Source organism: Drosophila novamexicana, unplaced genomic scaffold (assembly GCF_003285875.2).
Source record: "Drosophila novamexicana strain 15010-1031.04,08,12 unplaced genomic scaffold, DnovRS2.1 tig00000932-arrow-arrow-pilon, whole genome shotgun sequence".
Taxonomy (NCBI): Eukaryota; Metazoa; Arthropoda; class Insecta; order Diptera; family Drosophilidae; genus Drosophila; species Drosophila novamexicana.
In genome coordinates, this window is record NW_020824832.1 from 242104 (window position 1) to 386282 (window position 144179).

Consider the following 144179-nt stretch of genomic DNA (forward strand, 5'->3'; position numbering starts at 1 on the left):
AGTTTTCTACCTCGGGGGCACATTTAAACAAATTTTATTTCTTATATTGACTAGTTTATATTCCAAACTTTATTATGAATATATAAATAAATAATAAAAAGGGTCTAATAGTTAATAATTTATTGTCATATGTAATAATTTTAAATTCGAAATTGTCTCACACAAAAAGCCTGTGATGTCACATACGCAACAGAATATTGCAATCTTCTTAAATTCATATACTTCCCTTGACTTGGCACACACATACATGCAAATTTTTTACCAATATGCGTGCGATGAGAGACACATACCAACATCTATTTAGCACGTCAAGGCATTGATACCCTTTTTTAATAAAAGTGGTATATTATATTTAAAGAAAACAATTATTATTGATTGTACTAATAGTTGCACACTAAATACAAAGTATTATATTTCTTTGACATTGAATACAAATTTCTTAATAAGAAGGTTGGACCTGCTTGCAAGTTGAAAGCGAGTGGAGAGGAAGAAGACATGACTTTGTGACTTTGCGAATTAATAGCAGTGCTTAGAAACCACAACAATGAGTAAGAAGAGTGCAGAAGCTAAGATCATAGGATGTAGCCTCAAACCAAAAAGGGACAGTAAGGACAGATTTTGTGTTGTGCTTCTTTCATTGTGGAGTCGTTTGTTTTAATTATGGTTGTTGTTGATTCTAATTGAAAATATTCTGAAGTTGTCATTGAATTTTGGGCATCGGTAGAAGTAGCTGCAAACAGACAGGTGCTGTATTTACAACCTCGGTATCTTACCTAAGATTTTTTGAAAAAAAATTTTATTCCTCTGTATATTTATAACTCAATGAATGGGAGTCAAGATGCGAACTAAAGATGATCATCAACTGCATGAAATGTTAAGAAAAGAGTCCGCAGTTGCATTTAACGACGTTCGCAACAAGCTAAGAGCCAAAACGAAAAAACCAATTTTAAACCTTCAAACCGAAAAAAAACACGTTCAACTTACTATGCAAAGTAGCAGGAAATATAACGTTGGCGACTTAGTTGTCATTGAACGAACACAATTTGGAAATGGCCTCACATTGAAACCAAAGATTTTAGGAACGTGAAAAATTGTTAGAGTAAAGCACAACAATGATGATGATGTAAAAAATAGTTCATAGACACTACTTGGTGTTTGAAGTGAAAGGACGTACTCGCGGAATAAAATCAAAAATCGAAATTCGAGTGCACGCCCAAACGGCCAAACGCAGCTTTTGTAATCCCGCACAAAGACTGCAACGCATCAATTATTGTGACCCAATAACAAACAGAAAAAAAAAAAACGTCAAAAATTAAAACAAAACTACTTACTGACAGAGCAAAATTTTTTTTAGTGAGTCTTCGCTATCTTGCTGACATGCACCCAGCCAGTGGCAATGCCAATAGAGCCACCATACCAGAGAGTGCTGACGTCAGCAACGCATACACAATGATCAACAAGGGGTCGTCTCGAACTAACGAGGCAGGCCACCTATATGCTGACGCCCCAAGCACATTAATGCTTAACAGCCGCTTAGCAACAGCTGATGTCTGCAAGAAGTACTCCAGTTTCACCTTCCTACCCTTAATGGTCTCCGACGACCGCGGCAGCAGTCCACATGCTGGTGCTAGTGTGAATGGAGACTCCGTTGACACTCCAATAGATATAATCAAACCCAATTCACCCGCTGCAGCTGCGGCTAGCCTGATTCAGTCCAGTGCACATACAAACAGCCATATGCTCTCTTGGCGCCACACGAAAACGACGAGGACATGGAGACTGATGAATCTGAAGCCGAGCAGATAAGCTCAGCCCAAGAAGAGAACGTGGCTGCGTCAAGGACTCATCAGGTTGAGGGAGGCAGCCAGCCCAACGCCGTCGCCCATACCAGCACCAGCTCCTCCGTGCCCGAAGAAAGGGCCAAAAACAATGCCCCCACTGGAGGAAAGTAGCCACCCCCATCGTCTTAAATTACATTGATGACAACAACGACGTGTGGCTCGTACTATCTGAAGTAGTGGACCTTGACAACCTGACCATCAAGTCCAGCCTAGGTCGGACTATGCGACTCGTATCCAATGATGTGCCCACATACACAGCCATTATAAGAAAACTGGAAGAACAAAAAATCCAATTCTATTCATATCAGTTGCAGGAGGAGAAGCCCTACCGAATAGTCATCAAAGGCCTTTACCACTCCACACTCAACCGAGAGCTCATCGACGACCTGCTGAGCCAGGGCCATACCGCTCTCCATGTGCACAATCCGAACAACAAAGCTACCAAGGAGCCCATGAACATCCTCTTCATTAACTTGAAGCCGCCGGCCAACAACAAGGAGGCTCTTACCATCAGGAAGCTGTGCAAGCAGGTGGTCAAGGTGGAGACTGCACGAAGAAACCAGAACTGGTGCAATGCCATAGATGCCACGAGTACGGGCACACAGCCACATACTGCAGAAAACAAAACAAATGCGTGAAATGCGGGATCAATCATCGCACTGCCGATTGCACACGGCCCGACTCAGTTACGGTAACATGCGCCCACTGCGGTGGTAACCACCCTGCCAACTATAAAGGCTGCGAGTGGTTCACCGAATATACAAAGCGTGCGGGAGCCCCAAAGCCTGCCAAAATGAACAATCTCCCACCGACTCAAGCGAACCGAAGGGCGTAAGCCTGTTGACTTCCCCCGTACAGCACCCACTGAACAAGTAGAAGGGCTTTCATACCCCGCTGCCACCAGAAGAGGACTAGCTGCTTTCAGCAAAGAGAACAATGTACCCAGCGCTAGCCTGCGAGAAGGACCAGCGCAAGCTAGGCTTCATATACCGCTAAGGGAACAGCAACAGAAGAGGCTGACTGCGCAAGAACAGCATCATCATCTGCCATCAAGGACATGAGCCGAGCTATCGAAAGGATTGCAGTAATGCAACAGCTTTGGATATGCAACAGCAAATCCTTAACCTTTTGACCGCGTTGCTATCCAAATGAACACACCATTTAGGGTGCTAATCTGGAATGCCAACGGCAGCTCATGTAAGGTACCAGAGCTGGATGTTCTTATACAAAAACACGACATCGGAATAATTCTGCTGTCAGAAACAAGGACCAATGGCCCTTCCTTCCCCACCTAACGGACACATCCGCGTGGAGCAGGTGATCAACGTCGTCAAAACCCTTCCCAGGGCTAAAGCACCGGGCCATGATGGAATAGGCCACACCTCTCTGAAGTTGGCCCTGCCAATGCGCGCTCTTTTTTATAACGTTGATCTTCAACGCCATATTAAGGATGCAACACTTCGCTGCCCAGTGGAATCTAGCGAGGATCCATATGATCCATAAGTCGGGCAATCCGGAATATGACCCTGAGTCATATCGGCCGATCAGTCTCCTGCCTTCCTTGTCGAAGGCTTGGGAAAAACTGATTGTCGCCCGTCTTGCTAGGCTTATGGATCAAATGGCCATTCTTCCTGATCCCCAATTTGGGTTCAGGGGTGGGCATGACGCTGTTGAACAGAATCACAGAGTGATTAACCATATTCTTAAGGCTTACGACGACAAAGACTATTGCTATGGAGATTTCGTAGACGTTAGGCAGGACTTCGACCGAGTCTGGACAGATGGATTGCTCCAGAGAATCAAGATGAGTCTTCCCGCCCCTTTCTTTCTACTTTTGCGCTCTTATCTAATGGAGTGTAAAATTGAATTCAAAGTCAGAACAGCAATCTCTCCGGTTCATTATATGAAGGCGGGTGTCCCTCAAGGCAGTACTGGGTCCCTTCCTCTACAATTTGTACACGCTGCCGTGTACATGCCGACATGCCCACTCTGGATGACCTACATGAGTTCGCCACCCCAGGCAAACTCTTGATGGCCACATTTGCTGATAACGTGGCAATAAATTACTCCGCCCACTGTGAGTACAAAGCCACTGATGGGCCCAGATTTGGGGAATTGCATCTCGTACAAATCGAAGACGGATTAAGACACTCCAAAACTTTGTCTTGCGCCGAATGACCGGTGCTGACTGGTAAGTCAGAAATTCTACCTTGCACAGAGACCTCAGAATGGAGACTATACACAGCCAAGTCGAAGCATTCGCCAACCGATACAACGAACGCTTGCAGCGACACTGAACCGGGTAGCAAGGGAGGTGTGTAACTGGAATGTGAAGTCTGGAGGCTCAAGAGAAGATCCTTTAAGGAACTCCTCCAACCACGACACAGGAGATGCCTCAGACCCCCCGACTACCTACGTGACGATGCAGCCTTACTCAAAGAAGACGCCTTTGACGTTTGTCCACAATAAAGCGTGAGGACCCAACCAGGCTTGGCGAAATACTACCTAATTTAACTGTGTTGTATTAAAAATGAATGCTATTTTTGATTTAAAACAATAAACGTATAAAAAAAAAAGAAATAAATTGGTAATGCGCTGGCACTAGGATGACCTACATTCAAAATTTCCCTAGTCTCCACCTCTTATAAGTTTTGAGATCCATGCGTTCATACATACGGACGGACAGACAGAAGGACGTGGCTAGATCGACTCGGCTCAGGATATAAACAAGTAAGAGATTCTAGTCGGGAGCTTCCGACCAGGGAATACCCTGAACCCTCTTATTCCAACACCAAGAGCAGTTCGCGCAACGCGCTCGTTTGAAGTAATAAAGATAAATTTAAAAAATAATTCCCTTGGCAGGATTCAAACTCGCAACTGACCGCATTATTTGCTGCCGACTCTACTCAACAGTCACACCAGCCACAAAAAAAAAAAACAGTTTCCCCGGTAGGGCTCGAACTCGCGACAGACCGCACCACTTGCTATGCCTCTAAAAACAGAAAACAATCGCAATTGCAATGCTGTTAATAGAATTCGAAGCAGACGCGCATGAATGTGTGTGTGTTTATGTAAGTAAAACATAGCCTTGGTTTTTTCTGACCCGATCTTAATGCAATTTTCTACAGTATATCTTATTGTACCATTAAATATTTGTGTATTCTTAAGAAGCCAACTGCATTTTAACTGTGTGCTATATTGGTGAGCATAATAAATTGGTTTATTAACTTGATTTATAGCTATGAGGTAGTAGCGGGGAGGTTGTGATTGCTATAAAATAAAAGATACATGATATATATATACTAGTCCTGAAGCAACATATCAATTAGGTGACTCTAGCTCTTATTATTTACCAAAATTGCCCAAAAAACAGGATATCGATGTCGATTTTTATCGATTGCTTGGAAACGGAGTAAGTTATCGACTATCGAAAACAAACTCGATCTGCGCATGGACTAGAAGGGCCTACAGCTAATTTCAAGTCTCTAGCTCTTATGGGCTCTGCTATCCTTGCGGTTATCCATACGGACGGACGGACAGACGAAAAGACGGACAGACAGACGGACTGGCTAGATCGACTCGGCTGTTGATGCTGATCAAGAATATATGTATATAGTTTATGGGGATGCTTCCTTCTGCCTGTTACATACATTTGCACAAATACCTAATACCCTTTTTACCCATTTTGAATGGGTTCAGGGTATAAAAATGGTGCTGTCGGAGACATTGACGAGTTGCGCAAAGCCCTGGGCAGTTCTAGCGGCTTTGCATTACGCAAGTGGACCCCTAAAGACAAAGCTGTGGTCGTCATTCTTCCAAGAGAGCACCTTCTACGTGCTGACTTTTGGAGAAAAAAAAACTTCAAGGCAAACACCGGTGAGTTGCACGTCGCCCTCTTCGACATCGAAATGAAGCAGTCTTGCGTGAATCTCGACGAGGGTTATCCGTCCTATAATCTTCATGTATGGAACATGCTTCATAAGCCGGAAAGAAATGCATCCTTGGCAAGTCAACTCCCTCACGGATAGCAACGATTCTTCGAGAGCTTTTCAACTCTCACTAGGATACCCATTCCCAGATGGGTCCAATTCAAAATTGTGATTCTATAGTTTTTGCGATACTACATAGCAGCTATATTTATTCTTTGTTGAAACTAGAGCCACAGCTTCTGTCACAGCACTCCCTCCAAACTTGTATGTTGACAGAAAATTTTTTTTTAATTTTCAATACGACTATACTATCTGCTAAGCTGCTAGCCTGACTCTGAAAGCCAACATGCAAATAGATGACCTTCGTGACTAATAGAATCCCTAAGCTCAGGCAATCCAGCAACTCCAGTTTAAGTGCCTCAGCCCAGAAGTGATACAATTGTCACAATCCGTCCTGTCAAGCGCAACTTATTAAAGTTGCCTCTCACGTGCAATACAGTGTATCGTTACTCCGAATTCGGAAAACCTCTAAGAGTCATGGACTATATGAACCGAATCATTAAGCGTCAGAAACTTTTTATTCAGATTCCGAAAGACATCGGCAGCACTGAAATATTCTATGTTCAAAAGCGACTTAACTTACTTACACAATGCAAGGAGTTTCAGTGTTTGCTCAACAAGCAACTTTTAGCAAGCTCCAGGCCATTGTTTACCCGATCGCTTTCGCATAGCATCTTCCTCCGTGGTGGGAACCAGTTAATGATGAGCCTGAAGTTTGGATTCCAAAACTCAAATTTCTAGACAAGACCTTGTCGCGGTCTTCGAGTATATATATCGAGTATGTGGTTCGACATCAAGAACTACGGTAGAGCTTGCCTCTTTACCAAGCGCTCTGCGTGCTTTAATGTATACTTCAGTACACGTGATATAAGCTTAGAATATCGATATCGATTTTTAGCGATTACTTGGGAAAGGAAAGATTATCGATTATCCGAAATAAATTGGTAATGCGCAGGCACTAGGGTGACCTACATTCAAAATTTGTCTAGCCTCCACCTCTTATAAGTTTTGAGATCATTGTGTTATATATTTTTGCGCTTTAATCCTGCTTTTTATTTCAAATTTTTTAATTTTTCGGTGCTTTATTTAAAAAGCTTTTATAAATTGTGCAAAGTGTTATCCGTTGTGCAGCGTAAGTCTGTTAATTATTGCATTTATAAAACGCGGCGTCAGTTCCGTGTTGTTGTTATGGCCTGTTTTGATTCTTTTGCTTCGGTGCTCCCCTGTGCATACACTTGTTTGTGCGTGTGTTCGCTGCATACTTTCTGCTTGTGCATTGCGCTCTTGCAAATTTTTGTTATTGCTTTTCGCTCCAAACAATTTGTTTGTGTACGAATAATGGTTTTTTGAGTGTTTACTTGCTCTATCTTGTGCACCATTTTCGTTTTGCTCTGCGCTCTCGCAACTTGCATACGCATTTAATAATTATGTCGTGCTGTAAGAAGCCGTGCACGTTCAAGCAGGCTGATGATTCGGCACTGCCGCAATTTGATAATTGCTGGCTGTGTGAGAATATGATGCATGCTAAATGTGCAGGTCTCACTGGGCGTGATTGCGACAAGATCGCTGCAATTGCCAAGAAGGGCTGCGGCGGCTTGCGTTGGTCGTGCCCAGAATGCAACTTCAAACAAATTGATTTCTTCAGAATGTATAATTCTGTAAGAAATCAATTCTTAAAATTGAATAATGTGGCTCAGCAGCTCTCGAGTAATTTTGACTCTAGTTTCGAGTTGGTCGTGCGCAGAATGCAACGACAAACAAATTGATTTCTAGTGCCCTATTTATGGTGTTGGGTGATTTTAATTTGCCGAACATCTCTTGGTAATTATTCACTGCTAAAAAATTATCTAGTGCCCTCGGCACAGCACGATTTTATAGACTGCATTCTTGATCTTTTGCTGCTTTAAATCAATTCAATTTCTAATCATTTGAATAGAACACTTGACCTTGTATTTGTTAACGACTACCTTATTTCTAATGTGTCTAGGACCCCTCCTTTATCTCTTCCTGAGGATGTCTATCATCCTACTTTAAGGATTGCAATGCTCAATTGTAATCCTTTCATTTCGTGCTCATCAGCCAATAAGCCCCGCTGTTGCTTTCGCAAAGGAAATTATTCTTTGCTGAATCAGCTTACTTATGCAACCGATTCGTCTTTCTTATATGACTCGGTAGATATGAATATTGCTATTAATTTTTTTTATAACACCTTAAACTCCCTCTTGTCTAAATATTCCATAGCCAAGTCGAACTTCTTTCTTCTTAATTCTCAATGCTATGAGAATTATCTAACTCGTTGTAAAAGGCAATTTGCCCAAGGTCCGAGACAGTTTTATAATTTTGTAAACTTGAAGCGTAAATCTTCAAGTTTGCCATCTTCTTTTTCTCTCGGGATGGATAAGGCTAATAATAATAATAAATCTTACCCCTATACTATTTCTTCCGCTAGTTCTATACCTCCTCCCATTATTTCACAATTCTCTCTCCTATTAGCTATAAACTCTTTAAAATCTTCTTACTCTCCTGGGCCGGACAATATTCCTAATTGTCTACTCAAGGAGTGTACCTCTTCCCTCCTTCCATTGCTAAAGCTTTTTAATCTATCCCTTGAAACTCTTAGACTCTTGAGACTCTTATATCATTCCTCTTCACAAGAAAGGTGGGAAGTTACAGGGACATAGCAAAATTGTCCGCTATTCCTAAACTCTTTGAAAAAATAATCACTTCGAATTTGCAGCATTTCTGCAAATCAGTTGTTTCCCCTGTTCAACATGGATTCGTCAAGAATCGGTCAACTACGACCAATCTGCTTGAGTTTACTTCCTTGGTAAATTATGCTTTCCTTTCGAAAATGCAAAATGATGTCATTTACACCGACTTCAGTAAGGCGTTTGACTCTGTGCACCATGACATTTTACTTTTTAAACTTGACCGAGTAGGTTTCCCTCCATCTCTTTTGCTTTGGATTAATTCTTATTTAAAAGGTAGGACCCAAAGAGTAATGCTGAGGCTGACTACCTCTAAACGGGTTCACGTTACTTCTGGTGTTCCTCAAGGTAGTCATCTTGAACCTTTACTCTTTACTATTTTTATAAATGATCTCCCCTCTGTTATATCACATGCCCGTGTACTCATGTATGCGGACGATGTCAAACTTTTTCTATCATACACTAATCCCCTACATTATTCTCGTCTACAAGACGATTTAAACGCTATGCAACTTTGGCCAATCAATTACATCTAAATTGTTCAAAGCGTATGTTTATGACATTTAATCGTACTACACCTTATCTTGTCAGTTATACAATCGACAATATCCCTTTGCAACGTATACTAACAGTTAAGGATCTAGGCGTTCTGTTTGATTCTAAACTCTGTTTCAATCTTCACATAGATACCATCGTTAATGAGGCAAAAGGTCTACTTGGATTCATTAAACGATGGTCTAAAGAGTTTAACGATCCTTTTATAACAAAACTTCTGTACATCTCTCTTGTTCGCCCTATCCTTGAATACTGTTCTTGCATTTGGTCTACACAGTATAACAATAGCCAGGATCGTATTGAATCTGTTCAGAAGCAATTTATGCTTTTTGCCTTACGAGGTTTAAATTGGGATCCTAATCTTCGGTTGCCATCCTACTCCAGCAGACTGCGTCTTCTCAACCTTCCGCGTTAAACAACCATAGCACAATTCTCGGTGTTGTCCTTATACATAAGTTGATTATTAGCGACATAGATCCTCCTTTTCTGCTAGAGCGTCTTTAATTCTCTGTCCCGGCTAGACCAACCAGAAATAATCGCCCCTTATTCCTATCTACGTGCACAACAGACTACCCTATGCACAAACCTTTTCGCGTGCTATGTAAAAATTATAATAGTTTGCATCACGTTTTCTCTACCGAACTGTCTCTACCCCTAATAAAATCGTTGCTTTCAGGATACCTTCGGGAAGTCGCTGACCATTCCCAGCTATGAGCAGGGGCATAGCTTGCCGGGCAGGCTGAAAAATTTCCCCCCACCGGGTCGGTGATTTTCCATTCCTTTTCTCTTTGTCCTATCTACTTAACACTCTTTATCTAACTTACATGGCTTTACTTTATTAATAATCTTCTTAATTTCTTTTTTCCTATTTATTGTATTTTCTTTATTAATATAGCAAATTAAGATTATTTTTAATTTTACTTAAGAACACTTTTTTCCTACTTACAACCTTCTGCTAAGATGTAGGCTCTAATAGCGTCACTGACAAATTAGCTGTGAAAAGGGGCACAGCTGGCCGGGCTGGCAAATAAAACACCTCCATCGGTCGGTGATTCTATGAAGTAAATTGTATTCTTTAACAAGGCTTTTAGCATATAATTCTATTATCTATTATATAATCTATTGAATAATGAGGAAGACACTTGTTGATCGACCATTAATAAATAAAATAATATAAAATAAAATAAAAAAAATAAGAATACGGACGGACGGACGGATGCACAGAGATGACTAGATCAACTCAGCTATTGATGCTGAGCAAGAATATACAGCTGTGAAAAATATAATAGCTCAACTACAAAACATTTTTTTTTTTTTTTTTTAAATTTGAATTTTTTTATATTGTTTAGTATTCCCCATAATCAACAAGTAAGAGGTTCTAGTCAGGAGCTCCCGACACCCTGAACCCTCTTATTACAACACCAAAAAATTAATAAAAAAAAGTTCCCTTGGCGGGGCTCGAACTCGCGACAGACCGCACCACTTGCTATGCCTCTACTCAACAGCCACACCAACAATTAAGTACTTATGATAAAAAAGGAACTAAAATAACATTACAAAAAAAAGATGCAATTACCATGTTATTAGAATGCACATGTATACAGAAATTCTTAAAGCTGCTGCCCCGTTCAATTGCGCAGTTGCGTATATAACTTTGGCTTTTCTTAACCGATCTTTATGAAATTTTCTACAGTATATCTTATTGTACCATAGAATATTTGTGTATTCTGAAAAAGTCAATTGCATTTAAATTGTGGTTTAAATTGGTTGGCAATAAAAGTTGGGTTATTAACTTGATTTATAGCTCTGAGGTGGTAGCGGGGAGGTGGCGATAGGTATGAAATAAAGTTACTTGAAATATCTAAAATATTCTAGAAGCAACATATCATTATTATTTACCCAACTTGCTAAAAAAAACAGGATGTCGAAATCGATTTTTATCGATTTATCGATTTTTATCGATTGAAACGGAGTCAGTTATCGATTATCGGAACAAACTCGATTTGCGCGGGAACTAGGAGCATCCACATCTAAAATTTCAAGTCTCTAGCTCTTATAGGTTCTGAGATCCTTGCGTTCATACATACGGACGGACGGACGGACAGACAGACGGACATGGCTAGATCGACTCGGCTATTGATGCTGATCACGAATATATATACTTTATAGGGTCGGAGATGCTTCCTTCTGCCTGTTACATACATTTGGATTTTGCACAAATACAATATACCCTTAAACCCATTTTTAATGGGTTCAGGGTATAAAAACAGTGCTAGCGTTCTTCAAATTTCTGTCTATTTTTGGGGATTTTAAGAAAAAAGCCTCAAAAAATGCAGAAAAAATAGAATATTTGTTCTGTCATAAAAGTCAATAATAATCATTACAATAGAGCGTGGAAAGCACTGCACTGCATAGAAGCGCGATCTTAACAAAAAATTGATATTGGACGGAAAAACTTACAGAGAAGTTGGTCAATTTGTAGGATGCTCCAATAAAATAATTAAAGAATCTTAAACTATCAAAAAATTATTGAAACACGCGGATTATAACGATCTATGAGCCCTCTTCATGTCAAAAGACTGATTCGTCAGAGCACGAAGGATCCCTTCAAGCCTGCTACCGAGATTAAAAAAGAGCTTAACATAAATGTGACGGCACAAACAGTTCGCTAATATATTAGGCAACATAACCTTGAAGACTGCAAACCACGAAAGGTTCCACTTTTAAACGCGACACCTATTACTAAGCGCATGAAGTTTGCCAGGAATCATGCAAATTGGACATCCCAACAATGGAGGAATATTCTATGGTGAGATCAGTCCAAAGTGGTTATGTTTGGTGAAAAGGGTTCTCGATCATCGTTAGACATCCAAGGAACACAGAATACAAACCTCAGTACACCCCAAAACCCATTAAGCATGGAGGGTGTAGAGTAGTCGTATGGGCCTGCGTTTGCTACTATGGAGTAGGTATAATACATTGGATAAAACCATCATGGATCACGTGTATGTGAATATCATGGAGACACTTATGCTAGCCTTTGCAGAATACGAAATGTCCCTCGTATAGGTCTTTCAACAGGACAATGAACCCAAACACATCAGTAGGAAAGCAAAGGAATGGTTCAGGGCAAACTCTGGGAACGTTTTGGAGAGGGGTGCCTGACCTGAATCCATTTGAAAATCTGTGGTCCGACGTCAAGAAGGCAGTTGCTGCTTCCAAACCAACCACTATCGGATCACTTTGGGAATAAATTAAAGAGTTCTGGTCCAAAATTCCCCTAAAACGATGCCAGAACTCAGTTGATTCCATGCCAAGACGCTGTGCAGCTGTTCTTGTTAATTAAGGACACTGTACTAAATATTAAATGATAAATATTGATTTAGTATTAATAGTTCAAAATTTTTAACTAATGAATTCCTTACTTATTGGCCTTTTTTTATTTTAAATCGATTTTTGAAAAGTGGTGCTATTATTTGTTGCGCCTAATTTTAGCAATGTTTGTTAAATAAAACGTTAAGCAATAGGATAATTTTCTTTTTATTGTCAGTTGTTTGTGAGTCTTCCCTTTCTAAAAATGTGATTCAAGTTTCCTTAATGTTAAAAATGTGGGTGTGGCAACTTCTTAAAAATTGCTTGTGGAGTGCTATTTTTTTTCGCAACTGTGTATACTTTATGGAGTCGGAGATGTTTACTTCTGCCTGTTACATACCTTTTCAAAAATATATTATACCCCTTTATACACATTTTCAATACTTCAGGGCATAAAAAAATGAAATGAAAAATAAATATCTATAATAACTACAATGAGGGATTTAGTAGTTCTAACAGCTCCGGCACGTAGCAGCTTTAGCAATTCCAGCAAACACAAAGGCTAATTTTCGGATTTAAAATATAAGAGTGCTCTAGTCGTATTTGCCCGCTAGGTGATACCCTGAACCTTCTTCTACTGATACCCGATGCCGGCTTACACTTTTTACTGGTTTAATGAAAAAAGCAATATAATAACATTACAAAAATATAGAAATAAAGGTTACTTTAACCGACCGAAGTAGTTGTCATCGCCTCATACTTTTCAACCATACCAACAATGGGATTTTTATGAAAAAGCAGCATTACTTAGAATGTAATCAAAAAGATTATGGAAAAATTACAAAAGTGAGCAGTGTTATGAAAATTCATTCATATATGTAACATCTCATAGCTGTGCCCATTAAGGTATACATACATACCCAACGGTCTGGCACATCAAGCACAATTTCAGCCGAACAATTTGTTTGAATTTTGAAATGCAGCTGCAACGTGTGAGAGCTGTTAGGAAAACTTTATAGTTCATTGTAATCAGTTGATATTGACTTATATTTAGAACATGCGCATGATTAAATTTCAACAGCAAAAAACAAATCAAAAATTGCACGTTTTGCCAGTACATTTCGTAAGGTTTTGAAGTAAAAGTCCATATAGTGCTCGTTCGATAGGAAGTAGTTCGTAAACGATATTTTGTAACTGATAGGGGTCTTGGTGCAAATCATATGCCTCAAGAAAGTTCTATAAGTAATTAAAACGTAAAAGATTCGTATTATACATTTTATAATTTCACTTAGTTACCTCAGTATCCCGGAACTCACAATAGATGCGATCGAGGTTGTACCGAAAATCACGAATACACGTGTATGTATTGTTCCATGAATCTTGGCAATGACAATCTGCATCCGAAGTACATTGCGCTAAATGGTCAGAACGATGTCCTGGGCAAGCCGGATTATATGTATCATCGTTTCCTTCACCCCAATACTCAATGAGCAATACACGTTGTTTGGAAAATTGCTGCTTTTTATTTTTCTGTTGCACCTGTAGCAACTCACCTTTAAAAGAGCGACCATCTATATAATTTGGGACCGGCAAGCCGGCCCATTCCAGTATGGTAGGCGTTAGGTCTACCAAACTGACAGGCATGTCCATCAAGCGGCCAGCCGGTACGCCTGGTCCACGGATAAGTAATGGAACTTTGATGTCAGTATCATAAGGTTGTCGTTTATCAAAGGGCTGCGCAAATTGTCCCAAGTGGTAACCATTATCCGAAGTGTAGATGATGTAAGTATTGTCAAGGCATTGGGTTTCATTAAGCACTGTTACCAAAGTCATCATCATTTCATCAACCGCTAGCAGCGTTTCCCACCGCCTCTGAAAATACTTATCTATTGTGAAAACCGAGTCATTTGACAAATGTTGAGCTGACCTGACCAACCAATGTTTATCTATGGAAAGAATATTAGCATAAGTATAGATTAATGCTACATACGTACTCTTATCGGGAGCGTTAAAGCTAGGAGTGCGCAACGCTCGCACTTGAGAAAATACCCCTTCATGACGCGGGGCTGGTGTGAAGGGTGCGTGAGCGGCTGGAGGAGATACCATTGCAAAAAATGGTTTTGAATGATGATTCCTTGTTGAATTACGAATAAATGCTGCCGCTTTGTCCCTCAACAGGTCTGTCAAATATACATCCGTAAAGCTCACATTTTTTGTGTTTTCACGCAGTGTATAATTATAATAACGAGAGTTCCCGTGAAGGCCATAAAACTCATCCCAGCCGTGAGGAACTTCAGCGCCTTTAAATTGGTTTAAATATTTGCCAGCAAAGAATGTTTGATAGCCATTCTTCTGTAACAGCATAGGCAATGAGCGTGGCTCGAACCTTTTACGCCAGTAAAGGCCATTGCAGCCACCACTTAATGAATTATTGATTGTCCTATGGTTGTGCGCATACTGTCCAGTTAATAGGCTTGCTCGCGCAGGACAACAAATCGGCGTACTAGTAAAGGCATTGGTAAATTTTGTGCCATACTTGCTCAAAAGTTTCCAAGTTTGTTGAAGTGGATACACACCGTGTAGTTCTACATCTTGATCATCACTCAATACTAAAAGCACATTTGGTGCGGGCAATTTTCGCATTAATCCAAAGGCATGGTAAAAGTACAATACAAAACTAAGTCTCACGAGAACCTTAATCTATTTAGGGAATTAAAAAGGAAACATAACCAAGCAAATAAAAAATTTCAATTCTACTCACCATTATATTTTTTGGCCGATCTATGTGCGTTGATTTTCGGAACTTGATTCCGCAGCCCACACATTTATTAATTCATTGTAAAATAATAAAATATTTACTGTCTATATCCGTGTGTTTTAAATATTTTAAATAATGTAGCTTTACATATATAGAAGCCAAGGGGTTAATATTAATGGCCCAAATAATCGATGAGAACGTTTTGAGACATTGGTATATCAGTGCAACCAATCTTTTAGCTAACCCCAAAGTCACCGTAAAAAATTAGCATTGCTGTTGAAGCCAAAAATCTATTCTACACGATAATGACGCTTACATGTTTTAGGAAGCTTTAAGCCATAATTTAAAATAAATTGAACAGCCAGTTTTTAGGACAAATAATTGATCTCATGTTATTTAACAAAGAGGTGCGTTTCACAACTAGTTCCCAGGAACTGAACCACTGCTAAGATTCAGTGCTGAATAATAATATAATATATGGCATTAAACGGGAACAAATTAATTCGAAGCACAGGTAAACCTCCTACAACGCGGTGAATAGGTTCCTGAAAAACTGAAATATTGGAATTTGTATAGTAAATATATGTGCTTAATATAATTTTATGTATTTATTTGTTGAGTCATAAGAACATACATATTTTGTAATTTAAAAACACTACATTTATTTTAACAAAAACAAAACAAAATAAAAAAAATAAAATAAAATAAAATTTCTACGTAAAATATTCAAGTTGAAAGATTTAATAAATTAAAGCCAAAACAGAACGATTATTTTCTACTCCTCCTCATCACTTAGTATGATTTGTTTCGAACGATTTGTTCGTACTAGTTCAAAATCTGAGCTTGATCCACTATCAGATTCGGGCATCCTTTCCACGATGATTGGTTTGAAAAAATCGTTCATTGTAGTTTGTTTGCTCTTATTTCGCAAATCTTTATAAATTTCTTGTTAGGGAGCTAAATTATTTTGAAGATTTCGTTTAAATATTTCTGCTCTGTCACCCAAATGGTCGTTCTCCAAAATGTATTCTTCCAACTGCTTTGCCATAATTAAAACATTTTCGATATTTTTTATTTTCAACATCGGAAAGATCGTCAGAGTTATCTCCAACTGATTCTTCATTTGTCATTGCCACTAAATCTGCTTCGTTTATTTCGTCGTCCGCAATTAATTTTTGAATATCAGCCATTGTCATTACATCAAATCCTTCACCTTCTACTGCATGCGCCAATCTCACTATGTTCCTATATTCATCTTCTATTGGTGTAGAAAAAGTGTCCTGAACGTCTGCGTCTGCGGATGCACTTTCTCCCTGTATTTTTAAATTGTGAAGTGCATGTCTTTTTTTGAACTTTCTAAACCATCCATTACTAGCTACGAATTGATGATTGTCCTCATCGATTGACGATTGTCCTGTTTCCTTTAAATAATTAAATGTTTTTAGTGCTTTATGCTTAATTACATTCCCATCTAAGGGCAATCGTTTTTTTATCATGTCTTCTATCCACACCATAAGCGATTGCTCCATTTTCTCCATTATCTGCGGTCTAGGTCGAGCAGTTACTTTCGCGACGACAGAGGATCGAGATGCTACCGAACTTTTAATTTTTTCTTCGTGTTGTTTGATAGTTCTTATTGTTGACTCATTTAAGTTAAAATGTTTGGCAATACCACCTATCCTCTCTTGATTTTGAAATCGATCCAAAATTTGTATTTTCAATTCAATGGATAACAATTTTCGTTTTAATCTTTTTTCATATGGCATTTTTGTGGCTAAATTCAAAAATTTATTTGCATTTAAGTGAAGTTACACACATATAAATTAGGTTTAAAAGAAAGGTACTTATTCACCTTAAAATAATTTTGTCAGAACTCTTTTACGAAAAAACAACAACTGTTTCACAAATTTTTTATAATTTAACTGAAACTCGACTGAATATTTTTTCGCAATACTTTACACGCTTCAGATTGATGCTTTTATTTGCAATGCCGACAACAAACTAACAAACAAGTTATTACATCAAATGAAAGTAGCATAAGTCGTTGTGTGATGTTAGCACCGCGGGGAAGCCCTTTTTTTATACCCTGAACCCATTAATAATGGGTATAAGGGTATATTGTGTTTGTGCGAAAGCCAAATGTATGTAACAGGCAGAAGGAAGCTTCTCCGACCCCATAAAGTATATATATTCTTGATCAGCATAAATAGCCGAGTCGATCTACCCATGTCCGTCTGTCTGTCCGTCCGTCCGTCCGTATGTATGAACGCAAGGATCTCAGAACCTATACGAGCTAGAGAAATTTTAGATGTAGATGCTCCTAGTTCCCGCGCAGATCGAGTTTGTTTACGATAATCGATAACTTACTCCGTTTCCAAGCAATCGATAAAAATCTATACCGATATGCTGTTTTTTGGTTAATTTTGGTAAATAATAAGAGCTAGTGTCACCAAACTTGACAAATAGCTTCTATAATAGAATATATATATGCATTTGATGTTGGAAGAAGAGGGTTCAGGGTATCCCCTAGTCGGGAGCTCCCGACTAGAACCTCTTACTTGTTTAAATTTAAACATGGCAAAATCTCAAAATGAGTACCTGAAATTGAGCCCTTACTTCGCAATTTTTGAGTTTTGGAAGAAAAACTCTACGGCGCTTATGTAAATTAAAGCAACTCGATCAGCTGTTGATTTAAAGAAGCGGTACTTTTGCCACTCACATGATTTCCGCCAATGGGTGGAACACCAATATGTGAAATTGGAAAATGTGACATTTCTTTAACCAGTGGACAGAGGCTATTAGCGTCGAATTTTAGTACTTGCTATCGGAAAACTTTGTTTTCGAGCCCTTATTTCTTAACTCAGAGACAATTGCCCTCAATGCATGCTACACCCTCTTGTAGATACATATTTTAGGAAGCTTTAGGCTTTAGGATTTTGAGAAAATAAATTCATTGTAAACCAATCTTATAAAATTAATTCATAAAGTCTATCGAACTGCATACACGAACTGCCTGGGATCAGTGTTGAACAATTTTGTACAGAATTGGGCGGGAATCAAATCAGTTTGAATTATATGTAGTCATGAAAAAACGGCAAGAACTCACAATTAAATAAATTAATAAGTCAAAGCAAATCATACGAGAAGTATTAAGTAATACTTAATAGCGCAGTTTCTGGGAAAATTGCATTTTTCCTTTTTTTTCATTACACCCTATGTTAATGCAAGCCAAGTAAGAGGTTCTAGACGGGAGCTCCCGACTAGGGAATACCCTGAACCCTCTTATTCCAACACCAAATGCAGTTGTTGCATTGATGTTTTCGCTAGCTGCCCATCCAATTGCGCAGTTACATATAACTTTGGTTTTTTCTTAACCGATCTTAATGAAATTTTCTACAGTATATCTTATTGTAGCATGGAAGTCTATTGCATTGCAATAATTGTGGCTTAAATGGGTTGGCAATATAACTTGATTTATAGCTAAAAGATACTTGATATATATATATATATATACTATTCTAGAGTAAACATATCACTTTTGGTGACCCTAGCTCTTATTATTAACCCAATTTGCTCAAAAACAGGATTTCGATATCTATTTTTATCGATTGCTTGGAAACGGAGTAGGTTATCGATTATCGGAAGCAAACGCGATCTGCGCATGGACTAGGAGGACCTACAGCTAAAATTTCTTTAGCTCTTATAGTTTCTAAGAACCTTGCTTTTATGCATACGGACGGACGGACAGACAGACAGACGGACATGGCTAGATCGACTCGGCTATTGATGCTGATCAAGAATATATATACTTTATGGGGTCGGAAATGCTTCCTTCTGCCTGTTACATACATTTGCATTTTGCACAAATACAATATACCCTTTTACCCATTTTTAATGGGTTCAGGGTATAAAAACCACCAGATGGACTTTTTATGTCACTTGTGAGATACGACATATCCACTTATTTGAAATTAAAACAAGTAGCACAAACGGAGGGCGACTATGAGGAAAATTATTATAATATCAAGTAAGAGGTTCTAATCGGGAGCTCCCGACCAGGGGATACCCTGAAAACTCTTCTTCCAACACCAAATGCAAATATATGTACTATTTTAGAAGCTACATGTCAAGTTTGGTGACTCTAGCTCTTACTATTTACCAAAATTGCCCACAGAACAGGATGTCGATTTTTATCGATGGCTTGGAAACAGAATAAGTTATCGATTATCGGAAACAAACTCGATCTGCGCAGGCACTAGGAGCACCTACATCTAAAATTTTAAGTCTCTAGCTCTTATAGGTTCTGAGATCCTTGCGTTCATACATACGGACAGACGAACGGATATGGCTAGATCGACTCGGCTATTAACGCCGATCAAGAATATATATACTTTATGGGGTCGGGGATGCTTCCTTCTGCCTGTTACATACATTTGGTCTTTGCACAAATACGATATACCCTTATACCACTCACCATACAATGTATACCAAGGGTAATTCATCGTCGGCTTGTAAGAATTTTCAGAAAAGACCATGCACACATGCCAGCGATCAGGTACCCTTACCCTTACAACAAGCATGGAAAATAGCATTTTTGCACATGAACAGGCCAAACCCTTTAATAATATCACACAACTGCCACTCTTTCGAGTGAGTGTGCATGTGCACAAGCAGCAAGTCGCAAAAATTGAATATTGTCAAATTTTGGTCTTTTCTGAAAATTCTTACAAGCCGACGATGAATTACCCTTGCAGAAATACGACTTAGATATTTTTGTATTTTAAGCAAAATATGTCCCTACAGTAAGCAGAAAATAAATATAAATATTTTATTTAGGTCAATTAATTGTGTATTATATAAAATTAGATCAAATTCTTCTCATCATGCCTGACTGTATTTTAAGCAAAATATGTCCCTACAGTAAGCAGAAAATAAATATAAATATTTTATTTAGGTCAATTAATTGTGTATTATATAAAATTAGATCAAATTCTTCTCATCATGCCTGACTGGACGAAGAAATACATGATAGAGCATTTAAATGTGAGTGCCTATTGCTACCACAGGCACAAAAGGCACACAATTGAGGAAGTAACCTGTGGCTCGCGACAAACGCCGTGATCTACTTGTGCGCACATCCACACAACACAAACATAGGAATGTTTGTAGATCTCGGGGTTTTGTGGGAAGCTATGCAGGGAGAAAGAGATGGACGCAAGTGCGCGAAGCAATGATTGAGAGCGAGGCACATGCATACACATATACGTTTTTGGGCTGTAAGGATTTAAAAATGGCATACATACATATATTAAGAAAACGCATCATCAGCCGCGACGTTGTGAACTGAGCGAGATGCGGCTTCATACTGAGCGTTCGGCTTTTGAGGCCGGCGTTCGGCTGCCACTCTCAGCAGTATTACTCTGTCTGGGCACACTAAAATGGTCACAGGTACCATTTGGGCCGCCTCGTTTCGATTTTTCTTGTTTCGATAAAAAGGGCCATTTGCTATGTCTATACATTGTATGGTTAGTGCTTATACCCATTTTTAATGGGTTCAGGGTATAAAAAATATGGGCCGATATCAACAAATTAGTAGGGATTTTCCCAGGGCCTTTGAAATCCATCAGAGACAACAATGTAGAGCTCCAAAATTCAGTAGACATTGGCAATGCATTTGGAGCTATGTGGTCCAATTATTCCAGGGATGAAAACTTATCAAATGCGTATAAAGTTAATAAAGAAAACGTTCTCTCTCAGGTATATCTGCCCAACCACATATCCTCAAATTTTATGTACCTTGAATCTGAGTTCACACTAATGGAACTAGAATTAGCCCTTCAACACGCTTAAGGGAAAACTCCTGGGTATGACCGCATCTCGTACAATATGCTTCGAAACTTACCAATAGAAGGAAGGAAAAGAATACTAGAAATGTACAACATAATGTTAGATGGGGGTAACTATCCGCACGCTGGGAAAACGGCTACAATTATCCCAATCCTTAAACCAAACAAACCTTCCCACGAACTATCATCCTTTCGTCCCATATCCCTATTCTCCTGCCTGAGCAAAACACTGGAAAAAATTCTTGCCAAAAGGATCATGTGGTTTATATACAAAAATAAACTTATCAGCCCCAACCAAACCGCATTCAAACAACAGCACAGTACCATTGACTCCCTGTTGCATATCCATCATTACGCGTCAGATGCCCTTTCAACCAGAAATCATGCAACCATCCTGGCTACTGATTTTGAAAAGGCATTTGAGCGCGTTGGAGTGCACACAGTACTGGAGCAACTTTCCCGGTGGGGGGTTGGTCCTAAGACCTTCCACCTCGTGAAGGCTTTCATGACCAAGCGATCCACCCGTGTTAGAGTTAATAACGCCTTATCTAAGTGCTATAAATTACACAACGGCATACCACAAGGGTCTCCACTCTCGGTGGTTTTGTTCATGATTGCCTTCAACTCCCAAAATAACATAATACTAAAACGTAAGAAAATACAACTCTCCGCGTACGCGGACGATGTCATTATCTTTATTAACTGCAAAAATACAAATTTACTCTTCCTTACACTTAAACAAATACTTAATGATATCGTAGAATAGGGAAAACTCTCAGGAGCCACTCTTGCTTTAAACAAATGTAAGCTGTTCCATATTTGTAAAAAACAACGTTGTATATATCCAACTTTAACTGTAAATAACATAACAATAGAATAAACATCTACTATTAAAGTTCTTGGCTTTACGCTCGACAGAAGACTCACGTTTAAGCAATACTGTGTTAATCTTAGAGGTAGTCTTAGCAAACACCTTAATACCATTAAGCTCCTTGGGCCCAAGCGTTCCCTTGTTCATCCAACATCACTAATTCATGCCACAAGAGCCTTAATACTGGCCAAAATCGACTATGGGTTGGCAATCTATGGATGGTGCGCGCCATCCAACATCAAATTGTTCTCCCCCGCGTACCATGCAGCAGTATGGCGTAGCATTGACGCCTTTCCCACAACTCCGACGAAATGCCTTTTAGCTGAAGCGGGTCTTCCTGAAATACAGACGAGAACTGCGCAACTGGCTTTCAAACTCATCCCTAAAATTCTTTGCTCGACCAACCCAATTCTGCTTAAAGACTTTAACAGAACGGTTAAGCAGCGCCGAAGATTTAAAGTCTTGTCTACTATCCGTAGATGTTGCGGTTTTTTCAAAACACATCAATTGGAAACGCCATATCGTTGGAACAAAATCAGCCCAACCCCTCCTTGGCAACTACAGGACCACACCGTGAACACCTCTCTCCACTTATTAACAAAATCAGAAACACCCATAAGTATATTTCAGCAAATGCTAGCTGCCGAATCGGAAAATTCCCCAACTGGAGTTGGCTCTACAGTGACGGATCGAAAACAATTGACTCTACTAGCTTCGCAGTTGTAAACCAATCAGGAACTGTGGTCACATCAGGAGTGCTCCCTGCATACTTTTCTATATATTCCGCCGAAGCTGTAGCTGTTCTAAAAACATTTAAACATGCTCTCGAACTTAAGGAAAAATTTATAATATGCAGCGACAGTCTTTCTACTCTTAATGCCATTAACAACACATACAAACAAAACAGCCTCATATGCGAAATTCGACATCTTTGCATCAAACATGATACCAAAATAAAACTCCGAGCTGGCAGATGCAGTGGCTAAACTGGCTGGACGGTCTCCTTGCCTAACATTCATCCCTGGTGTCAGAGAAGACTTATGGCGCAACATTAAGGACATGAGAATTATCAATCCAACACATATTGAATAACTGCCCACAACTTAATAACATTAGGACTATTTGGCCAAATCCAACCTCTCTTCTTACGACACCTACTCACAATAATGTAAAATTGCTTATCATATTCTTAGACAGCAATAACATACTAAATAGCATATAGTAATATATATATAATTTAATATAATATATGTACATATAATACTATAAATAATTTAACTGTCGAGTCGATGGCCTTAGTAGCTAGCACTCCCTTATTATATTATTTTTATACCCTAAACCCATTAAAAATGGGTATAAGGGTATATTGTATTTGTGCAAAATCCAAATGTATGTAACAGGCAGAAGAAAGCATCTCCGACCCCATAAAGTATAAATATTCTTGATCAGCACCAATAGCCGAGTCGATCTAGCCATGTCCGTCTGTCTGTCCGTCCGTCCGTCCGTCCGTCCGTCCGTCCGTCCGTATGTATGAACGCAAGGATCTCAGAACCTATAAAAGATAGAGAAATTTTAGATGTAGCTGCTCCTAGCTCCCGCACAGATCGAGTTTGTTTCTGATAATCGATAACTTACTCCGTTTCCAAGCAATCGATAAGAATCGATATCGATATCCTGTTTTTTGGGCAATTTTGGTAAATAATAAGAGCTAGAGTCACCAAACTTGACATATAGCTTCTAAAATAGAATATATACATATATACATTTGATGTTGGAAGAAGAGGGTTCCCCTAGTCGGGAGCTCCCGACTAGAACCTCTTACTTGTTTTGTATAATAATTAATTATGTAAATAAATAAATAATATGATTATTCAAATAAAAGAGCATTCGAAAAACTAAAGTTCAAGCACACTGACGTTCCTCATTATTATTCTTAAACATAAATATGAATGTCGGACATTACACAATCACTGCGTACAGAGGCACACAAAAATAAAGTACCGTTAGGTAGTGCAACAGTAAAGTACCGCTGCACATAGAAGTGTCTGCATAAAATAAGCTGTGACCTAAAATTTGCAGTATTTTTTGTTTTTTAATTTTTAAGGTACATAGTAACAATATATTATTAATAAATGATGTTCCTTATAAAACAAGACATATTACACTTTCCAATGGTACCAAAATGTTTATTCAATTCCTAATAGTTTTGTTGCTACATGCCTCTTAAGTCATGAGTATCCACTGTATAAAATAAGCTGTGAGCCACTGTATATAAATGAAATAAGTTTAGGTTTTCTGCCCAAGTATAAAATCCAATTATTAATACATTTTCGATTACCACATTTGCATTTTTTGGCCAGGCACAATTCGAAATGTATATTCCTCAATATCTGAAATACATAATTAACTGAGCAATGCCGGGTAATACCAAGCGCACACAAATACATACATACATACATGCATACAATCTTTTATTATGCATCCGATTGTGTAACTTAAAAAAATTCATATTATTGTGACAATATACACATGTATGTATGCAAGTGGGTATGTATACAAAAATACATGCTTGAATTACTATAATCAGTGTTAGTTAGTCCCTATCAAAAGCGATTCAAAAGTGTTAGTATACACCGCATGTCTTTATCGGAAACTATTATCAGCCGACGAGTCATTTAGTTATTTCTCATTCAGTTGTCTACGTCGCTTAGAGCAGATAATTTATTTGTATTCACGACGAATACCATGTTCAACGTCAACCAAAGTAAAAAATGTGTTATATTAGACTGTGATGGTGGGAGCGACGATGCTTGGGCGCTGCTGCTGCTTCTCCGCGCAGAACAGTGCGGACTCCTTCAGTTGCTGGCAGTAACCATCACCGGTTGTGGTAATACAACATGTGAAAACGCCGCACGCAACATGAGGCGAATACTCATAGCTTGCTCCAGGAAAGATGTAAGTACAAGCATGAACTAAAATAAATAAAATTTTCAATTGTGATAGAATGGCTCTAACTTTTCAGTTAAACTTACATATGTATGTACAGTCACGGACAAAAGTATTGGCAATTTAATATCATCTAGTTTTATTGTCTATTTTGTCCAATATTTGATAATTATATATTTTTTATTCGATTATTAGCTATTTGTGCAAGCAATCCAATTATTTTTATAAGAATTGACAGCATGGCTAATTTTTAATAATTATTTAATTCCAAGTACCCGTAATTCTATAGGGACAGAAGTATTGGCCATTTTCAATATAGCGTTGTTATTTTAATATTGTTATACCCTGAACCCATTAAAAATGGGTATAAGGGTATATTGTATTTGTGCAAAATCCAAATGTATGTAACAGGCAGAAGGAAGCATCCCCGACCCCATAAAGTATATATATTCTTGATCAGCTCCAATAGCCGAGTCGATCTAGCCATGTCCGTCCGTATGTATGAACGCTAGGATCTCAGAACCTATACGAGCTAGAGACTTGAAATTTTAGATGTATATGCTCCTAGTGCCCGCGCAGATCGAGTTTGTTTCCGATACTCGATAACTTACTCCGTTTCCAAGCAATCGATAAAAATATTAGCAAATATAAAAATAAAATAAATCGATATCGATATCCTGTTTTTTGGGCAATTTTGGTAAATAATAAGAGTTAGAGTCACCAAACTTGACATACAGCTTCTAAAATAGAATATATATATGCTTTTGATGTTGGAAGAAGAGGGTTCAGGGTATCCCCTAGTCGGGAACTTCCGACTAGAACCTCTTACTTGTTTTATATATGGTCACACTTTTCTATGCCAAAATGCAAATCTGTAAGCACCGTTATTTGAAAATAAAAAAAAATTATTAGAAAAAATTGTTTAAGGATAGATTTACATATTTTTTTTGCAAAAAAAGCCGGTAAAAAGTGTGAAACCACCGTAGAGCAGCGAAAAATATTAATAATTTTACGCAAACACGCAGATCCTATTAAGAACTTGGTGAACTATAGGACAGAATTCAATTAACTATTCGGAGAATAATCCGTCGATTTTCCGACGACCTTACGGTAGAAAATGCTCAACGCACCGTTATGGGTCATCATTGCGCCAAAATAATAAGTAAGATCAAGAAAATCCCAAAAATTGTATCATCCCAATTAGTATCAGAGGTTAAAGAAGAGACTGTTAAAGGAATTCGCTCCAAAACTTTACAGAGGGTACTACACAAGGCTGGGTACAATGCGAGAATTGCAAGACGCAAACCACTCATTTCGAGTTTTAACTAATCGAAGAGATTGACATCTGCCAAAAAGGTTAAATCAAAGCCTTTAACTTACTGGAAGTCCGACGAGAGCCAGGTTAATATTTTTCGCTCAAAAGACCGAATCAAAGTATGAAGAAAACCCAATTCGGCGCACAATAAAATGAGATAATATTAAATTGCCAATACTTTTGTCCGTGACTGTATATATCCCAATATACAATTGAGTTGATTTAGCTATGACCCTTTGAGTAATAAACATACAAAGGAGACTTTGGGATCAAAATCTCTTTTTCAAATATATAAATTTAGGTACCCAGGTAGGTTGCAAACACAATACCCGGATATCTGTAGCTACTGCCGGTGCCCAAAATTCAATGACAGCTTCAGAAAAATTTGCAAGCAGCCCGTCAGTTTTTTACAATTTTTTATTTTTCGACCAGCAAGGCACTCTTTCTCAAAATAGGGTATTTTAACTATTGAAAACTGCTGTAAACAAATACCACTAATAATCTTATATACAAATTTTTATTCAATTTCTGAGAAAAATATAATTTCGTGCTTACTGTGCAACTATAGGTGCGCCGTGTGCGTAGCCATTTGATTTGAATGCCATGGCCTGCTGGCATTCAAATTTTCTACATACTTGCGCTGGGACTCGGCTTTGCAGAAACAATTTGGTACCCAATTTGTGTTGTTGTTTCTACTTACCTTGTAGAAACGACATAAAAATCGGAAACCAACATAGTGGCATTATTTGTTCCTCTTTTTTGCACTGAGTGTTATATGTCCTCGAAATCTTGATTCAAAATTTCAGCGATCAAAACAGACGATAACAAAAAAAAATGGGGTTTATATGCACTGTTGTGGTTTTGCAGCTGATGAGTTGTTGCTTCCTATGGTAAATTATTTTTATTTATTGTTTTTTTTTTAGTTTGATTTTGCGTTTGTCTCTGTTTATAACTCAATGACAAACTAGAAAATACCCTCAACCCAAGTATATGCGACCAAAAATACTTTTAAATATAAATACAGTTTATAAATTTACTTATTTGTATTCATTTATTAATTCTTCAGTTTAAATTAAACATATTTTAATTATATAGACATAAATATAGAAACCTAATTTACCCTATCCTGAACATTTAGAGAGATACCACTGTGGTAACTATACACTGTCTCTAGTGTCCTAGCGCTAACTTCCTCACTGGAAAGATTTGAAAAAGCCCAATCAATGTGAGAGTCATAATTTTTATACCCTGAACCCATTAAAAATGGGTATAAGGGTATATTGTATTTGTGCAAAATCCAAATGTATGTAACAGGCAGAAGGAAGCATCTCCGTGCATGCCCGCACGCAAGGATCCCAGAACCTATAAGAGCTAGAGACTTGAAATGTAGGTGCTCTTAGTCCCCGCGCAGATCCAGTTTGTTTCCGATAATCGATAACTTACTCCGTTTCCAAGCAATCGATAAAAACCGATATCGATATCCTGTTTTTTGGGCAATTTTGATAAATAATAAGAGCTAGAGTCACCAAACTTGACATATAGCTTCTAAAATAAAATATGTATATTCATTTGATGTTGGAAGAAGAGGGTACAGGGTATCCCCTCATCGGGAGCTCCCGACTAGAACCTCTTACTTGTTAAATCTAATACACAGCTAAACCCTTCCTGAGCAATTCATCGTAAAGGCTCCTACAGCTATCAAATTTTCTCAGGGATAAATTAAAATGTTCTAAAATTATGCAACTGTCCCTTAAAAATAAATGTTGCTGAAATAAATCCTCAAATTATGTTTTAAACAAACCAAGCGGATATGACGGACTTTTGTAAATAACTAATAAGCCTACCGACTAATAACAAAATATTGCATTCTCAAAAACGACTGATCTAGATATTTTCCTTTCACTTAAGCAATTAGATATATTGTTTAAAATTGCATTTTTGATATAAATGACGATTCCATTCTTAGGTCGCAGTGCATTAGGAATTACCTCGCAAACAACACGGACAACAACAGTAAACCCTGGAATTTCAATATTTTCATTTGAGTATGCTGAGGCCCCAACGAAACATAGAACAGATAACTGACGTTAACGTATCTGACCGAATATCTTCAATATGACAGTGAATGCTTTTAGTGTTATGAAAGAAAATGTCTTAGGCGGAACTGTTAAGTAAGTGATCATAGTGTGTTCCAAGTAGTTTTCCAGTCCGCAATTTCTGTATCTCATTTTGGACCTTATCGTCATTTTTCGGAGGCTTACGAGGAACAAAATCTCCTATAATAAACAACCCACAAGCAGTTCAGAAGGCCTAATGGTTTCATCCATGAAATCAAGGCTATATTCCATCCTACGTTTGAGGTTAACTTGAACTACCTCGCTCTCATTAAACGAGCTCGGAAGGGACGTAACAACATTGGCCACATGAATTGGTACATTGACCACTGCTCCTTTTATTGCATTTTGTCGGCCATATTCTAAAGACTTAATAATCAATAATAAACTCTCTAACCTGTGACCTTTGATTTCTATCCCTATCTCTTCCTTAAAGTCGTCGTCCTATGTTATGTTGATCGCGTGCTCGTCGAATATTGTCTTGTACTTGTTCGTTTGTACTATAAACTGGGTCTTCTTTGCGTCTCGATCGACGCGAACTTTTCGCCAATTGCTCCTTTTGTCTTACTAGAGAATAAGCTCGTCGCGTCGGGTGGTCTTCGGTATTTTGTCTCTGTTCGTTTTCCCTATAAACTTGGTCTTGTCTGCGTCTCGATCGACGCGAGGTATTCGCCAATTGCTCCTGTTGTCTAACTGGAGAATTAGCTCGTCGAGTCGAGCAATCTTCAGTATTTTGTCTCTGTTCGTTTGCCCTATAAACTGGGTCTTGTCTGCGAACTTGGTTTCGTTGCCTATTCCTATTTCGTTTAGTTTGACTAAATCCTTCAACTTCTCTACGCTCTCGTTGAGACTCTAGGTTGTTTATCCTCTCATGTTCAGCATATTCAGAATTAGATCTATTTAACTGATTTCTAGCTCGTTGCCTCTGAGACTTATTAAGAATTGACAACTTTTTTGTCCTATGCATTTTACTAGTTAAGTATAAAATTTTAATTACAATAAAAATGTTATCATTTAAAGTAAGTAATTTTAAATAATTCGAATTATTATTAAAGAAATTTAAATTAAATCAATTAAATTAAATTATATTGAGATAAATTACCTAAAATTAAATCAAGTAAATTAATTTATTTAAAAATAAAAATTTAAATGAATATTTTTTAAATTTTATAATATATTATATAATATAATATTATATTAAATAAGTAGGCAGCAACAAACCACATGCAAACAACAACAGTGCACATTTAGGTATTTTAAAAACCTGATTATTTAAGATGTTTAATTTAATTTATTAATGAAATTTTTTTTATTTTTATATATGTTTATTGTATTGAATTAAAAATAGGATACATTTTTATTACAATCAGAATTGTCTTAAATGCGTTTAGTATCTATGTGTAGCATCGCCAGATTTTTTTTTATAAAATCTAATGTAGCGATGAGTAGGTCAACTCCTGTTATTCCGTCAAAGGTTGACAAAGTTGGAAGTATAAGGAATGTGGTAAAGGCGTTGAAAAGCTGCCTGAAGTACTTTTTCTCATCAGAGTTGAAGCCACAAAGTGACTTAAGCAAGCAAGTTCCCTTTATTGTAGTTATGTCTTTCAGCTCTGAAAACGGCTTACTGTAACAGGGAGCTTCGTCTAACTCTAGAGCAATAGTTTGGTCATTTTTCTCCCTTTGATCAAGTGAGCATTCTTCTCATGGTAGACTTATTATTGTTTTGCTCTTGTGTACCTAGCAGTGCCATGGTTTGCACTTTTTGAGAGCTGGTTTGGAAATGGTACGTAAGGAAGGAGGGTTTGATTTGTCTGTTATGTAGTTGTCTAAACCGTGATGAGATGTCAATGTAACCGGTTGATTAACCAGTATTTATATCGAATGACCTTAACTTTATTTTGTATGTAAAGCTTCGGTCGGACCACCAATTGTCACGAAATCCTCTAGTTAACTATTAATCTTAGGGGGATTACTCTATGTAAAAGTTTGTTGGTCAACAAAGTTTAAAGTTTTAATCTCCCGCATAAATTAAAAATTTTGAAAAGTATTTTGAAGTTTATGAGAGTTACTTCAAACGCAAAAGTTTTTCAAATGTGCAAATTAAGAAAAGTTACCCTTCTTTAAGTTAATTTGATAAATTTATTTTGCGCACGAAGATGTAACTTCAGTGTCAATCCATTGAGTTGAAAAGTCACTCTGTGCTTTTGAAACTCAAGAAAGGTAGGTTGATCAGCAAAGGTAAAATCAAACATAAAAAAAATAAAGCTCGACAGTGAAAGAAACACAACAATTTCAGTCCCTGCTAGTTACAGTCATGTTTTCTTCTTCTCCACTCGCCAATCATATTTTTAAAATTTTTCATTTTTAGACCAGCAAAGCACCCTTTCTCAAAACATTGTATTTTAACTATTGATCAGTGCTGGAATCAAATACCACTAACCTACTTATTTAAGATTTTTCATTTAACGTCAGAGGAAAATAAGACTTCGTATTTATTGTGCAACTATTGGTACACTTATTAATAATTGTTTACTTTACCATTACTATATACACACATATAAGGGTATCTACGCCTCGCCGCGCCAAATTGTTTTTAATATGTGTGTCCCAACTAACACATTTTGTAAAAATCTGCATGCAAATTAACCGTTTGGTAGCGACCAATTGGAAAAATATTTTTATAATGGGAGACCAGCTTCCGATTTATTTGAATCCAAAATTAGAACTAAAGTAATATTATAGACTTAACCTGCAAGTCACCTATGTTTATGATTAAGCTTAAGTTTTTGAAGCTCAAAGTCTCGCTGTGATCTTATGCCGCAAGTCAGCTGTATTTATGCTAAAGCTTCTTTTCTTAAAGTTCAAAAGATCGCGGGCGGTTTTCGTATTGAAAAGCTAAAAGCTAAATTTGGGTCTTTAGTTTACGTTATGAATTGCGCATGAGAATCTGGATCTTTTTGTTAGAAAAGCCGCAGCTGCGTGTTAAGTGGACGTTATGATTGATGTTGGTCTAACAAGGGTGAAAGAGCTAATTAATTGAAATAGAAACTTATTTCGAAATATTGTTTATAATTTCCATAAGAATTGCATTGCCTTGGGTGATAATTCCTCCCTTTCTTAAAAACATTCGTCCCCGATTCTTACTGGATTCTTTTTAAAGATTCAATTTGTTCGTTTAATTGATTTTATATGTCAAACTCAGTTTCTGGGGCTTAAGTGTTATGGCGATTTTAATTTTAATATAATGATGGGATTTAAGTTTATTAAAGGGCAACGCTTAAGAAGCTTTATCATAATAAAACTAAATGTTTGTATAAATAAAAATAAGGTTATTTTTGAATGATTACTATTTAGTTTAACACAACTATTTTTGATAATGTATCTGTAATTTCTAACTGAAGTTCAGTGTTCAGTGAAGTTGCTTATGGTTACTATGGTTACCTGGCCTGTAAGCCAGGTTTCGTTAATACAATTTGTGCCTGACACTAAATAAACTAAAAAGTCTGTTATAATTTCTATTGGTTTATTTTTTCGGATATTTTTATACAATTTGTAAATTATTTATTAAGGAGATATACAAAGCAATTTGCGTCAAAAATGATGTGGGCAAAATTATTATATATTTATACCCTGAACCCATTAAAAATGGGTATAAGGGTATATTGTATTTGTGCAAAATCCAAATGTATGTAACAGGCAGAAGGAAGCATCTCCGACCCCATGATCAGCATCAATAGCCGATTCGATCTAGCCATGTCCGTCTGTCTGTCCGTCCGTCAGTATGTATGAACGCAAGGATCTCAGAACCTATAAGAGCTAGAGACTTGAAATTTTAGATGTAGGTGCTCCTAGCTCCCGCGCAGATCGAATTTGTTTCCGATAATCGATAATTTACTCAGTTTCCAAGCAATCGCTAAAAATCGATATCGATATCCTGTTTTTTGGGCAATTTTGGTAAATAATAAGAGCTAGAGTCACCAAACTTGACAGCTTCTAAAATAGAATATATATATGCATTTGGTGTTGGAAGAAGAGGGTTCAGGAGTCGGGAGCTCCCGACTAGAACCTCTTACTTGTTTCAAAATGCACCTGCAGGATTTCAAAGATAAACTTTGTCTTAAAACCATTAATTCGTGAAGGGAATGTTATTGTATATATAGATGATATTGCTATAGGAACATAAGCAATTGAAGAACATTTAGAAACGCTCAGTAGAGTACTTAGGCTTTTAGCAGAATATGGGTTGGAAATAAAATTAAGTTAATGTTTATTTTGCTTTACGTGTATTGCATTTTTGGGCTACTCAGTAAATAATCATGGAATTAGCCCTAATAATGAACACATTACTGCAATTAGGTACCTCCCTATTCCGTAAAATTATATTGAAATGCAGAAATATTTAGGTTTATTTTCTTATTTTAGACGCTTTATACCTAGCTATTCGAAGATAGTAAGGCCACTCAATGAATTAGTCAAACTATATGCCAAATATGAAATTAATGAGAAATGTCGTGCTATTTTTGAATTTTTACGGGAATGACTAGTTTCTGCATCAATATTAGCCCTGTACAACCCAAATAAGGAAACAGAATTACATTGCGATGCGAGTGCTGAAGGAGGAGTTTTATTTCAAAAACAGTCTGACAACAAGTTTCATCCAATATCATCTGTTCGCAAGCCACAACAGCAGCTGAAATGAAATATTATAGTTTTGAACTTGTATGTTCCAGAAGAAATGGAAACTAATTTAATTAGAACAGTACATGAAAAGCTGTGTCATCTCTGAATAGAAAAGTGTGTAAATGAAATAAAGAAACATTATTGGTTCCCAAATATGACTCCCAAAGTTGAATCTTTTATACAAAATTGCTTAAAGTGTATAATGTTCACCACCCCCTCGCATTCAAATAACTATTTGCCATATTGCACATTGATCATTTTGGACCACTTCCGTCCGTTATTTCTAAAAAAAAGCACATTTTAGTAGTCATCGATGTTTTCACTAAATTTGTCAAATTATTCTCAGCAAACACTACTAGCACAAAAGAAGTTTGCGCATGTTTAGAAAAATATTTTGAAAACTACAGACAACCACGCCGAATAATTAGTGATAGAGGCTCTTGCTTTACATATTTAGAGTTAAGTGATTTTTTATTGAAAAACAACATGGAGCATATTAAGATAGCTACTGCATCGCCCCAAGCAAATGGTCAAGTTGGACGAGTAAATGAACCTTAAAATCCATGTTAGCAAAATAACTGAGCCAACTCAACATTCTGATTGGTGTAAATTATTGAGAAAAGCTGAATATGCCATAAATAATTCTATTCATTCTGGAACAGGAAATATACCTTCAGTCTTATTGTTCGCAGTTCAGCAGAGAAGCAGTGAAGTAGACACATTAACTGAATATTTAGATGAAAACCATATTTTTGATGGTCCTGATTTAATAAATATTCGCAAGAAGGCTTCCGACAAAATAGAAAATGCTCAACGCAATGTGCTGCTTATTTTGAGAAAAATCATAAAAACAAGAACAAACAAGAAATTTATTGCTAAATACAAAGGTTTATATTGTATTAAAAAGGTGCTCCCTAATGACCGATTTGTTTTAGAAGATATAGAAAATTGTCAAATTATGCAATTGCCATATAAGGGCATTGTGGAGGCATGTCGTCTTAGAAAATTGGCAGATCAGTGATCAGTGCAAAAATTACTCGAATTGTGACTGATATTAAGTAAACATTTAAGTCTACCTATAACCTATGTCTTTGTGATATTCGAAAATTAAATATAGCATTAAAAAAAAAAACGAGAAAGAAAGGCTATCTTCGGCACTCCGAAGATTTAATACCGTTGCAGACCCAACCTTTTCATAATGCTTATAGTGCTTTGTCCGTATCTAAGGGAAGGGAAAATAGGTAATGCCGAGTTTTGTCAAGATATCTTGATAAACGAAAAAGGTTTTTAATTAAAAACCTATTTTTCGACCGATCGTTCCTATGGCAGATATATGATATAGTAGTCCGATCTTGATAGGATTTTGCATATATATGAGTAGTCGAGATATCTTGATAAACAAAGTGTTTTTATACAAAAACTTAATTTTCGACCGATCGTTCCTATGGCAGCTATATGATATAGTGGTCCGATCCAGTTGGTTTCTTCTGCAAAGTTTCATTAAGATAGCTTTAAAACTGAGAGACTAGTTCACATAGAAACAGACAGACGGACATGGCTCTATCGACTCGGCTGTTGATGCTGATCATGCGTTACACATTTGACGACAAAATTATAATACCCTCTGCAAGGGTATAAAAAACATGTATATATATAAATATATGTAGAAGTAATTTAAATTCGTATTTCATAAACCAAGATAAGATCGAAGACGATCTAAATTGTCGGAATGGCCGAGCTGTAACATGTATTAAGTATTGTTGTATGGTTATGATATTATTTAATTATAAGTAAATCTAATAGTTCTATAATAATTGCTTACGATATTTAGTGTTAGTTCAAATGTTCTCCCACGGTTGTATTTCCCGATAACACAAGATACCGATAAGCAAGTGATCGACACTTGAGATTTGGGGTAAGAAGTTACAAGACGACTTTAATAAAATATTGACAAAGAAATACCAATAATAGCATATTGTGGCATCGTGATACTTGCGAAACAGAATCGAGTTAAGCTCTAGCTGACACAAATCACCACTTGTCGTTTTGACGGTAACGGTTAATGTAGCTAGGATTACACTATCAGACACATTCGCATGTATACCATGAGAGGTTAGCACTGTGCGGAGTAAAGGGATGGTGATAACGCTCAAGTGTTAGAAACGGCTCATAATCTATGCAAAAGTGTGCTATGATTGTTAATTGTTAAGCCCTGCAATTTTTTACCTTACATCTGGCAACGGTGTGTCCCTTCCGAAGGCACTTGATGCAATATGAAGCGGCCTTAGCGATCTCAAATCTGAAGTGGATTGGATTGCGTGGGAAATTTGTTTTTCATAACCTATTGATTGATTTCGCCATCTTTGATTGGCTAAAGAGATCCAAAAGAGTCATTGAATATTAGACATTCATTATCGTAGTTTGTCGAATGTTTTCAAATAATTGTCCTCGGCGACGTGATGAGTGGCTATGAAGAGAGCCAAGAAATCAAATAATTGAATTTGGCGTGATTGTTATCAACAAGAGAACAGGCTAATTAAATTCCTGAACACCAATTATTTTTCACTTAACTGATAAAGTGTCAGGTGCGTAAGACGTGTACGTGGAGCCGCGAGGGGCATGTCTGCAGGCGTGACAGGACTTAAAGACCTTATAACAGATTTTAACAAGCTTTTGTCGTTATGCAGAGCTCTTTTAGCTGATCACGATAATTATCAAAGCAACAGCAAGTCGATGTCGCTCCTTTTCGCATCAAAGAGACGCCACTCCACGAACATCAATTTTGTCTGCTAGAGTTGAAGCTGAGCTGCTGCTAGCCACACGCAGTCAAAGACATCATCCAAGGCGACGGGCAACTAACCCAACTAAACCGAGCGGACTGCGACGACCGACTGGTCACATCTAAGTGACATATCTTGGCGGCGCAACGCGCCAAAAGTAACGCCACGCCATCGTGGCTATTTTGTACGACAAATGTGGAGGGTAGCTAAATGCAACGGCAAAAGCAGCGTAAAGCGGAATTCGGGCGCTGCCATTTGGGCGCGAAAAGTGACGCCACGCCTTTTGCGTCTCTTGCTGAAAATGACAAACTAGAACACAAACTTCTGGACCCGCAAAAATAAATTAGATACAAGAACTAAATAAAGAAACAATCAAATAAGAAGAAACAATAAATTAACCAAATACCAAATGTAACCAATTAACAATAAAAACTACTAATTCACAACAATTAATTAACAAACCGGCTTTACAAGTCGTGTGTGTGGCAGGAACGGTTCGGTGTCTATAGCGTATCTACAGGATGGCGAGCGCTGCCAAAATAGGAAAGGGTCTATGCCAAGGTGCAATCGTCAAAGGCGCCGAGAGAAAAAAATCTAAGTAACGTCAACCAATTTAAGGTGGCCAGCAGACCCAAGGTGGGTAAAGTAGTGGACAGGACAAGGATAAGGAAATCAGCACAGCCACAAGGTTGCTAATGTGAAAGTCGACTACCGAGGATAAATCGAGACACGGCAACCCGGGTAAGTTCAAAACGGAAGGAAAAGGTTTGAGTAGAATAAAAACTAACACTAAACACCTAATAAACTCGACCGAAGATAAGTCAAACGAAAGTAGTAATGAATACGATCAGGACAATAAAGGCCCATTTACTGTATTTGTCGACGCCATTGCGGAAGACACATCAAGAAAAGCCATAAACCAGTTCGACTTCACTGAAGCTCTCCACAAGCTAAAGACGGCATAGAGGAGGCCTCAAGGGTGGGTTTAGGCAGGTGCAAAATCAGGTGCAGATCAGCTGATAAGCCAAACAAGCTAAGCAAGCTAGAAGAGTTGGCAAATCGTGGCTACAAGTTAAAAATGTTCAGGCACCACATTTTAAAGGCAGGGATTATCTTCAACATCCTCACTCACATCTTAGATGAATCTCTGGGGGAGTTGATATCCTCAGAAATAAAGATTGCATAGATATCGAGGGTTATGAGGAAAGGTAAACGAGAGCCTAATAGTGGACTAGTCCCCACGGGCAGGGTAAGGGTCTGGTTTAGAGGCACTATATTGCCATCGGATGTCAAATTTCTGTACTCGAGGGTGGAGGTGCGTCCGTTTATACTCTTTAAACAATGCTTCAGGTGCTTCGAGTTTGGACATTTGGCGCAGCACTGCAAGGGGAGCTCTACCTGCTACAAATGCGGAGTGGTACAGGAAAGTGACATCCTGTGCACAAGCACCTCCTGCGCCAATTGCAAGAATATTCACGAGGCCACTTATTGGCAATGCAACGCCCGCAAAAAAACGTTTGCCATTTATAGCTGCATGGCCATTAAAACCCTCTCCAGATCTGAAGTCAGGCATAGGTATCCTAATCTATTTGACAAACAAGCGCGAAAGCCGCTCAATGGGGACACCTTTTCTCCAATCCGTCCGCAAGGAAGGGGTCGAACTCAGAGCCGTTGCAGTAGCGCTGAGTCGGTTCTTGCCCAAGTATCCACTACTTCATTCTCCAGAGTGGTTAGGGGTCCAGCAAGGTCGGACAAGCCTGCTGATAGTGCGGTGAAAAAACCTTTCAAACGCCGGCTTCCTTCAGAAAGTCTGGTGCTGCTAGTGGAGGATGACAAGCAGCTCTGAGCGAACGATTAGAATCGCGGCCACAAGAAATGTCCTCAGTGCAAAACTCTCGGCAGATCTAACGGACACGAGCAACAGCAATCAGGGAAATGCAACGCTTAGGAACTTTATTTTGGAGCTTAATGATTTTAAAAACACAAGCAATGTAGACCATGATGTATATCAGATATCGATATTATCGGAGAATGATTAATGATAATTCTCAAACTTAATATCCAAAGTCTGAACCACAACAACAACAAAAAGCTCCGAAACATGTTCCCAATAAACAACAACATAGACGTTGCACTTCTAGCGAAAATATGGGTTATAAGTTTTACGGAAGATCTAGGGAAGATGTTTCCGGGGTCTGGCATTCTTATCCGTAGCCACATAAGGTATAAAATCATAAACCTCGACAGCAGCATCGAAGCAATAGGTATATAAACCCTCAACCTTAAGAGAATCATTAGCGTATTTAGCCTATATGCGGCACCTTCCACAAGCGTGGACAACTTTAAAGAAGGAATCAGAAGCGTGTTCTCGGAGGCATCCGCTCTAAGCAACCCCTCCTTGGTAGGGGGGTGTTTAAATGCGAAAGCCAAGATATGGCGGAGCAACAACATCGATAGCAAAGGACAAAGGACAGCAAAGAACATACTACAAAGGGCAGTTTTGAGGGCAGCCTTTATTTACCTAGACGACGGCTCGACTACTTTCTCGCACAGCCCAGTACACTTTTCGGCGCTAGACCTATCCTTCTGCAACGCAAGCTTACCTTATACTACCTGAGAGGTCAAGATCGACAAAATCTCCAACAGTAATCATTTTCCGATTGTCATATCAGTGAATGACATAAGTGCAACCACAAATAGCAAAAGAACGCTACACCACCAGGTAGTCATAGGGCTCAACGTTGTAGTTTCTCAAGTATAGAAGAATTTAACCAAAAGTAGCTAGAATCTCAAACGAAGCCCAGCTCAAACCGACTCTTGCCCAAGAAATGCTGGGACAAAGAGGCGGAAAGACATTTCCGGTTACGAAATGCGTGTGGAAAGAAATTTTAGCTCACAAAGAAGCTTGAGGACGCCAGGGCAGTTATGTTAGCCGAAAAACGGGTCGCGGCCCATATCAAGAAGTGCAGAAAAACAAACTTTAAGAACTTTGTGTAAGAAATGTCTTCTGCTCGTTCAATGTGGAGAAGGGCTAAAAATCTAAAGCTTTACAAACAAGCCAAACCTGTAGGCAACACCTGGTCGGATAAAGATAATGAAGTTTTCCTTGGTATGGTTAAAAACTCCCTCGTTACTCCGAGCAGCACGCTACAAATCGCACCAACTGTCGTAAGAGCCTCTGGACAAACACCGGAGCCTTTTACGCTCGAAGACTTTTTAATCTTTCTGGGGGCCAAAGATCCTAAATCAGCAAGAGGTCTGGACGGTCTGTCCTATAGCCTACTCCAGAAGCTATCAGCTGAAAAGAAAGCAGAGTTTTCACACTTCTGAACGAAGTATGGCTACGACAAATAATTCCAGAAAACTGGAGATCAATAAGAATTGTACCGATCCCCAAAAGAACAACAAATCCAACAAATATATGTAATTATAGACTCATTTCATTGCTCAGTACTCTATTCAAATCAATAGAAGGGCTAATCAAAATTAGGTTTGATGCGCACATATCGGCCAAAAAGCTCTTGCCCGCCAGATCCTACGCCTTTAGAAAGCACAGATCCACAGCCCAATGCATTAATGATCTGATAAACAAGGCTCAAGACCTTAAATCTAATAACCTCTAAGTCGTCGCGGCATGCTGGATCTATATAAGGGCTTTGACTGTGTGTTGGTGGACAGATTAGTACACAAACTTGGGGCCATGAGATTCAGTGCAAGCGAGGTAAATTGCATCGCAAGCTTTCTTAGCAGACGGATACTGACCAAGGGGAACTCGAGGGAAGTGGTGGACAGGTTATAATTTTAAGGCAGTTGTCTAAGCGCGACGCTATTTAACCTGCACACGGCGGAGCTGCATAGCTTGAACGACTGCAATTGTCTACTTTTCCAGTACGCAGATGAAATCTTCGTGATATGTTATCATACAATCCTGCAAGTAGCTAAATACACTATAGTAGGGAAAATAGAAAACATTGCGGGAAAATTCAACTTTCTCAGCCTTACATTTAACCCCACCAAGTCGAAAGTCATCCATATCAACAAGCATAGAGATCCTCATGCACCCCGAAACTCAGGGTAAGTCTAATTCTAAGTTTCTACACGGACAATGTCTGTCATCACTCTCAGCAGAACTTATAGCAATTCAGAAAGCCCTTGACCACGCTCTATACTGGGGCCTCCCATGCGTCGCCATACTAACAGACAGCGAAAACGGAGTTCCACTACTAGCTAAACCCGACCGGATAGCTACATCGCCCAAAACATCCGGGAAAAAATTCAGAAGGATAACGCCTTACAAAAAATTGAATTCCACTACATCCCAGGCCATGTATGTATATTGCAGAACGACACGGTGGACTCAGCCGCCAAGAATGCTCCAGGACGTGAAGCCTTCCCATCAGTGAATTGGACTCTCAAGGACGCATTAAGCACCATATACAGAACCATTAAAAAAGAATGGGAAAGAGACAATGGCTTGCCAAAAAAGGAACTACACTAAAGCTAAAATAAATCAAACTATTTAAAATATTGCTCAGTGGCAACGCCTTTGACAAACACACACTCGCCAAAATGCGCATCTACCCCGACAACACATGTGAAACATACGATACCATCGATGACACCTCGCACATCATTTTCAGCTGGAGCAAACACACAGCAAATTGGCAAACATTTCCATCACTAACCAGATACACAAATATACATAAATTTTTCCAAAAAGAGAATAACACTGCACACAAAGAATTAATAGAATTTCTAAATTCTAGCAACTTACCCTAAACAATCACGTCACTTTTCCGACTTGGAAATTTCCGCAAAAAAGCGGTGACCTGCAAATAAAAACAAATTATTTGCAACAAGCTCCTGAAGATGACCCATGTAACTGACACGCAAATAATTGATTCGGAAATCTTGTCTTTTAACTACAGTAAGGAAGTTATCGTTAACGACCTGCACGACATATCCGAAAAAGAAATACAATCTAAGCTTAAAGATAATGAAGAAAGTTAAATGTAATTTAAAACTAAGAGGCTTACTTATTCTTATTTTTGCCTCATCTTAGATTATGTCATGACCAGCAATTACCAAAATTCGCCCATATCTGCAAAAACCACAGCGCGAAGACGGTTGCTTCGTTTCGGACATACATTAAAAATCCCAAAAACATGCGCAAACGTGGTTCTCAGCAACACATAAATGAAAATGAAAACAAAGCATGTGGAAAATTAAATTATTTTATACAATTAAACAAGTAAGAGGTTCTAGTCGGGAGCTCCCGACTAGGGGATACCCTGAACCCTCTTATTCAAACACCAAATAAATTAATGAAAAAAAGTTCCCTTGGTAGGGCTCGAACTCGCAACTGACCGCATTACTTGCTGTCGACTCTACTCAGCAGCCACACCAACAATTAAGTACTTATGATAAAAAAGGAACTAAAATAACATTACAAAAAAAAGATGCAATTACCATGCTATTACATGTGTACATGTATACAGAAATTCTTAAAGCTGCTGCCCCATTCAATTGCGCAGTTGCATATAACTTTGGTTTTTCTTAACCGATCTTTATGAAATTTTCTACAGTATATCTTATTGTACCATAGAATATTTGTGTATTCTCAAAAAGTCAATTGCATTTAAATTGTGGCTTAAATTGGTTGGCAATAAGAGTTGGGATATTAACTTGATTTATAGCTCTGGGGTGGTAGCGGGGAGGTGGCGATAGGTATGAAATGAAAGATACTTGAAATATCTATAATATTCTAGAAGCAACATATCATGTGTGGTAGCTCTAGCTCTTATTATTTACCAAATTTGCTAAAAAAACAAGATGTCGATATCGATTTTAACGATTGCTTGGAAACGGAGTAAGTTATCGATTATCGGAAACAAACTCGATCTGCGCGGGAACTAGGAGCACCTACATCTAAAATTTCAAGTCTCTAGCTCTTATAGGTTCTGAGATCCTTGCGTTCATACATACGGACGGACGGACGGACGGACGGACGGTCGGACGGACAGACAGACGGACATGGCTAGATCAACTCGGCTATTGATGCTGATCAAGAATATATATACTTTATGGGGTCGGAGATGCTTTTTTCTGCCTGTTACATACATTTGAAAATTGCACAAATACAATATACCCTTGTACCCATATTTAATGGGTTCAGGGTATGAAAACTGTCGTGGCTTTAAAAGGCGGCGTATGCGGCTTAGTGCGCATCGCTTTAATATGATTCGACAACTGACAACTTAAGCCTTCATTAAGCTAAGGCGGCGAAAGCGAGATGAATTCGCTCCCAGAGCGAGTGATAAAGCTTATTGGGCTCTCACTCCGCGGATCTGCGCCAACACCGGCCACCATGAAGCGCTTGGGGGCTTGGAAAGCCGAGCCAACTTATGGATCGGCCTTTTAAATTTTTCGCCACTAGCCGTCCTGATCTGTACCACTCTAACGACGCCATCCTCTCATGCGTTCACTGCCATCACTCTGCCGATCAGCCATTGTTGGGGCGGCAGATTGTCCTCGGCGACGACCACCAGCTCTCCCACGATGACATTTGGCAGGCGTAGTGTCTGCCTCTTCCTCGATTCGAGCTCGTAACTCCAGAAACTGGCGACGTGCTCCTACGAAGTTCGTCGCGTTGTCGCAATGGACGATCTGTGGGACGCCGACGAACCTTTGAAAAGCCATTAAAAATGAATTAGTGGATAAGTCAGATACTAGTTCTAGGTGAACCGCTTTGGAGGTGAAGCAAACAAACAGTGCTATGTACGACTTATACGTAGGCTTTGCACGCATTCGAAAAGTCGTACTCTGTCGATGCCACAGATAGAGAATGGGCGGAGCGCTCGGAGTCGATCTGCTGGTAAATCTCCCATAATTTGTGTTAGCAGACGAGGTTTGCATTTAAAGCAACGAATACATGATATCACTGTCTGACGACAGATTTCGTGAGCGTTGATTAACCAAAGTCGCTCACGAAGAAGACTATCGAGTGCTCTTGTGCCAGCATGACAATTCGTCAAATGCATGTATCTAATAAAGCTCCTGGCGAATTGCGAGCGTTTTTTTTTTAAGGGTAGCGGAAACTTGGCATCATATGAAATAGGAGCATTTACATTACGTCCCCTTACTCGCAACAACGAAAAGGAGCACCATGATCCATTCTTATTTGAATCATCAAAACTTTCCTTAGTAGCCATATTTGACTCTAAATACGATTTAATAATAATTAGTTTAAATTAAAATCGAATTTGCCAAACATTCATAAAACTGATATGCCTGATCAATAAAGCGTAGGGAAGCGAGCGTCTCTTGCTTGAAACGCGCCAAAGCAAAATGCGTACAAAAACAATTGCACATCCACCGCTTAGCACAAAGCGGAACGAAAATAAACGGGCTGCAGCTGGCTTGCTATGTACGTGTATACATATGCATCTACTGCACTCATATAAGTTAACACAAATGATTTACAGAGTGTCGCAAGAGCGGATATGTGCGCTACACAGTAGCGAACGATGCAACATAGCGATTGAAGTAATCTGACACCAGCGCCCTTTAAGTGTCCAAGTAAAGAACGGTCAAGAGGCGCCAAGTCAGCATTCTGTCGATATCGCTGCCGCGGACCGAGGACTACGTGGGATAGTTTGAAGTTATCATAAGTTCAGTTGTTATGGAACTATCAACAGGCACAGTTGCCCAATAAATAATAAAAACATATAACTTCGACTTCGTTAATTGGCACCCAACAAATTCGAACCCCGCACTATATAAAAATCCAGTCCAACGACGAATTTAAGTAAAAACGTGTGTAAAACGCGAAAAAATAAAAACTAAAACAAAATATTTTTTAAGAAAAATATATTTCCAGTCGCAAGCTATCGCTGCGACAAAACACATCAAACAAAAAAAAAAAACCAAACAATTGCTTGGAAACGGGGTAAGTATCGGAAACAAACTCGATCTGCGCAGGCACTATGAGCACCTACATCTAAAAAGTCTCTAGCTCTTATAGGTTCTGAGATCCTTGCGTTCATATATACGGACGGACAGACAGACGGACATAGCTAGATCGACTCGGCTATGGGTTCTGATCAAGAATATATATACTTTATGGGGTCGGAGATGCTTCCTTCTGAATGTTACATACATTTGGATTTTGCACAAATACAATATACCCTTATACCCATTTTTAATGGGTTCAGGGTATAAAAACAATAAGTTGCGAAAATCAGATTTCGTTATTTTTATTAAAATTATAAAGTCACCCAAACTCATGCATAAAAAAACACGTAAAAGATCCGTTGTCCTTACTTAAGAATTATTGTATAGAGATAGATAGACGAAGGATTTTTACCGAGTTGCAGGGAAAATTTATCGAAAAACCAAAAACAAAAAACAGTGAACAATATGAAGAACGAACAGCTTATTCAAATGACAGAGTCTGCCGTAAATGGTGCGCAACTGCACCAAGAGAACATTTTTGAAGAAAAATCAAGAGCAATAAAAGAACAAATGCATAGCGAGAGTATACAAAATGCACCAGACAAAGTAATGTACGAACCAGCCAAAATTATAGAGGAGGTTATTTGTAATAAACCCTTAGACATTGTAAAGTCTATACGACAATTTGATTCTTGGCAACCAAGAAAATTATGTCTCTCGGCGACAGGCTGCAATTGCAGCATACGAAATTTTTAAAGCTTATGACGGTAGCTCCGGACATTATCAAGCGGTTGCAATTATTCGCAACAATATTGGCGGCCCTGCAGACGCAACACTAGCGTCATTTAACAGGGTGTTACATTTTAACGTAATTATTGCCATCTTAGATAATACTTACTGCGACAAAACTCCGATCCGTGTTATCCAACAACAGTTGGATACAATAAGGCAAGGCGGCCTATCTTTGCTAAAATACTACAAGGAAATTGAAAGACTACTTACGCTACTGACAAATAAAATAATAATGACCCACGATGTAGCAGCCGCAACAGTCCTTAACGCAAAGTTCAGAGACGACGCGCTGCATACTTTCGTATCTGGGCTTAAAAAGACCCCAAAAAGGCAGTGTTCCCCGCTCAACCGCGAGATCTGCCATCCGCCAGGGGTGGCGGCAAGGTGACTCAAGCGGTCCACAAAGTAGTTTGTCAGGTGGCCTTCAGAGAAATTCGCACAACGGTCAACAAAAAGACACCAACCAGAGTTATTAGAATAAAAATCCCTATTACACTAAGAGTCAGGAAGGTAAAAACCAGGCTGAGCACAATAATGAATCAAATAGCTCGAAGATAATTAGCACCCAAAGACAACAGAACCAGGGCCCAAAACCAATGAAAGTAGACTCTTCGTCGCGCTCTAGACAACAAACAGGCCATAGAGGAACCCAGGTTTCACAAGACCAGTCCGTGCGAAGCCATCAGAAGGTTAACTACACAACAAATTATGAGACCAAGGCACAGTCTGAGGCTGCAGCTGTCGACGAAGATTTTTCCTGCTACCGCACATCACGCGTACAGTCGGAGGTCAAACAATTCGAATACAAATAGACACGGGAGCTTCTAAGAACTACATAAAACCGTTGACAGGGAAGTATATCACTTTGTGCCAGTCGAGACTACGTTTCTTATAAAATCAATCCATTGGCATACAAAAATCGAACAAAAATGTCTGATACATCTTTTTAATGCAAAGTCCTATTTTTTTACCCTGAACCCCCTTGAAAAAGGGTATATTCTATTTGTGCAACATGTAAATGTCTGTAACAGGCAGAAGGAAGCATCTCCGACCCCATAAAATATATATATTCTTGATCAGCATCAACAGCCGAGTCGATCTAGCCATATCCGTCTGTCTTTCCGTCTCGCCGTCCGTCCGTATGTATGAACGCAAGAAACTATTAAAGTTAGAGACTTGAAATTTTAGCTGTAGGTCCTCCTAGTCCATGTGCAGATCGAGTTTGTTTCCGATAATCGACAGCTTACTCCGTTTCCAAGCAATCGATATAAATCGATATCGAAGTCCTGTGTTTTGAGCAAATTGGGTAAATAATAAAAGCTAGAGCCACCAAAAGTGACATGTTTACTCAAAAATAGTATATATATATCAAGTATCTTTCATTTTATACCTATCGCCACCTCCCCGCTTCTACCTCATAGCTATAAATCAAGTTAATAACCCAACTTATATTGCCCACCAATTTAAGCTACAATTTTAATGCAATTTATTATTTGAGAATACACAAATATTCTATGGTATAATAAGATATACTATAGGAAATTTCATGAAGATCGGTTAAGAAACACGTGTTTGCGGCACCGGCACAAATTCGAAGAATATCTGTATGCATGTACATACACACATTCATGTGCGTCTGCTTCGTATTCATCAACAGCATTATAATTGTATTGTGTTCTGTGCTACTATTTTAAATGGTTTTTTTCTCACTAAGACTTAATTATTGTAGTGGCTGTTGAGTAGAGGCGGTGGCAAGTGCTGTTGTCTGTCGCGAGTTCGAGACCTTCCGGGGAAGCTATTTTTATTTTATTTTTTTGTGGCTGGTGTGACTGTTGAGTAGAGACGGCGGCAAGGGGAACTTATTCGTTTTTTTTTTATTTATCTTTCTTACTACTAAAGCAAAAGAGCACGTAGCGCGAGCTGAATTTGTTGTTGGAGTAAGAGGGTTCAGGGTATCCCCTAGTCGGGAGCTCCCGTTTCATATTGTTTCATCTTGCACAGCCTAAATGATTTCGAAGGTATCATTGCGGTCGACCTACTAAAAAAAGTCAATGTGACAATTGACTTTATACGAAACATAATCAAAAACGGTTCGGAATCAATTTTGTTTAAGAAGTGTCAAAATGTGAACTTCATAAACATCGACGACGCGGACGTACCGCACATTGCAAGAAAAGATTTTAACAAAATTATCAAACAAAGGTCAAAGGTCTTCGCGGATCCAAACGAGTTCCTGCCTTATAGCATTAGCCCGTCTATTCAAAACTTTATCCTTACCCAATGGGCGTTGCAGAAGTTAAACAACTTTTAGCAGATGGCATAATTAGACCTAAACCAGCAGACTATTGACGACAAATACCCTATACCTTCTATTTCAACAATACTTCAAGCATAGGGTCAGCCCAGTGCTTCACGACTCTGAACTTGCAATCAGGTTTCCACCAAATAGAACTGACGGAGAAAGACCGAGTAAAGACAGCTTTTTCGGTGAAAAAAAATGGGATGTATGAATTTTGCAGACTTATTTTTGGTCTTAAAAACGGATGTCGTAAATGCAATATTCTGCGAACTCCCAATATTAGCTTCTTTTCAATATAAATTAGTTGAATTATTGCCATGAACCACCTTTAGGCACACCAAATATCTTGTAGTCGATATTAACAATAAAACCAAGCAGAGAGAGATCAGGACAATGGAATATAATATAATCAAGATGAGCCGTTAAGCGTCAGAAAAAGCTGAAAATAGCAAAACTTGCTCCATGGCAAAATACAACCCCACGAAAAACCAGGTCGTAGGAAAAACACCTATTCCATTATATACCGATAAAATTACCCATATCGATGTTTTTTCTACGGGCAAAACAAATTTTCTGACATGCATTGATACACTTTCTAAGTTGATTCAAGAGCAATCGTAGGTATCAAAGCATCGATTCATTCCATTAATAAACATATTTAACACAAGTAAGAGGTTCTAGTCGGGAGCTCCCTGAACCCTCTTATTCCAACACCAAATAAATTTTAAAAAAAGTTGCCTTGGCAGAGTTCGAACTCGCAACTGACCGCATTACTTGCTGTAGACTCTACTCAACGCCACACCAGCAAAAAATAAATTATTTTGCCCGGTAGGGCTCGAACTCGCGACAGACCGCACCACTTGCTATGCCTCTAGTCAGCAGCCCCACCAATAATTAAGTACTTATGATAAAAAGGAGACTAAAATAGCATTACAGAAAAAAGTCACAATTTCCTTGCTGTTAGAATGCGATAGAATGCGAAGCAGTCGCGCATGAATGTGTGTGTGTACATGTATACAGAAATTCTTAAAGTTTCGCTAGCTGCCCCATCCAATTGTGAAGTTACATATAACTTTGGCTTTTTCTTAACCGGTCTTTATGATTTTTATCGATTTTTATTGATTGCTTGGAAACGGAGTAAGTTATCAATTATCGGAAACAAACTCGATCTGCGCGGGAACTAGGAGCATCTACATCTCTAGCTCTTATAGGTTCTGAGGTCCTTGCGTTCATGCATACGGACAGACGGACACACGGACAGACAGACAGACGGACATGGCTAGATCGACTCAGCTATTGATGCTGACCATGTATATTCTTTATGGGGTCGGAGATGCTTCCTTCTGCCAGTTACATACATTTGCGTTTTGCACGAATACAATATACCCTTATACCCATTTTTAATGGGTTCAGTGAAATGGGTAATGGGTTCAGTTCAATAAAAATGAAGACCATCTATTGTGACTACGAAAAGTCATTCAACTTTGAAACCAGTAGATCCATTGCAAACAATTTCGAGATTCAAATATTCAATGTACCTCCTTTGCGCAGCACCTCAAATGGGCAAGTCGAAAGATTTATTAGCACTCTTGCAGAAATCGCACGATGTATGAAGATTGATCGGAAAATACACGAAGCCATAGACCTTATTTGAAGTTGAAGTCATCCATGCAGCCCCAATAGAATTTGAAACACATATCAGAGACAAAATTCAAAAAGCTCAGCAGAAGTAACAGATAATATCGGGTTCGCGACAAAGTTTGGTTAAAAACAAACAAACGACTTTGAAATAAATTGACACCGATATGCTCAGTAGAGATTATAGAGGCCGATCTGGGCACGACAGTTCTTATTAGGGGGAGGGTGGTCCATAAGGACAGCATTAAGTGAGCAACACCACTTTTCACATTTTCTCCATACTAATTTTAACAAACGTATTATATTATATTTTAGGCTAAGGTAGTTATTACCCACAGCACTCCTGACGACCTTTATCTTTGTTATTGACACCTTGAAACTTAACGATTACTCACACCCGAACTACATACCCGTAATAGACGGTGACGTGAAAATTTGAGACGAATAGAATAATATTAACAGATTTAGAAAATTTAATATTCGCTATAAGCTTGTCAAAAATAAACTTGATCAGCCCTACAATCCTGGATGATATTGATGTTAATGAAATAACGAATGAACACCTCACGAACGCTACTGTAGCATGTATATTTTAGAGGAAGCTAACATCCAAAAATTCCAGAACGAAAATTTATTGTATTTTCCTATTAAGTTTCCAAAACCAAAATTAGTTTGCAAAAAATTAAAGTTTATCCAGTCCAGCATGATAGCCGAATTTTAAATTTCGATGAAGGCAATATGGTCACAATAAAGGAACGAACAGAGACTGTTGTCTGTTGAGCTGTTGCTCAAAGAAATAAGATAATTAATACACACGGCGGTTGAAAGGAGTTTTACCTGTGAACGAAACTTTTCGAGTAAAATCAATTCACGGCTTAATTATAGTTAACCATAAATGCGTTTTGCACATTTTCAACACAAGTTTCATGTTTTTACACCCTGAACCCATTGAAAATGGGTAAAAGGGTATAATGTCTTTGTGCAAATGAATGTAACAGGCAGAAGGAAGCATCTCCGACCCCATAAAATATATATATTCTTGATCTGCATCAACAGCCGAGTCGATCTAGCCATGTCCGTCTGTCTGTCCGCCCGTCCGTATGTATGAACGCAAGGATCTCAGAACCTATAAAAGCTAGAGACTTGAAATAGATGTAGATGCTCCTAGTTCCTGCGCAGATCGAGTTTGTTTCCGATAATCGATAACTTACTCCGTTTCCAAGCAATCGATAAAAATCGATATCAACATCCTGTTTTTTGAGCAAATTGGGTAAATAATATGAGCTAGAGTCACCAAACATGATATGTTGCTTCTAGAATATTATATATATTTCAAGTATCTTTCATTTTACACCTATCGCCACCTCCCCGCTACCACCTCAGAGCTATAAATCAAGTTAATAACCCAACTTTTAGCCACAATTTAAATGCAATTGACTTTTTCAAAATACACAAATATTCTATGGTACAATAAGTTATACTGTAGAAAATTTCATAAAGATCGGTTAAGAAAAAACAAAAGTTATATGAAACTGCGCAATTGAATGGGGCAGCAGCTTTAAGAATTTCTGTATACATGTACACACACACATTCATGCGCGACTGCTTCGCATTCTTACAGCATTGTAATTACGACTTTTTTCTGTAATGCTATTTTAGTTCCTATTTTTATCATAAGTACTTAATTATTGGTGTGGCTGCTGAGTAGAGGCATAGCAATTGGTGCGGTCTGTCGCGAGTTCGAGCCCAACCGGGGAAAGTATTTTTTTTTTTTTTGCTGGTGTGGCTGTTGAGTAGAGTCGACAGCAAGTAATGCGGTCAGTTGCGAGTTCGAACACTGCGAAGGGAACTTTTTTTTTAATTTATTTGGTGTTGGAATAAGAGGGTTCAGGGTATCCCCTAGTCGGGAGCTCCTGACTAGAACCCCTTACTTGTTTAAATTTATCTTTATTACTGCAAACGAGCGCATTGCGCGAATAAGAGGAATAAGGCGGTTCAGAGTATTCCCTAGTCTAGTCGGGAGCTGCCGACTAGAACCTCTTGTTTCGCTTTTGGTAGTGCTTCAGATTGTATATAAGGGAGCACATCGCTCTAACAAAAATTGTATTTTTATGTTTTCATCGAAATTTATACTCTATTATGTGCGTGTATTATACATAATTACGTATGCAAATTATAAAAACTAAGTGCGTATTTATGCGAAACATCAGTGGATGTTATTGGTTCTCTTTTCCGAAATATACCCTGAACCCATCAGAAATGGGTTAGTGAGCTACCGACCTTATTCAATAGCTGTTGAGTTATGCAAAAAGTATTTCATTTAGTTATTTGTTATTTTTATTTTCGATTTCATTGACGGTACTTAAATTAGCTTCTAAGCGAGAGGCGATTATGACCATCGTTCAGCACTGAGCCCTTAGCGTAAGCCACTGCTATCGCAATATTGTGGAGATTAAGAAGCGATCAATGTTAACAAAATAGGGTATAATAGGTATTACTAATTCGGCTTCAAATCTCCGATATCTTCATGACAACGACCTGCTTTTATTTTTCGTGATCTCCTAGTCGGGCACTCCGTTTGCTTATGCAATGCTCATTGTTTCAAGATATCTTCGACAAACTAAGCAACTATTCTTTTAACACTTTTCTAAAATGTCTACAAGGTATCTTAATCTACAGAGTGTCGAAGATAGCCCTTGTTACTTGTTATGTATAACCTTGTTAAGGGTATTATAATTTTGTCATAAAATATATAACGCTTCGAATAAGACTTTTTATACCCTTGCAGAGGGTATTATAATTTTGTCGTAAAATGTGTAACGCATAGAAGGAGACATCTTCGACCCCATAAAGTATATATATTCTTGATCTGCATCGAGTCGATATAGCCATGTCCGTCTGTCCGTCTGTCTGTTTCTATGCGAACTAGTCTCTCTTTTTTAAAGCTATCTATTAAGATAAGAAACATTGCAGAAGTCCCTCTTTCTGTCGAAAATTAAGTTAAGTTAAGAACAAACATTTTGATTATCAAGATATTTATTTATTATTATTTATTAATGGTCGACAAACCGAGTGTCTTATTCATTATTCAATAGGTTATACAATAGATAATATAATTATATGCTAAAAGCCTAGTTTAAGAATACAATTTTCTAAATAGCATCACCGACCGATGGAGGTGTTTTATGTGCCAGTCCGGCCAGCTAATTTTCACAGCTAATTTTGTCAGTGACGCTATTAGAGCCTACATCTAAGCAGAAGGTTGTAAGTAGGAAAAAAGTGTACTCAAGTAAAATTAAAAATAATCTTAATTTGATATATTAATAAAGAAAATACAATAAATAGGAAAAAATAAATTAAGAAGATTGTTAATAAAGTAAAGCAATGTAAGTTAGATTAAGAGTGTTAAGTAGATAGGACAAAGAGAAAAGTAATGGGAGATCACCGACCCGGTGGGGGAAAATTTTTCAGCCTGCCCGGCAAGCTATGCCCCTGCCCATAGCTGGGAATGGTCAGCGACTCCCGAAGGTATCCTGAAAGCAACGATTTTATTAGGGGTAGAGAAAATTCTGTAGAGAAAACGTGATGCAAACTATTATAATTTATCTTGACCAAACTCGGCATTTATTAGTTTTACTATGCTCCTCATATATAGGCAAAATTATATAAAGATCGGACTATTATATCATATAGCTGTTATAGGAACGATAAGTTGTTGTATGAAAAAACATTTTGTTTTTCAAGATATCTTGACCAAACTCGTCATTTATTAGTTATACTATGCTCTTCATATAAATGAAAAATCCTATTAAAATCGGTACACTATATCATATAGCTGTCATAGGAACGATCGGTCGAAAATTAAGTTGTTGTATGGAAAACTTTTTTGTCATTCAAGATATTTTGATTAAACACGGCATTTAAAGATTTCACTATGCTCCCTACATTTTTGCAAAATCTTATTTACATAGGACTACTATATCATATATCTGCCATAGGAACGATCGGCGGAAACTAGGTTTTTGAATAAAAACCTTTTTTGTTTATCAAGATATCTTGCCCAAACTCGACATTAACTATTTTCCCTGTGCTTCTTACATACGGGCAAAGAACTATAAGCATTATGAAAAGGTTGGGTCTGCAAGGGTATTAGATCTTTGGAGTGCCGAAGATAGTCTTTCTTTCTCGTTTAACCTCATATCTATATAACTGTTTATCTTGACCGACAACTTGACTATAAACTATAAAAACTAAACTATACAGCTAAAATATGTACGGAAATTACTCTATGGGATGAAGGTTCACAGTAAGTCGGGGTCTTACGGAATTTATCCCGCAAGGCTGAAAAAATTGCGCAAAATTTGTGAAAATGAGGATCGAAGATTTTGTGGGCGACCCGCAGGGCTCAAATTAATATCCAAGCTTTTAAGAAGAGTATTACATTTTATCCGAACGAATATAAGCTTATCTTCAGAGAACGAAATAAATGCGAGTATTAGCAACTTTGGGAATTCCACCCGAAATTGTGTTCAATTGGCAAACTCATGAACGGAAGTTTACTTTGCAACTTCAAGCTGCTCCACACTAAAACAGGCGGAAACGCTGATTTCAACTTTTGATTCCAAATGATAAAGCTTTCGAATGAGCACAAAGGCTTGCAAATCTAGAGTCAAATGCATATATATTTTATTTTAGAAGCTATATGTCAAGTTTGGTGACTCTAGCTCTTATTATTTACCAAAATTGCCTAAAAAAAAGGATATCGATATCGATTTTTATCGATTGCTTGAAAACGGAGTAAGTTATCAATTATCGGAAACCAACTCGATCTGCGCAATAAGTTTTCCATACAAGAAACTAATACATACATACATACATTGTTTTTACAAGGGTATGCAAAAAACAATGCTGTCATATGTACTTTTCCAGTCCCTAAACAGGCCGTATGGGGTCGAAGTTTAATTAATGTGTAAATTATCGCCAGACCTCTTGGCAAGTATTTGGTTAGTTGGCTAAGGTAAGTAATTGATTAATGGCAATCTGCTTCACTCGTCAAAATAATAACGTTATTTTATTGAGTTAAATTTATTTATTTATTATCGGCTGCACCAACTTTTTCAGCTCAAGATATGTTAAAGACTGATTTGACAATTACAATTACTTATTAGCTCTACTGAGCTTGCGCCTCATGTAATTCTTGTATTACGCCTCTACGATGATCGCAGCCACGGAGTCAGTGGGCAAATGCAGCCTGGTCAGCACTATTACTTTGCATTATAGTGACCAGTGCCCAATTTAGTTACTTATTGTTTGTGTTTGTGTTAACTACATTCCTTTTAAAGCAGGGCTGTCCGCGGTCATTCCCAGATCCTTGAGCACTGTACGGAAATTTTACCAGGAAAATGATATCGGCCAGAACAGCGCACATGGCAGACACACAGTCGACGCACTGTCCTCGATGTAACGTAGGTTTTCTTCGCTTAACTTGATTAGATATAGCAAGCTCAAAAGTGTAAGACGTTCTTTGATTTCGAATGACGGCGACGCAGCTGAGCCGGGACATTTTTTAGGGGCACCGTTGAGAGTTCGAGTGTTCTACGGATCCAGCATGTTTGCGCATGTGTCGTCTCCCTGTAGAACGCGATGTTATTGGATTCGTTGCTAGAGCTGTGACAATTTTTTAACCGCACTCCGCCACGATGTTTTCAGGTATTTGTAAAACATCGCGGGCGTGTGTGTGAAACGTAGGAAATTTGATCATTTAGTTGATTATGATACATTCATTAAATGGGTTACACTAAATATGAAATTCTTATACAGTGTTACTTTTAAATCACCATCGTCAAATTATTATGGGATTTACTAAATTTATATTGGCTAATGTGATATATAGAATGCCAAAAGTTTTTATGTAGATGGGAAGTATTGATTTTAACTAATTTCTTGACATATGAAGTCTCGTTTACAGTGCTGATTACAGCGTTGATCTGTTCTTCCGTTTTATGCTTATAACTATTTGTCTATGGTTTTCTCTAATCAGTTCAGCAATTTTGCATTTGTAACCCTTTTTGCAAGCCATAATTAAAATAAATGAAGATACCTACAATGAAAAAGTATAAGCATTTACTGTGTCGGACTTAACTACGTCTTTCACAGTGTCAATGATGGAATCCCAATATTCAAAATATATGTGAATTCGGGTATTCTCACCATATAAAAAAAAGTTTCGCCTTAACGGGAAACGTGGCTCTTTCAGTACTATCTGGTTTCTGAAGCAGTTCAATGGTTTCTCAGTAGCCTCTTCGCGTAACTCAAGAAAAGCTAACTGAATGCTACACGCGTCGGACCGTGGTGCGTCTTCCAACGCGTTGACATACTGTCTGGACCCTGAGTCACTGTTATAACCAGTTTCATTTTTATCTTCCATCTCTGTGCCGCGGAAGCTGTGCGCTTATAGTCATTATCTTCTTTAGCTCCTCTTGAGCTAAATTATAAAGTCTTTGACGCTTCTGATCAGTTTGCCTATCCGAACTGTTTGATCTCTTTAAATTACTTTAATAATTACTGATTCGTGTGGTAGGCGCGGCTGAAACACTCTGACTCTAGCCCTGTTGGCCTGTTGTCGGTTAAATTTTGTTGACCGACGATGTTTTGTAGATGTTGGTTCAACATCCATTTTTTATACCGGCCCCCTTGTCCGTCCGTCCATATGTATGAACGCAAGGATATCAGTAACTATAAGAGCTAGACACTTGCAATTTTAGATGTAGGTCCTCCTAGTGCCTCCGCAGATCGAGTTTGTTTCCGATAATTGATAACTTACTCCGTTTCCAAGTAATCGATAAAAATCGATTTCGACATCCTGTTTTTTGAGCAATTTTGGTAAATAATAAGAACTAGTGTCACCAAACTTGACATGTAGCTTCTAGAATAGTATAAATATTTGCATTTGGTAATGGAAGAAGAGGGTTCAGGGTATCCCCTAGTCGGGAGCTTCCGACTAGAACCTCTTACTGGTTTTCTGACTGAAGTCAGCAGATATTTCAAATTTAAGTAGCACTTCCAGTTGCAACATTATTAGTTTGACCCAGGCAATGGCAGGTGATTATACACTGAACCCATTGAAAATGGGTAAATAGGGTATATTGTATTTGTGCAAAATGCAAATGTATGTAACAGGCAGAAGGAAGCATCTCCGACCCCATAAAGTATATATATTCTTGATCAGCATCAATAGCCGAGTCGATCTAGCCATGCCCGCCTGTCCGTATGTATGAATGCAAAGATCTCAGAACCTATAAGAGCTAGAGACCTGAAGTTAAAGATGTAGATGCTCCTAGTTCCCGCGCAGATCGAGTTTGTTTCCGATAATCGATAACTTACTCCGTTTCCAAGCAATCGATAAAAATCGACATCGACATCCTGTTTTTTGAGCAATTTTGGTAAGTATTAAGAGTTAGAGTCACCAAACTTGATATGTTGCTTCTAGAATATTATATATCTATCAAGTATCTTTCATTTTATACCTATTGCCACCTCCCCGTTAACAGCGCAAAGCTATAAATCAAGTTAATAACCCAACTTATATTGCCAATCAATTTAAGCCACAATTATTGCAATGCAATTGACTTTTTGAGAATACAAAAAAATTCTAAAAGATATACTGTAGACAATTTCATTAAGATTGGTTAAGAAAAAACCAAAGTTATATGTAACTGCGCAATTGGGTGGGCAGCTATCGAAAACACCAATGCAACAACTGCATTTGGTGTTGGAATAAGAGGGTTCAGGGTATAACCTAGCTCCCGACTAGAACCTCTTACTGGCTTAATATTTCAAACTGATGTGATAGTGAAGCTGCGAGGGTTGGGTAACAGATTGAATAAGTGAATAATAATAGTTTTGCAAACTTAACAAAAACGCACGTAGACAAAGCTGAGTCGGTAATAAATAAACAACAATGGAAGGGGGGCTATCTTCGACAGGCCGATTAAATACCCTTGAAGGCATATGAACAGCTTACGGATTTCAGATGTGCAAGGTTTGTAAAAACAAACAAGTTTCGGAATCAATCAATATTTGATTCCTTGTCACATTTACGTATATTATTTTTGCTGTGTGCTTATTCTTGTTCTTAAGTATACTACTTCATATCCCGTGTTTTCTTGAAAATATAGACGCACAGATGCGTAGGAAATATACACTAATGTAAGACTTTGAACCTGGTAGAGTTTTCTTATAATTTCCAAACTCAAAAAATGTATAGCCAACAAAAATTGGAACTTCGTTTTCGATTGATTCTTTAAACACAACTATTATTTAATAACTTATTTTTCAACCGATCACCATGACAGCTATATGATATGGTGGTCAGATCCGGTCGGTACACACATATGAGCTACCTGCAATAGACGATAGCATTAAAACAGAGAGACTAATTCACATAGAAACAGACAAACGGACGGACAGACGAACATGTACCATCTATGTTGTTGATGCTGATCTAGACCATAAAAACTTTATGGGGTCGGAGATTTTCCTTCTACGCGTTACACATTTCATTACAAAATTAAAATACCCTCTACAAAAGTATTAAAATTACGACTTTAAAATATCGTGAGAAATAAAAAAGTGGTTAATACAAGTACTTAATTTTCGACTGATCGTTCCAATAGCAGTTATATGATCTAGAGGTCCGATGTTAATACGATTTTGCATATAAGTTAACCGCTGACTTCATCCGTGGTGTCAACGACCCCACAGTGTCAGCAATTAAGACCTCGTTGCGTATGAACTGACAATACGTAATCAAAAGTCAGCATTACGGCGGTCAGCCAGGGTGTTTGTAGTAACCTTATGCCTTCCACGAGACGCAAGCTCGGCTTTATCACTACCAGCGGCGACAGCGCTGCCGACAACTCTCAGCTAGGGCTTAGTCTTAAAACCTCTTGTGCATTTAGTTTTTAGGTGGCGTTTCTATCGTCCGGTCATGCTTAATAAATAGTTAAACCGAACCGCTTATCGCCCGTCGTCCAACACCAGCACCAAGGGGAAGTTACTTAATTGGCGCCCAACGGAAAAGAATCCAGGAACCTGGGCAACCAGAAGTCAGTGAAGACGCCAATCTGTTTGTGGATAAATCATAAGAAAAATTACCATAGGAAAAAGATATGTAAGTGGACTGAACAGCCATACTAAAGATTAGATTAGATGTTGTGAAGGAATTTAATAGAAACTGTTGAGCACTGGAGAGTTATTGAAGAGTGTGCCAACCTAGCGAAATACCAGAAATAATGAGCGCAGAACAGCAGCATTCAGTTTTACAGAGTGTAGTTTCCAGCGCCTTAGCGGCGTACTACGAGCAAACCAGTAATAACCTAAGACAAGAGTTTAAGCAACAGATAACCGAGGTTACAGGTAGACTTAGAAGCACCCACATAACGTTGCCGGAGGTGGTCTATGAAGTCTATGAAGACGATCAGCTCGTGGAGGGCATCAAATTTGGCGAGATCTTAGACGAGGCAGGCTTACAAGAAACCCACGTATCATGACACCAGGCACCTTCCGTCGATTATAAAATGTTGAAGCCATTAAATGGCAGCTCTTGCCATTACCAGGCAGTTATTATAAAAAGCAGGATCAGAGGCAGGGCAGACGCTGTACTTGCTTTCTTCAATACAGTTTTCAATTTCGACGCCATTCTAAGCAGATGAGACTTCACGTATGTACAGTGATAAACGACCAATTCACGTCATCGATTAAGAACTCAGTAGACTGAGACAAGGGAGTCTAACCCTTCTTGAATACTTAGACGAGTCTTCATCTCAGGTCATAAAAGAAGCCTCACTGTAGTGTCTTGGCCCAAGATATAGATATGTAAAGCCAAATCACGTAAGGTATAAGAATTAAATTTTTTAATTATAAGTTTAGATCTTTGAGAGTTTGAACATTTATTGATCTTTATATCTCGTCTGATGTTTTGCACTGAGGCTTGAGCCCATTTTATTAGAGCTAGAAGGCTCGGTTTTTTTTTTTGCTTATTGTTATTGTATACCAAAAGAACAGTTATATTCAGAAGTCTGAGATAGATGCGACAGAATGTTACTGCTTATAATTTTTGTTCTTACGGGCAGCCAGTAACAGCGTAGCTCTTTTATTTCGCTTACAAAATTTAAAAAAAAAATGTTTCTTATGAAATTCTAGTTTCCTGTTTGAAAATGTTACAGTAAATAGCACAATTTTTAAGTTGTATCGCGATGTTTTCTTTAATTGCAATATTTCTCTTGTCACGGTTTGTATAAAGTTTTTCGTTCCTTGCGTTATTTTACAATTATTCTCTCAAAATCAAGTGATTCAATATTTGTTATGTTGTGTAATAGTATGATTTTCTTTATTGATTTAACTTATGTTCGGGTGGCCTTTTTATTTTTAACAACACGTCTTCTTACTGCTAGTACTGTAGAGAGACTGCCTTCCACTTCCTCTCTGCAGCCGCTTTTCTTTATCGATATTACATTTGCCTCATTATCGATATATACTTATCGTACTGTTATAATTAACTTAGATAGTGACACTATAATACCCTGGCTAGAGTTACCAATGATGCTCTTATCCTATTACAACTCGGCCATCCTGACAAAGAGAGCTCCCGATCTCTGTCTTTTATATGTGTATCTATCTTTATAACTAATGCTTATTGCCTATTTTCGCATCCAATGCTTAAAGTTTTGGCTATTCCAGATACCAACGTACGGGTTGTGAGATAATTGAAAGCCTTCTACATCCTTTAACAAGTATCTATCATTTTTTAAAATCTTTTCTATACTATAAGGCCCTTTATATCTTGGTATTAACTTTTTTGAAACTCCTGGTGTGCTATCAAAATTTTTTAGCATGACATAGTCACCTATTTTATATTCTACTGATACTTTCTTCTTTTTATTAATCCGCTCTTCATTTCTGATTTGAGCTTCTTTTTGATATATTTCTCCACTCTTTCTTATATTTGCTAAATTTCTTTTATCACACGTGTTCACCTGTGTAAACTCTTCTAATTTTTCCTTTAATTCATCAACAACTTTTCCTTTCTGTTGTAATCCGAATAACATTTCGCTTGGAAATTTCTTTATGCTTTTGTGTTGTGTGTTGTTTATTGCATATTCAACATTTTCTATAATAACATCCCAATGTAAACCATTTTCTGGCTCCGCCATTTTTGCCATCATCGGACCCAAGTCTCTATTCAACCTTTCCACCTGACCATTTGCTTGCGGACAACCCGTTGCTATTTTAATATGCGTTACTCCCTCATTTTTTAAAAATTCATCAAACTCTTTTGCAGTAAAACAACTCCCTCTGTCCGATACAATGAACTTAGGTCTACTATACGCTCTGAAATAATCTTTTAATGCCTTAATCGCTTCTTTCGTACTTGTTGTCTTTGCTGTATATAGTCTAACAAATTTTGAAAATCCGTCAACCACCGCCAATATATATTTATTAGCCCTTCCTGCATTAATTGGTCCATAATGGTCTATATGGATCATCTCCCACGGTTTGTTTCCTTTCGGTATGCTATGTAATAGTCCTTCACTCTTACCCGTCTTGGGGGCGAAGGCAATGCATTTTAAACAATTCCCTATATGCTTTATTGCTTTTTCCTTAATATATGGGAACCAGTAACTCTTTCCAATGGCATCGATCATCTTATCTCTCCCAGCATGTCCCAACTCATCATGATATTTGTAAAGTACATGTTCTTCCATATTCTTTGGTACATAAAAAACTAATCTGCCATCATTTGTTTTTCTGTAAATGACCCCATTTCTCATTTCGAATAGCTTGTGCTCTTCTTTTTCTAACATCTTTCTAATATCTACCAGTTTGTCATCTTTGCTTTGGCAAATAACTAAATTATCCTCAAAACTATTGGATTCAATGACTAAAATGTCCTCATAACATCTGCTTAACGCATCCACATGTTGCATTTGCTTGCCCGATCTATGCACTAACTCAAAATCGTAATTTTGTAGTTCTAACGCCCATCTAGCAATTCTCGGATTTAAATCTATTTTGTTAAGCGTTAAAGTTAAAGAGTTGCAATCTGTCATTATTTTAAATCGTTTTCCCTGCAGATATATACGAAATCTGCGTAATGCGTAAATGATGGCTAGCGTTTCTAACTCAAAACTATGATATTTAGACTCTACTTCGGTTGTTCTTTTAGAAAAATAAAAAATCGGGTGTAATTTCCTATCTTCTTTTTGTTGAAATAAAACAGCCCCAAATCCCACTGCGCTGGCATCACAATGTAGTTCTATTTCTTCTTTGTAATTATATATTGATAGTACTGGCGCCTCTAACAATTTATCTTTTAACATATTAAAACACTTAAACTCCTCTTCTCCAAACTTGAATTTCTTATCTTTTTTCAATAAATCATATAAGGGTTTAGCTAATATAGAAAAGTTAAAAATGAACCTCCTGAAGTAGGAGCATAACCCTAGGAAACTTTGTACTCCCTGAATTTTGTTTGGTATTGGAAAGGATTTAACCGCTTCTAACCCTTTTTCATCAGCCCTAACGCCTTTACTATCCACCACAAATCCTAAATATTTAACGCTGCTTTTAAAAAATTCACACTTATCTAATTTCAACTCTAATTTGTTTTGCACCAGTCTTATAAACACTTCCTTTAAGGTCTCCATGTGTTCCTTTATGTTTGTACTTGCTATCATAATATCATCCATGTAAACAATTACCTTATTATCTCTTATCATATCACAAAATATGTTATTAACAAATCTTTGAAATACATGTGGCGCAGTTTTTAAACCCATGGGCATCCTAAGAAATTCATATTGTCCTAAAGGGGTAACAAATGAAGTGTATTTAATAGATTGCTCATTAACAAATACATGAAAATACCCGTTTTTTAGATCCAACTTTGAAAATACTGTTTTTCCGCATAGTCTGTCTAATAAATCGTCGATCAATGGTAGCGGGTAGTTGTCTCTACATATAATTTTGTTCAGTCTTCTAAAATCAATACATAACCTCATGTCTCCAGTTTTTTTCTTCACTAGTACTATAGGTGATGCATACTCTGAACAACTTGGCCTAATGATTCCATCTTTTAAATAGTCGTCTAATAATTCTTGCAACTTTTCTTTTTCCATATAAGATAACCGCCTAGGTGTACAATTAAATACTTTGTCGTTTTCTAATCTTATGCTTAACTCATGTCTTAATTTTGGCTGATTTGGCCTTTTCGCTTTTACATAAGTATTTTCAAATAAATTTTCAAATTCACACTTTGTGCTGTAATCAATATCTTCACTTAAAATATATATATTTTCTCTTTTGTTAGAATCTTCCCAACTTATTGTTAAGATATCCTTCTCAAAATTCTCTTCTAACACTCCCATGATTTCGCTATTCACTGGCGCTTCATTAACATGATTATTAATTTTAACTGCACTGTTTCCTATATCTTCTATAATCACTTTTTCAATCCCGGTTTGATTATAGATAATTTCATCACTAACAACTTCTTCACTATCAGGTTCGAGCTTAAGCTCTCCATAACTAACTATCTCATCACTAACAGTTTCGATCCCAATCACTTCATTTCTAACTATTTCACCACTAATTATTTTATTTCTAACTATCTCATCACTACCAATTTTATCACCAAGCGTTTCCGGACTAACAATTTTCTCACTAACTAATTCATCACTAACAGTTTCATTACTGACTATTTCCTTATTAACGATTTTATCATTTAACAATATAGTTTCATTTTGCTCGTGTTTGATATCTTCATCGTCCACTTTTTTTTGTTTTTCTTTGTAGCTTGTAGCTATGATATCATTTTTACCATTATTCTGGTGATCAACTTTATGCCCGTTCACAATTTTCAATGTTCTTAAATCAATATTTAAACCAAAAGAATCCATAAAATCTCTACCAAGCACAGCGTCATACCTCATAGACTCATTTGCCACAATTATAACATTAAAATAAACATTTATTAACTTTTTCTTCATATAACATAAAATTTTTCCAAAATTTTTCAATTTACTTTCATTTAAACCTACATACGAATTTGCATCTGGCATACGCTTTACTTTTAATGGCACAAACTTTTCCTTTAAAAATGAAATAGGGCTGCCAGAGTCTATAAGGCATTCTGCAATTATTGATTTGTTAAATGAGTTACTAAAATGAATTCTTAAGTATCTTACATATTTGTTTTCCATATCATACTTTTTATTTGGACATCCTGCTATTAAATGATCCTTTGAGCCGCACGCATAGCAAGATCCTGCCTCCCGTTTGGGCTTTAAACAATCTTTGGCCCAATGGCCCTTAACATTGCAATTGTAGCAACGTTGTTGTTTGTCCGCCTGTGCTTCCTGTGCAGTTTGTTTCACTACATGGTTTCGTACCCGTTTAATTGGCAACTTTATAGCTGCAAACGCACGTAAAATTTGGGCCGGATTTGTAAAGCAATGCATACTAGCTTGAGTGCGCAAGTTTTCGCAAGGTATGCCTCGAATAATACCCTCCATTAACTCCTCTACATCAATGTTGATGTCCTGTGCCAATATGCTTTTTTCGCTAAAATATGTGGCGAACACCTCATCTGGTTTCCAAACCCGATCCTCGAACTTCTGTCGTAGTTCCGACTTCGAAAATCCTCCCCCGAAGGCCAAAACCAATTGATTTAGCATCTCGTCAATCGGAGCAATGATGCGCATAGGGTCTGCATGCAACCACTTCAAAGCACCGCCTTTCAATTTGCTTATACAAAGCAAGTGCTGTTGCATATCATTTAGTCTGTAGATCTTGGCCACATTGAAGAATTGCATTACCCATTTACGCACCTCACTTTCTCCAGTAAATTCTAATAAAATTTCCTTGGCTAACATCATCGCTCCAGTTTGGATGCAATTATTTAAGTTGCCTCCGACAGCGTTGCCACTTTCGTCGATCCTTCCAGCTGCCCCAGCGTTGCCCGCTGCACCAGCGTGATCAGCTGCACCAGCGTTGCCAGCCGTTCCAGTGTAATCAGCTGCACCAGCGTTGCCATCCGTCGACCGTGGTCTTTCTTCAGTGTGACCATCCTCTAGCTGCAATAAATCGCCGACTTCACTTTCTTGCTCTCCCCCGTCGCTCCCGCCGATGTGCGAGTTGCGGTTCACCGTTACTTGAAATTCTTCTAGGAATTTTCGAGACGCTTCAATTTCGAGACGCATCAATTTCAGCACCTCGGCTCCATTTGCTATTTCGTCACGCTGTTGTTGCATTATGTTTTGCAACTCATTTTGAGCCTCAATTGTCTGTTCCTTGTTACGTTGAACTTCAAGTTCCTTTGCAGCATCGTCTCTGATATCCACTGGTACCTTATTTAATCTCGCCATCAGCTCAGTTTTGGTACCCTCTGTTGGCAAATTTAGTAATGCCAACCAACTTTTCAATGTCGCTATTGACACGTCATTTATATTTATATTTTCCATTTTGTTGTGTTTTTTTTTTTTTTTTTCTGAGTTAATCCCACTTCTGATATTGTAATAGTATGATTTTCTTTATTGATTTAACTTATGTTCGGGTGGCCTTTTTATTTTTAACAACACGTCTTCTTACTGCTAGTACTGTAGAGAGACTGCCTTCCACTTCCTCTCTGCAGCCGCTTTTCTTTATCGATATTACATTTGCCTCATTATCGATATATACTTATCGTACTGTTATAATTAACTTAGATAGTGACACTATAATACCCTGGCTAGGGTTACCAATGATGCTCTTATCCTATTACAGTTGTTAAGTATAAATTCACAGTTATTAACAATAGTGAAACTCTTGCTTAATTTTAGTTCCTTAAAATGTATTTTTGGTTAATATTCTATTTTTAATATCAATTTTTATTTATTTATTTTAAATTTCTGTAGTTTAAAACACCCATCCGTACTAGTTTTTGTTTTTAAACATCTATATTACATTTATTTATTTCCTTTTCTGGCAAAGTTTCTGCAAAAAATAAGTTGATCCTTACGGGGGCTATATTTTCCTGAAAATATTTTATTTTGTGTTCGATATTTGGAATTTTTACATTTGATCATTATATAGCAAAAAATTTAATGTTTTTATTCTGACAATTTATACTTAGGAGTGTAACATTTAAAATTTTTCTGTTATGCATAATTGTGGCTGCTAAAACGTGGATTGTTTCGTTAAAATGGGAATTTATGACAATTTGTTTGTTCATAATTGGCATAATTTTGGGATTAGTCTGATCTTCTAAGTTGTTCTTGCAATATTTATGAGTCCTCGTGTAATTCTACTATAAGGTGTATTATATTTGATTTTTGTTTTTATCTTCTTTATCAGTTATGTTTGTATTTCTTATATTTTTTTCCCTTTTTGGTAACTATTTTAACAATAGAGTCATAGTGTATTGTTGTTTCGTTAACTATTTTCTTTGAATGTTTTTGCACTGGTACATATCCTGCATTTACTTGTATTGGTTTAATTTGGAATCTTGTTTCTGCATTTTAGATCTCTAGTCCCTGTAGATTATAGTTTATGTAACTGCAATTTTTTTTGAGCTTCTCTATAATTTTTACAATACATTTGTATTTTATATGAAAGATGTCAAAGTAAAATTTAAATTTGGTGTTTGCTGTAATAGGTTTCCTATCATATTTTATTTCTCTGCATTTTTATACCCTGAACCCATTGAAAATGGGTAAAAAGGGTATTATGTATTTATATACCATAAATTATATATTTTGTTGATCAGCATCAATGGCCGAGTCGATCTAGCCATGTCTGTCTGTCTGTCTGTCTGTCCGGCCGTCCGTATGTATGAACGCAAGGATATCAAAACCTATAAGAGGTAGAGAATTTTAAATTTTAGATGTGGGTCCTCCTAGTGCCTGCGCAGATCGAATTTGTTTCCGATAATCGATAACTAACTCTGTTTCCATGCAATCGATAAAAATCAATATCGACGTCCTGTTTTTTTTAGCAATTTGGGTATATATTATGAGCTAGAGTCACCGAACTTTTTATGTTGCTTCTAGAATATTATATACTTTCCCACTACCACCGCAGAGCTATAAATGAAGTTACAACATATATTGACCACCAATTTAGGTCACAATTTTAATGCATTTGTCTTTTTCAGAATACACAAATATTCTATGGTACAATAAGATATACTGTAGAAAAATTCGTTAAGATCGGCTAAGAAAAAACCAAAGTTAAGTTTTACTGCGCAAGCAAATGGGGCAACTAGTGCAAAATCCAAGAATTTCTATACATGTACACAAACATTCATGCGCGTCTGCTTCGAATTCTATCAACAGCATTACAATTGCGATTGTTTTCTGTGCACCTATTTTAATTCGTTTTTTCCCAATAATTATTGGTGTGGCTATTGAGTAGAGGCGGTAGCAAGTGGTACGGTCAGTTGCGAGGTCGAACCCTGCCAAGGGAACCTTTTTTTTTTTAAATTTATCTTTATTACTTCTAACGAATTGCCCAAAATGCGTTTGGTGTTGGAATAAGAGGATTCAGGGTATTCCCTAGTCGGGAGCTCCCGACCAGAACCTTTTACTTGTATACAATTGGAGATTATAAATTGGATGCGGTTTCTCAACTTTAGAAAATTTATTTTAACTTTTAATGTATAACATGCTTCATTCATTCCAATGTGCTATGGTTATTATGTATGGTAAACATTTAATTCTTTATCACTTAGTATTTGCTAAGCTCTTTTGTTGCATTTGAAAACCTTAATAGTAGTTGTCTGCGGATAAAGACTAATTAGAATGCATTGGGTTTTGTGGTATTCTGAAACAGGTAACTCTGAGTAAATTCCTACCATTCCTTTATCAATTTTTTCTGCAGTTTTTGATCAATGTCAATTCCGGTCTACTAGGTTTGCTTCAATTATTTTCTGGCCATGATGTATTTTTATACCCTGAACCCATTAAAAATGGGTATAAGGGTATATTGTATTTGTGCAAAATCCAAATGTATGTAACAGGCAGAAGGAAGCATCTCCGACCCCATAAAGTATATATATTCTTGATCAGCATCAATAGCCATGCCCGTCTGTCTGTCCGTCCGTATGTATGAAGGCAAGGATCTCAGAACCTATAAGAGCTGAAGACTTGAAATTTTAGATATAAGTCCTCCTAGCGCCCGCGCAGATCGAGTTTGTTTCCGATAATCGATAACTCACTCCGTTTCCAAGCAATCGATATCGATATCCTGTTTTTTGGGCAATTTTGGTAAATAATAAGCGTTAGAGTCACCAAACTTGACATATAGCTTCTAAAATAGAATATATATATGCATTTGGTGTTGGAATAAGAGGGTTCAGGGTATTCCCTAGTCGGGAGCTGCCGACGTATAAGAAACGGAGTAAACGATTATCGGAAACAAACTCGATCTGCGCAGGCACTAGGAGCACCTACATCTAAAATTACAAGTCTCTAGCTCTTATAGGTTCTGAGATCCTTGCGTATATGCATACGGACAGACGAACAGACGGACGGACGGACAGACGGACAGACAGACAGACGGACATGGCTAGATCGACTCGGCTATTGATGCTGATTAAGAATATATATACTTTATGAGGTCGGAGACGCTTCTTTCTGTCTGTTACATACATTTATAATTTGCACATATACAATATACCCTTATACCCAATTTTATTGGGTTCAGGGTAGGGTAGGTAGGCAGGAGGAAACATCTCCAACTCATTAAGACGCAATTGTGGCGGTTGAGTAGAGGCGGCGGCAAGTAGTGCGGTCTGTTGCGAGTTCGAACCCTAGGGAGGAAACTATTTGTTTTTATACTCTAGTGTGTATATATCTTAAATGTATACCATGTATCCAAATATATAGTATGCGGCACTTTGTTGGATACAATAACAATTATACATATAACAACCCAGAGCAACGTGTATATATTGGCTTCGGCTCATATTACGCAGCGCGACTCGCCAGCCTTCCGCTGACCGTTTATGCATACGATGTATATCCCACGCTCCGTCTGGAGCGCATAAAGTGCGCAATATATATGCCCACCAATATAGGCACATACACACTCTCTTACCCTCATAGATAAGAACGCTCTGCTGCGACAGAGCTACACATAACTATACGCCACTTATGTATTAGGCTAAGCTCTAATGCTTATTCAAATAAAAGAGCATTCGAAAAACTAAAGTTCAAGAGCACTGACGTGCCTCATTATTATTCTTAAACATAGAAATGAATTTCGGACATTACATGGCGACCGTGGAATGGTCACGCAATAAGGAAAGCAAATAATTACAACAACAACGAGACGACCAGCAGTAACAACCTACAACCGCAAAATAAAATATAAAATTGTACAACAAAATACGTCGTGGGAAATTAATCTGGCGGTGGAAAACAAAGTATACTGAGTGAGTAAGGTGTTTAGAAAAAAAAATGAAGTTCGCGCAACGCGCTCGTTTGAAGTAATAAAGATAAAAAAAAAAGTAAGAGGTTCTAGTCGGGAGCTCCCGACTAGGGGATACCCTGAAGCCTCTTATTCCAACACCAAATAAATTAATAAAAAAAATTCCCTTGGCAGGGCTCGAACTGGCGACCACTTGCTATGTCTCTACTCAGCAGCCACACCAACAATTAAGTACTTATGATAAAAAAAGGAACTAAAATAACTAAAAAGATGCAATTACCATGCTATTAGAATGCGAAGCAGACGCGCATGAATGTGTGTGTGTACATGTATACAGAAATTCTTAAAGCTGCTGTCCCATTCAATTGCGCAGTTGCATATAACTTTGGTTTTTCTTAACCGATCTTTATAAAATTTTCTACAGTATATCTTATTGTACCATAGAATATTTGTGTATTCTGAAAAAGTCAATTTCATTTAAATGGTGGTTTAAATTGGTTGGCAATAAAATTTGAGTTATTCACTTGATTCATAGCTCTGAGGTGGTAGCGGGGAGGTGGCGATAGGGATGAAATTAAAGATACTTGAAATATCTATAATATTTTAGAAGCAACATATCATGTTTGGTGGCTCTAGCTCTTATTATTTACCCAATTTGCTAAAAAAAACAGGATGTCGATATCGATTTTTATCGATTGCTTGGAAACGGAGTAAGTTATCGATTATCGGAAACAAACTCGATCTGCGCGGGAACTAGGAGCACCTACAGACAGACGGAGATCGACTCGGCTTTGATGCTGATCAAGAATATGTATACTTTATGGGGTCGGAGATGCTTCCTTCTGCCTATTACATACATTTGCATTTTGCACAAATACAATATACCCTTTTCAGCCATTTTCAATGGGTTCAGGGTAGAAAAAATGGCCTTTAGTAGTTGATTATCGCCAAATTAACAAAAAACTTTAAGCAGATAAATATCCACTGCCGAGAATTCAGGAAATACTTAACCAATTAGGACGAGCTAAATATTTATCATGTCTCGATCTTATGCGAGGCTTGCACCAAATTGAACTAGATGAAAAATCTAGAAATATAACAGCATTTTCAACGAGCACTAGCTCTTATCGCTTCACGCGGTTACCATATGGTCCTAAGGTAGCACCAAATTCATTTATGCGAATGATGACAATCGCGTTTTTAGGCCTAGAGCCATCCCAAGCATTTCTCTATATGGATGACCTAGTAGTTATCGGCTGCTCAGAGCAGCACATGTTCAAGAACTTGACAAGCATATTTGATCTTTGTCGAAAACATAATTTAAAATGAAGCCCAGAGAAATATGCGTTTTGCACGAGGTAACATTCCTTGGGTATAAGTGCACAGACCATGGCATCCTTAAAGATGACAAAAAGTACGATGTTATAAAAAACTATCCAACCCCTACTGATGCGGAGAGTGTACGACGTTTCGTCGCGTACTGTACTTACTACAGAAGATTTATACACGACTTCGCACAGCACTCACGTCATTTGACTAGATTGTGCAGAAAGAATGTCCAATTCGAATGGACAAAAGAATGTGAAGTAAATGCATCTTTTAATGCCAATATTTAAAAAAGGCATTAATGAAACCAACATTATTGCAATACCCTGACTTCATCAAAGAATTTTGCATAACTACAGATGCAAGTAAGCATGCATGTGGTGCTGTACTATCCGAAGAGTACAACGGTGTGCAATTGCCAATTGCATATGTATCCCGCGCTTTCACACAGGGAGAAACCAATAAATCAATACAGAGCAGAAATTAGCTGCTATACATTGGGCAATAAAACACTTCAGACCATATGTTTATGGAAGGCATTTCTTAGTTAAAACAGACCATAGACCCCTAACCTATTTGTTTTCGATGAAAAATCCCACATCAAAATTAATCAGGATGAGACTAGACTTAGAAGAATATCAATTTACGGTAGAATACCTCAAGGCGAAAGATTACCATGTAGTGGATGCATTATCCCCCATAAACATAGATACACTAATTGACATAAATAGGAAAATATTAATGGTTCAAACAAGATCATCAAAAAGTCAAAAAAACATCTGCGCAGATGACAAAATAAAATTGCAAATGATCTAAAAGAGCCCAATGTCTTTGAAGTCGTTAGTAATAACGACGTAAAGAAATTTGTGAAACTAAAATTCGGTAAAATAAATTGTTTACTTAAAAGAGGAAGACGAATCATTTCACAATTTTCAGTAAACGATTTGTACTCCAATGGAAAATTCGACTTAGGTCAATTTTTTCAAAGGCTTAATTTAGAAGCTGGAATACATAAAATTGCTTACTTACAGTTTGTCACCAAATTAACAAATTTCCGAACTCGTATCATCAAATGAATTTAAAAATATGGCCAATAAATATTTAAATACATTAAAAGTAGCGCTACTAACAAAAGTGACACAAATTGACAAAAAAGACGAAAGTCAAATAAAAGCAATACTGTCGAAATATCCTATAAAGGGAGGCCATACAGGGATTACGCGTACCTTGTTAAAAATTAAGAAATACTACTACTGGCCCTAAATGACTAAGACCATTACAAAGTATGTGAAAACTTGTGCGAAATGCCAATTAGCAAAAACCACAACACATACTAAAGCCCCAATGATATTAACGAATAGCCCAAATACTGCATTTGGTACAGTTTTAATAGACACAATCGGTCCATTACCCCGTACAGAGAATGGCAACGAGTACGCAATTTCTATAATATGCGATCCCACTAAATATCTAGTTGCAATACCAGTAAAAGATAAAAGTGCAAAAACAATAGGTAAAGCAATATTTGAATCTTTTGTACTAAAGTATGGTCCTATGAAGGCGTTCATAACGGCACATTCGCTAAAAAATGACCTGTGCAAGTATATGAATGTAAGTAATATACAATCAACAGCACATCTTCACCAAACATTAGGAACAGTAGAAAGAAGTCATCGAACATTTAACGAATTTATACGTCCATATATTTCGATTGACAAAGATGATTGGGACATATGGTTGAATTATTTCACATATTGTTTTAACACTACACCATCGACAGTACATGAATACTGTCCATACGAACTTGTTTATGGAAGATTACCAAGACAGTTCATAGAATTTAATAACCAAACTAGAATTGACCTTATATATAACATTGACGAACGACTACGCAAAAGAATTTAAGTTTAGGTTAGAAATAGCTTAAAAAAGAGTAAAAACTCTAGTAAATTTAGAAAAAGAAAAACGAAAGATAGAATACGATAGAAAACCAAATGACATAAAACTCGAAATAGAAAATTTAGTTCTAGTAAACAAACTGGATCTGCGCAGGCACTAGGAGGACCTACATCTAATCAAGGATATCAGAAACTATAAGAGCTTAAAATTTTAGCTGCAGTTCCTCCAAGACCATGCGCAGAAAGAGCTTGTTTCCGATAATCGATAACTTACTCCGTTTCCAAGCAAGCGATAAAATCGGCATCGACACCCTGTTTTTTAGAGCTAGAGTCACCGAACTTGATATGTTGATTCTAGAATATTATATATTTATTAAGTATCTTTCATTTTATACCTTTCGCCACCTCCCCGCAACCACCATAGCTCCATTTTATCGATTTCATGTCTCTAGCTCTTATAGGTTCTGAGATCCTTGCGTTCATACATACGGATGGACGGACGGACGCTAGATCGACTCGGCTATTGATGCTGATCAAGAATATATATACTTTATGGGGTCAGAGATGCTTCCTTCTGCCTGTTACATACATTTGGATTTTGCACAAATACAATATACCCTTATACCCACTTTTAATGGGTTCAGGGTAAAAAAAATAAACCAATTTGTAGTGCCCACTAAATTAAGACACAATTTTAATTCAATTATCTTTTTGACAATATACCAAAATTCTATTTCTTAAGGAACACGAAAGTTATTCAAGAAAACGTGTTTTGACTGGCCACGTGTTTGGGGCAAATTGCAATAATTTCTGTATACATTTACACACACAATTTCATGCTCGTTTTTATCGAATTCTATCAACAGCATTGTATTGTGATTGTATTATATTCTGAGCTGTGTGTGTGTTGCTATTTTAATTCATTTTTTCTCAGCGAAAATGAGTTGTGAGTGTGGCTTTCAAGTAGAGGTGGGAGCGAGTAATACGAGTAATGCGGTCGGTGAGGGTTCGAGTCGTAATGGGGGAGCAATTTTTTTGCTTTGATATACATATATAACTGCTAAAGCAAAAAAACTCGTAGCTGGACTAGAGGTTTCAGGGTATGCCCTGGACGGGAACTCCCGACTAGACTTGTTTAAAAAAAAAAGCTTGAATGTTTGTTACAGCGTCTTGTTTGCCGCTAGCTATAAATGGTGCATTGTTACTAACAATTATCGTATCCTGTCCTTACCGCTTAGGTACCAATTTATCTAGGAGCTGTTGAACCTCTAGCAGGCTACGTCGATGCTGGCAGGAAATATTTTCATGGGCTCGATGGGTTCGGCGATTGCTTGAATGACGAAAAGTGGGCGCCTGTGTCTAGTTATGTGCAGCCACAGCATGCTGTTTTGGCCATACACAAGTTATGTCAGGACCGACCTCAACAAATCACCATTATTGCGGTAGGACCGCTAACTAATTTGGCACTGGGCTTCACTATGTATGGTGAAAATTTTGGAAAGTCCATCAAAGATATTTACATCATGGGCGGCAACTATCAGGGAGTAGGAAATTCATCACGTTCTGCCGAGTTCAATTTTCACTCAGATCCGGAAGCAGCACATGCCGTGCTGTTAAAAACGCGGTGCCCAATCACCATACTCCCATGGGAAACATGTACCAAGGAGCACTTCAACATATCCATTGTAGGTTCCGACTTTTAATAGCTTTAACATGTGTACATATTTACATATGTCTATTCTCTTTCAGAGCTGGCGACTGGATAACTTTGGTAAATGCGCTTCAACAAACAAACACGATGCTATCGACATTCTTACACAAGTTGAAAATGCACAATGGTTGCCCCTACAGCAGAGTGGGTACACTAATTGGAATCCATGCGATGCCTTGTTAGTAGCTGGATGGCTATTTGAGAAACAGTTTATCAAGAAATCTAGCAATTGGCACGCCACCGTCGATCTTACAGGTACACATACTCGTGGCCAAATGGTGCTCGATCACTTAAAAGAGTGCGAAAAGTTTCCTGAGAATGTTCGCATCATTGAATTGGTTGATGACAAGTTCTTTAAGCATATTGTGGAGTGGGTTGCTGGCTTGCGTAACGTATTAGATTGAAAAATAGGTTATTTCCGTAAATAAAGAAAGCCAAAAAAAAAAAACACATTTTTTCTGAATCCTGAATACTCTTCTACCAACAGCAAATGCAGCTTGCGCTATGAGCTCATTTGTTTAGCAGAAATATAAATTAATAGAACATTAAAAAAAATAAAAGCAGTTCCTTCAATAGGACTCGAACTTGTACCGATCACACATTAATTGCCACCGCCTCTTCTCGACAGCCATAACAAAAATTCTTTTTAAATTAGAAAGAAACTAATTCATATATCTCCAAACAAATTGAATAGAATAGAATATAAAACAAGTAAGAGGTTCTAGTCGGGAGCTCCCGACTAGGGGATACCCTGAACCCTCTAATTCCAACACCAAATTAATTAATAAAAAAAGTTCCCTTGGGAGGGCTCGAACTCAAGACAGACCGCACCACTTGCTATGCCTCTACTCAGCAGCCACATCAACAATTAGTACTTATGATAAAAAAAGGAACTAAAATAACATTACAAAAAAAAGATGCAATTACCATGCTATTAGAATGCGAAGCATTCATGAATGTGTGTGTGTACATGTATACAGAAATTCTTAAAGCTGCTGCCCCATTCAATTGCGCAGTTGCATATAACTTTCGTTTTTCTTGACCGATATTTATGAAATTTTCTACAGTATAACTTATTGTACCATAGAATTTTTTTGGATTCTCAAAACGTCAATTGCATTTAAATTGTGGCTTAAATTGGTTGGCAATATAAGTTGGGTTATTAACTTGATTTATAGGTCTGGCGTGGAATCGGGGAGGTGGCGATAGGTATGAAATGAACGCAAGGATCTTAGAACCTATAAGAGCTAGAGAATTGAAATTTTAGATTTAGGTGCTCCTAGAGCCCGCGCAGACCGAGTTTGTTTCCGATAATCGATAGCTTACTCCGTTTCCATGCAATCGATAAAAACGGAGATCGATATCCTGTTTTTGGGCAATTTTGGTAAATAATAAGAGCTAGAGTCGCCAAACTTGAAATATAGCTTCTAAAATAAAATATATTTATGCATTTGATGTTGGAAGAAGAGGGTCAGGGTATCCCCTAGTCGGGAGCTCCCGACTAGAATCTCTTACTTGTTTTATACGACAAATTTCAGCACTGTGCGTTTAATGTCATCCACTAATTTATTTCGAATGTCAAAAGTGCACTACAAAGTTTTGCGTCTATGGTCTTTATGTTTATGTTTATGCTGGCGCTCTTGTAGATTGGAAGCAGCGACATACGTGACGCACTTAGGATGTAGCGACTTTGTAAGAGTGCAGCAAACTTTGCAGTATGAACATCCCGCCTCTTGCGATACTATTCCAGAGAGGACCCTTCTTCCGGAGAGGGCCCAGTTAAATGCGGTGTTCTGCGCCAACGTCAGACCGTCTTGGTTGGGTACCGAACCCGGGATTTTTACGGATACGGATCCACACCTTCTGCACCAATGCGAGTGACGGAAAGCCCGAATATTGTTGCCAAGGATGCATTGATGCGACTCGTTGGACTACGCGGATCATTTAGCGCTCGACTCTTGATGGAATTCGTACCGTTTCCGAAAAGAACCAGTGAACTAGGCAATACACTGATGCTCCTGCGCTGGAGGAACGACGACAATGTTGTAGCTGGTGCCGTAGAATTGAAGCGCGTCGTCCATGATATAGTGGGCGCGGTGGATGTAAAGCGCCGGCAGAGCCAAGTTCAAGTCTTCGATTTCTGCGCTTCGGTATACGGGGTGCGTAACCTTGGGTGTGCTCCACGGGCCTCTGATTCCGCTCCTGGCTTCGTCTTTTCTCCTTTATATGGAGACTTTGGTGGTCCTTTCAACAGGAGCACCAGCTATCATTGCCGTGACATGATGATTGTGAGTGCTTGTGGGTCAGGCAAGTGGGGCGGAACTTGTTTATGTGTACTGCCTGTAGGCGTTTCTCAGGTCTGAGGTGTCAGGCCCAGGAAGCGTTGGTACTTCCGCAGTGTAGACCCTAGGGCGAACCCGTTGTTGGCGCTGCTCGCTTGTGTTGCTTGGGCGAGGAACCATTTTGCTGATGCAGGAAAAGGAGACTATTTGAAAATATGTATACAAAGGACGAATCAAGTGTTACCACCACATGCGTGGACACATTCGGAACACGGATGAGCTTATTAATGATCCGCATAATGACACCATGTGCCGTAAGGACCTAAGGATCTACCACGCGTACCATGTCATTTTTGCCTGGATGCATAGCTTAGACTCGGCCGAGCTAGTTACTTTCATTGACGATTACCATGGCGCCGTTTTGAAAGTTTCTCGGTGTATGTTACCATTTATTCCTTTGTTGAAACTCATTGAAATATTCTTCTTTGCAACAGCAACAAAACTGCTGATTAAGGGCTTTGAGACGCTGCCAGCCGTTCAGGATGAAGGCTGTACTCTTTTTAGTTACAGGTTCCAAAATCGATATGAGAGGACCGCCTACTAGGAGGACCAGTAGGTCAGACGGGTTCTCTGGAAGGGGAGAGATTGGCCTCGAGTTGAGGCGAGATTCTAATTTTGACAAGACAAGTCGTGTACTTGAAAGAGGAAGAGGCCTCGTAAAAGAGTGTTTTAGAACTCTTTACTCCCGCGTCTCGTAAGGCACCTAAGATAGGGGCTCTAGAAGGGTTGAAACGGCAGGATAAATTTTGATGGATGTAAGTTATAGTGATGCACGTTTTCGTGGGTATATTTGTTGGGCGCCCCCGGCGAGAAACAAATCGAACGAAAGTACGAAGGAATTTTTCGGCCGTCAGGTACGAAGTGGTTTCTAAATATTTGGCTCGTGTACTGTATACTGTAGATGCATACATAGTTCTTGATTATGAAACGTGTTTGAACACAAAAAACGAGCGTGGTTCGTTCGACGGGTAAGTCGCCCGTGAGTTGGGTTTGCAACTTCTTACAGTAAATCACCCGTACTCGGCATGAATTTCTTCACCAGATTCCTGAGTTTTCCATTCCAGAACGTGTACCGGATCAGGTGCATCATTATCTGGTTTGCAACAAGGAGGAAGATGCGATGCTTACAACGAAGGAGGCGATGTGTGAAAGTGCTTCTATAGGGATGGAGGATTGTACGTATTTCGTCATAGCGCAAACACTCCGAAGCTCTCACATGACCACATCATCTCTTGACTCCATTGTGATCAATGAACGGATTGAGAGTAACCATGGCACTTGAGCTTGGTATAAGTTGCATGTCGAGCAAATACTGATACTCCTTAGGGTACTAAATGTGTTGAGAATGTACAACAAGCCGCTCTAGAACTTCAGATAGCTCAGACCTGCTGCTATCTCTGTCTCTCGTCGGAAACTGAATATCAAGTTACTGGCGACGCGTTCTGAAATGGTACACATAGGCCATGATTCTTAATGCTTTGCCGAATTTAGAGAAATAGTCCACGATATTGGATTTCAGACACAACTTTGCAAAGTTGAATTTCGCGGGACGTACTTCTTCCTCAGTTTCATGGGTTGATTGGATAAGAGTTAGCCATTGAGATTGTGGCGATTGTAGCCATTCTGTTTCATTCCCCTACAGATCATTGAACAGAAGATCGCGTGAGGGAACACTTTAGCTAGCCAGATCAGCACGGTTGCATTCGGAGTGAACATGAGACCACATACTGCAGTTGGCGGATTGTGGAATCTTAGCGCCTCAATGAGCCACAAGGGTCGTCCATTTGCGTGGTGGCTTCCCGAGAAAGGCTCGAAATTTGGAAGGTTCGACAGAAAGCTGTGGTATGAGTGCTGCGGACAGTTCCGTAAACAGAACAGCATCACAAAACTCTAAGAGGGGCAGGGAGATAGTCTTCACAGGATTCTGGCTTCAGGCGCAGTTTTAATCCGGGTGTAAATTGCTAATCCCATTGAGCTGCCTCTTGGCCTTAGGGAAAAAGTGAACCCATCTGGAGATGCGTATCTCGCCATCTTTGGAGGAGTTTGCTTGGCAAGGATGCATTCCGATCATCCAGATCATGAAGATCATCATCTCTTGCCTAAAGATCTTAGCGTGTACCATTAATGGAATTAACCATCCAGCTGGACCGCACAGCTTGGCGAATTGTGAAAGCACTTCTGTATATGATTGCTTCACTTCAATGTCGGCGGGACGAAGAGGAACTCTTCAGTGTCTGCTTGCCAGCGTATCCCTTCGCTAGGGTAGCTTCTTCAATCGGCTCGCAGTAGATGCTATCTCAGAAGTTTAATGAGCACAGCCTTGTTGGAGATCCATTTGCGTAATTAAAACCTGGAAGTACGCAGAGTTGTTTGTTTTTATTTATTACATTTTAGTAATATCGGCATAGCGGAATAAACGCCATTTTAAGACCTAGATATCTAGATCGGATTTAAGAAGTGGTCCAGTGTGTAGGACACCGTTAAAACTTTTGCTATTTGAGGAAGAGCTGGAGGCGTTAAACACAACGCGAGCCTTTGTTGAGAGTTTCTTAAACAACTTTCGTTTTTTCGAAACTGAGCGAAGGGGACGAGCCTCGAAAGTCCCAAGCTGACGTGATTAGGATTCTTGAAGGGTAACGTAACTATATATCTGCCTGGCTGCTCCCTTTAGATAGTGAGAGTAAACTTATACTCGCATATGGAGTCTGGAGTCTTTTGCCAGATTGGCTGGCAGATCTGCCACCTCCCAAAACTTTGTGAGAAGATCATCCAATCATTAAGCCTTGTGGAAAAGGATGGCATTTGACCTAGCTACTGGGCCAGGTTCAAGCCATATATTGCACCAAGTGTGCGATAGCTCTCTAATACGTAAGAATTCAGATTGTTCCACATCGGAATGTCAACCATATTGTGCATCAACTGTTCCCACTGCGAAATGCTAGCTTGGGTAGCTTACAGGCGCACTAGTAAAATAAAAAGCAATCCCTGTTCACATTACTTATACCTCTGTTCCAGAAGTGTCAAGCAACCTTGGATAGTGCCCCATAGATTTTTAAGAGCAGCTCCAGATTCCTTTGAAGCTGGCTGAAGAAAAGGACTTAAAATTTGCTGTTGACTAACGGACTCTTATTCTTTAATCTATTAGTTAAGTCACTCCACGCCGAGCGTTACCATCATTTTTGAGAGGAGACTTCGACACGCGTGGCTTCGGTACACCACCTGCCGTGGAAAGGTTTCGGAAAGCAGGCCAATTTAGATCCTCCCCATAAAAAATGTCAATTTCCACCGAAAAGGTACACTCTAAAATATTTGTTTATTGACCGTAGAAGTACAGCGCTCATTATCAAAAGAGTAGTGGTCGTATTTCGCTTGCATGGCTTGCGTGTCTGGCACGTTCGACTTGGCTTGGGTGACACCTATGGAAGAGCGCTATCATTCCTGCTCGACCTTACCCTAAAAAGCACGGACTTGGTCTTAGCGTACCTCAAGCGTGCAGGGCGACGCTACAAATGAGATGAGTTAGTTCTTGCCTCGAACTGACTCCGGCTGTCATTCACGCTAATCAACTCACAGGGAGCCATTTTTGTAATACGCAAAATTTCAAATATGAAACAGAAGTACCACTTTTAATCGGAGGGTGCGGAAGTGATGTTGATCTTATGTGCTGTGTTGTTGGAACGGAAAGTCGTTTCTTACTGGCTCTGACGTTATCATTTTGCCTAAAATGCTTCTAAAGAGCCTCGAAATTGGATAATAGCGGAGAAAGTAACCGCAATAATTAGGTGACAACGTAGTGAGCGATGGAAGCAGGACCAACAAAGTTGAAAGCAAGAGTTTCTTAAATCCAAGAATTGAATTATTATTTGTAATTAAGTTATTTGTATTAAATGGAATTGGAATAATGGAAATGGTGGCACACAATGCGCTAGTGATAATTTTTTCAATTTTTTATTTATATCCGGAACTGTAAATGGGTTAAAGGGATAAATACTTTTTTGCAATGTATGTTAATCAATAGCTGAGTTGATTTAGCCATGCTCGTCTGTGTGTCCTGTCCTGACCGTCCGTCAAATTGCAAGAACGCGTCACGCCCATAGCATATGAGCTTGAACTTTGAATGTAGATCCTCCTAGTAACCGAGTTACCAGAGGAGAACCTGGTCAGTGTTAAAGGTGACTTTAGTGCCTTGAATGTGACCTCTGATGTTGAAAGGTTCCTCCAGTTCAAGTTTATCATAAAGTCGAGAATTTAATGATGCGAAATAAAAAGATTACGACCGCTTTGTGTTAAAGTTCAAACCAAACTGGATTATTCTTTACTAATAGAAGTATGTATATATCTTAAGTCTACAAGCTGCCAAGCCAGTCATTGATGGTGTCCCATTGCCATATGTGTCGCAACATCCTGTCTATTGCTGATGGTGCGTTATTGGTTTGTAGCAACATAGTGCTACAATGTTGTGTAGGCATTTTTGGTTAAGTACAGGGCGTCTTATTTAAAGTCGCCCACACAGTGAAGATTGTTTATGTTGGCTTACCTCGTGGAGGCTTGGGGGTTTCCATCTCGAGAGGGACTGAGATGGTAACTCCTCCCCCCTAGGGTGGAGTGAGGGCCATAAGGATGGTCTGGCCGAGATGTCGATTGAGGATACACATGGATACATGAATACACATCCATTGGAACGAATGAAATTTTCCTTGGATTACATACCCATATTACGCCTATTATTATAGCGGTTATCGCAAACATGGTGTATATTATAAATATGTGGTTTGTCGCTGTGCTTTTTATCTGAATAATGTCGTTTCGGCTTATTAAAGCTTGCAGGTGAAGTTTGTGTAGGTTTAGGTCTTCAATACTGTTGTTAATTTTCAAATCTTCAAATGCTTGTATCGATAGCGGCTTTGTTTTTTCGTATTTAATTCTTAATCGTCATATATTAAACCATTTATGTTCAGCGTACAGTTCTTGTATGTAACAATTGCTGATCCTTTGACCGTTCGAGGTCTGTTGCATGATGAAGTTATTGTGGTGTTGAATGTATGAAAGATAAAAATGTGCCTTTGCTCCACTTCTCTGATGGTTTTTTCGTTGCCGATGTCTTCAAGATTAAAAGTTGTCGTTTCGTCATAGAGTATGTTTTTTTCATTGGAAGTTGTTTGTAGATTCTGAGTCTTCGCAGATGTGGGCTTAATGTACCTTGGGACATTAGTTATTGAAGTATTTATTATGGCCAGCTTGCATATAAGTAACATAATTTGGTAAAACTAACATTTTTGAATGAATTTTGGAATGACTTCCAATCTTGTTAGCAAGATACTTTCTGCGATATTATTAGTATGATTGTATACAATATCGATGTTTACGTAAATTCTGGATATATATTGTAACAAGTGTATTTCGTTATGTTCCTCGCTTAGAGTCCTATATATTTATTATACCCTGAACCCATTAAAATTGGGTATAAGGGTATATTGTATTTGTGCAAAATCCAAATGTATGTAACAGGCAGAAGGAAGCATCTCCGATCCCATAAAGTATATATATTATTGATCAGCACCAATAGCCGAGTTGAGTTTGTTTCCGATAATCGATAACTTACTCCGTTTCCAAGCAATCGATAAAAATCGATATCGATATACTGTTTTTGGGCAATTTTGGTAAGTAATAAGAGCTAGAGTCACCAAACTTGACATATAGCTTCTAAAATAGAATATATATATGCATTTGATGTTGGAAGAAGAGGGTTCAGGGTATCCTCTAGTCGGGAGCTCCCGACTAGAACCTCTTACTTGTTTTTTTTTTGTATAATTTTTTATAAAATTGCTTATAACTTCTTAATGCTGTTTCTTCGCCAAATACAGTTTGTTGGTTTATGTTTTACACAATTTTTTCTTCGTTTTCTCTTATTGCATTACATCTTACGTCGATATTCTTAGAATCTTTTGCATCCATATTGCCCGTTACAACCTTCCGACTACTAGACCCCGTCTACTAGACCCCTTTTTAATCTATTTTTTTTAGCAGTAAGGCGTTTATTCTTATTTTTAGTTACTGTTTTAAGGATTTCGAAGAAAAATTTAGCATGATTCAGATCGTTTAGGGCTATTTCAAAATTGTTTACATTGTCTATAAAACCTTTAAGGTCTATTTTATGGATAAGATGTTTGTATGGTATTTAACATACTGTGCACTAGTATAACATAATCTGTAAAAACATTGCTACGGTTCTTTTTATACCCTGAACCCATTAAAAACGGGTATAAGGGTATATTGTATTTGTGCAAAATCCAAATGTATGTAACAGGCAAAAGGAAGCATCTCCGACCCCATAAAGTATATATATTCTTGATCAGCATCAAAAGCCGAGTCGATCTAGCCATGTCCGTCTGTCTGTCCGTCCGTCAGTATGTATGAGCCAAAGGATCTCAGAAATTGAAATTTTAGATGTAGATGCTCCTAGTTCCTGCGCAGATCGAGTTTGTTTCCGATAATCGATAACTTACTCCGTTTCCAAGCAGTCGATAAAAATCGATATCGACATCCTGTTTTTTTTTTAGCAAATTGGGTAAATAATAAGAGCTAGATTCACCTAATTGATATGTTGCTTCTGGACTAGTATATATATATCATGTATCTTTCATTTTATACCTATCACAGCCTCCCTGCTACTACCTCATAGCTATAAATCAAGTTAATAAACCAATTTATTATGCTCACCAATATAACACACAATTAAAATGCAGTTGACTTCTTAAGAATACACAAATATTCAATGGTACAATAAGATATACTGTAGAAAATTGCATTAAGATCGGGTCAGAAAAAACCAAAGCTATGTTTTACTGCGAAACTGGATAGGGCAGCTAGCGCAAGTTACAAGAATTTCTGTATACAAAAACACACATTCATGCGCGTCTGCTTCGAATTCTATTAACAGCATTGCAATTTCGATTGTTTTCTGTTTTTAGAGGCATATCAAGTGGTGCGGTCTGTCGCGAGTTCGAGCCCTACCGGGGAAACTGTTTTTTTTTTTTTTGTGGCTGGTGTGACTGTTGAGTAGAGACGGCAGTAAGTAATGCGGTCAGTTGCGAGTTTGAATCCTGCCAAGGGAATTATTTTTTAAATTTATCTTTATTACTTCAAACGAGCGCGTTGTGCTAACTGCTCTAGGTGTTGAAATAAGAGGGTTCAGGGTATTCCCTAGTCGGGAGCTCCCGACTAGAATCTCTTACTTGTTTATATCCTGAGCCGAGTCGATCTAGCCACGTCCGTCTGTCTGTCCGTCCGTATGTATGAACGCAAGGATCTCAAAACTTATAAGAGGTGGAGACTAGGAAAATTTTGAATGTAGGTCATCCTAGTGCCAGCGCATTACCAATTTATTTCTTTTTTTTATACGTTTATTGTTTTATATCAAAAATAGCATTCATTTTTAATACAACACAGTTAAATAAGGTGGTATTTCGCCAAGCCTGGTTGGGTCCTCACGCTTTATTGTGGACAAACGTCAAAGGCGTCTTCTTTGAGTAAGGCTGCATCGTCACGTAGGTAGTCGGGGGGTCTGGGGCATCTCCTGTGTCGTGGTTGGAGGAGTTCCTTAAAGGATCTTCTCTTGAGCCTCCAGACTTCACATTCCAGTTACACACCTCCCTTGCTACCCGGTTCAGTGTCGCTGCAAGCGTTCGTTGTATCGGTTGGCGAATGCTTCGACTTGGCTGTGTATAGTCTCCATTCTGAGGTCTCTGTGCAAGGTAGAATTTCTGACTTACCAGTCAGCACCGGTCATTCGGCGCAAGGCAAAGTTTTGGAGTGTCTTAATCCGTCTTCGATTTGTACGAGATGCAATTCCCCAAATCTGGGCCCTATCAGTGGCTTCGTACTCACAGTGCGCGGAGTAAAATATTGCCACGTTATCAGCAAATGTGGCCATCAAGTGTTTGCCTGGGGTGGCGAACTCATGTAGGTCATCCAGAGTGGGCATGTCTGCCGTGTACAAATTGTAGAGGAAGGGACCCAGTACTGCCTTGAGGGACACCCGCCTTCATATAATGAACCGGAGAGATTGCTGTTCTGACTTTGAATTCAAATTTACACTCCATTAGATAAGAGCGCAAAAGCAGAAAGAAAGGGGCGGGAAGACTCATCTTGATTCTCTGGAGCAATCCATCTGTCCAGACTCGGTCGAAGTCCTGCCTAACGTCTACGAAATCTCCATAGCAATAGTCTTTGTCGTCGTAAGCCTTAAGAATATGGTTAATCACTCTGTGATTCTGTTCAACAGCGTCATGCCCACCCCTGAACCCAAATTGGGGATCAGGAAGAATGGCCATTTGATCCATAAGCCTAGCAAGACGGGCGACAATCAGTTTTTCCCAAGCCTTCGACAAGGAAGGCAGGAGACTGATCGGCCGATATGACTCAGGGTCATATTCCGGATTGCCCGACTTATGGATCATATGGATCCTCGCTAGATTCCACTGGGCAGCGAAGTGTTGCATCCTTAATATGGCGTTGAAGATCAACGTTATAAAAAAGAGCGCGCATTGGCAGGGCCAACTTCAGAGAGGTGTGGCCTATTCCATCATGGCCCGGTGCTTTAGCCCTGGGAAGGGTTTTGACGACGTTGATCACCTGCTCCACGCGGATGTGTCCGTTAGGTGGGGAAGGAAGGGCCATTGGTCCTTGTTTCTGACAGCAGAATTATTCCGATGTCGTGTTTTTGTATAAGAACATCCAGCTCTGGTACCTTACATGAGCTGCCGTTGGCATTCCAGATTAGCACCCTAAATGGTGTGTTCATTTGGATAGCAACGCGGTCAAAAGGTTAAGGATTTGCTGTTGCATATCCAAAGCTGTTGCATTACTGCAATCCTTTCGATAGCTCGGCTCATGTCCTTGATGGCAGATGATGATGCTGTTCTTGCGCAGTCAGCCTCTTCTGTTGCTGTTCCCTTAGCGGTATATGAAGCCTAGCTTGCGCTGGTCCTTCTCGCAGGCTAGCGCTGGGTACATTGTTCTCTTTGCTGAAAGCAGCTAGTCCTCTTCTGGTGGCAGCGGGGTATGAAAGCCCTTCTACTTGTTCAGTGGGTGCTGTACGGGGGAAGTCAACAGGCTTACGCCCTTCGGTTCGCTTGAGTCGGTGGGAGATTGTTCATTTTGGCAGGCTTTGGGGCTCCCGCACGCTTTGTATATTCGGTGAACCACTCGCAGCCTTTATAGTTGGCAGGGTGGTTACCACCGCAGTGGGCGCATGTTACCGTAACTGAGTCGGGCCGTGTGCAATCGGCAGTGCGATGATTGATCCCGCATTTCACGCATTTGTTTTGTTTTCTGCAGTATGTGGCTGTGTGCCCGTACTCGTGGCATCTATGGCATTGCACCAGTTCTGGTTTCTTCGTGCAGTCTCCACCTTGACCACCTGCTTGCACAGCTTCCTGATGGTAAGAGCCTCCTTGTTGTTGGCCGGCGGCTTCAAGTTAATGAAGAGGATGTTCATGGGCTCCTTGGTAGCTTTGTTGTTCGGATTGTGCACATGGAGAGCGGTATGGCCCTGGCTCAGCAGGTCGTCGATGAGCTCTCGGTTGAGTGTGGAGTGGTAAAGGCCTTTGATGACTATTCGGTAGGGCTTCTCCTCCTGCAACTGATATGAATAGAATTGGATTTTTTGTTCTTCCAGTTTTCTTATAATGGCTGTGTATGTGGCACATCATTGGATACGAGTCGCATAGTCCGACCTAGGTTGGACTTGATGGTTGTCAAGGTCCACTTCTTCAGATAGTAGGGGCCACACGTCGTTGTTGTCATCAATATAATTTAAGACGATGGGGGTGGCTACTTTCCTCCAGTGGGGGCATTGTTTTTGGCCCTTTTTTCGGGCACGGAGGAGCTGGTGCTGGCATGGGCGACGGCGTTGGGCTGGCTGCCTCCTTCAACCTGAAGAGTCCTTGACGCAGCCACGTTCTCTTCTTGGGCTGAGCTTATCTGCTCGGCTTCAGATTCATCAGTCTCCATGTCCTCGTCGTTTTCGTGTGGCGCCAAGAGAGCATATGGCTGTATGTATTTGCACTGGACTGGTGTCAAGTCTTGTTCCGTTTTTGCCGCGCGGCAGGTGGGGACCTGCTGTCTAAGACTTTGCACTTATCGTTTTTTGTTTGTCTGTAATTGAATCAGGCGAGCCGCAGCTGCAGCGGGTGAATTGGGTCTGATTATATCTATTGGAGTGTCAACGGAGTCTCTATTCACACTAGCACCAGCATGTGGACTGCTGCCGCGGTCGTCGGAGACCATTAAGGGTAGGAAGGTGAAACTATAGTACTTCTTGCAGACATCAGCTGTTGCTAAGCGGCTGTTAAGCATTAATGTGCTTGGGGCGTCAGCATATAGGTGGCCTGCCTCGTTAGTTCGAGACGACCCCTTGTTGATCATTGTGTATGCGTTGCTGACGTCAGCACTCTCTGGTATGGTGGCTCTATTGGCATTGTCACTGGCTGGGTGCATGTCAGCAAGGCAGCGAAGACTACTTGCTCACTAAAAAAATTGTTTGCTTTGTCAGCAAGTAGTTTTGTTTTTATTTTTGACGTTATTGTTTTTTATTTCTGTTTGTTATTGGGTCACAATAATTTATGCGTTGCAATCTTTGTGCGGGAATGCAAAAGCCGCGTTTGGCCGTTTGGGCGTGCACTCGAATTTCGATTTTTGATTTTATGCCGCGAGTACGTCCGTTCACTTCGAACACCAACAAGTGTCTTTTCTTTTTTAAAAATAGTGTCTTGTGTTTCAAATGACTCTGGGTCTAGTCTCTCGTCATTTGATTTTTTAATTCTGGTTTGCATTTCTTTTTCCAAAATTGTTCTTCCAGTTTTGTTTTTAAAAGGGGTTTAGAAATCTCGTAATCATATTCATATTCTGTGACAATTTTGAATCTTTGTCTAAGCAAATAAGGACGGAAATATTTGGTTGCCCAAATTATTGCCAGCATGTCCTTTTCTACTGTTGAATAGTTTAATTCGGTATCTGCTAACGTTCGACTAGCGAAAGATATAGGTTTTTCGTTATTAGGCGTACCTTGGGAGAGTACTGCCCCATAGCGACGTTACTCGCGTCAGTAGTAAGAGTGAATGTTTTAGTAAAGTCAGGGTATTATAATAGTGGATCGTTGCAAAGAAGGTTTTTGCAAGTTTCGAATGCAGATACGAATTCTTCACTAATAATAACAGCTTCTTTTCCTTATAACTGTTGTGTCTGATTTTTATTTTTTTAATTTTAATTTTGATTATTTCCCGATCTGGTATCCTGTTACTCAATGTTAGCAACTTTAACCAGAGTGAGTTCATTACTTAGCTTAACGAAAATTGTGAATTTACAATAAGTTTAACAAATTAGACATATATACGTATATTTACTGGGACATGTTTAGGGGTATTTATTGCAGGTTGTGACCTATATATATCGATCGACTAGGTGAGTTGGGTAGGTCCTCTTCAGTCGCCTTCTTCTTCGCCTCCTTAGCAGATTCCTTGCCAGGACGTTAGGATGGTTGTGGAGCTTTGTTGAGTATCTCGCCGCTTGCCTGTTGACTACGTCGCCCAAGATTGGTACCCTGAGGTCCTTTGCGATGTCGCTTGTGCGAATAAACCATTCGGCTCCAGAGTTGGCTCCTCAACTCTCATTCATCTTATCTTGGATTTGATGTTGCTTGTTACTGCAGAAACGTGGTTGTGTCTGAGGTTTTGTTATTTTTGCCAAGTACCTAATGAATTTTCGGTAATACCCCAATAATACCAGAATAGACTTGATTTGTTTTTTATATCCCCAACTTATTAAAAATGGGTATAAGGGTATATTGTATTTGTGCAAAATCCAAATGTATGTAACAGGCAGAAGGAAGCTTCTCCGACCCCATAAAGTACATATATTCATGATCAGCATCAACAGTCGAGTCGATCTAGCCATGTCCGTCCGTCCGTCTGTCCGTATGTATGAACGCAAGGATATCAGAACCTATAAGAGCTAGAGACTTGAAATGTTAGATGTAGGTCCTCCTAGTGCCTGCGCAGATCGAGTCTGTTTCCGATAATCGATAACTTGCCCCGCTTCCAAATAATCGATACAAATCGATATCGACAACCTGTTTTTTGAGCAATTTTGGTATATAATAAGAGCTGGAGTCACCAAACTTGAAATGTAGCTTCTAGATTAGAATATATATTTGAATTTGGTGTTGGAAAAAGAAGATTCAGGGTATCCCCTACTCGGGACCTCCCGACTAGAACATCTTACTTGGTATACCCTGAACCCATTAAAAATGGGTAAAAAGGGTATATTGTATTTGTGCAAAATGCAAATGTATGTAACAGGCAGAAAAAATCATCTCCGACCCCATAAAGTATATATATTCTCGATCAACATCAATAGTTGAGTCGATCTAGCCATGGTAGTCCGTTCGTCTGTCCGTCCGTCCGCCTGTCCGTCTGTCCGTCTGTGCGTATGTATGAACGCAAGGATATCAAAGCCGTTTCCAAGCAATCGATAAGAATCGATATCAGCATCTTGTGTTCTGACCAGTTGTTGATTTGCAGTATTCTGGGTACCTTCTGAGCATCTCCGGATATCTGGAGCTCAATCGTCCCGAATATGATACATTGTTGTCGTTCATTGTGAGTAGAGTACAGTTGAAGCAGGTAATCCATTCTTCTAATGAATGGACCCAGGGTTATAGGATCTCCTTCAAAAGCTGGCACGTTCCGTATTTGCCTATTTGCGTCATTGCTGGAAGTGCAGCAGCATGAGAACATTCTGGTTGCTCCATTTTTTTACCTTGCTTGATAGCGAATTTCAGAATTGAAATATGTTCGATTTAGTTGTAATACTGTGCACAATTACACTTGTTGTGAGAAGACAACAGTTGTATGGATTCGATTCACAGAATATTACGGTATCCTACCGGCTGCGCAAATAACGTAGTTATAAGTTTTGGAAAAATAAAAAAGAATCAATTTCACAAGAGTGCATTTTTATCTGTTTATTAGGGACAGCAGCTGCAGCTTGTTTATGCTAGCGGCTTTCTGTTGGTCAGTTTTTGTTAATAAATTATTGTTAACATTATTTGAGCTTGGCTGCAGAAGGCATTCTACTCTAATGATTTTCGCTGCTGTTAGCATTATTTGATTTCGGCTGCAGAAGGCATGCTATTGTTATGATTATTCAATTTGTAAACATACATTGGGCTATACCATACAATGCAGCTTATGAATAACAGTGGTTCAAGTTCTGTTGTTGTCATATATATTATATTATATATATCAAGTATCTTTCATTTATACTTACCACCACAGAGCTATGAATCAAGTTAATAGCCCAACTTATATTGCACACCAATTTAAGACACAATTTTAATGCGATTGTCATTTTGAGAATACTCTATGGTACAATGAGATATTCTGTAGAAAATTTCATGTGTTAAGGCAGCTAGCGCAAATTCCAAGAATTTCTGTATAAATGTCAAACACACATTCATGTACATCTGCTTCGAATTCTGTCAACAGAATTGCAATTACAATTGTTTTCTGTGCTGCTATTTAAATTCGTTTTATTCCCAGTAATTACTGGTGTGGATGTTGAGTGAAGACGGCGGCAAGTAGTGCGGTTAGTTGCGATTTCAAACCCTGCCAAGGGAACATTTTTTTTAAATTTATCTTTAATACTACATGCGAGGACGTAGCGCGAGCTACATTTGGAGTTGGAATAAGAGGGTTCAGGTATCCCCAGTCGGGAGCCCCGACATTCAAGTTTCATCTCATTTTTTTGAAAATAATAATTAAATATTCACCAAATAACAGAAAATAACAATGTTAGTTTGCTAAAAACAATATTATAAAAAAAAAAAATTGTTTAAATATTCAAATTTCATGCCAAAATTGGCTCACTGGAATATCACAGTTGTCATTTGGTAGGGAATAATACAAGCGCTTAATATTATCAAGCGATATTCTTGACCAGACCTGTTGGATCGCCTCAATAAGCCGCGATTTTCTAGAATATGGTTTCTCGAATTCATATACATTCCTTGCTTACTATCCCCACACATTTTCTATAATATTTAAGTCAGGGGAGTAAGGAGGTCAGCTCATTAAAGTGATACACTCACAATCCAGCCAAGCTCTGACGACTCTCGCGGTGTGGATTGGGGCGTTATCATGTATTGGAATATTCAGCCTAATATCGTACACAATTATATAACCACAACTAGTTTAATTTTGTATTTGTTTTAATATTTATTATTTTACTTATTGAGCGCGTCAAGTTGTTTATTCTGATGCTCAGCGAAGAGTTAGACTAAATGATAAAAGCATTGCAGTATCAAGACTAAATTGTCCACGTAACAAAGCCTACTAGGCCCCTGTAACTTTTGTATGAATGTGTGTTTGTGTATATTTCAGTGTTGCTAAGTTATTATTTACAACACCGTGATGTGAAACCGAATTTCACTCATTATTTCAACACACTCATTATTCCAGAACATCTCCTCAAAAGATACATTGACCTTTTTATTTTTGATAATTGTTAATGTTACAATACAGTTTCTTCTAAAACAAATTGCTCCTTCTGGGCAATATTAATGATCCACATTTGTCTAGAAATAGTTTATTTTCAAAAAAAACTTCTAAGATTAGGGGAAACCCAGGAAATCCCTAAATCGGATCATGGCTTTATAATAATAACTATACGAAATTAAAATCAAGTCAGAAGTTCTAGTCGGGAGCTCCCGACTAGGGGATACCCTGAACCCTATTATTCCAACAACAAATGAAGCTCGCGCTTCACTCTCTTTTGCTTTATTAGTAACAAAGATAAATTTATTTTTTTTAAATGAAGTTCCCTTGTCAGGGTTCAAACTTGCAACCAAAAACTTAAGTACCCATATCCCACAGTTTTCTTATCCCGTAATGCCCTACTTGGAGTTAAAATAGTTTCATTCCAAAAACATTAAAAATAAATTTATCCAATTTTGCGGAACTAATCATTGCGATCGGATACTTCATTTAGTTGTGGTGTATGGGGAACTGTTAAATGGTAGCCCATGCCATTAGACAAATATTCCCTTCCACTATCAATGTAGAGACTTACAGCCTTTCGGTGATGAGCTTCTCAAATACAAACCTTATATCTCGTTCTGTTGCACATCTTATGAAATTTCTATATCTTTAAACATATTATTATTTCGCACAATTTATAAAAACTTCCCTTTTGCTAATGTATCCCAATCTCTCATGCCACAAACAATAATTTTTATCTATTTTAGATTCAGCTGCAAATGCTCTATGTTTAATCTTGAATTCAACCATAGGAACATTCGTTACACACATACCTTCCAAAACACCTTTTCCGCTCTAAAAGACTGTTACACCAGTTGCGTTTAACTCAACGGTCATATTTACCAGCATTCTGCCCTTGTTGCATTTGACGTTATCGGCAGCACCGAGGGTTACTCAGTTGGTTGCGTGCGATATTATCCACGCCGATATCTTTTGTCATATGGTCGGAGTATGCGGGGTGAAGCTGGGCCCACGGCGGAGCCCAAATTTTTGAAGGGTGGCAACGCCAGACATGCGATCCACGGCGCCAAAAGCGACGATTGCTATTGGCCGCCCGGTTCGCTCTTAAAGAGAATATGAGGAGAGTGGATCGCATGCCCTTGGATATGCCCTTGGCCTTCATTTGGGCCGTTGACCCAAAAAAATGCAGCTGTGCAGATGAGCAGCAACGGTGCCCGCCTCGCAAATGTATGCGTGTGCCGAAATTCGGCACCGATGGTGTGGCTGCCCAAAATGGAGGGAGTGCGATTTGTTCAGCGGTTAACGGCGGACGTGCCAGCTCGAAGTGAGCATAAAAGTTGTATATTGCATATCTGCTCAAAAGACTCGAATTTTTTCCCTTCTGCAAATTAAGCCGGCGCGTAATACAAATGACTTAACAGACAAATAAAAGTTTTGCTTTTGTGTTTTTTTTGCCATTTAATAAATATATCTAAATCAAACCGCTCGAGTCACAAAAAAAATATAATAAAAAATTAAAAGAGACTTAAAACTTAAGTGCGACGAGAGACGAACCAAATAAGCCAAAAATTAACGGCTCCGGCACCAAGGAGACCAGCTCGCGCACCAGAGAGGCCCACGAAACATTCAAAGGCCAGGATTCAGTTCAGCGGCGCAAACCAGCCATATCCGCGACGCCGCCAGCAAGCGTCGGCGCAAACCTGAAGGCGACGAGACGAGCCACCAACGACCGGGCTCCAACGACGAAGAAGCGGCCACAGGCGAGACCCCGCCCACATCCACCGAGTGAGTCCGTTCCATTTTTTTGCCCATCCTCGTTCGAGCCCCTGGCAGAGTCAGAAGAAGACTCCTAATTGCACTCCCTGAAGAGGAGTAGATTTTTTTTTTATCGTAAATTTAGTTAATTTGTAGTTATAAAATATATTTATACATACATAGGCACTTACGCCGAGCTTCACTTTAGAGTGCGAACGGTGAGGGAAACTCCAAAGGTGATGCATCTGCGCCTGTAAAATATAAAAATCTAAAATTAACACTTGCGCGAACTATGCTCACATACTTACCTAATTTGAATTTACGCATTTATATCGCCCCTTACCACCCCCAGAGAGCTCTTTAGGTAGGGTAAGGTAGAATTAAGCGATTTAATACATACAATACATAATACGTGACATACCCAGTTTTAAGTAATTGTGTGGGCCATTGTTCCTAAATCGGCGCAACGATTGCCTCTAAAGTGCCTCCTTGCGCGTTTCTATTGCGGCGACTAGCAATATCCTTGTAGTATTTCGTCGCCTGTTCCATTCAGTGTTGTAAAAAAATAAAAAAATTATTTCTATAAGATAAGAGAAAAATTTAGGAATTAATGCACTTTGTCAAGTAGTATAAATATATGCAACAGTAATACGCACCTGGAGAAGAAATGTTCACGTGCATGAATACGAATTTACCTGAATAGAGACCTCGTGCGAATTGGAAAGAAATAAAAGAAATATTAATGCCAATAATTATAAGAATACACAAACCATTATACGCACCTGTGAAGTTAATGAATTATCCGCTTGCATGAGATCCTAAACAGCTGCAAGATAAATGACATAAGCAATGATTATAATTGTTATACATTTTACGAAAACGCAACCAATTATACGCACCTATTGAAAGAAATCATGTCCGGCTAAAATAATATTGTTGGGGAGAGTGGGCATTATGGCCGACACGGGCTAATATAGGCCATTTAGTGGCCGAAATGAGGGAGACGAGTGGAGGTGATCGTCTCATGGTAGGGCGGGTACGCTGGGTCCGGAACCGGGGCCCGATCTGGAAGAGTAAGGTGGATAAATAGTGTTTTTTGTTAATTTATATTGAGTGTCTTACCTTTGTTGTTTACATTTTCATAGTTGTTACAGCTGTGTATTTTGTTCATGAGTTAGTAGTTCCGAATATTTGTTATCGATTATGCGGTTCATTTTGAGTAGTGTTGTGTGAGTCTGTTTTGCTACAGACGTGTAGCTTTGTTGTTATCGATTGTGCGGACTGCGGGCCAGGGATGGGACCACACCCAGAGAATCCGATGAGCCAGCCGGCGCGGCCCACTGAGAAACAAGCAGTTCCGTAACAATATGGCGCCCAAATTGAAGAAGCACTCGGCTTCTTTGAAGTCGGTGTGTAATCAAAGAAAAATAAATACGATAAAAATGAAGGTACAGAGGAAAGGACTCCCTTGGCTTCAGGACCCACACCGCTGAAGTCTTATGTGGCACGAGTAGGTAGCTCATAATCGCGCAGCGTGTAGTGGAATCCGAGAAGCACCACGGAAGTAGAGGTTATCTGAATATCCATCCATAAGGATGAGGGGTTTTTTTTGTAGTGGTTGATGGCCGTTCGCATGTTGGCGAAACATTTGCGACTATCCATCGTTCGCCTGGTGGTAGCCGCAACGACAAAGGCATCTCATGATTAAAAAAATGTGATATTAGGGTAGTTTAGTCAGATGTTATTTATTCAATTAGTAGTTTTTGTCTCATTTTGTGTCAATGTTGGATGTATGCTGGCCGTAGTTATACGAGCTTCGGAGACAGGTGACCCAGGACGATATAGAGCCGAGCCTGCGCCGCATCTGTCACACAGCATATCCCAAGAATGGCCAGAAGAGCGACGGAGACGGATCTTGCCATGGGGTCCATTGACATGGGGAGTTTTCTTGTCGCGGTTGATGACGGTAAGTCACGTTTGCTAGTTGGTGAACGTTCGCGACCGTCCATCGTAGCCTAGTGGTAGCCGCCATGACAAAATAACCTGTGACAAAATGTGATATTAGGGTAGGTCTGACTAGAGTTTGTTTAATGTTTTCTATTTGTTTTGTCCCACTCTGTGTTAACGTTTCGTGTGTGCTGGCCGTAGTTAAATGAGCTTCGGAGGCAGGTGACCCAGGACGATATAGAGCCGATCCTGCGCCGCACCTGTCACACAGCATACCCTAAGGGTGCACAGAAGTGCGACAGAAACCAAATAGCCTTCAAGGTAGCGTTCCTTGAATGCCGTTCGTCAGTCAAACTGACGAACTGAGCATGGGACGAATGCTGAAGTGTTGTCCACTGTCCAGATTATGCGTAGATTATTTAGCCTGTGTTAGGATTTGTCTTCTCTCCCCCAAGTATTTGAAATTAATTAGAAAGAAAAAAAATTTAATTTTGTGAGTGTTTTTGTGGTCGATGTGTATTAATTTATTATTCTTTATTAGTAAGATTTGTTAGTGGGTGTTTATTTATTTATTAATTTATTAGGAATATTAGTAAAGTTTTTATAAGGGTTGTAAGCCTTGTAGAAGAGAGGGGTACTGTTCTCAGAAGGGATAAGTATGGCTGAGGAACAGGTGTCTGATTGGGCTTCTGACGCTGATGGGGCGTCGGCTCTGCCACCGCCGCGCCCAGCTGGAGGGCTGGTGCGAACGCCAATGAATTTCCGGGGATTTCCAGAGAGACAGATCCCGGAAGAGGGTCACCTGGTAGACTTGGAGAAAGAATTGGCGCAACAGGAACGGGAAGTGTTCCAGCGCGAGGCATTTCCACCACCGGTGCCACCGAAGCCACGTAGACAAGGCGCACGAGGGGCGGAGTATTCGTCCAGCAGCCCAGTTTACGTGGCAGATGCTCAGTCGAGGAACTGGCGTAACCCGAATAACCGCCATTTCCGAGTAGAGGACCGGGGAGCGGATGATTTTCAACCGGAGGAGGCGTACGCCAACGTGCGAGAAACTGCGTACATGAAGCTCGAGCGGTGGAACGTCAAGTTTGACGGCGAGGACGCGATGAATTCGGTCGAGGACTTCGTGTTCCGCCTAGAGTTCCTGCAGAGGCAGTATCAATGCCCGTGGAAGGAGGTCCTGCGCGGTTTCCACCTGCTCCTGACCGGCCGCGCCCGCGAGTGGTATTGGATGCACGTGCGGCATTCTAGGGTCGACAGCTGGATGCAACTGCGGCATGCCCTCTTGGACAGGTTCCGGGGCTACCAGACGGAACACGATGTAATGCAGGAGCTTCTACAACGAGAGCAACAGGCCAGCGAAGGGGTGGATGATTATATCCACCACATGCGTCAACTCGCCGCGCGATTCCAGAAGCCGCTGAGAGACCGAGAGCTGGTGAAGATTATAAAGCGTGGTTTAAAAGAAAGTCTGGCGAAATATATCTATGCCATGGACGTACTCACCGTGGATGAGCTGCGCCAAGAGTGCCTAGAGGTGGAGAGGCACATGGGTCGCAGAAGCCGGACTGGGTACCTTCAGCCGTCGCGTTGTCCACAAGGAACGAGGCCCGTAGTCCACGAGGTTGAAGTACCACCGCATCTTACAGAAATGCCACCAGGAGAACTGGAGGAGGCATTCGTGCGAAGCAGAAACTCATCCCGAATTGTATGCTGGAACTGCAGACAGTTCGATCACGTCTTTAGAGACTGCCTGTCCAAGGAGCGGAAAATATTCTGCTATAGGTGTGGAAAGCCGGACACTTTCTGCTCGCAGTGTGAAAACTGTCCGGGAAACCCCAGAGGGAGCGCGGTGATGGCGGGACAGACGCGTTCCGGGACGGCGACCGCGGGGAAGCAGGAGAGGGGCACCTACCAGAGCCAATAATCATTGGAAAGGAGACGGAGATTTGGAATAAGGATCAGGATAAGGCTAATTATAATAATAGTATAAGCAAAGGAGGAACACTTAGGGGCTTACCATACGAAGAACGTGTTCGGGCATACATGTCGGCCCGAAATAGAATTTTTGGTGAGCGACAGCTGGAGGGGATGACGCTAGCCACCCGGAGAATGGTGAAGGCACGTGCGCGCTTCCGCAGACGCAGGCGCCAGGTCGTCGAAGCGGTGAGACGGGAGGATAGTATAGACCCACGAGTATTCGCCGAAGTGGAGGTCGCTGGGGCCAAGATGAAAGGGTTGCTGGACACGGGGGCCTCAGTCAGTCTGTTGGGACAAGGATGCCGGGAGTTAGTGGAGAAACTGGGATGGGAAGCGCGGCCATACGAATCGATGGTGAGGACAGCGGCGGGTGCCAATCGCCCAATTTTAGGTCGCGTTGTTCTGCCTGTGAAATACGGGAATAGAAAGGAAGATATCGTATTTTACATGGCGAGCCTTCGAGATCGCACCAGAGCTGCTCGGTCCGGCCAGAAAGTCCGAAACACCACCAGAGGCATCTGAGGTAACGGTAGCGAACCCAGAGGTGGCTTATTACCGGGACGACGACGACTGCGTGACGGATCCGGAAATGTGGGACCTGGACAACGATCAGAGGAGTCAATTGGAAAGCGTGAAGCGCAGATTTCTCCAATTTGAGAAGGATGGCCTAGGGAAAACTCACCTGCTGCAGCACCGAATTCAGCTGATCGAGGGAGCAGAACCCGTGAAAGACAGACATTATCCGCTGTCCCCGGCCAAACAGGAGATCGTGTGGGCCGAGGTGGATAAAATGCTAAAGTTGGGCATCATCGAGGAGAGTGACAGCCCCTGGAGCAACCGGACGACGGTGGTGATGAGGCCTGGGAAGAACAGGTTTTGCTTAGACGCCAGGAAATTAAACAGTGTGACGGTAAAAGACGCTTACCCGCTTCCATGCATCGAGGGCATCCTATCGCGAATCGACGAGACTCATTTTATCTCTAGCGTCGACCTTAAGTTCGCGTTCTGGCAAATCGAGATGGAGGAGAAGAGCAGGGCGTATACGGCGTTTACTGTATCCATCCATAAGGATGAGGGGTTTTTTTTGTAGTGGTTGATGGCCGTTCGCATGTTGGCGAAACATTTGCGACTATCCATCGTTCGCCTGGTGGTAGCCGCAACGACAAAGGCATCTCATGATTAAAAAAATGTGATATTAGGGTACTTTAGTCAGATGTTATTTATTCAATTAGTAGTTTTTGTCTCATTTTGTGTCAATGTTGGATGTATGCTGGCCGTAGTTATACGAGCTTCGGAGACAGGTGACCCAGGACGATATAGAGCCGAGCCTGCGCCGCATCTGTCACACAGCATATCCCAAGAATGGCCAGAAGAGCGACGGAGACGGATCTTGCCATGGGGTCCATTGACATGGGGAGTTTTCTTGTCGCGGTTGATGACGGTAAGTCACGTTTGCTAGTTGGTGAACGTTCGCGACCGTCCATCGTAGCCTGGTGGTAGCCGCCATGACAAAATAACCTGTGACAAAATGTGATATTAGGGTAGGTCTGACTAGAGTTTGTTTAATGTTTTCTATTTGTTTTGTCCCACTCTGTGTTAACGTTTGGTGTGTGCTGGCCGTAGTTAAATGAGCTTCGGAGGCAGGTGACCCAGGACGATATAGAGCCGATCCTGCGCCGCACCTGTCACACAGCATACCCTAAGGGTGCACAGAAGTGCGACAGAAACCAAATAGCCTTCAAGGTAGCGTTCCTTGAATGCCGTTCGTCAGTCAAACTGACGAACTGAGCATGGGACGAATGCTGAAGTGTTGTCCACTGTCCAGATTATGCGTAGATTATTTAGCCTGTGTTAGGATTTGTCTTCTCTCCCCCAAGTATTTGAAATTAATTAGAAAGAAAAAAAATTTAATTTTGTGAGTGTTTTTGTGGTCGATGTGTATTAATTTATTATTCTTTATTAGTAAGATTTGTTAGTGGGTGTTTATTTATTTATTAATTTATTAGGAATATTAGTAAAGTTTTTATAAGGGTTGTAAGCCTTGTAGAAGAGAGGGGTACTGTTCTCAGAAGGGATAAGTATGGCTGAGGAACAGGTGTCTGATTGGGCTTCTGACGCTGATGGGGCGTCGGCTCTGCCACCGCCGCGCCCAGCTGGAGGGCTGGTGCGAACGCCAATGAATTTCCGGGGATTTCCAGAGAGACAGATCCCGGAAGAGGGTCACCTGGTAGACTTGGAGAAAGAATTGGCGCAACAGGATAGACCTTCACGGAACCTGGAGTTCCCAAAAGCCCCGAAAGACTCAGTGCTCAAATCGGCGGCAAACGCGGCGATCGCTCAGGCCCACCAAACATATCTGCATGCTCTGCCATCTGGCATCAGCGAGTCCATCCGCGAGGAGATGCGAGCTGGCTTCATGGAAATGATGAAGGGCATCATTGATGTGCTTAGGCCGCCAGGGAGCCAAACCGCCGAGACTAACACTGCGCCGAAGCCGCCCAGACATGTCGAGCCGGGACCACGAACAGGCGCCATCCCGAAAGAACGGGAAGTGTTCCAGCGCGAGGCATTTCCACCACCGGTGCCACCGAAGCCACGTAGACAAGGCGCACGAGGGGCGGAGTATTCGTCCAGCAGCCCAGTTTACGTGGCAGATGCTCAGTCGAGGAACTGGCGTAACCCGAATAACCGCCATTTCCGAGTAGAGGACCGGGGAGCGGATGATTTTCAACCGGAGGAGGCGTACGCCAACGTGCGAGAAACTGCGTACATGAAGCTCGAGCGGTGGAACGTCAAGTTTGACGGCGAGGACGCGATGAATTCGGTCGAGGACTTCGTGTTCCGCCTAGAGTTCCTGCAGAGGCAGTATCAATGCCCGTGGAAGGAGGTCCTGCGCGGTTTCCACCTGCTCCTGACCGGCCGCGCCCGCGAGTGGTATTGGATGCACGTGCGGCATTCTAGGGTCGACAGCTGGATGCAACTGCGGCATGCCCTCTTGGACAGGTTCCGGGGCTACCAGACGGAACACGATGTAATGCAGGAGCTTCTACAACGAGAGCAACAGGCCAGCGAAGGGGTGGATGATTATATCCACCACATGCGTCAACTCGCCGCGCGATTCCAGAAGCCGCTGAGAGACCGAGAGCTGGTGAAGATTATAAAGCGTGGTTTAAAAGAAAGTCTGGCGAAATATATCTATGCCATGGACGTACTCACCGTGGATGAGCTGCGCCAAGAGTGCCTAGAGGTGGAGAGGCACATGGGTCGCAGAAGCCGGACTGGGTACCTTCAGCCGTCGCGTTGTCCACACGGAACGAGGCCCGTAGTCCACGAGGTTGAAGTACCACCGCATCTTACAGAAACGCCACCAGGAGAACTGGAGGAGGCATTCGTGCGAAGCAGAAACTCATCCCGAATTGTATGCTGGAAATGCAGACAGTTTGATCACGTCTTTAGAGACTGCCTGTCCAAGGAGCGGAAAATATTCTGCTATAGGTGTGGAAAGCCGGACACTTTCTGCTCGCAGTGTGAAAACTGTCCGGGAAACCCCAGAGGGAGCGCGGTGATGGCGGGACAGACGCGTTCCGGGACGGCGACCGCGGGGAAGCAGGAGAGGGGCACCTACCAGAGCCAATAATCATTGGAAAGGAGACGGAGATTTGGAATAAGGATCAGGATAAGGCTAATTATAATAATAGTATAAGCAAAGGAGGAACACTTAGGGGCTTACCATACGAAGAACGTGTTCGGGCATACATGTCGGCCCGAAATAGAATTTTTGGTGAGCGACAGCTGGAGGGGATGACGCTAGCCACCCGGAGAATGGTGAAGGCACGTGCGCGCTTCCGCAGACGCAGGCGCCAGGTCGTCGAAGCGGTGAGACGGGAGGATAGTATAGACCCACGAGTATTCGCCGAAGTGGAGGTCGCTGGGGCCAAGATGAAAGGGTTGCTGGACACGGGGGCCTCAGTCAGTCTGTTGGGACAAGGATGCCGGGAGTTAGTGGAGAAACTGGGATGGGAAGCGCGGCCATACGAATCGATGGTGAGGACAGCGGCGGGTGCCAATCGCCCAATTTTAGGTCGCGTTGTTCTGCCTGTGAAATACGGGAATAGAAAGGAAGATATCGTATTTTACATGTGCCCGGACCTGCGACAGGAACTATACCTGGGAATCGACTTCTGGCGAGCCTTCGAGATCGCACCAGAGCTGCTCGGTCCGGCCAGAAAGTCCGAAACACCACCAGAGGCATCTGAGGTAACGGTAGCGAACCCAGAGGTGGCTTATTACCGGGACGACGACGACTGCGTGACGGATCCGGAAATGTGGGACCTGGACAACGATCAGAGGAGTCAATTGGAAAGCGTGAAGCGCAGATTTCTCCAATTTGAGAAGGATGGCCTAGGGAAAACTCACCTGCTGCAGCACCGAATTCAGCTGATCGAGGGAGCAGAACCCGTGAAAGACAGACATTATCCGCTGTCCCCGGCCAAACAGGAGATCGTGTGGGCCGAGGTGGATAAAATGCTAAAGTTGGGCATCATCGAGGAGAGTGACAGCCCCTGGAGCAACCGGACGACGGTGGTGATGAGGCCTGGGAAGAACAGGTTTTGCTTAGACGCCAGGAAATTAAACAGTGTGACGGTAAAAGACGCTTACCCGCTTCCATGCATCGAGGGCATCCTATCGCGAATCGACGAGACTCATTTTATCTCTAGCGTCGACCTTAAGTTCGCGTTCTGGCAAATCGAGATGGAGGAGAAGAGCAGGGCGTATACGGCGTTTACTGTACCAGGGAGGCCGCTGTACCAGTTCCGCCACATGCCATTCGGGCTCTGCAACGCCGCTCAACAACTTTGCAGGCTCATGGACAAGGTAATCCCGGCGAATCTGAGGTCCAACGTATTCGTATACCTAGACGACTTGCTGACAATATCGGCAGATTTTCCAACGCACTTAAAATACTTGGAATTGGTGGCCGAGTGTCTGAGGAACGCGAACCTCACCATAGGCATGGCGAAGTCAAAATTCTGCTTCCGCAACTTTAACTACCTGGGTTTCATCATAGGCGGCGGGACGCTGCGCATGGATCCGGGAAGAGTAGAAGCGATCCGGAACATCCCGAATCCGAGGACGGTCAAAGAACTACGAAGCTTCTTAGGTACGGTGGGGTGGTATCGCCGATTCATAAAGAACTTCGCCGAGATATCGGTACCGTTGACTGATGCCCTTAAGAAGAGAACGGGTAGATTTGTGTTGAGCGACGAGGCCATAGAAGCCATAGAAAGCTTGAAGTTAGCCCTCACCACAGCCCCGGTGTTAGTTCACGCGGATTTTCGAAGACCATTCTTCATCCAATGCGACGCATCTCACTACGGAGTAGGAGCCGTGTTGTTCCAGCTAGACGACGAACAACAGGAAAGGCCGATCGCATTCTTCTCGGCCAAACTCAACAAGCACCAGATCAACTATTCGGTGACCGAGAAGGAATGCCTAGCCGCCAAACTGGCCATACATCGATTCCGGCCGTACGTGGAGATGATGCCGTTCACGGTAATCACCGATCATGCGAGTCTGCAGTGGCTTACGAGTCTCAAAGACTTGAGCGGGAGATTAGCCAGGTGGTCCCTAGAACTGCAAGCGTTCCCTTTCTCCATGCAGTACCGCAAGGGAGCCGACAACGTCGTCGCAGACACATTGTCCCGAAGCGTGGAAGAGGTCGAACTGACCCCGGAAGATCTGTTGGGATTTCAGACCCCGGAGTTCGAGAGCACCGAATATCGAGAGCTGATAAAAGAGGTGATGAGCCAACAAGGGAAGTTGCCGGACCTTAGAGTGCAGGACGGACTTCTGTTCAAGAGGACCGTGCACGAGAGCTTGGAGGATGAGGTCGAAGGCACAAGTTGGAAGCTCTGGGTGCCGGAGTCGCTGACGGCAGGACTCATCCAACAAGCACACGCGGACGAGACGTCAGCTCATGGAGGCATGAGGAAAACGCTGCACGCGCTGCGCAGGCGATATTATTGGCCCAACATGGCCATACAAGTCAGGGACTATGTTCGGAAATGCGATACATGCAAGGAGACCAAGGCACAGAACTACCGAATGCAGGTCGGAATTGGGGAAGAAGTGCGCACCGACCGCCCCTTCCAGAAGCTATATATCGACTTCTTGGGGAAGAATCCACGGTCGAAACGAGGGCATGCGTGGATATTCGTCGTCGTAGACCACTTCTCGAAGTTTACCTTCCTGAAGGCCATGAGGGAAGCCACCGCGGCGGATGTCGTGAACTTCCTAGTGCATGAGGTGTTCTTCAAATTTGGCGTGCCGGAAGTGATCCATTCGGATAATGGACGACAATTCGTGTCAAAGTCGTTCGATGCGATGGTCCAGGCGTTTGGCATTACTCACCTGCGCACACCAGTGTATTCGCCTCAGAGCAACGCCGCCGAACGCGTGAACCGCACAGTGCTGTCGGCAATCAGAACCTACCTGGGTCAGGATCATCGGGAATGGGACGCGTACCTACCAGAGGTGGAAGTGGCGATCCGGAATGCGGTCCACAGCGCTACGGGAGTCACTCCGTTCTTCGCGGACTTTGGACAGCAGATGTACCTGAATGGTTCCAGTTACAAACTGGCCAGGAAGCTGAGATCATTGGCCGACCACAGTATTTCTGACCTTGACGCAAAGGACAGACTGGCTGTAATCCGAAGCCAAGTCAAGGACCACCTGCACACCGCATACGAGCGAAGTCGCCAACGGTACGACCACCGCGCGCGACAGCTCCATTTGGAACCGGGACAGGAAGTGTGGAGGCGCAACTTCGCACTAAGCAGCTTCGGCAAAGCCTTCAATGCCAAGTTCGCCCGGAAATTCTTGAAGAGCCGCGTCGTCCGAGCCGTGGGAACCAACGCCTACGAGTTGGAAGATCTCCAGGGACGCGTGCTAGGCGTCTTCCACGCAAAAGATATATGAACATAATCGTAATTTGCTCACCTCCCTGCCAGGCAACGGCGGCGGCAGCGCCAGTCCCCCCTTTTTTTTTGGGTCAGCGGCAAAAATATAGATTACTTGTCGTGGGTGTGGCCTACGTTGGGCATCGTTATTAGCCGGCTGGGTCAATCCATGAAATGCGCACGCAGATTCCTTGTAACTGTCCTTCATGTCGTTACAATAATCTGCGTGGTGATGTTGCATTTGACGTTATCGGCAGCACCGAGGGTTACTCAGTTGGTTGCGTGCGATATTATCGGCCACGCCGATATCTTTTGTCATATGGTCGGAGTATGCGGGGTGAAGCTGGGCCCACGGCGGAGCCCAAATTTTTGAAGGGTGGCAACGCCAGACATGCGATCCACGGCGCCAAAAGCGACGATTGCTATTGGCCGCCCGGTTCGCTCTTAAAGAGAATATGAGGAGAGTGGATCGCATGCCCTTGGATATGCCCTTGGCCTTCATTTGGGCCGTTGACCCAAAAAAATGCAGCTGTGCAGATGAGCAGCAACGGTGCCCGCCTCGCAAATGTATGCGTGTGCCGAAATTCGGCACCGATGGTGTGGCTGCCCAAAATGGAGGGAGTGCGATTTGTTCAGCGGTTAACGGCGGACGTGCCAGCTCGAAGTGAGCATAAAAGTTGTATATTGCATATCTGCTCAAAAGACTCGAATTTTTTCCCTTCTGCAAATTAAGCCGGCGCGTAATACAAATGACTTAACAGACAAATAAAAGTTTTGGTTTTGTGTTTTTTTTGCCATTTAATAAATATATCTAAATCAAACCGCTCGAGTCACAAAAAAAATATAATAAAAAATTAAAAGAGACTTAAAACTTAAGTGCGACGAGAGACGAACCAAATAAGCCAAAAATTAACGGCTCCGGCACCAAGGAGACCAGCTCGCGCACCAGAGAGGCCCACGAAACATTCAAAAGCCAGGATTCAGTTCAGCGGCGCAAACCAGCCATATCCGCGACGCCGCCAGCAAGCGTCGGCGCAAACCTGAAGGCGACGAGACGAGCCACCAACGACCGGGCTCCAACGACGAAGAAGCGGCCACAGGCGAGACCCCGCCCACATCCACCGAGTGAGTCCGTTCCATTTTTTTGCCCATCCTCGTTCGAGCCCCTGGCAGAGTCAGAAGAAGACTCCTAATTGCACTCCCTGAAGAGGAGTAGATTTTTTTTTTATCGTAAATTTAGTTAATTTGTAGTTATAAAATATATTTATACATACATAGGCACTTACGCCGAGCTTCACTTTAGAGTGCGAACGGTGAGGGAAACTCCAAAGGTGATGCATCTGCGCCTGTAAAATATAAAAATCTAAAATTAACACTTGCGCGAACTATGCTCACATACTTACCTAATTTGAATTTACGCATTTATATCGCCCCTTACCACCCCCAGAGAGCTCTTTAGGTAGGGTAAGGTAGAATTAAGCGATTTAATACATACAATACATAATACGTGACATACCCAGTTTTAAGTAATTGTGTGGGCCATTGTTCCTAAATCGGCGCAACGATTGCCTCTAAAGTGCCTCCTTGCGCGTTTCTATTGCGGCGACTAGCAATATCCTTGTAGTATTTCGTCGCCTGTTCCATTCAGTGTTGTAAAAAAATAAAAAAATTAATTCTATAAGATAAGAGAAAAATTTAGGAATTAATGCACTTTGTCAATTAGTATAAATATATGCAACAGTAATACGCACCTGGAGAAGAAATGTTCACGTGCATGAATACGAATTTACCTGAATAGAGACCTCGTGCGAATTGGAAAGAAATAAAAGAAATATTAATGCCAATAATTATAAGAATACACAAACCATTATACGCACCTGTGAAGTTAATGAATTATCCGCTTGCATGAGATCCTAAACAGCTGCAAGATAAATGACATAAGCAATGATTATAATTGTTATACATTTTACGAAAACGCAACCAATTATACGCACCTATTGAAAGAAATCATGTCCGGCTAAAATAATATTGTTGGGGAGAGTGGGCATTATGGCCGACACGGGCTAATATAGGCCATTTAGTGGCCGAAATGAGGGAGACGAGTGGAGGTGATCGTCTCATGGTAGGGCGGGTACGCTGGGTCCGGAACCGGGGCCCGATCTGGAAGAGTAAGGTGGATAAATAGTGTTTTTTGTTAATTTATATTGAGTGTCTTACCTTTGTTGTTTACATTTTCATAGTTGTTACAGCTGTGTATTTTGTTCATGAGTTAGTAGTTCCGAATATTTGTTATCGATTATGCGGTTCATTTTGAGTAGTGTTGTGTGAGTCTGTTTTGCTACAGACGTGTAGCTTTGTTGTTATCGATTGTGCGGACTGCGGGCCAGGGATGGGACCACACCCAGAGAATCCGATGAGCCAGCCGGCGCGGCCCACTGAGAAACAAGCAGTTCCGTAACACCCTTAGCAGAAGCATTAATGTATTCTCCTAATTTCGCAATAGTAATCTCAATTGGGGTTTCCAAATAATATATTCCACAAACAGATTCACATTATTTAACATATGATCTGAGGGTCCAGAATCCAATATGAATGAGGCATTACTTTCGTCTTTGTTTTGCAAACTACTTTTACACTTAAAAGAATCCTTTTTAAAGTGTCCCTTTTTGCATTAAAAATAGCATTGAATATTTGTTCTAAAATTGTTTATGTACCTGGGTTTCAATTTAGATTTAAAATGAAACGGTCTTGTTTTGTTGCCCTTTTTGCCATTTAGAGCTTCATCTTGCAAAATTGTAATGCTCGTATCTGTACTAGCATTCTGAAGCTTGGTCTCGTGATCAAGTAAGCGAATTTTCACAAATGCCAGCGTCAAGTTTTCAATTGACAAAGTTTTAATGGCAGTTACCACCCCATAATTGGTAGTAGGAAAAGTTTGTTACGGAACTGCTTGTTTCTCGGTGGGCCGCGCCAGCTGGCTCATCGGTTTCTCTGGGTGTAGTCCCATCCCTGGCCCGCAGTCCGCACAATCGAAAACAACGAAACTACACGTCTGTAGCAAAACAGACGTACACAACACTATGCAAAACGAACCACAAATCGATAACGTCAAACAATCGGAACTTCTAACTCGTGAACAAAATAAACAGCTGTAACAACTATGAAAATGTAAACAACAAAGGTGAGACACTCAATATAAATTAACAAAAAACACTATTTATCCAACTTACTCTTCCAGATCGGGCCCCGGTTCCGGACCCAGCGTACCCGCCCAACCATGAGACGATTACCTACACTCGTCTCCCTCATTTTGTCCACTAAATGGCTTTCATTAGCCCGTGTCGACCATCATGCTCACTCTCCCCAACAATACTACTTTAGCCGGACATGCTTTCTTTCAATATGCGCGTATAATTGGTTGCGTTTTCTTATAATTTATAACAATTATAATCATCGCTTATGGCATTTATCTTTGCAGCTATTTAGAATCTCATGCAAATTTATATTTCGTTAACTTCACAGGTGCGTATAATGGTTTGTGTATTCTTATAATTATTGGCATTAATATTTCTTTTATTTCTTTCCAATTCGCACGAGGTCTCTATTCAGGTAAATTCGTATTCATGCACGTGAACATTTCTTCTCCAGGTGCGTATTACTGTTGCATATATTTATACTAATTGACAAAGTGCATTAATTCCTAAATTTTTCTCTTATCTTATAGAATTAATTTTTTTATTTTTTTACAACACTGAATGGAACAGGCGACGAAATACTACAAGGATATTGCTAGTCGCCGCAATAGAAACGCGCAAGGAGGCACTTTAGAGGCAATCGTTGCGCCGATTTAGGAACAATGGCCCACACAATTACTTAAAACTGGGTATGTCACGTATTATGTATTGTATGTATTAAATCGCTTAATTCTACCTTACCCTACCTAAAGAGCTCTCTGGGGGTGGTAAGGGGCGATATAAATGCGTAAATTCAAATTAGGTAAGTATGTGAGCATAGTTCGCGCAAGTGTTAATTTTAGATTTTTATATTTTACAGGCGCAGATGCATCACCTTTGGAGTTTCCCTCACCGTTCGCACTCTAAAGTGAAGCTCGGCGTAAGTGCCTATGTATGTATAGATATAATTTATAAATACAAAAAAAAAACTAAATTTAACGACAAAAAAAAAATGAGGAGTCTGCGTCTGACCCTGCCGTTTACGCAGGCGAGGTGGCACGAAATGGAACAGACTCACTCGGATGATATGGGCGTGGTCTCGCCCGTGGCCGCCTCTTCGTCGTGTGAGTTCCGTCCGTGATGGCTCCTCCGTCGCGGGATTAAAGCGTTGTGTGCCACAGAATGGCTGCGGCTGCTCTAATAGAGTATCGCTTTTATCGTGGTTTTAAATGACGACAGTGTGTTTCTGGTGTATTATTGTTTCGTGTATTATCGCTCTTGTACATTATTTCTTTTGCAATACGTTAGCACATAAGGATTAAGCAATTAACTAATAAAGAAAGCCCGTCATGAACAAACGTATGCCTTTGATTTTTTTTCTTTTTTTTTTTTTAAGCATATGCTCCGTGGCCGTCGAAAAAAAATATCCAACTTCAAAATTTTTAACTGTAAGCCGATACGTCCGCTGTGGACCGCTGACAAGGTCGAACTCCCTATTGCATTTGGGCAGCAACATCATCGGCGCCGAATTTCGGCACACGCATACATTGGCGAGGCGGGCACCGTTGCTGCCCATCCGCACAGCTGCATTTTTTTGGGTCAATGGCCCAAATGACGGCCAAGGGCATATCTAAGGGCATGCGATCCACTCTCCTCATAGACTCTTTAAGAGCGAACCGGGCGGCCATAGCAATCGTCGCTTTTGGCGCCGTGGAACGCAAGTCTGGGCCCAGCTTCACCCCGCATACTCTGACCATATGACAAAAAGATATCGACGTGGCCGATAATATCGCACGCAACCAACTAAGTAAACCCTTGGTACTGCCGATAACGTCAAATGCAACAAGTTAATAGTAAGTGTAACACTTTATCCTCTTCAATTTTAGCTCCGGATGCTATTAACTCATTCATCAATTCGCCAAATCTATTAAAATGACTCATAAGTGGAGTGTCGCCATATAATATAAATGTGAATATCTGCTCCCGTATGGAAAGTTGCAAAGCTAAACTTTGCTTTGCAGAATTATTATTATCAGCAAATGACAGAAATGAATCGCTAAGAAATTCAATTATGATATTTTTTGATGCTCGCTCTGCCTTAGACCATTTCACGTCTATCTCTTTTGGTTTCTCTTTTTCAATAACATATACAAAATCGCTGTGAGCAAGAAGATCCTGTATACGAAATTTCCTATAGAGTCTTTCTTTCCATTAAAAGGGGAAATATTTTTGAATTTGCTTTATTTTTTTATTTTCCTTAAACGTTGTCCTATAGAATTATTGTGTGCATACACTCACACACTTTTAAATGATTTCAGTTATTTGCGCACGGCGAACATTTGTCCTCTTCAGGGTCACCGTGAGCCTGCAAAGAAGTTTTATGTATATTACGGGTTGCCGGATATACACACGTACATATAAACGCTTTTAAAACAAAGGTTGCGTGGAAACGTGTACTTTGTTTGCTTTCGATATTTTTTGTTCACTTGCCAAATATGTTTTTTAATGTTTTTTCTTTTTTTTAATTTAATTGTGCACGATTTTTCTTTATTTTGCTTTGCGATGTCTGGGCCCATAACCTATTGAAATATTTAGCCTAATATCGTTCACAATTAAATAACAACAATTAGTTTAATTTTGTATTAGTTTTTACATTTATTATTTTACTTATTGAGCGCGTCCAATTGTTTACTCTGATGCTCAGCGAAGAGATGGTCTAAACGACAGAAACATTCTAGTATCAAGACTAAAGTATCAAAATAACAAAAGCATACCTAAACACTGTAAATTTTGTATGAAGGAATGTTTGTGTGCATTGTTGTGTTGTTAAGTTATTTACAACACAGTGTTGTAAAACCAAATTTCACTCATTATTTCAACACACTCATTATTCCAATACCATGTTGAAACTTCCACTGCACGGTTCCAAAAAAAATGTCTCGCCGCAGGAAAAGCCTTTTCCAAGACGATTTTGTGTGACTGCGTTCATTTTCAACCAAAAGTTGGCAATGGAGCGTCCCATAATATAAAGTTGCTCCCGTATTACGCCGCCACTCAACTATGTTATTAAAAACTATTATTTTATGCTCTTTCTTCCTTAAATAGTGAAAGTAATAGTTATGACCATCCGGGCCCTCCAAATTACATTTTTTCTCGTCGGAGAATGCAACTCGGTGGCGCTCCCGCTGTATGGTCATATTGGCTCGGCAAAACAATAACCGCTGCTCCTTTCAAACACTGTTCAGTGGTGATTTTTATACCCTGAACCCATTAAAAATGGGTATAAGGGTATATTGTATTTGTGCGAAAGCCAAATGTATGTAAAGCAGAAGGAAGCTTCTCCGACCCCATAAAGTATATATATTCTTGATCAGCATAAATAGCCGAGTCGATCTAGCCATGTCCGTCCGTCCGCCGTCCGTATGTATGAACGCAAGGATCTCAGAACCTATAAGAGCTAGAGACTTGAAATTTTAGATGTAGATGCTCCTAGCTCCCGCGCAGATCGAGTTTGTTTCCGATAATCGATAACTTACTCCGTTTTCAAGCAATCGATAAAAATCGATATCGATATCCTGTTTTTTGGGCAATTTTGGTAAATAATAAGAGCTAGAGTCACCAAACTTGACACATAGCTTCTAAAATAGAATATATATATGCATTAGATGTTGGAAGAAGATGGTTCAGGGTATTCTCTAGTCGGGACCTCCCGACTTGAACCTCTTACTTGTTTTTTTTTAGTTTTTGACGTTTTAGGTGTACTGCCTTCGAAATAACCCGTTTAACTGTAGAAGCACTGGCTATAACACCTGATGTTTCCTTTATTTTAGCAGCAGAGTCATGCGAGTTAGATGCACCAAAGACAATCTAAACACTAAGATGAGTAACCCCCATTTGCATGCGACGAAAAATTTCTAGCCTGGCTTCCTAAACTGGCTTTTACTATTTCGCACGACATGGCAGCCGACTGCTGTTCATTTAGACGAAGGAATGCCGAGGTCGCGGCTTGCTGATTCAGCAACTGTTCAGTGTTCAGTGTTTTGCGTCCATTCGTTTTCGAAGTACATTGAGCTAAAAAGTTTTGAACTTACGATCGACGCAAAACACTTTTGGTTTATCCATGAAATGCATGCCTTATTAATATGATATATTACCCTAGATACTAACGATAACTTTTACAGGAAAATATAAGAATTAAATAATTTTTACACAAGGCGCATCTTGTGCAATAACTATGTTAAGAAACTAGCACACATAGATTGACTTCACTTTTGTTTTTGGACAGTGTGTTCTCGAGAAAAGTTCTTGTCTCAGCCAATGGCGTGCAAGCATGTTGTATGCGTGAATTATGCATGTATAAGAACTTTAAAATATGTATATATGTGTTGCTATTCACTGCTCTAGATTTAGCTGGCAAGAAATAACTTTTCTTAGTTTTCAAGCGCTGATCATGACCTACCCCAATGTATCCACATATGATTGCATACTTGTGTACTCCGTAGTATTTATACAACTTCTTTAAATTTAATTATTAATTTAATGAATATTATTTTTAAGTAATAAAAATTAAATTAAGAAATAAAAGAGCAAACTTGTCTTAAAGATAAATTTTATAAATTGTATTTTTTAATTTAATTATTTATTATTCGAATTATAAGTTACAAAGTCGCCGTTGGATCCAAATTCTTATTAATTTATACAAATTAATATTTGATTTGTATTTTTTAGCACTCTTTTATTTCTTAATTTGCATATATATTTGCATCGACTTAAAAATACATATTTTTAATGAAGCCAACTTCAGTACAAAACATGCATTCATAAGTCAACACAAATTTGGGATAGGTCATGATTAGCGCATGAAAAGTAAAAAAAGTTATTTCTTTGCCAGCCAGAGACTGTGCCAGAGCACTGGATAACAACACATTCAAATATGCTGTTGTGTATGTATATTCACACATATACAAACATAATTACTTACACGGCCCCCATAGAACCGAAGGTGAGAGTACATTCTATTTTTAGCTTGTTAGCTCTCTCGGCTGTAAGAGCGCAATGATACAGATTTAGTTTGCGTTTTCAATATGTTTTTGATGTTGGAAGAAGAGGGTTCAGGGTATCCCCTAGTCGGGAGCTGCCGACTAGAACCCTATTACATGTTTTCTTTTGCAATTTTGTGTATAGAAAGGCCGATCTCCTTGAAAACTTTGATTTTGCCTTTTTCCTCATTGCTTAATAGTTTTGCACGATCCATTTTAAGGTTATTTAAATAATATCAACCCAAACAAAGGAAGTCTTCAAGTTGGTGTCGCTTTCGAAACGGAACGAAAAGTGAAAATGAACAAGAGGTTCTAGTCGGGAGCTCCCGACTAGGGGATACCCTGAACCCTCTTCTTCCAACATCAAATGCATAAATATATTCTATTTTAGAAGCTATATGTCAAGTTTGGTGACTCTACCTAATTTACCTAATTTGCTAAAAAAACAGGACATCGATATCGAGTTTTATCGATTGCTTGGAAACGGAGTAAGTTATCGATTATCGGAAACAAATTCGATCTGCGCAGGCAATAGGAGCACCTACATATAAAATTTCAAGTCCCTAGCTCTTATAGGTTTTGAGATCCTTGCGTTCATACATACGGACGAACGGACGGACGGACATGGCTAGATCGACTCGGCTATTGATTCTGATCAAGAATATATATACTTTATGGGGTCGGAGATGCTTCCTTTATCCTGTTACATACATTTGCATTTCGCACAAATACAATATACCCTTATACCCATTCTTAATGGGTTCAGGGGTATAAAAATGAAAAAAAGGGACGCTATTCAATGAGCTAAAAATTTGGTGCGTTTTTTACGCAAGTCAGTCAGAATCGCCTATTAAAATTTCGACGGATTCTCAAACTGAAACATTTTCTTTCCTGGAATCGGTAGAAGCTATAGAAACAAAATTGTACAACTAAGTGCATTAATCTGTGAGTTATTCATATTTTCACATTTCAAGAAAAGGGGCGCTATTCAAGTGAGCGGCAGTGTAAGCTATATTTTAAGTCTTTAAATTTAAAATCTTGGGTTGGGGTGGGGGGTCGGAAACTTAACCAAGTTCGCTTGCGCACAACTGTCTTTTACTGCCACTCAAAGTCGACTCCCCGTTGCCATGGCCATCAACGATGCAGAATTCTGCTTATGCCTACACGCAAATTTTCGTCAGCCCATGGGCACAACTGCATACGTCGGTCAACGACTGTGGAAGGCCAAGGGCATCCTAAAGGCACGAGGTTTCGCTCATCCCCCTCCGGGCGAATCGGGCGGGAAATCGCTAAAGTTCTCCCCCCTTTCTTGCTCAACGCCGTAGATCGCACTTACGAGATTCTCTACGCTCACGTGACCTAAGTCATATCAGTAGGGGACTACAATTTTATATAGCTCTATGGTATAACAGCAGTCGGTTGAAATTTGGTTTTTTATATCAATGTCTGTAATCGCCATCAATCACCATCAGACTGCTATCGGATTTGGGTGTGCAAGACCAAACAATAGCCCATTGAGAATAATAAGTATAATGAAAAGACGGCAGGACCAGCAATAGGCCTATCTTTGTGTGTCAATTTTTTTAAATATAAAAAAATTAAACAAAAACCTACCAAACAAACATATAGTTTGAAAACTTGATGAAAATTTTAGTTTCTTAAATGACGAGATTAAAGCTGCTGTATTTACCACATGTGACCATGCGACATATAAGGTTACATCTGTTCTATTATATGAAAATGCCAATGCTGACGAGCTCAACGCTGTAAATAGACTAATTAACTTGATTTATCTTATTATGGTAGCTCTTGATGTAAACCATCGGTATCTACAATCTTGTTGGACCTAAACATAGAAATGGTATCGTCGCCACCCTGGCTGGAGCTCTGCGACTTGGAGCTGGAGGTCATATTGTACATTCCATCAAGATCCTGGTTGCGCCGATACCTGTGAGGAAGAAAAATGAGTTATCGACTAGGACTCATACTTGCATGTTGTTATACCTACGTGCTTACAGACTTGCTATAAGTGGATATAGCTGGGCTTTCTGGGTTGTTGCTATTGTAGCTGTTACTGTCATTGTCAGGCTCATTAATGTTTGAGTTGTTGTATATATTGCAATTGTCTAAGTACTCAGATCGTATAAACGTGTTTAAATCGTTATCATTATCGTTGTTATCTACGTAGTCTTGCTCGTTATCCCGTTCCTGCTGCGACTCTACCATACATAGCCACTGCGAGTTGTGGTTACGGAACTTTTCTAGCTGTGGGGGACAAAAAATAGCAAAGACGTTGTTGTTAACATGTTGATGTATATAAGATGGTAAGAATAAACTTAAGGATATTTTTACTATGTGCAAGCATATGCATTTACCAGATGTAAATGTACTCACGATTGTGCTACTACTATACATAAATGGTACTCTCGCGACAAATTGATTAAAGTACAGCCCAAAAAGTAAGAACTGGCAAGCAAAGTAACCTTTTTAGAATCTTAACAATACGGGGTTTTGGAAAAATGTGACCATAGGGATTGGAAACTGAAGGAAAACTGTAGTCATCTGTTTATACAATTGAATGTAATAGGCAAAAGGAAGCATCTCCGATTTATTGATTAAAATTAGAATTGAGCATAGCTGTGGGTTAAGAGAGCTACAGATGCCAAATTTTTATACCCTTGCAGAGGGTATTTTAATTTTGTCGTGAAACGTGTAACGCATGGAAGGAGACATCTCCGACCCCATAAAGTGTATATATTCTTGATCAGTTTCAACAGCCGAGTCGATATAGCCATGTTCGTCTGTCCGTCTGTCTGTTTCTATGCGAACTAGTCTCTCAGTGCTAAAGCTAGTTTAATGAACTTTTGCCCCATTCCGTCTTCTGTCCCTCTTTTTGATGCACGCTGTACATATGTCGGAAACAGCTTTATCGGACCACTATATCATACAGCTGCCATAGGAACGATCGGTCGAAAATTAAGTTATTGTATGGAAAACTTTTTGGTCTTTCAAGATATTTTGATCAAACACGGCATTTGGAGATTTCACTATGCTCCCTTCATTTTTGCGAATTCTTATTTACATCGGACTGCTACATGATATAGCTGCCATAGGAACGATCGGTCGAAAAGTAGGTTCTTGTATAAAAAAATTTTTCGGCATTAAATGTTTGCCATGATTGCAATGATAATTATGAAAAGGTTGGGTTTGCAAGGGTTTTAAATCTTCGGCGTGCCGAAGATGGCACTTCTTTCTCGTTTAGAAATGTTCTCGAATAGTTGACACATAGTACACTTCACCCAAAGTGCACCTTTTAGGCGAAGTCTAATATAAATAGCAAGATACAAACGCCAAAAAAATCATATAGTGTAACATAGCATGAATATCGCACAATTAAGAAACGTCAAGAAATCAGTAAGGTTCTCCCCCGGACCGACCACACTGCTTCCCATCACCTCTACTGAAAGGTATTTGATATATATACATATACACTATTCCAAAACCTACATATCAGATTCGTTGACTCCAGCTCTAGAAACCTAAGAGATTTGCTCACAAAACACGATTTCGATATCGATACTTATCGATTACTTAGAAATGTGGCAAGCAAGAACAGATAACGGCTTCAATGAGGTTGAATTTTGACTTCAAATATTGAAAAGCTTCCTCTTTTGTTATTGCTAAATTGACTGTGCCATCAGCGTATGTCGCAACAGATGTGTAATTTAAATCCCGCATGATATATAGAAAACAGGTCGTAAGACGCTTCCTTGTGGATCATATGCATTTAATAGAAACAGTGATGATGATTCATATATTTTCTCCATGTAGAACTATCGTTTATCCTAATTTTCCTTTTATAGAAGAAGCATGGTGCAGATAGCCATTACTTTATTTTGTATAGGATGCTTTTATGTCAAACTCCATCAAACACGACTTGAACGTACAATATTGTTCTATTCAAAAACTGTTATGATTTGACTGTTGTTTAGGAATGATAGCAAGCTCGTTCAAAATTGGCAATACTCTCTCTAAAATTATTTTTTTTTATAAAGTGATGACAATATAGGCTGTAAGACAGAGAGAAATAGTAAATTTAGACGGGATCTTACATTCCGGTTTGCTTGGCTTTTGGATCATAATAATCTCTGCATCTTTGCGAATGCATTTTGGAGGGAGATTTTGAATGGTTAAGCCAACAATCTCTGTTGCCGAATGTGGCTATCAATTCTTCATTTCTTATTTGGCAGGGAGAGTTAAGAAAGCTTTCTAATTTCCTTTGTATTAAAGTGTCGGCAATATCATTTGTCTAAAATAAAGAGTTCAAATGCTGCCAAAATGCTATTAGTTTTACGAACTATTATGTTGCGTTTATCAGGTCGTTCAACACATTTAATCGCTCTCTTTAGATTGTGTCCGTATTTGCACGAATGGCGATCTTGATTTTAAAGGTATGCAGCAACAGATTAATTTTTTAATCAGACAACAATTTCTTCTTTTGCCAATAGGCTTGTCACCGTTTTCAACTAAAAGTTACAGCTAGCTAGATTTGATCCCTTACTTGAGGCGACTTATACATAAATCAGAGTCTACCTCGACTTCTGTTTTTACCGTAATTTCCAACATAATGGTTGCTGTTAGAAAGTTTTCAAAATCATTCATGTCTGTTGTTGCAGTTATTTTTGTATGGTTTCGATAGCACATGAATAGTACTGTACGTCCCTATTATTGAAGAATGGTCTGAACAAAGCTCTAAAACTTTTCGCGTATGACTATAACTATGGAATTCCAGATTATACTACAAAGTCAATCAAGCCGGTTATTTTCCGGCTGTCAGTACTAATGTTTGTTACTTCCACTCTGATAGTTTCATATGTGTTTTAAATATTATCATGATATCTCAATCGGTTTTAAATTTTAATAATAGACTTATTTCACTTCATTCTTTGTTTTTGGGCCAACTATTACTTCGATGTCTATGAGTATCTTACACCTTAAAAATGTATCATAATGATATGAATGATCGAACGCGACTACCATATTGATGACAACCAAATATTTATATAAGTTAACTGACTCCCAGGTAGAATGACTGCATAGAGTTGAAGCACTGTATAGTTCTTAGCCACTTTACCTGTTGGCGCTGCAGACGCTGCAATGTTTTACTGCAGGAACGATACCAGCGCAGCCTACGATCCATACAGCTTTTTACAAAGCTTGTCTGCTTGGTGAAAAAAAATTTTTCGTTGATTGCGACGCATCCCCCAGATTTGCCGCTTCTATGTCAAAGTTCAGGTACCCCACTGCCCATCAGAAACAACAAGGTTCGGAGCGGCAGAACTTAAATCAGTGGGCTGGGCAAATAGCGAAAGGAGGTAAGGAGTAAAGCATGTAGCTCAAGGAGAAGCTCAAGAGTCCGGGGCTTACTACAATGTGGTATCAGAAATGGCACACGAAATAAAGAAAAGAAAGATGAATCCGAGTACATAGATAGATATTAAATTTTAAGTGAAAGGCCCCTGCCTCCATTCGGGCAGCGAAAGGCACCTGGGGTAACGATCAAATTCTTTATCGAATTACCCCTTCCCAGGGTTTAAATACATAGTCCCTGTAGATGCCCGGTATCTACGAGAAGTACAGAGCTGCACGCTCACTAATACTTTAACGTTACCATATACGTGTGAGTACTTGCTCTCTTTCAAAGGGAGATTACTAGATGGTGTTTCCAAAGAGTCGGGTTGCTTGATAGTGCAGCACTCAACGGGTGATAAGCTACATTTAAACTCATGAGAACGAAAGTAATGAATTTGAAAATAACTATGAAGAGTATGTGAAACTGCACAGAGGTTAAGCCCAATATCCTGAACATCCGTTGGAATATCGAGAATTAAACAAAAGAATTGTAATACTTCAAACAATAACAAAATAATGTACATTTTTTGCATATAGGAACATAGCAATCTTTTACCATAAATGTTATTATTTATCATACGATTACAGATTGATGGCTTATTTGAATTATATTCTTTCATTTTAGCATAAAATAAAAGACATAAATTTGATAAAGTGCTGATAGATTTATATGATTACAGTGCGTTAACGGGACCTGTCTTGAAACACAAACCAGGGAGTATTCGATGTGTGCAAGTTATTGGGATATAAATCTAATTGCGTAATCAACTTTACTATATATTGAATTAGTTTTTTAACTATTTGTAGTTGAGTAACGCAGTATAGTGATATTTACATTATTTATGCATCTAACTGGAACGTATCTTGAACATATAGGCTAAGACCAATCGATCTATCTTGTAGCTGGGTCCTTCCGAAATTTTCCCCAGGAAAGATGGTGCATTTAACTGTTGCATAAAATAAAGTAATCTGGTAAAGCGAATGATTAGAGACCTCAGCTCGAAACAATCTTAACAAACGTTAAATGGGTTAAAACCTTAACTTTCTTGATAAGAAGTTTAAGATTGGATATAATGTGCCTAGTGAGTCACTTTTGGTAAGCAGAATTGGTGATGTGGGATTAACCAAACTTATTGTTACGGTGCCCAAATTAACAACTTATATAGAAACCATGAAAGGCGTTGGTTGCTAAAAACAGCAAGACGGTGATCATGGAAATCGAAATCTGCTAAGGGAAAGAAAATACGGCTCAATTCCGTAACCTGTTGAGTATCCGTTTGTTATTAAATGTGGGCCACGTGCTCATCCTGACAACACGAACGACTATAAAAAGGTTGTTAAGACGGAGAGTTATCTTTTCTGCTTTATAGCCGTATTACCTTGGGATACTTCCGTATAGTGATATGGTAGATGGGCTAGAAGAGCATGATGTATACTTTTGTGTCGACATTTTCTCTTCGGACCCTGAAATTTGTAAGGTCGACACTCAAAAACAGGCTGTACCAATATACGCTACCTGGATGAGTCTTGGCTTTGAAGACTGAGATAGTCGGGCTTGATTGGGAAACAATAACATGGTTGGTCTACGTGCTTGTTATGGGCTTTAGTTTCTTGTTCCCAGAATAGTTTCGTTACGTAGCCAAGTGTGTAACTGTGTTGCTTGCGATTATCAATTTACAATCAATTCAGAACTGGCACGGACTTGGAGGATCCGACTGTCTAATTAAAGCAATGCATTGATAGCCCTAGTGGGTGTTGACACAATAAAATTTGTGTTCAGTAGTCTGAATGGTAAAGTTAAGAAATTCAAGTAAGCGCGTGTCAACGGCGGGAGTGCCCTTTGTGTAGGTTCGCATACGTGTTCAAGTTTAAGGCGCACGAACGAATGGAAATACCTTGGCATTCATTTCACTGCTGATGGGAGGATTTGTTATATTCCTTCAAAGGATATATTTCCAAAGTTGGAGATATTAACGCAGTCCCCCTGAAACAACAACAGAAATAATTCGCCCTCAGAACCGTCCGGATTTCACAGCTGAATCACAAGCCAACCCTTGGTGTCATTGGGCATTCTGGGCAAAATTTGAAAAATTGGTACGGCCTTTCGTCAGGAAATGGTTAAATTTTTCATTGGACGTGTCAGTTGCGTTCTTCTGTGCCCCTTACATTTGTGAGGTCTCGGGATTCCTTCGGTACGCTGGACAGCTGCTATGCTGCACACAAAGAGATTAGCGAGTGTCAACTGAGGACATGTCTGTTGATGGCAATAGCCTACGTGAAGCGGTCGATACGGTACTTAACACGGATGGGTAAGTCAACTCACGCGTCTAAGTTAAGCTTATTTGACAGGGATCAAGCTGCGTATAAATGTCCTACCCACGAAATCTCTGATATCGCAAGGAAAGCTCAAGTTGGATCGGCAGTGTCGTCGAAGTTGTCTCCGCTATACTAAAGTGGCGGGGTCTTTGAAGCTGTTAATTCGTAGCATGTGTAAGCGTCTGGCAATCTCAACCCATTGCCATTCACAGCTAATCGATAATTAGGCGAAGAAGTATCGAGTTAAGCATCACTAGAGAAAAAGCAGCAAGCCAATAAAGAAGGAGGACGGACGCTTCTTAAGAATCTAAGATATAAGCAAATTTTTGTGAAGTTAACGCATTAAACTATTACTATCACTTAGTCGACCTGACCGATTCTTACACATGTTTAAGAGCACTGGGTATCTTGAACGCTGCTTACATGACATCAGTTCCAGAGTGGTATCTGGCAGTGTATTCAGCTGAAAGCTATTCATGTTTTACTCTGGATATCATCGTGGCATACATTTAAATTCTATTCACGATTCCAATAATTTGCTACCTTTGCATAATATCATAAAAGGAACACAGAAATCCGGACCAAACCGGACCGGACGAATACTATCGTCCTATGGTGCTGGAAAGACCAGACACTTGCAACAGCCCTGATTAAAAAAAAACCCCAATGCCTTAACTAATTAGTGGCGCGCATGAATGGATTTACGAGATTTCTACTGTCCATATATACTGGACTCGAGGCCTCTAAGTTCTTACCCTGGGGTCGGGTAGTCGGGAGATCCCGACTAGGGGATACCCTTAGCCCTTTCCTACCAAGACCATATGAAGCTCAAGCTTGTTTGTTTTAGCAGTCATGAAATAATAAAATGACAAATATTTTAGATGACTTATGCGCGTATAGAACATTAAAACAGGATCCAACATCAAGATTACAGACAAAGAATAACAGCTCTGTGACGCAAGGAACACCCCTGAGACCAATATGCCCCTCTATCGGTTCCCCATCATATGGACTATACAAACAAATTATAAAAATACTAAGAAACTTGACAACGGACTCTGGATATAACATTAAGATTTCATGAGTTCAAAGACAGAGTTAACGACGCCACTATCAGGGAAGACGAAATATTAGTACCTTTTGACGTAGTATCCCTGTTTCCCAGCATACCAATAGAATTTGTACTGGACAAAATAAGACGGAAATGAACCAAACTATACACAAACAATTGTTTATCGATGTAGTTAAATTCTGTATTCAAGGGAACAGGTATTTTAAATATGAAGACAAAATGTACATACAATTAAAAGGAATGCCAATGGGATCACTGGCCTCTCCAGTAATAGGTGACATAATAATAGAGGAACTAACTACCAAACCAAAACTTCTGACAAAATATGTAGATGACCTTTTTGCTGTGACGGACAAAACAGAAGTACAAAACATTCTAAAAGAATTAAATTCGTTTCACAAACATATTAAATTCACTTTCGAACTAAAGCAACAAGACGGGCAGCTACCATACATTGGTAAACAAAGTGGACAGCTCTCTCAAAATTAAGTGGTATATGAAACCCATAGCCTTTGGACGAATTCCAAACTTCAACTCTAACCACCCAAAAAGTATGATTATAAATACAGCACTAAGCTGTATGAGAAGGATGACAAACATATAGGACGTAATAGACCATAAAGAAATTAAACACGAATTTAAAAAACTGTTGACCATAAATGACTTCCCGAAGAATATAATTAGAACATTATTTAAAAGACAACATATTAGAACACAAAAGCCAAGAGAATCTCCAAAAATATATAAATCTCTAACGTACGTACCAAGATTATCGAAACGGCTTATAAACTCAGACTACTATAACAAAGAAGAAATAAAAGTAGCCCACAAGCCCACAAATACATTACAAAAATTCTTTAATGATACTAAGGTGAAGATACCAATGATGGCTAAAAGTAATGTCATTTACAAAATACCATGTGGCGGGGATAACAACAATAATTGCAACAGCGTATACATCGGCACAACAAATTCAAACTAAAAACAATAATAACCCAACATAAATCTGATTTTAAATTAAGACATCAAAATAATATAACAAAAAAAAAAACACTTATGACCCACTGTATGCAAAGCAACCACATACCAAATTTCGAAACGACGAGAATTTTACAACAAGAACAACACTATAACAAAAGACACACATTAAAAATGATACACATAAAAAACACACCAAACAACAGACGACTAAACTACAAAACAGATACCGATAACTGCGCTCACATATAAGACATCTATTAAATTGACAAATAGTTTTAACTTGTACGTCAAAAAGCGCAGACGTGTAAAACAATGTATGTTTTTAAATTTTTATACCAAATGTATGTAACAGGCAGAAGGAAGCATCTCCGACCCCATAAAGACATATATTGTTGATCAGCATCAATAGCCGAATCGATCTAGCCATGTCCGTCTGTCTGTCTGTTCGTCCGTCCGTCCGTCTAGAACCTCTTGTTTTTTTTGCTGGTGTGGCTGTTGAGTAGAGTCGACAGCAAGTAATGCGGTCAGTTGCGAGTTCGAACCCTGCCGAGGGAACTTTTTTTTTTAATTTATTAGGTGCTGCAGGGTATTCCCTAGCGGGAGCTCCCGACTAGAACCTCTTACATGTTTTTTAGTGATCTTAAGACGTTTGCCGAAGTGCAGCCGAAATATATTGGTTAGATAAAACAAAATTGCGTTATAATTTGGTTTTGAATAAACAAACCCCGGACCTCGAGCCAGCAAACAAAAAATTATAAAATGGAAAGGTCTCCAAACACAACATTAAGTAATGAAAAAAGTAAAAAAACTAAGTAATGAAAAAAAGTTGTCCGCATCCGGACTCAAATCCGTACCGACCGCACTGCTTGCCACCACCTATAACAGTCATTTATGCTCAACGAATTGAAAGTTATTTAAGAAAGCTACATTTCAAATTTGGTGACTCTAGCTCTAAAAACCTAAGAGATTTCTTGAAAAAACAAGGATTTCGATATCGATTTTCATCGATTACTTGGAAACGGGGCAAGTTATCGACTCTAATAAAACTGCGTACCGTGTGGGCACTAAGAGGACCTACGCTCTAAGTTTCAAGTCCCTAGGTTCTGATATCTACGTGTTCATACAAATGGATGGACAGACGGACGGGTGGACGGACATGGCCATATCAACTCGGCTATTGATGAGTATATGAACTCAATGAAGTCGCAAATATTTCCCTCGCCTGTTACATACATTTGCACAAAAACATTATACTATTTATATCCATTTTCCATGGGTTAAAAAAATAAAAAAATTTACAAATTTAATCTTAAAACAATGCATTGAGTCGTTTACAATATTATTTAGATCTATAGGAAGAATCGGTTAAAAAAGTAGTAAAAATGTGAGCCAAGATATTATGTTTTCCTAGATATTTTCATCGATCCCAGCATTTACGAGCTTCACTATTCTGACATTTCTGCAAAACTGTCTGGCAAATGTCTATAAGGGTATATAAACTTGTCGTTTGTTTATTTCTTTATTTATCCCTCCGACGATTGCCCCACTTTTGTATATTTTATTTGGTTTAAATCACTAAAAAATACTAGGAACGTTTAACAACCTAATTCCACTATGCTCAAAATTTCTTACATACATCACATTCTGCGATTACATAAGCAAGTAATCGAATTGGTTTGATTTATATTCACGAATTAAATACGAATATAATAAATTTCGTTGGACTATACGCCTATACTGATACACATAATAGTGCGCAAAACAACAATCAAGTGCGCAAAATACTAGAGTGGGAAGAAGAGTTCGACGATTTTGTAACAGAATATAATGACAAATTTTAGTGACTGCACTAAAAAAAAAAGGAAGCCGCCAAATGTTTGGATTCCTTGGTATATGTGCACGTTTTTACGCAGACCTCAAAGAAAAATAATACGACCAAGGGGCTCTATTTGAGCGAATCTTTGTGAAATTTGACCATCGTTAGCCCCTACTTTGACGTCGTATTATAATCGAAGGAAAACTTTGCGTCGCTTAGGTAATTCTTACCAAACCGATTACCTTTTTTATTTAAAGAAGCGGTACTTTTGCCACTCACATGTTACCGTCAACGGACACTTGCCAATGGAACCGAAAAATGTGACGTTTGTAAATGATCAATAGTAGAATTGTAACTTTGATCATAGTGGATCAAGCTATTCCTTTGCAGCCTACAGAAGTTAAAGGCGGGAGAAAGTTGACATCCTAGAAATTCTAACACACTGCGTTGGAAGTCCAAGGAAACGAGTTATAAAAGCAAAATACAGGAGCTCACAAACCAAATACAATAGGAAAAAATGGAAAAGACTGCATTTAGACTTTATAGAAATTGTAAATGGTGCTCATGCCATTATCAGACGGTTGTAATTAAAAGAAATAAAATAAGTGGCACAGCTAAAAACACACTGGCATCTTTCGGCACGAGATTCAATTGTGATGCCACTATAGCTAGATTTGAGTTAGAGCTTGCCCACAAGCAAATAAGTAACCGAATAAATAAGCAATAGTATGGACCCTGAACATGGAGTAACAACCTGAATATTAATGCGGACCATCAGCCACTTATATTCGCTGTATTGGACACAAACCAAATCGCGAAAATAAAGCTTTGGAAAGCGTTCATCGACGAATATCAAGCGAAAATTTTTAACAAGTTAGGAAAGAAAACCATGTGGCGGATAGAGGGAAGGTCAAGGCGTTAAAGACGCACCCCGGTCCGACGCGGTTACGATTCACAGAAAGCTTTTTTTGCGTTACACTAGGAGGCTACTGAGAAACCATTGCACTGATTCAGACGCCAGATAGTAATGGAAGAGGCACACTTCCCATTAATACGATCCTTCGTCTTATGAAGTGAAAAGACCCATCATCATTCACATTTCAAAAATTGAGATTACATCATTGACACCGTTAACGACGTGGTCAAGTCCGAAATTTTTAACAAGGACGAGCAAAGAAATATTGTGACATCCGCGCAGGAAAAGCAAATACTTCACGACTACTATTTTCCGAAAATAAAAAGGTTGGCCTCAAAAATCGAAACAAACTGCAAAATTTGTGCAAACGCCAAATATGTCTAACATCCCAAAAGAAAATAACTTGGCGCTATTACAATCATACCATATGCTGGGCTGCTCACAGCAACATCTAATCAACTGACGGTAAATACTTCAACGCTGCCCTTGATAAGTTTTCAGAATTCACAATGATACGACCCATAGCATCACGTACCAATTCAGATATAGAAGGGAAACTTTAATAACTAATCAACGTCTTTCCTTGGACCAAAGCAATTTACTGCGTCAGCGAAGCAGCTTTTAATTCTAAAACAATAAGGTATATGGTGAAAAAGTCCTACGATATCGAAATAGTTAACGCTCCACCTCTATATAGCACGTAAAATGGAAAAGTGGAGCGTCTGCACAGCACTTTAGGTAAAACGGGAAGGTGATTGTCAATGCAAAGAGGAATAGAGTGCAACCGTTCGTACCACTTGGTCGTGGGCAGAATGCCTGTAGCAGTAATACATTCAGAATCACGCGATATAGTAGAAGACATAAGAAAAAGAATCCACAAAGCGCAACAGTTGCTGTTGGATAGGAGCAACCCATCTAGGCGTTGTTAAGACCAATAAAACGCTTGGAAATAAGCTCATCCTGGTATGCGTAGAAGAAACAAGTAAGAGGCTCTAGTTGGGAAAAAGAATCCACAAAGCGCAACAGTTGCGGTTGGATAGGAGCAACCCCTCTAGGCGTTGGTAAAGACCAATAAAAGACTTGGAAATAAGCTCATCCTGTATGCGTAGAAGAAACAAGTAAGAGGCTCTAGTCGGGAGTTCCCGACTAAGGGATACCATGCGCCTTCTTCTACCAACACTAAAGCAATATTAAAAATAAACCTAAAAAAATCAGTTCCTTAACAATTAATTGACAATGCCAAAAAAATAGCAATACATACACCCAGCACAGAATAAAATACAATTGAAATTGCAATACTGTTGATAGAATTCAATTAAGACACGCATGAATGTGGATGTGTAATGAAATTCTTGCAATTTGCACTAGCTACCGCTAGCACGTGTGTCTTATATGCTATAGAATATTCTCAATGCAATAAAATTGTGGCTTTTTTAGAGGGCAATACAAATCGGTTTATTTACTTGATTTATAGCTAACTGGTGATAGCGAAGTGGTGGCGATAGCTATAAAATGAAAGATACTTGATATATGCATACTATTTAAGAAGCTATAAAATAAAAGATACTTGATGTATACATACTATCTAAGAAGCTACATGCCAAGTTTGGTGACTCTAGCTTTTAAACCTAAGAGTTTGCTCAACAACTAGGAGGCACTAGGAGGACCTATGTTCAAAATTTCAAGTCTCTAGCTCCTATAGGTTCTGAGATCCTTGTGTTCATACATACGGACAGACGGGCGGACGGACGGACAGACAGGCGAATCGATCGACTCGGCTATTGATGCTGATCAATATATATACTTTTTGGGGTCGGAGATGCTTCCTGCTGCCTGACACAAACATTTTCACAAATATATTATACCTCTTTTACCCATTTTTAATGGGTGCAGTGTATACAAATATAAGCTGATTTGAGAACAGCTGTTCTCACAAGAGGGAGGTGGTACATAAGGTGAACGTTAGGTGAAGGAAAACGGTCGTAAATTTTTTATATCTTCTTTATTACATTCATATAAAAAACTACTCTAACTAGTTCAATTAATAATGTAGCGTACATTTTTACCAATTCATTGGTGTTGGTATCTTCATTTACTTTTATTATAGATTCCACTGTCGAATGTCTATATGAAACAATTTTCGTAAGAAATAAAATACGGACACTGGAGTTATAGAATCTAATGGTAGCTATGCCGTTTGCAAATATTAATTTAGTAATTTCCAAAATAATTGACGACCGTGATTTAAAGGTAATACTGGATAAGAATTCCACAGCCCAATTATTTTATTTAACTAGAGTTAAGGTATTTGCAACCAATGACATAACCCACTTTATCAAAAAAATATCTAAGCCTTGGGTGTGTTTGTCAAAATTTTTTTCAAATGGACGCGGTCAGCTTTTGCAACGGAACCAAACAAAAATCCGTACGGTGCTAATGATCTGGGCATGACCGAGGACGGCCCTTTTTTCTGATATAGGTGTAGTTAACACAAGAAAATAACTGCCTTTGCACTATCAAACCAGGGTGCGAAAATCATGGACAGACCTGTCACGATTTTAGTGATTATCCAACCATAGAACGTAAACAATTTTGTTTAACACCGAGCTGCCAAGCTAACGTCAATTAAAAGCAAATTGAAAAGCTACTGACGGCGTCTGGACAAGAATCGGATTCATGGGAGAAAACCGAGTGAGTTAAAGACGGAAAAGTGGGAGTCTATGAAGTTAATATATGGTGGATTAGACACAACCGGCTTAGAAACAGATTCAAGCCCGGTCCAGAAAAACTTGCATGACTAAGTGGACACCGGTCTGCGAAGCAACCACTGCAGTGCTTCGATAGGGTAAATCCGTTGCGCCTCGATGCGTCCAAACTGAACAATTTGACAGAAAGTGACAAAAAGAAATGCATCCTATCCTGAATAGATCTGACGTACGACTTATCGAGTGTAGCATATTCTAATCAGCCTTCAGGGGCGAAGGCAGGCCGTTGTACATTCGAAATGCGAAACAAATATGGACAAGGTAACACCAAAGACAATATAAACACTAAGATCAATAACGCCTATACATTTGAATGCGACGCAAAATTTGTAGTCTGGCATTTCATCTGGCTTTTCCCACTTCAAACAGCTCGCTATCCGAGTGGATCGTCGCTCTTCAAAAACAGGAGAAACAATTGCGAAGTACATAGAGCGAAAAAGTTGTTTATGCATGGTATTATCAATTATATGCATGCTTTATATGAAGACTAGACCAAACTAGCTTTGTCAGCGAAACGTTTTGTGCTAAAAATTATAGCTATTATCTTTCCACCAAGTACACGCCCGTATAAAATTGAAATCAACCCATATTGATCTCAACTTCTATTTAAAAACTTATTTTGAATGCATCGAATAAAAAGTGTTGGAATGAATGGCCGACCATGTTAGTCTTGCGGTAAGAATCTTGAAGCTGAAGAATAAATTTTCGTTTATTAAACCTTTAACACGCAATTGTCAACCACGAACGTATTAAATAAATTCCCAAAAAGTCCGTAAAAAAATGATTTTGAAGCAGATCGGATGGCAAGCAAAAAAGTTTCATACAACCGTTTTTCGCTAATTAACCATCATTGAAAATAAGTTTGAAGCATATCGGATAAAACTTAAAGTTTCGCCCAACCAATCTTTGAATCGCAGTTTTCACCGAGGAAGCTTGGATTCCGCGAAAAGTGTGAAACACATCTCAATGACTTTTCATATAGATCCTTGGAAATGAATTTGAGCACGAAACGTCACCCACCAAATCTTTGACCCCATTTCCACCGAAGAATGAATTTTTCGAAAAGTGTGAAACAACCCTCAAATGAATTTGAACAATGATTTTTTAAGTTGAGTTTGGGTCATATCGGATGGTAATCAAAAAGTTTCACACAAACGTTTTTCGCGATTTTTCCATATATGCGGGTAGAATTTCCCGAATCCCCGTCCACGTGCACCTTAATCACTTAAAGTATCTACAGTTAACATATCAGCTTCCTAACTTTTACGGTTTGGGCTGTGCGTTGATCACCAATCCGTCAGGCAGTCAGGACAAACAGTTTTATCACAAAGCGCAACTTGTGCAATTACCACATTTAGGAAAAAGCCGACGTAAATTGATTTTAGTTTTGTTTAGCCACAGTGTATGTAGAAGAGAAGTTCTTGTCTCAGGTACCTATGTTTGTACGTGTGAGTATGCATGAATAAGTACATCAAAATATGTATATATGTATGTGTTGTTATTACTCCACTATCTTTTGCTGACAAATAAATAAATTTGGCAGTTTTCTAGCGCTGCCCATTACCTATCGCAAATTTATACTCACGTACATATGTAAGTATGTATGAATGTATGTTGCGTACTGAGGTTGGTTAGGTAGAAAATAAGTATTTTTAAATCGATGCAAAAATGTATGTAATTTCTTTAAGTTTGATTATTAACTATATTATTATTATTTCCCACTAACTGAACCTCATAGATTAAATCACAAAAATTACTTTAATTGATATTTTAAAATATAGACTTTACTTTATATTTAAATAAAGAGGTTTTTTGCGATTTGGCTGCTACCAGTCGGTCATGGCTAATGTCAGAGATGCTAAGATATGGCTTTTCTAACACTGTTATTTAAGATTGGTGGTAACTATGCACATAAAAATACTAATAGATTAAATTCAGTATTCAAGAATTATCTTTAAAACCAAAATATTTGCACTCTTATAATAATTTAGTTAATAATTTAATTTAAATGAATTATATATTACATCGGCTTAAAAAAGTCAGCGCTAGAAAACTTGCAAGTGCCAGTGCAGTAAATAACAACACATTTAAATATGCTGTTATGTATGTATATTCACACACATGCAAACATATATGCTTGCACGGCCCTCTTAGAGCCGAAGATGAGAGTACATTCTATTTTTAGCACAATGATACTGGTAAATAGGTCTGGTTCGAGTATTGACTTGAACCAATATTCCATAGCCAACTCGAACTGCTTTCTTCTGAATTCTCAGTTCTATGAGAATTATCTAACTCGTTGCAAAAGGCAATTTGCAAAATCCGAATTGTAAACTTGAAGCGTAAATCTTCAAGTTTGCCATCTTCTTTTTCTCTGGGGATGGATAAAGCTAGCAATGACTCTGATTCTGCTAACCTCTCTTTGCTAATTTTTTCCAATCAACTTACTCTTAAGTCTGTCCTAATAATATTTCTAACCGTCCTACTATTTCCTCCTCTAGTTCTATACCTCCTCCTATTATTTAACACTCCTCTCTCCTTTTAGCTATAAACTCTTTCAAATATTCTTACTCTCCTGGGCCTGACAATATTCCTAGATGTTTACTCAGAAAGTATAGTCTTTCCCTTCTTCGTCCACTGCTAAAGCTTTTTAATCTATCCCTTGAATTATCTGTCCTTCCACCTCTTTGAAAATAATCTTATATCATTCCTCTCCACAAAAAAGATGAAAATTCTGATATACAAAAATACAGGGGCATTGTAAAACTGTCCGCTATCCCTAAATTATTTGAAAAAAATAATAAAATCGAATTTACTGCATTTCTGTATCTCAGTTGTCTCCCCTGTGCAACATGCATTCGTCAAGAATCGGTCAACTACCACCAATCTGCTAGAATTTCCGTTCTTGGTAAATGATGCTTTCTTTTCTTAAATGCAAACTCATTTGCACTGACTTCGGTAAGGCGTTTGACTCTGTGCACCGTGACATTTTACATTTTAAACATGACCCAATAGGTTTCCCTCTGTCTCTTTTGCTTTGGATTAATTCTTACTTAAAAGGTAGGACCCAAAGAGTAATGCTGAGGCTGACTACCTCTAAACGGGTTCACGTTACTTCTGGTATTCCTCAAGGTAGTCATCTTGCACCTTTACTCTTTACTCTTTTTATAAATGATCTCCCCTCTGTTATATCACATGCCCGTGTACTCATGTATGCGGACGATGTCAAACTTTTTCTATCATACACTTATCCCCTACATCATTCTCGTCTACAAGACGATTTGAGAGCTATGCAACTTTGGTGTTCGGCCAATCAATTGCATCTAAATTGTTCAAAGTGTATGTTTATGACATTTAATCGTACTACACCTTATCTTGTCAGTTATACAATCGACAATATGCCTTTGCAACGTATACTAACAGTTAAGGATCTAGGCGTTCTTTTTGATTCTAAACTCTGTTTCACATAGATACCATCGTTAATGAGGCAAAAGGTGTACTTGGATTTATTAAACGTTAGTCTAAAGAGTTTAACGATCCTTTTATATCGAAACTCCTATACATCTCTCTTGTTCGCCCTATTCTTGAATACTGCTCTTGCATCTGGTCTCCGCAGTATAACAATAGCCAGGATCGTATTGAACCTGTTCAGAAGCAATTTCTGCCTTTTGCCTTACGAGGTTTAAGTTGGGACCCCAATCTTTTTATTCTTAATCTTCCGTCGTTAACCGACCGTATGACAATTCTCGATTTTATCTAACTACATAAGTTGATTGCTGGCGACATCGATTTTTCTTGTCTGTTAGGGCGTCTTCAATTCTCAATCCGGCTAGACCTAACAGGAATTATCGCCCCTTATTTCTACGTGCACAACAGATTACGCTATGCACAATTCCTTTCGCGTGTAATGAAAATGTGCAATAGTTTGTATCACGTTTTCTCCACTGAACTCTCTCAATAATTGTGAGTAATAAACAAACTCAATTAAAAAGAAAAATAAATTCGCGTCGGGCGGAAATATTTATAATAATATAAAATCTATCCTGCTGCCATCGTTGGAGAATGCCAAGGAACGTAGCTTCCAAAGTGAAACGTCCGGAACAGCAGGGACTGTACTAAAAATTGAAAGCCCAACTCTATTGGGTTGGTTGCGCTAATTAAACCAACGTTTTCTATTCTTGGCACATATGTAAAGTAGTTGATCATAATTAAAATTTCCATGCACTTACTAACCGCTTTGGAGATTCATACATATAATTTAGTGTTTGTGCGAATTAGTGCTGCTGAGCAAATGATAATTAGTGTCAACAATTAATTGTCACTACAATTTCATTTAGCTTAGTCGTTGTCGTTTCCTGCCTCTTGCCATTACTCGCAACCACCGTAAATAATACAGTCATCCGAGACCAAGTGCAGTACATGCATACACACGTACATGCAAGCCATCTGCAGCCCGCTTATTTTCGTTCTGCTTTGTGTTAAGCGGTGGCTGTGCAATTGTTTTGTACGCATTTTCCGTTGGCGCGTTTCGGTCAAGAGACGCACGCTCCCCAACGTTTTTTGATCAAGCATATCAGTTTTTTAATTCATTTGGCAAATGCGAGTTTAATTTAAATAAATAATCATTAAATCGAATTAGATTTAGATTAGAAATAGAGTCAAATATGGCTACTAAGGAAATTTTTTGACGATTCAAAAAAGAAACGCAATATGTCCGTTAAAAGCATAATGCGTTAAATGATCAAATAATAAAGGATAAATTAAACCTAGAGGCTATAGAATTAGAATGTAGATTAGAAATGCTGGCCTTACATATAGATACAGCGTTAAAATATTAGACTCGAGTAAAAACTTTTGACCTAGATGAGATCGTGCCGAGATCGAAGAACTTTGTATAACGACAAAGGCTCGTCTAAGGTCCGTTATCAAGACATTAAGTTCAATGATGCGCCATGTAGAAATCTACTTGGTTGTTTAATATACGTAATGTTATTTACTCGTCCCGATTTAAGTACATCTATTAGTATATTGAGTAGATATAAAAATAAAAATAATCAAGAGTTGTGGCAATGCCTTAAATGAGTATTGAGGTATCTAAAAGGTACTATTGATTTAAAACTAACATTCGTTAGAATTTTAAATTTTAAAGAAACTATAATCGGATATGTTGATTCTGATTGGGCTGGGAGTGAAACTGACAGAAAAAGTACAAATGGGTATATATTAAACATGTTTGGGCATGCCTGATATGATGGAATAAAAAGAAACAGAACTCAGTGGCTGCTTCTTCTACTGAAGCAGAATATATAGCTTTGTTCGAAGCAGTTAGAGAAGTTCTATAGCTTAAATCGTTAATATCTTGTATTTAATTCGAATTAAGTGGGCCAATCAGAATACTTAAAGATAATAAAGTTTGTATTAGTATAGCCAATAATCCCACTTGCCACAAGAGATCGAAACACATTGGCATAAAGTACCATTTCTCAAGAGAGCAAATTGAAAATAAACTAATTACTCTTTAGTATGTTTCCACAGGGCACCAAGTGACCGGGATCCTGACAAAGTCGTTGACTGCTGTTAGACTTGTAACCCTCAAATTGGGTCCCACAAACTAAAATTTGTTCACTTAAATAAATTTTTTTTGAATTTTGTATAAAATTTATTAAGTCATGATCCGATTAAGGTTTTTCTGGGTTTCCCTTATTCCTAGAACAAGTTTTTGAAAAGAACTATATCTGGACAAATGTGGATCATTCATATTTTTCCCAGAAGGCGCAACTTGTTCTAGAAGAAACTGTATTGTAACATAATCAATTATAATTTACAAGTAAGAGGTTCTAGTCGGGAACTTCCGACTAGGGGATACCCTGAACCCTCTTCTTACAACATCAAATGCATATATATATTCTATTTTAGAAGCTATATGTCAAGTTTGGTAACTCTAGCTCTTATTATTTACCCAAATTGCCCAAAAAACAGGATATCGATTTTTATCGATTGCTTGGAAACGAAGTAAGTTATCGATTATCGGAAACAAACTTACATTTAAAATTTCAGTCTCTAGCTCTTATAGGTTCTGAGATCCTTGCGTTCATAGATCGACTCGGCTATTGGTGCTGATCAAGAATATATATACTTTATGGGGTCGGAGATGCTTTCTTCTGCCTGTTACATACATTTAGGTTTTGCACAAATACAATATACCCTAATAGCTTTTTTTAATGGGTTCAGGGTATAAAAAGGTCAATGTATCTTTTGAGGTGGTGTGTTGAAATACACACACACTCATTCATACAAAAGTTACAATGACCAAGTAGGCTTTTGTTATTTTCAGTCTTGATACTGAAATGCTTCTATCGCTTAGCCTCACTCTTCGCTGAGCATCAGAATAAACAACTTGAAGCGCTCAATAAGTAAGATAATAAATATAAAAACTAATACAAAATTAAACAAGTATTATTATTTAATTGTGTACGATATTAGACTGGTTATTCCAATAACCGCGAATTCATTGCACAGGTGTTTCACACATTTTGGAAATTTTATCCCTCGGTAAAAATTAGGATATAGATCTTAGTGAATACATGTTTCAGAGATTTTGGAAATTCAACTCTCAACTGTAGTGATTTTGCAGAAAATTTGCTATTTGTGCATTATTGAATCAGCTTCACTCATTTCTGAGATGTCTGTGAATATTTATGAGATACAATTATCGCAAAATCCACCGCTTTTAGATGAAAATGCGGGTCTAGAGATAAATGAACGAATGTTTATTCTTCGACTTCAACAGTTTCACAAGACATATAATATTTGATGGATTTGAGATAATACGAGTAAGCTTAAATCGTGTACGTACTATTAGTGTGTAAAAACTTAAAGGACACAATTTGCCATGAAAAAGGCCGAAGAATAAACAGTTTTAAATAACGTATTATTGGTTGATTGTTTTGGCTATAATTTAGTTATATTTGTGTTCATGGTAACACATCAGGATTTAAATGTTCAAATATTAGACAGTCGAAAACAACCGTAATGAGAAAATTTTCTTGATTTTGTTGCTCCACTGCAAATCTGAATTAGTTTTAAAAATAGAACTCACCTTTATACGTTTCGCCCACTCACTATCACTTATCGCAATAATATCCAAACAATAATCGCACACTTTACGGATCTCCTCATTTTTGTCATGCATAAGATCGATGAGATAAGCTGTCGATTCAGTTTCTTTAATCATGTACTCTCGTGTGCTTTCGTGTCGCAGAATTTGCTGGAACACAAAAATGATCTGTAGCACAATCTCATCATCCTCCTGCTTGGCCTTAAGTAATTCGATTAATGATACCACGACCTTGGCGCGACAGAAAAGGAGCGCACAAAGCTCATCGAAAGCACACGTTCCCAGATAAACGATAGTGTCGAGTACAACATCGTCAAGTCTTGCGCAGGGCACTAGCACTTGTCGAATCCAGGGTATTAGTTTATGATTCTGCAATATTTGCGAGTAGTCTAAGTCAGTTAGCGCTAGGTTACCTAATATACCTAAGCACTCCACAATGAAGGACTCATCGTCGCAGATCGTCAAAATACGCGCTAAGTCCCCTACGTATTCAATGTATTGTAGTTGTAGTGATTCGTGCTGCGAAAGATTGCGCAGTAGTTTCATCAATAGTGCATCTTGATACTTAAAAGCTCGATCCATAAGGCTGTGTAGACGCTGACCTTCAACCATAATATGTGCATTGCGTCGGTTTAATGACAAATTAATACAAAGCGCTATGAGATCTAGATCAACCTTTACATTCAGGTTCAATATGATAGCATCGGTGGCCATTTGTACGCACTCTGTGTGCATAAACATAGACTTGACCTTATCGTCGAGGCTCATGTGGTAAAGTATTTTAACCGCAATTCCGTGATGCTTCTCGTCGTTAATAAACATAACCAACAAAGGCAAATAGCCATCAGCAACCATTTTAAGACGCATTGTACCATCAAACGACAAATTAAATACAAGCTTAAGTGTTACCTGCACCAGATCTATATGCGGGTTTTGAAATAGGCGTGGTAGTTTCGACACAATGTTTAACGCGTACATCTCATCCTTGTTGTCGCCTACGATGGAAAGCTTCTTAAGAAACGTGGTAGCCAACATAAGTAAATCAATATTCTGACGATCAAGTGCTTTGACGAGCATCTTAACAATGTTTTTTCGTCTCATTTTGTCCTCAAGCTTGACGTTCTCGGCCATGTTTAACAACAGATAGAATGAAACCCGAAGCAACTGTTCTTGTTTCTTAGCAAATATCTTAAGTTGCTTGTTCAGTCGATCGATTTCCTCTTTTTTTATTTTAGGGTCATTTTGATCTAATGAATTAATGCATTGCGGCCTTGCTTCAACGGGATAAACGGTTTCCAATGCATTTGCACTAGCCCTGGCAGAAAGCGCCTCATGATAACTGCTGTTTAGTATTTGATTTTTCATTAGCGAAGAGGAATTGGTTCCGTGAAAGCTACTCCAATTTCCCGACTTAGGACGCTGTTTTAGCTCTGGTATACGGCGACGAGGCGGCTCCATCTGGAAAAAAAATGGTGATTTTTAAAAGCAGTTAATTTCATTTCATGCCACTTGCTGTTTCTAATAAGTACATCTTTTTTTTTCTCTGTCATAAAATTTTTATAACTATCTTTTCGTTAACCCATCACAGACAGACAACCCAACGAAATCATAAGTGGAATATTGTTTATATATACTGTGTTAGTATGCGTCGAGCTGAGGGCCGAAATAAGGTTCTAAGGTATCTGCCAGTGGTACTGTCTATAACTAATGAGCAAGAAAAGACAGCTGGTTATATTTTTTTAGTCCAAAGTGTAACGACAGTGAAGTGACATTCGGGGAACATGAGAGATTAATCTGTGCGTACTCAGAGCTTGCAAGACGTTTCGCATTGCGGGCCACCGAGGCACTAAAACCATCTTGGGGATCGGATAAATCCGAAGGTATTCCTAACGAGTCCTTAAATTAACCTCCACCACAAAGCATCAGCCGCAGGACTTCGTTACCATCTAAAATAATTGCGCGCGAGAAGTTTAATTAAAATAACAATAAGAATATCGTGGTAGTTGTCCATTTAACTTTTCACTTTAACCGAAGCATTATTTGAACTTTAAGTCTGTACGCAAGATACCCACTTTGCCGATATTGGCAAGTGAGAGTACAAATACAGATTCAGGCATTGCCGAACTCCTTTTGTTTCAAACTACTTTGAAAGGTCAGCCTGCTGAACGACATTTTAAATTCCATCATCACTGAATGATTGATATTTAGCGCCCCTAACATGGTCAATGCAACATTCTCGAAGGGCTCTGGTGGTGTAAGCTTGGGTACTGTGTTGAATAAGTTTATTGATAAATACTTGCAAATTTTCCGCTAAAGTTCCACATTTGCAAGTGGAATTTCCAAAATCGATAGAAAAAAGTATTCATTTAATTTTTATGTACTGCTTTGAAAATAATCTTAATCGGACAACTTAAAATCTCGTCCATTCAGGACGGGTTAGTACTTGTAACAGAGCCCACTACTTACAACCGCCACTACTCAACAACTCCACCAACAGTGTTGGTGAGAAAAAAAAAACGGATTAAAATAGCAGCACGCACAATCGCAATTGTTGATAGAATGCTATTAAGACACGCGATGTATACAAGAATTCTTGCTGCCGCAAGCGTGAGGCCAGCCACAACACATTATCTTTAATAACTTTTTTGTTTCTTAACAGATCTTGCTGAAATTTTCAACGTACCATAGAATATTTGTGTATTCTCAAAAAGTCAATTGCATTTAAATTGTGGCTTAAATTGGTGGGCAAATCAAGTTGGGTTATTGACTTGATTTATGCTGTGCGATGGTGCATATTTTGTATATGAGTATAAGCATTTATGCGCTTGGGCGCCTGTTAAAGAGAGAGCATTGAGAGCACCGTGAGTAAAAGGGAGCGAGATAATATATCAGATAAAATATCATCGAGATAAGATATCAATTGGTGACAATAACAGTTCTGGCAAGAACCAACCAATAAAAATAAACGTTCGACCATCAAACATAAACATCCGCCACAATCGTTATTTCCACCGAATCGCCAAAGCAAACGCAGCTAAAATCAGGCTGATGGAATTCACCCAATAAATAATAAATAGACAGAGAGGATTGTGAGATAAAAAGCAATTTTTCGAAAAAAAAAAGTTGATGTGAGATACCGAGGTTCCAAACACAACACCCTTCAGAAATCTTTCTATTAAAAAGAACAACCAATATTAAATCAAAACAAGCGACTGGACTAAAAAACACACAACAAATCCAGTCCTTGCTTTTCTTCTTTGGTTTGGGGCTTCAGCATATAATCTTCTGCCCTCTTCTAGCTCATTATTGATGTTTCTTAGCAATGCTATGCCTTTAATTTGTATTCACAAAGTCATGTCATCTTCTTCACTCGCTTTCAACTTGCCAGCAGATTTCAATAATTTTTGATTTTTGGACCAGCAAAGAACTCATTCACATACCACTAACTTTCTTATATAACATTTTTGATATAATGCCTGAGACAAACATAGTTTCGTATTTAGTTTGCAACTATTATTACAATCAATAATTGTATTCCTTAAAAATTATATATCATTTCTATAAATAAGGGTATCAAAGCCTCGACGCGCCAAATATTTATTGATATGCGTGTCTCAACTCACACATTTTGGTGCCAATTTGCGTGTACATGTATGTGTGTTGCCAAACCAAGGGAAGTATATTCATTCTATTGCGCATGTGACGGCACAGCCTAAGGCTTTATGTGTGCGATCGTTGGGTAATGTAAATTAGTACATATTTAAAAAAATTAATTATTATAAAAGACCCTATATAATTAATTACTTAAATGTACGTTATAAAGATATAAATATATTTTAAGCGACGCAAGAAATGAAATTCTATAAAATTTGACGTCATAATCTTGGTGCGCCGTGTGCGTAACCCTTCGATTTGAATGCAATGGCCTGCTGCCATTCGAATTTTCTAACTACTTGCACAAGGATTCGGTTGTGCAAGTACCCATATTGTGTTGTTGTTTCTATGCGCTGCCTTCTAGGAACGACAGAGAAACCAGCAACAAGCACAGTATTATTATTCGCTTTTCTTTGCACTGAGTTTCCTACCTCCTCGAAATCTTGCTTCAAAATTTCAGTGATCAAAAAGACGACGAAAAAAAATGGGGTTTTACGCGCACTGTTCTTGTTTTGCAGCTGATTTGTTATTGCTTCCTATGGTAAATAAGCTTTATTTTTGGAGTTAATAAAAGCTCGGATTGACTTTTTATTTCTATCTCTGTTTATTAGTCAATAATTGTTTTCTTTATCATCTTCTACTTTTCATCTTCTACTACCTTCACTTTCGTGCGTAAAATAAATTTATCAAGTATCAAGTTTATCATTTGAAGTATTGTTACGTTTGAAGTAACTCGCAATAGAAAAAACAACAAAATACTTGTGAATAATTTGAATTTATGCGGGTATTTGAAATACTTTTACATAAATTAATACATTTGAAAAAGTATTACGTTTGAAGTAACTATCAATAAAATACAACAAAATGCTTGTGAAAATATTAAATTGATGCGGGTGTTTGAAATTTTAAAGTTTATTAACCAACCTTTAAGAGTAATGAACTTAAGGATTTCGTAAAGATTGGTGGTCCGATCGAAGCTTAACACACAAATTATTGTTTAGCGAATTCGATATGAAATCCCTACTCAGGTTTGCAGTTAATACTGCACTCGCTAGTTATGACCAAATTATTGAACAAAATTTAAAAGAAATGGAAAATAAATTTTTTTACCCGTTAGTTCCCGGAATAATACAAGGCATAGAATGTCACAAGACATAAGAAATTGTGGTCAGTTTGATCAAATATTATCAGTCAATAAAACTATTAAAATTATAAATAAATAATCGATCCTTTTTTGTGTTAGGCATATTTTAATATGATATTGATTTTAATTTTTGCACAAGTTGCAGCCATTATAAAATCATTTAAATGATCAATCACTTGACCTACACATGTATGTGCGGGTGCTTGCCAAGCGTTTACCCTTTTGGCCCAACGGGCTGCTGCAGATAATAAGGGGTCATGCAGGCACCAACGTGGCAAACCCTTTCATTATTTCATAGGAGGAGGAGCAGGAGGAGCAGGAGTGAATCCGAAATTTGAGAAAAATTCCGTTCTATCACACAAATCATATGGGTGAGAGTAAGCCAAGCTGTTTCCTGTAGTGGGAGCGAAATAAAAAAAGTGATGCCGCTCTATCACACAAATCATATGTATTTCTTACTCTCTTGCTCCTGACCAAGTGAGCGAGTCTCGGACCCGAACAAAAACGAAGGCGACTTTGGACCAGAAATAAAAAAATCTAGCTGTCCAGTCTAGTTAGCGATTCTTGTCAATTGACTTATTCAACGGTGGTTGATGATTGCTTAGACGACTGATGGTGATACTTGCCAGACACAAACCGTCGATGACAATTTTCTGAAGGACTGGAAAATTGTCTTCAAGCTTAATGTGTCCAACCGCCAGGCATTAAAAAAATGCCTCCGTACCGAGGAGGAGGTCAATCCTATCAGACTGGTAAAAATTTTCGTCCGCAAGTGCTGCATTCGCGAGCAACCTTCAATCTGGCGTGCCGATTTCGAGTTACTATTTTAAACGGTGAAAAACGAGATTTAATTTCGGTAGATGTACTGTTGATTTTAGTCGTTTTATGCCCAATGCTACCAATTTCGAACTGATGCTTGTGGAGTTGCCTTGGGAAAAAGAGTCAAGCAGTGCTCGTTCTCGGACAAGTACCTTCGGAATGGCAAAAATAACTTGTCCACCTGAAGATTTACTCATTTGCGACTGCGTTGTTATGGATGGTGGCGATGTAGACGATGGTGATGCAGCCGTTTGCGACGGTTGGCTTAAGTGCAGTAGCGTGTGATAGCGATGCTTGCAACTTTAACAACGGTTATTAGAGGCACACTAAACCATCCGATGTCCTAATTGTAGATTTTTTGACGACTCAGTACTTTAGTTTTAGGCTCATGTCTCGAAACTGCGAACATTACACAATTTTGTGGTTGGAGCTGGAAATAACATTGCTTGTTGGATAATTAATACCAATTTATAGCAATTTTTCGTCTTTTCTTCCGAACCAGCCATTTGATACGATGAGAAGCTGATTGCAAATTTCACATTGACGTTCAAAAACGGTTGTGCATTGAGCCTCATTTGGCAATATACGTTTGCTGGTCGCATTTTACGATAATAATGTATATCAGCATGACTTGGCCTAAACCTGATCCTGTACACAACGACGAAGTCATGAGTACAGCGCTGACGTAGACAACGCAGCTGATTTCCGTCTGGTTTTTCTACTGGCTGTAGTGTGTAAGTATTTTTATAACGTTCTTAAAGAAGTAAGTCTTGAGTCATTTGGAATGCCTATACCGTCTCTAGAGCAGAGCACTTCAAACAATTCCATAGATGGTTAAACCTTTTAATGTTTGAAAGAGAGTACTCACGACCGCTTATCTGGCAGCGAAGAGGATGAGGATTGGCGAATTAGGTGCTATGCAGTCCATCATACATGTGGGATTGAATGGACAATTTTATACTCACAAGGGTAAGGTGGAGGTCATCTCTGCAGGTCCATTGTCTCCCTAATCTAATGCTCTCGTCCGTTATAAGACTAACTTTGATTTAACAATGTCACGCTCACTGAAGTGAGCGAGGGACAGTTTTAATGCTTTAATGTTAACAGTTCAACCTTGACTTGTCAATTTCTAGTCTCACAGATGTGAGTTTTCTACCAACGGAATGGAAATTCAGTCAGAATGTTAACAGCAGCAATGAGTGAGCAGAGGAAGCGAGTTAACGACGTTGAAGCAAGGGCAGCGAAAATAACCGAATGCCTATTGTAACGGGTCCAGAGTACTACAAGACCAGGTGGCCAAATATTGCTTTCGATGCTGTATTTTGCGAAGAGTTAGACGAAACATTCGTAGCTTGTCCGCAACGAAGTTATATTCTGTAACGATATGCTCAAATCTCGCAATGCGAACTATATGGGACAAAAGCACAAAACGCTCTCTTAAAACTTCACCCCTCAAGTCCCACACACTTTCACGAATGAAAAGCCGATTGAATTAAACAATACATTGATACTTAAAATAATGTACAAATGTGAAATATGACCAAATAACACTTTTTACCAATTTCCCACGGAAATGCCATATTAATGGGGCTATAAGAATAATAAAATATGTTTTGTGTTGATTATTTGGTCAACTCACAATGTCATACGTGTTTTTTGGCAGGGCCTAAAAAGACGGAAAACAGAAAACTGTTTTGTTTTTAATGAAAATTTTTCACTCCGAAATTTGTTTTTTTTTTCTGTACGATTGATGAATTGCCATTGTTCATAAATGAAAATTATTATAGACAACGAGAGCACTAGTGAGTTTCTTACCTAGCCCTGAATATGCTGTTTGATTGTAGAGCAAAAGGAACAATTTGGCTGTTTAATGTGTTAAGACCACTCGATGTGAATCGGGTAGACATGATAGTTTTGATGTTAACAATTTCGATTGTAATATATTGGTAAACAGACATAACAGATTACAGCGGCTTTGCACATTTTTGAAATTGGCGCGAATATTTGTATTTCTTTGATATTTATTTAACTACTTCTTTATTAAATGAAAAATTAATATGGTTGCAAGGGAGGGTGGAGCGCCTGACTGCTGCCGAAAATGTAATCAAGAACGGTTGAGAGGGCTTTTTTAAGAAAAAACAACTATTTTACTTTAGTTTTTTTTTTCGGTAGTTGCAGGTGTATTTGGTGTTAGAAGAATGTCCAGAGTAGCCCCTTCTCGATACGAATTTTGCACAGGCAAAAGATTTTTAGATTTACGGTGCATTGGTTTGCTGGTCCAAAAAAGGAAAATTCGTAAAAATCTTCAGAGCCTGTTGCAAGATGAGTGCTGTTAAAGCTGGTTCAAGAAAATTAAATTCAGGAGAATAAGTTTGTATAATTATAAGTATGTAGGGTTTGCATTTTGCGTTTGCAACCTTGCTGTATTTCGGGTAAAAGTAAATGTTTTAAATCGGCGGTGCTGTGAAAACATTAAAAATTATGAATTCTATGTGCTTCTTCTCTTTACTTGTGTGCATCGGTCTCATTGTCATGATAAAATCTGATTCGTTTATTATATTAAAGTACCGTGTATTTTTGTTTATTGATAATACTGGTTATTTAAGGAAAATATAAATATATTTATTTGCATACCAAATATAAATTTTGTTAAATGGTTATTTAAATTTATTAATTTGTATTTTAACGCATTATATTATTTAAATAATATTATTCAAATAGCATCCAACTATATTATTGGTAGAAGTTCAATTTAATAAAAATGAATACCCATTTAACGTAATCCATAGTTAGTATAACAAAAAAAATGTTTATAGATTCATAATTATTAAAATTTTAATTAATTGATTATTAAATTTTATTTGTGTTTTATGTAATGATCTTATTCACCTCTTTTGGTTTCTCTTCTTTCATAATGTCCAGCGAGTTCTCAGTACTACGATTAAGGTTATCCTTGCCGGTCTTGGCCGACTGCGGGGTGGAACCGTTAGGATGCTTGCGGACATCCAGCTCGTTACGCATAGTTTCGTAGCGACGCAATTCGAAGTCGATGATATCCATGCACAGTGACCCTATCTGTTGCGTAATGACCTTATAGATTACAATACAAATTTTACTTGCTTTAACTCACCTTGTACTGTACAATTAGTGGATGAAACTTGGTGTATGTAGAAAAACAAAAGAATATATAAATAATGTTTGTGGATAAGTCCAAGCTTTTCCGCCAATCTTCGCGCAGCACTCGGGATAACGCACTGAGGCAGGCCTCTACAAAAACAGAGGTAAGTCAACAATTTGCAACATGCGTACAACAAAAAAAAAAAAAGAAAAGGAATTTAACAAGTTACCACTTTTTTCTAACTCTTCGAGATTATCGGGATTCCGAGCCATCTGCAGAATCATGGCAGATCCGCGTACTCGCTCACTCAACTCTTCGTAGAGTAGATCGACATACTCCTCAATGTTGGTAATGGTCACATCTGCCGTTGATATAGCTGTTGTTGTGGCCCCATTAGACGCCGATCCCATAGTTATACCAGATATGGCCCCTACACTGTTATAAGACCGCGCCGAAGCGCGCGTATAAGATGTGTGCAGCGCCGCCGATTTACGATTGTTTGTATGTGGATTTTCAGCAATATCTGTGTTTTGATAAATAATAAATAGGTTATATCCGCTAATAAGTTATTGGCAAAGCTGGCCCTCACCATTGTATTTACGGTTCTTAAGGTAGAATATGATTTGCTCCACTTCGTTTAGCTGCGACTTGTGTATAAGCTCACATTTTTCCACCACTTCGCGAGCAAGAGCAGCGGGATCTGTTTTGCTATTTAGCGAACGCAGGCGTATTGTTTTCTGACAATTCTTCAATGTGTAATCATGCATAAAATATATGAGATAAGCAACAAGTCATAATAAATTTAGCTATATATAGGTATTTTGAATTAACATCGTCGCCTGCTTTAGTTGAAATTATTTTTTTAATTTAAAATAGAAACATTTTATTTTACAGTTATGTAAACAAAAAGATACATAAATTATGGTCAACTTTAAAAATGAATTTTGGTTTTATTTATTTCTGTAAAGAACTGATAACGAACAATCTAGGAAACACTAATAAAAGTAAAGTAATAGAATGTTAAAATCGGTCTTGTGTTTCAAACCTTTTTCTCCTCAATCATGGGATTGTTGGGTTCTCCAAAAACGGTGGCCTCGAGTTGATAGTTGACTATTAGTGCCATGTCCGTGGGGTGCGGTTCTATACAGCCGCCTTTCCAGCGTCTGTAACAACAAAATGTTAGTATAAACGGACATAAATACATTTCTATCCATCTTCAAATCGTAACTAAAGGCATCAGATAATGTATAGTTTGAATCGGTGAAGTTTTTGATGAAAACTAAGTGAAAGAAGGCATTAATCTCATGTTAAGTTTTATTAGTATGTATGTACATATATCGCGATAATTTGTGATGGTACCCAGTAGTTAGATGGATAGCTGTATTGTCTCGGAAGCTTATGAGCTTAGCTTTTGTGTTTCAGGCAGTACATATAATGTGGTCGGCCAGATCGGACCACTATGTAATATAGCTACTGTAATAATGACCACCCGAAAAATGATTTTTTATTTGAATACGTAATTTTCAATCTACAAATCACAATCACAGATTAAACCTAACATAAATCATACCAAATGGTAACACCAAATAAGAAAGAGGTCCTAGTCGGGAGTTGCCGACTTGGGATACCCTGAACCCCTTTTCTACCAACACCAAATGCAAATCGTGCTAAGCGGTCGTTTGCCTTAGCAGTTAAAAAAAATTTCCCCTTACTAGAAATCGAACCTGTAACAGCTCGCACCATTCACAAAAGCCTCTACTCGACAACTACACCACCAATTTATTTCTTATAAAAAAATAATAATAAATAATTGGTTGACAATAAGAGTTGGGTTATTAACTTGATTTATAGCTCTGGGGTGGTAGCGGAGAGGTGGCGATAGGTATGAAATGAAAGATACTTGAAATATCTATAATATTCTAGAAGCAACATATCATGTTTGGTGGCTCTAGCTCTTATTATTTACCCAATTCGCTAAAAAAAAAGGATGTCGATATCGATTTATCGATTGCTTGGAAACGGAGTAAGTTATCGATTATCGGAAACAAACTCGATCTGCGCGGGAGCTAGGAGCATCTACATCTAAAATTTCAAGTCTCTAGCTCTTATAGGTTCTGAGATCCTTGCGTTCATACATACGGACGGAGGGACGGACATGGCTAGATCGACTCGGCTATTGATGCTGATCAAGAATGTATGTACTTTTTGGGGTCGGAGATGCTTCCTTCTGCCTGTTACATACATTTGGCTTTCGCATAAATACAATATACCCTTATACCCATTTTTAATGGGTTCAGGGTATAAAAATAACCAAAGACCATTGCTTTTACCGCTGAAAATGAAATAACAAAATGTAATAATATCTTGAAAAATATATGTGCAAATAATATGTAAATACACAGCTTAGCCTACCTTGCTCCAAAAGAACTCTCTGAGTCAAGGGGCGCTAGGGAATTATTATAATATGTATATTTGTGTGCATGTACTTTATTTA

The 144179-nt window shown here is 39.2% G+C and overlaps 4 protein-coding genes and 3 long non-coding RNA genes across 26 annotated transcripts in view; 2 read left to right on the plus strand and 5 right to left on the minus strand.

Annotated features, from left to right (window-relative positions):
- Window positions 1–12866: 12866 nt before the first annotated feature.
- Window positions 12867–15576, minus strand: LOC115765177 (N-acetylglucosamine-6-sulfatase-like). 3 transcript variants are annotated; one of them, XM_030708599.1, is made up of 4 exons: window positions 15167–15576; window positions 14400–15105; window positions 13702–14351; window positions 12867–13641 (listed from the first exon to the last, which is right to left on the minus strand). In XM_030708599.1, the coding sequence occupies exons 1-4, from the start codon at window positions 15167–15169 to the stop codon at window positions 13498–13500; spliced, it is 1503 nt and encodes a 500-aa protein (XP_030564459.1). In that variant the 5' UTR covers window positions 15170–15576; the 3' UTR covers window positions 12867–13497. The 3 variants fall into 3 exon arrangements, with proteins under 3 accessions (XP_030564459.1, XP_030564458.1, XP_030564457.1); XM_030708598.1 differs by having other exon boundaries at window positions 12868–13641; window positions 13702–15105; window positions 15167–15402; window positions 15480–15574; XM_030708597.1 differs by having other exon boundaries at window positions 12868–13641; window positions 13702–15105; window positions 15167–15569.
- An 8868-nt stretch (window positions 15577–24444) lies between these two features.
- On the plus strand, window positions 24445–73222 carry LOC115765164 (pyrimidine-specific ribonucleoside hydrolase RihA). The gene is made up of 3 exons (XM_030708575.1): window positions 24445–24835; window positions 72327–72773; window positions 72838–73222. The coding sequence occupies exons 1-3, from the start codon at window positions 24626–24628 to the stop codon at window positions 73201–73203; spliced, it is 1023 nt and encodes a 340-aa protein (XP_030564435.1). The 5' UTR covers window positions 24445–24625; the 3' UTR covers window positions 73204–73222.
- LOC115765163 lies at window positions 62085–63935 on the minus strand. 2 transcript variants are annotated; one of them, XM_030708573.1, is made up of 2 exons: window positions 62666–63935; window positions 62085–62588 (listed from the first exon to the last, which is right to left on the minus strand). In XM_030708573.1, exons 1-2 carry the CDS (start codon window positions 63916–63918, stop codon window positions 62483–62485), a joined length of 1359 nt encoding a protein of 452 aa, XP_030564433.1. In that variant the 5' UTR covers window positions 63919–63935; the 3' UTR covers window positions 62085–62482. The 2 variants fall into 2 exon arrangements, with proteins under 2 accessions (XP_030564433.1, XP_030564434.1); XM_030708574.1 differs by having other exon boundaries at window positions 62086–62588; window positions 62644–63935.
- Window positions 73223–91669: 18447 nt separating the features above from the next.
- On the minus strand, window positions 91670–92596 carry LOC115765147. 6 transcript variants are annotated; one of them, XR_004018083.1, is made up of 6 exons: window positions 92577–92596; window positions 92354–92519; window positions 92237–92280; window positions 92111–92149; window positions 91876–91994; window positions 91777–91812 (listed from the first exon to the last, which is right to left on the minus strand). It is a non-coding gene; the product is annotated as an uncharacterized LOC115765147 (long non-coding RNA). The 6 variants fall into 6 exon arrangements; XR_004018081.1 differs by having other exon boundaries at window positions 91876–92034; XR_004018082.1 differs by lacking the exon at window positions 92111–92149 and adding an exon at window positions 92150–92161.
- Window positions 92597–103653: 11057 nt separating this feature from the next.
- LOC115765149 lies at window positions 103654–104580 on the minus strand. Of its 7 annotated transcripts, none has more exons than XR_004018090.1 (6): window positions 104561–104580; window positions 104338–104503; window positions 104221–104264; window positions 104095–104133; window positions 103860–103978; window positions 103761–103796 (listed from the first exon to the last, which is right to left on the minus strand). It is a non-coding gene; the product is annotated as an uncharacterized LOC115765149 (long non-coding RNA). The 7 variants fall into 7 exon arrangements; XR_004018087.1 differs by having other exon boundaries at window positions 103860–104018; XR_004018089.1 differs by lacking the exon at window positions 104095–104133 and adding an exon at window positions 104134–104145.
- An 867-nt stretch (window positions 104581–105447) lies between these two features.
- On the plus strand, window positions 105448–106325 carry LOC115765156. 5 transcript variants are annotated; one of them, XR_004018092.1, is made up of 5 exons: window positions 105448–105524; window positions 105582–105865; window positions 105941–105991; window positions 106068–106226; window positions 106290–106325. It is a non-coding gene; the product is annotated as an uncharacterized LOC115765156 (long non-coding RNA). The 5 variants fall into 5 exon arrangements; XR_004018094.1 differs by having other exon boundaries at window positions 105941–105952; window positions 106108–106226; XR_004018095.1 differs by lacking the exon at window positions 105941–105991 and having other exon boundaries at window positions 106108–106226.
- Window positions 106326–112218: 5893 nt separating this feature from the next.
- Window positions 112219–144179, minus strand: part of LOC115765139 (kinesin-associated protein 3) — a 37053-nt gene continuing 5092 nt past the window's right edge. Inside the window, exons 2-9 of one of the 2 annotated variants that reach the window (XM_030708541.1) lie at window positions 142731–142848; window positions 142275–142431; window positions 141915–142208; window positions 141698–141834; window positions 141457–141642; window positions 132933–134408; window positions 112564–112820; window positions 112219–112503 (exon numbers count right to left, since the gene is read on the minus strand). In XM_030708541.1, coding sequence (XP_030564401.1) covers window positions 112353–112503; window positions 112564–112820; window positions 132933–134408; window positions 141457–141642; window positions 141698–141834; window positions 141915–142208; window positions 142275–142431; window positions 142731–142848 — 2776 coding nt within the window. In that variant the 3' untranslated portion in view covers window positions 112219–112352. Of the gene's footprint in view, window positions 112504–112559; window positions 112821–132932; window positions 134409–141456; window positions 141643–141697; window positions 141835–141914; window positions 142209–142274; window positions 142432–142730; window positions 142849–144179 lie in introns of both variants that reach the window. The other variant, XM_030708542.1, reaches the window with a different exon arrangement.

Bases quoted from the DNA above. Each gene is read 5' to 3' on its own strand.
- LOC115765177 (XM_030708598.1), bottom strand. The intron at 13,642-13,701 runs GTAACTAAGTGA...AATTACTTATAG, and splicing joins GTGAGTTCCGGGATACTGAG to AACTTTCTTGAGGCATATGA.
- LOC115765164 (XM_030708575.1), top strand. From the start codon at position 24,626: ATGTTCAACGTCAACCAAAGTAAAAAATGTGTTATATTAGACTGTGAT. The intron at 24,836-72,326 runs GTAAGTACAAGC...CTTACCGCTTAG, and splicing joins TAGCTTGCTCCAGGAAAGAT to GTACCAATTTATCTAGGAGC. The intron at 72,774-72,837 runs GTAGGTTCCGAC...ATTCTCTTTCAG, and splicing joins AGCACTTCAACATATCCATT to AGCTGGCGACTGGATAACTT.
- LOC115765163 (XM_030708573.1), bottom strand. From the start codon at position 63,918: ATGGAAAATATAAATATAAATGACGTGTCAATAGCGACATTGAAAAGT. The intron at 62,589-62,665 runs GTATGATATGGA...CAATAATTGCAG, and splicing joins GCAGGATGTCCAAATAAAAA to AATGCCTTATAGACTCTGGC.